The sequence below is a fragment of the Engystomops pustulosus genome, chromosome 2 (genome assembly GCF_040894005.1).
Source record: "Engystomops pustulosus chromosome 2, aEngPut4.maternal, whole genome shotgun sequence".
In the NCBI taxonomy this organism is placed as follows: Eukaryota; Metazoa; Chordata; class Amphibia; order Anura; family Leptodactylidae; genus Engystomops; species Engystomops pustulosus.
This window is the reverse complement of record NC_092412.1, coordinates 243,782,563-243,926,741: the sequence shown is the minus strand read 5'-3', so window position 1 is coordinate 243,926,741 and position 144,179 is coordinate 243,782,563. Positions and strand designations below refer to the sequence as shown.

The window sequence follows — 144,179 nt, the reverse complement described above, 5'->3', positions numbered from 1 at the left end:
AAAAATTTTTAAGGTACAGGCGGTCCCCTAGTTACAAACGAACCTCTGGATGTTGGTAAATTACTGTACTTTAACCTTAGGCTACAATAATCAGCTGTAACAGTTATCACAGGTGTCTGTAATGAAGCTTTATTGTCAATCCTGGTTCTTTTGACAATACAACATTTTTAAAATCCAATTGTCACAGAGACCAAAAAAAATTTGTCTGGAGTGACTATTATAAAATATACAGTTCTGACTTACATACAAATTCAACTTAAGAACAAACCTACAGAACCTATCTTGTACATAACCCGGGGACTGCCTGTAGTGTACAAAATAAAGACGTTATGGCTCTTTATTATACCAATCAGTATAATTATTCGTTAAAAATGGTCAGAAAGGGGTTAAAGATGTGCCATATTTATCAAACAGTTTATAAATTGGGTAATCTTTCAACCATCAAAGTCTCTAGCTAAGTAACAAAAAGTTACAAAAATTTGTTGTTCCATGTTATTTTTTTTTTTGTGTTCTTTTGCAAGTTTTATACCTTTTTACCTATAACTGTATACACCACTACATAAGTGGAGACTATAATTGAAATATGTTATAGAATTAGGAACGGTCCTTTAAATCTGGGACCATCCTTGGACACTGGAGGTGGTCAATCTGACGAGCAGACGGCTATAATCTGTGGAGCTTTGAGAGGTTCTCACTTCCTTCTTTCTCAGACTGTATATTCCCCCTCCTTCCTCCCAGTGCATTTCCATGCTGTCCGCATGCTACTCACAAGCCCAGGGTCGATTGCTATAATAGCGATGGAAAATGACACAAAACAGCTCTAGACCCATTAACCATCTATTATAACCTGCAGAGGATCCCCTCTATTCACAGGGTGGGAATTACGGCTTAATAAGAAAGGTCAAGAAGTTATACTTGGAGCACAAGAATTCCCCTTTCAATAGACCCTAATTTGGTCACAGTTTGATGATGACAATTAGGCACGTCGTAACCAAGTACCCTCCATGCATAATTCAGCCGTCTCCTGTGTTTTTACACTTGTTTTACATTTTCCTGCCGCCCTACATAATAGACTTTTATTATACATGAGGAGTGTCACTATGTCCCGGGCCGGGAATCACTCGGGTTCTCACAGTAGCACAATGTGGAGAGCTGAGATCTACGGATTTATTGTATCTGTCGTATATACCTTTCTTATACTTTCTTAATAGTTTGTATATCTGTGTCTTTGGGGTATGACTGCCAGTGGCGTAACTAGAAGCTGATGGGCCCCAGTGTAAAGTCTGTGCCGGGCCCCCGACTATAATGTATGGTTTATAGTAATAGTCTCCTCATATGGGAAAGTGACACCATAAGGGCCCCCTAAACCTCTTGGGCCCGGGTGCGACCGCAACCTCTGCAGCCTGTCAAGTTACACCCCTGATGACTGCCATAGTAATATAATCTCTGGGTATAGTATCGTATGTCTATGGATGGTGCAATGGCATCAAAACAATATGGTGGACCCCAGTATTGACAGCTGAAGATTTTATTAGTATATTTCTTTCCCTTAAAACATTATTTAAAAATGATAAAATTTATCAGAAGAGTCAGATTTATCACGTCAGAAGTGTCTAAGAGCAGAAATCTTCTAATTGCCCATGTCAACCAATCAGAGCTCAGCTTTCATTGTCCCACAGCTGTCTATGAAATAAAAGCTGAGCTCTGATTGGTTGCAATGAACAACAAGAATAGTTTTACCTCAGACACTTCTGATCAATCTCCCCCGATATTATGGGTGAGATACAGGGTGCGGTCACACGTTGCAGTTAAAACTGCACCACAATCAGTTTTAGATGGAGTTTTGTTAATTCAAAAGATGAAAGACATTAAATTAACAGGTGAATTTGACTTTGAAGGGGAAACCTGGTCAACAAATATCATTCACCTGTTCAGGTAATGTTTTTCACCTGTTAAAATAAAAAACTACATAAAAAACCACCTCAAAATTGATTACTGCAATGTGTGACGTCACCCTCATAAAAAGAGTCTGAGAGCCAATTAGAGATCAGCTTTCATTTTCCCACAGCAGATTTTTTAATTCAAAGCTGAGCTCTGATTGGTACAACATGAGTTTTTCTCTCAGACACTTCTAATAAATCATGCCCAATCTTAGAAAATAAAAACCTGAGTCAATACTTAACAAAATGTTGTCCATGTTTTACCCCTATTAGAGTACGAAACCACCACCTTAAAGGTGTTGGCACGTGAGGGTAAATTAAAGCTGCTAGGCCCAAATACAAAATATGCAGCAGGCCCCCATTTATACAGTGTTATTCATAGTACAGGGGGATGTGACATAGACATTTCATGGACCCTATTAGGTTCTTGGTCCCAGATGTGACTGCACCCTCTGTATCCCAACATCACAAGGGGGACATGTATCAGAATTGTCTGAGGTAAAACTTTTATAGTTTCCCATGGAAAACAATCAGAGCTCAATTTTAATTTTAAAAACAGCTGTGGGGAAATAAAAGCTGAACTCTGATTGGTTACCATGGGCAACTAGAACAGTTGTGCTCTCAGACACTTATGATAAATCTTCCCCGTTAACATTGTGAATATCACTGTAATACAGCGCCCCTTGTGGCAGAAAAAGGAATGACTGTATCTTTTTAGTACCACGTCACAGTGACACCACGTACATCCATACTGGCTCTGAGGACAGTGGGGCCATTGTACTAATACTAATGGTGCACCCAGCCGAATTTATTAATTGCTTCCTGCCTCTTAGTAATTCTGAAGCTGCCCTCATGCACCAAAATTTAGTTCTACGCCAATTTAGCAATGGATGTCCCTGGCATTCCTACTTCCAAATCCCATTGCACCCAAACATGGTGCAGACTGGATGAAAGGATACAAATGCAATGGTGTGCACTTAAAATTGAAAACTGTTCATGCCTTGTTTGACATAAAACCGGTGCATAAAGAATTATGTACCTCCCCTGGTGTGAGCAATAGGTAAATATTGTGACCCATCCGTATTCATGAGGTATATTGATTGAAGAGATCTTCAACAGGTGAAGCTATTGCTCAGAGAGTCTTCTAGGTAGCACATACACAAGTTTGTTGGGCCGAAGGGTCTTTATGCTCTACAATGCTTCTGTTCCATCACATGGAGGCATGTAATGTGTAACATTTTGTAAAAATCTGGCATGACGAAATGAGTTTTGTAATTTGGAAGCCGTATCACAGAGTTCTAGTCACCTGGCTGTGGTAGAGAGCATCATTGTAATACAGCGCCTCTTGTGGCAGCAAAAGAAATAACTGAGCCATAGCAACTCCTGGGCATCTGTACAAGCTCTGAACAGAATTGACTGAATATATAATTCCTTGTGGGCCAGTTTTTGTGGCGTGTAAGGTATGAAAAAGTTGCAGTTCATGGAATTTGCAACCTTTAGCTCCTATTGCACCCCACTACACCACTGGGCATGGAAGAGGGGACTTGGCATGGATATCAATTCCAGTGCATGAATGCTGTGCCCAAATTACTAACAAGTAGGAACCTCTTAGTAATTCCGGCATGTCACTCTACTAAAGGTTTGCCAGTAAGGAGTTGAACAACTGTTGCAAAACATGGCTGCTTTCTTCCAAAAACTGTGCCAAACTTGACCATGGTGTGTGCCGGCATTACAACTAAGCTGTATAGAAATAAATGGAATTGAGTTGCAATACCGGCGCATACCTTAGTCAGGTGTGGTGCTGTTTTTGGAAAAAAATCAGCAATACTTTCAATCTCCAGATAACCCCTGTAAGACTGGTGCACAACATTCAAACCAACATATTGGAGGTGTAAAATTAGACTACCATACCAGATTTATCATCCAGCATGACAGACTGTGATGAATTTAGTGCGGTTTAACACTGCCTAGTCAAAAATTGCAACTTTTAAACAATATTTTAAAAATATCTGCCATTTTTTACATCTTAAGCCCCTCCCCTTATACTAAGCCATGCCTATTTTCATCTTAGACAAACCTCCGATAATATGTTGATTAAGTATATTCAGACCACATTGTTCAGTAGGGACAATAAAATATGATGCGTCTTTCAGAATTGTATACTTAGAACATGGAAAAGGTCTGAAGTCTGAAAAGTGAAAAAATAAGCAAATAATAAAATTGCGCTAAAATGATATTGTGTGTAATAGGGAAAAGTATAAATGAATTAACTAATAATAATAATAACAGTAGTAGTAATAAAACGAAAATGAAAATTAAGAAAACTAGCATATTTTGTTTAATAAATTATGTGATATTTATGAAAGGTAATATTTTATGTAAATATTAATAATCATGTTTTACTTCGGATAAATTATCTTTATGAGGGAATTCTTCTCCAAAAATAAGCAAAAACTGAGCTGCGACTTGTAAGATTTCATACCGTGATTATTGGAATATTGATACAATTATGTCTCAGCTCCACTTATTATTGTCTTCTCATTATGGAATTGATTGCCGGTAATGAGACCTGTTTATGCTATGTACCCACACAGAATATTTGGATGTAATTGGGGTTATTTGCTCATTTAGCAGTCTATTCCCCAGTGAAGCTGCTAATATACCAACATCAAAATGTAGATGTACATGTGACCTTCTGTGGTTCAATATATGATAACAGCATTGTCCATATAGAGTGAAATGACTCCTTATCTATTATACTGATGACATGGTTGTATATTGGAGGCATCTCTATAGCCAACTAATCATTTATATATTGTGAAAGTTGTCAGGGGGGCATTTATGTTTAAAATATATATGTCTATTTTATCCAATTACTTATGTCCAATTAAATTGGCTTTATGTTTACCCACCATTGAATTTTCCAGTGGGCCCTAACCCTAATTTTAACCCCAGATGTATTGCAGAAGACAACCCAATTTGGAGCCAGCATGGTTTTTTATTTCTACTGGATGATGGATGGTGGGCCCCAGAAGGAACCCTAATCTAGTCACATTGGGGCAGATTTACTTACCCGGTCCGTTCGCGATCCAGTGGCGCATTCTCTGCGGTGGATTCGGGTCCGGCCGGGATTCACTAAGGTAGTTCCTCCGTCGTCCACCAGGTGGTGCTGCTGCGCTGAAGTTCCCCGGAGGCGCGCTGGAATGCCCTGAAATTCACCGGCCTATACCTGGTGAAGGTAAGTGTAATCTTCGCGGCACATTTTTTGTTTTAAATGCGGCAGTTTTTCCGAATCCGTCGGGTTTTCGTTCGGCCACGCCCCCCGATTTCCGTCGCGAGCATGCCAGCGCCAATGCGCCCCAATCCGATCGCGTGCGCCAAAATCCCGGGGCAATTCAGGGGAAATCTACGCAAATCGGAAATATTCGGGTAACACGTCGGGAAAACGTGAATCGGGCCCTTAGTAAATGACCCCCATTGTCTATGTCAACATAAAAAGTTAAATAGTCAATACATTTTTCAAAAACTACATAAATCAGTAATACAGGAGAACACAAGAAACTTTGTAATATATCTTATTAGAGGAAAATGCTTCCTTCTCTACTTACTTTAGCTCTTATCCTTCCTCTCTACTTCCCTACTCAGGTGCTTTTTACTCTGTAAGCTCTGCTCAATTCCATCTTGCTTCCAATAAGGCAGAAGCTAACTGAAATGTCGGATTACGTAAAAGCTCTATGTGACGAGGAGGGGGAGGAGTCACAGCAGCTAGGTCACCATTTACCAGTTCAGAGACAGCTGCAAATTAAGGATAGGTAAATCAGTTAGCACATAAAGATTTTATATCGTATAAGGTTAAGAAATGATGTAAACACCCCAGGTGATTGATTTGTTTATTGAAAGGTGAGCATGCTTTAAGAGTCGTTGAATGTGTAGATACAAAACAAAATCTAGCCATTAAACTATAAGGGGTTTCCAGGGAATCTTAAAAAACCCTTTGGGGTAAAACAAAATGTAAATACAGGCAGTCCCCGGGTTACATACAAGATAGGGACTGTAGGTTTGTTCTTAAGTTGAATTTGTATGTAAGTCGAAACTGTATATTTTATCATTGTAGTTCCCGACAATTTTTTTTTTGCCCCAGTGACAATTGGAGTTTCAAATTTTTTTGCTGTAATAGGACCAAAAATTATCAATAAAGCTTCATTGCAGACAATTTTAAGCTGATTATTGCAGTCTGGGACTATTTTAAAGCATCCAGAGAGCTTCACCAGAGGTCACAGTGGGCAGAGGGGTCTGTCTGTAACTATGGGTTGTCTGTAAGTCGGGTGTCCTTAAGTAGGGGACCGCCTGTACTTTGCTCCAGCTCCCATTTCCTGCATTGCACCGGTGTTTCTAGTCTTTGCCTTCTGCGCCTTCATGGAAGTACCAGGGGTCATAATTAACTTTTTGGCCAGTTCCCGGTCTCCTCAGGCCACATGGAATTTCATAAGTGACGTCCTATGGTCCAAAAACATGGTGTGATGCAGGTCTTGTGTCCTACCTCTACTTCCAGCTGGGCACAGAAGTCAAAAACTAGAACTACAGGCACAATCTGGGAATCAGGAGCCCAAACATGTCACCCATTCCGCCAGCCACAAAGAGGTTTTTCAAAATTCCTGGTATCCATTCAAGGGTAATTTTTGAAAAAACAAATTACTCAACCTATATCCCATCTATAGTAGATAATATCAACTATAACAAACCAAAAAATCTCATCACAATTAAACTTTTTACTAAAAATTCCTCCCCAGCTGCCGCTCTTCTACTGATAAAATGAACTTCCTCGTAGTTTTCGCTGATTATCTCTAATGCCATATGGGGTGGGCAGTGCCATCAAATAATTCCAACCTGTGGACTGAGTGGGAGGTGGTGATGCCAATCAGGGGTAAAATGACGATCCCATTATATAATGGCTACCATTCATGGCGTAGACATAGACTAGTTTATGTCGGTCCAGACTCCAAACTCCACCACTGCCGTTTTTTTTTTCCACTTTTAATTTGAGGTCTTATCCAGTAATTTTAGTTTTAGAAAAATGCGTTGGAAAAAAAAAATCTGCAATCTCCCAGGAGAATGTTGGGTCGAGTTTTTTGATCCCTGTTGCTCATTGATTTGCTGGCTCATGTAGTGTAAAGGGTCCCTTATTAGTGGCGTCTGTCAGTGCTGTTATGTTTTTGTTATATTTTCTCATTTGTTCGCTCTGACATCATGTCATTACAGAATGGTGCTGTTCAGGCCCTGCCTTGGCTGTTCGTTAGCGTGTGTTTAATGAGCAGCTTAATTGAACTGTCTAGTAGGCCACCTGTCACCCTCCGGACTTATTAACATATTAATGGCCTGACATTGTATTCGCTGACAGGCAACAGGGTTTGCTGATTTGATGTCTGGACATGGGGATTTAATGCAGCATCGAGAGGGGATATTGGGAAGGAGGTTTTAAAAAATGCAGGTTAACTCGTTGGCTCCCAGGCCTATTGTGAATCCCGGCTGCACAGCGGGGTGTAGGATATTGCCGGCGAACAGGTTTTACCCATTCGCTGGAGTGTATTGAGCAGGACTAAATATGGTGTCTGGGCGTGAAGAGACACATTGAACACATTGCATTAATGATAACAGGAAGCGGCCGAGTAACATTTTCAGCTTTACGACGGCCTGTTGCCTATTGATCTTTAACCTTTATTCCATGCATAGGTCTGCACGACGGGGGCTAATAACTCCCAAAATATTTGTTTATCAGACTTACACCTAGAGGAAAAATATGGCAAAGAGTAAGAAATGAATGTGTGAACAGAGGGGGGGCACATTGTGAAATAACACAGTACAAAGGCATAGGGGTTACATAACGCTCCTGGGTCCTAAAACAAAAACTGGAACAGGGATCATACGGTATCTCTGCACTTGCTTGAAAGAAAATGTAAATATATTTTTATATTTAAAAGGGTTTTGCCAAGTTTACAAGTCATCCCCTATCCAAAAGATAGAAGATAACATGTTGATCCGTGAGGGTCTCCTAACGAACATGAGAATGGGATCCCAAGCAATCCGATGGGGAATCCGTATGGGGGACCCATTCTCATGAATTAATGGAGTGGTAGGTCAGGCATGTGTCTCGCTGCTCCATTCAGAAGTATAGGAGTGTCTATGAGAGTGCCGGAGATGGGAAGGGCAATTTCTGACACTCCCATACGATTAAATAGAGCGGTAAAAAACATGATCCATGTGCTGAACCACCCATTAGTAAGAAGGGGATCCTCGTTCGCTGGGGGTCCCATTTTCATAATTGGTGAGGATCTCAGCAGTCATACCCTTACCAATCAGCTTCTCATACCCTATCCTGTGGAGAAGGAATGAAATACAATCTCGGTACTACCCATTTAGGTGAAGTTTATCTAAATGAGGGTTACTTCAGTTTTTGTGATAGTTGGGTGTCCCGATTAGTCTTACTAGAGATCATACACGTCCAGAGAGATCCTCTGTCCTGGGGTTACCATCTGGATTGCAGTTGACTGCTGAATAATAGACCATTTATCCTCAGGTAAACCCTCTGTATACATACTTTAAAACTCTGTGACATAATATTACACCAGGGTTAAAGATGGCTCCTGCCACTTCATTTCCCCATAGACTGCAATACAACAGTGTATAGTATAACAGGTCCAACACTTGCATGTTCAAGACCATTACACAGGCTAAATATATATATATATATATATATATATATATATATATATATATATATATTTTTTTTTTTTTAAGAAATACCAAACACCAAATTCTAACCACCCCCTTCACAAATATTACTTAGAAAAATAAACAAAAAAAAATACACAACATATTGGGCCTTATTTACTAGGGGTCCGCAGACGCACGTTTGTCGGACTTCCTGACGTTTTTGGGTTTTGGCGGCTGGGAAAGATATTTAACAGGGGATTGTGTTGCACGTGATCGGATTGTGGCTTTCATGTTACAGAAATCGGGGGGCGGTCCGACTGATTCGGACTGAGTGCGGGATTTAAGATTCAAATTGTGTCACAAGACAATGCACTTACATGCACCGGGAAGAAGAAGGTGAACTCCGGTGGACCTGAGCGGGGAAGCGACACATGCAGGATATCGGGTGCACGATGTTAGGGAATCGTGGCAGAGTGCATGGTCGTCGGGCCATGCACTTTCTGTGAACTCCTCCGGACGGGTAAGTAAGTGTGCCCCATTAGGTGTCCTCACCCAATGGTAGAAAAATATTCTATCCGTAAAGGAAAGGCCATAACACAAAAAAATCTAAATGTTAAAAATTGACATTTTTTTCCACTATTTCACCAACAATAAAAGGTTGAATAAAAAGTGATTAAAAGGTTATACATTCCAAAAATATTATCATTAAAAGCCACAACTTATCTCTATTGAATTATTACATTTTAAAAAAGTTGGATAGATGCCAAATGGAGATACAGAATTTTATTTAAAAGGTTTTAAAACCTGAAAAGCAATATAAATTTTAGAGAACTACATCTTCATTTATATCTCCATAGTAACAGACTATAATTGTATATAGTCGTATCCTGCAGCCAAACTGTAATGAGGGCACAAGGTTCTGAAATACAAAAAGGACAATGAACCTTAAACTCAAAAGGTAAGACATACCCTAAACGGTATTGGACAACTAGAAGGTGTTCCCTCCCTATGCCAATGTGCAAACACATAACAGGACAAGCAACAAAAACTGTGAAGAATAGTTGACAAGCCAGGTCACAACAGATTTAGCAACAAATTACAAAATAACAGAAGCAGAAGAATAGTCTGAACAGGAGCCAAGGTCAAAAGACTAGAAATGCAGTAAACAGAATCACACAATCAAACTATGGAACAGATATGAATGTGAACAAAATACTTATGGGACGGAGGACTGATTGGTAAACCATTAACAGTTAACCATTGTTGGACCAGAGCAGACTGCAGGAGGAGGAGAATGTGTTGAAAACAACTCCTGAGCAGCCAGTAAACTACGTCCAAGTTCACACAAACAAATACAATAAAATACAAAGACAAAAACAGTCGCATAGCACAGACTGAAGAGGACACTGACACAGATGTCACACAAACTCATTGCTATATGTTACTTTTTGCTAACATGGTAGGTTACTGAGAACTAAGAGACAGATGCAAGGGAGTATGATTGGAGGATCAGACTACACAATGAGAATGTTTGTAGTCTGTTACCATGGAGACATATAAGTCTGCATGGTAGATAGTGACCGTGGCATGTGAAAAGTTAAACGGATGACAGAGTTTCTCTATTTGTTCCCCTGAGGTCCACAACAAATAGAATAAAAGTGATCAATCAGTTGCATGTACTCCAGAAAAGTATCAAACATATTTGCTTGATAAAATAGAAAAAGTAATTTGACTAAGAATATGAGAACTACGAGAAAAAATATTTTTAAACAAAACAATAATTGTGTGTTTCCGTAATTGGATTACCCTTCAATATTATATAATATGGTTCCCTATAATAATATAATATATAATATTGTCCCTTTTATTCCATAAATATATTTATTGGGGCTTATTTACTAAGGGTCCGCAGATCGCACTTTCGTTGGGTTTCCCAAGGTTTTCGCGATTTGCGCGGCTTTGACAGGTATTTAACTGGGGATTCTGGCACGCGATCGGATTTTGGCGCAGCTGCGCTACATCCATGCGACAGAAATTGGGGGGGGGGGGCATCCTGTCGGACGATCCGACAGATTCGGATTGAGCGCAGGACTTAAGATTCAAATTGTGTAGCAAGACAATGCACTTACAAACTCTTGGAAGAAGAAGGTGAACTCCGGCGGACCTGAGCGGGGAAGCGACTCATGCAGGATATCGGGCGCAAGATCTTAGTGAATCGCGGCAGAGTTTATTCTTGTCGGACAATGCACATTCAGGAACGCGCCAGGGACGGGTGCCCCATTGAGCTCAATCCAGTATATGGTACAGTAAAAAATGCCACTAAACAAGCATATCCTTCGTTCTCTTCTTAAGCGCTGTGTCCCCTTTGCAATCGAATCAAGAACTATACAACAAACTATACACTCGGTCCTATTTGTCCCAGGTGTTTTTAATTCTCAGGAGACTGCATAAAGTGGTCGTCTACTTGCTCTCAGCCAGTTTCTGGGACCATATTGAATGATGAACATTCAAGACCTGTTCACATGGTGCGGTATTGCATGGTGTCTGCTGTTTCTGTGGTGCGGTGCTGGTTGGGTGCCCTTGGCCGAGAGCCATGGGGGCTATGTCTGCCATTATTGGTACTAGGGGGACACTGGGTCTTAGTCCTTGCTGGTCCTGTGTAGTACAGACAGTGGATGTCATGTGATGCCGCACCCACTAGTGTAGGGACCCACTAGAACAAGGTCACCATGAACTGGTTAGTGGTTCATGCAATTTGATCAAAATGTAACTAATAACCTTGAGTTTGTTTTGTTAATGTAGCCTAGCGGCAATAGATCATTGTATAATGTGTGGATGAGCGGTCCAGATCTTTTTTTCTCCAAATGTCGGTACCAATTACCCATAATTTCTGCATAAGGAGCTCAATGTAAGAGCAGATAACCATAAAACATCTTCTTCCAGCTTCACTGTATAATTTATGCTTATGTCTCACGTGCTAGAATGATAGGTAAAGGATCTCTAAGGGGTCAAATTACATAGAATCTCAATGGAGAAGGGAGTCAGAGCAGCTTAGTCTCCAACCAGCAGCAAACAGAATTAAAATTCAGAGACTGTAGAAATAAAAACTGCTAGAAACTGACTAGTAGCAGTCTAATAAAATTATCATCATGTTACACAACAGGAATGAGGGTCCTGCTCACACAAGCTTACAATCTATAGGTATCTATATGCTCCATATGTGAACATATACAATAACCCCACTGGGGCTGGGACAAGGGTAACAAATACTTACCTGCCCCTGGTCCCTGTTAAAGGACACCTGTCATCAGGTCTGTGTCACTTGTCCTGTCACTACTACCTGTTGGAGCAGCTCACAAGGATCCCATCCCAGCCTTTATCTAGTCATTTCATACATGAATCATTGTAAAATCATCTATTCTTTATTATGTAAATGAGGCTGGTCACATGGTCAGAGGCAGTGATGTCACCCCTGTTACCCCTCCCCTCTCCTCCCCCTGCTCATGTCTGTGTGTAATGTATAGTAAAGCATGGCTAGTGTGTGTGCTGCATCTGCTGACATGCTGCATCCTCCTAATATACAGGTGAGAGAAACAGACATCAGCTACACATGAATCTGACATGTTCTGCTGTAACATGGCTGCCTGGAGCTGCTGTATCTCTCCTATACACACACATGCACACACAGGCTGCAGGGGGCGTGGCCACCAGCACCAGGAAGCACATCATTATACAGCCTCACACCATTATACAGGCTGTCAGTCAAGCACTGGGGGTGTGGCTGTGCCTCCCACTCATGAATAGAGTGGACAGCTTGAATATGCTAATGCTTCATTGGACATTTCACAGGTCATTTGCATACAGCTTTAGGACCTCATTGCTTAGGTTTACAGGCATGTAGAGGGACAATGAAGGGATAGAGGCAATGCTCTCTAATGGCAGTTTATGAAAATATATTTAGTTTAGGGGGGTTACTTTGCATGACAGGTTCTCTTTAAAACGGTAAAAGTATCTTTCTGGACTGGGACGGAAGACCACTCATTAGCCGGATTGGGTCATGTGACCGCAGGTTCTGTGAGTCCTGTGCACCACAATGCTGGAACCAAGAGCCTGGCCCCCCATAGGGTTACATAGAAGTTCAAGAAAACCATTTAATGACATTGTATGTGATCTTTGCATAGGTCATTGGGCAAAAGTCTTTCATAGAAGCTGAAGATGTCTTTGGGCAGATACAATTTTTTTCAATTTTTGGCTCCAAAGAGCACCTGGTCTCTCTCAGATTCCCCAACACTGAGGCTCTCCTGAGTCATTCGTCTGAGGATTCACTTCTCCATCTTTGCACTGGTTCCATCATCTACTTGTGCCATAAATTCCCTCAGAAATCCCTCACCATGCACACCATGCTGGGTGATACAGACCCAAACTTTCACATTTTGGTTGAATATGTGTGGACATTCATAGTCAATGGGAGTTAGAGGCAAGGAAAGCTCTGTAGACCACACCAACTACACTAGACGCATGGCAGCTGTGCTGGGAGGTCGAAGAACATCACATGAAACATTACCCAGGCAGTTCCTCTAGTCTATACTGGAGTGTTGGACAAACATGACAAGATGGTCAGTAAAACCAAGATGAATATCTCCTTGGGGGTTGTTCTGATGACACCTGATTAGAGGAATTACTTTTTGTCCAATTACTTCTAACATTTTCTAAGCTGTAGACATTGAAAACAATGTTTTCAACCCCTACCTACAGACACAATTGATCAAACATTTAATACAATCTGGGAAAAAAAATATTCAATATGACTTGGCTTATATGAACAATGGCAAATATTAGGGATTATTACTCACATAGTCTCACTGTGACTCTTCACTCATGGTTCTAGCGTTTTTTCTTCTCTGGTGCATTGACTTCCCTTCTAGTTGGCCACATTTGGTAGACATAGAGACTCGTGCTGCATCAAAGACATCAGCCCACCGAACCAAAAAGTTAGCACAAAATTCAGTCGTAACATTTGTTCGTAAATTAATGCGAACCCACTCTATTATATATTAACACAACCTCGAGAGAGCACAGGAGTGAAATCTGGTTCATAGAAATCTCATTATACCGTTTGGTTAAAATTTAATTACTTTTATTTAATCGTTACATTAAAAACAACAGTATGACAATAAAGTTTGTAAAGTGCAAACAAGAAATAAGTTGTCCTCGGGAGTTCCACTATAGCGTCCACACTCCACAGAAACACAGGAATATATCCAGGTTGTTAGCCACATATAAATTTATCAAAGAGAAGTATATGTAAAGTGCCAGTGCAACGATCTCCACACATAAACTTATCACAAAGAATACTGTAAAGTGCCAGTGCAACAATAGATGACAGTGCAACCCGACATAGATATCTAATGAAAGTTTGTAAACGTTATATGTCTTTCTTTTGCATTATACTGAGTGACATAGTTGGCTTACCCATGTTCTGTTAGGTGTGGGCGCTGATACCCCGACGCGCGTTTCGCGTTGCCGCTTCCTCAGGGGGCCTGTGTGTGCATGTGTGTGTCTTCTTGTATTTAAACATCACGGCGCGTCACGTGGGCAGGAGGAGGTAACGCCCCACTTCGGCCGGAACCAGACAGGGCAAAGAAGCCACGCCCCCGACCGCGTCATCGCGGGAGTGGCGACCGTCGTGTCACATGATCCGCCCTAATGCTGACGTCATTCCCCTGTCCGCCGCTGCCCCCCTGCTCCCCGCCCCCAGTGTCAGAACGCGGTCGGGGGCGTGGCTTCTTTGCCCTGTCTGGTTCCGGCCGAAGTGGGGCGTTACCTCCTCCTGCCCACGTGACGCGCCGTGATGTTTAAATACAAGAAGACACACACATGCACACACAGGCCCCCTGAGGAAGCGGCAACGCGAAACGCGCGTCGGGGTATCAGCGCCCACACCTAACAGAACATGGGTAAGCCAACTATGTCACTCAGTATAATGCAAAAGAAAGACATATAACGTTTACAAACTTTCATTAGATATCTATGTCGGGTTGCACTGTCATCTATTGTTGCACTGGCACTTTACAGTATTCTTTGTGATAAGTTTATGCATGGAGATTGTTGCACTGGCACTTTACATATACTTCTCTTTGATAAATTTATATGTGGCTAACAACCTGGATATATTCCTGTGTTTCTGTGGAGTGTGGACGCTATAGTGGAACTCCCGAGGACAACTTATTTCTTGTTTGCACTTTACAAACTTTATTGTCATACTGTTGTTTTTAATGTAACGATTAAATAAAAGTAATTAAATTTTAACCAAACGGTATAATGAGATTTCTATGAACCAGATTTCACTCCTGTGCTCTCTCGAGGTTGTGTTAATCAAAGACATCAGACCTGATGGTCTATGTACAGAGGAATCACCGGACACCTATGACCCGTCTAATGAAGTACATTCTTTGTATGGCTCTTTTTACTAACTCTGACCAAAACCCTGACCTTGAGCCACTATTTATTTTTTCTCTACGTGCGCCATTGGCCGTATTGACTGTATTGGAGATTGGTGACATTAGGTGGTCATACATTACTTGGCTGCAGCTTCCTCCAAATAAACAGATTTTTTTGAAGGTCCAGAGCAGAGCTAAGGGTAAAGAGTCAAAATTTTTAAAAATAATGATATCCCAAAGGAAAGAAATTGTACAGATTCTCCAAGGATTGTTAGTTATTCCCCCAGAAACGCATTGCTCTTGGCGATTAACTATTTCTGGTATTAAAGGTCATTCATCTCTAGTTGACTAAGACTGAGCTGCAATACCATACACAGCCTACACAAATGTGTGGTGTTAGTTTTGGACTATAAAAGCTAACCCCACTCAGCTTACTAATGTTTGAACAGAGCAAACTTCTAATGTTCTCTCGTATTTCTGTCTAAAAATCATGTTTCGTAACTTAGCTTTATTCAAATTAGTTAACATTTGGTTTCTCCAGCTTCCATGTATCACAGTACAAAGCAAGCTGCAGAATGCCTTTTACTAGGAGATCCACCTACACCTACTGGATTTTTATTGCCCCCAATAAAACTAAATCAAATTCCAAATTTTGCTTTGGGGATACTTCTGTGCAGAAGAGGACAGACAGGGGCAGGATACAGCCGCTATGATGGTTCTACCAGGGACTGGCATCCTGCAGCCTTCTATGTAGTGTACATCCTAAGAAAGGAAAAGTAAGCAAAATGGCTAAATACTAACCCATTACAAAAAAAAAAATCATTTTTAGCCTAAAAAAAGAAACGGTTAAAAAAAGAAGCTCTCCATAGCCATCAACTAAGCATGTCCTGAAACATAATTACCAAAGTTGTTTTCCATGTAGGCAAAGAGAGAAAAAATACGGACCAGCTGCTCCATTAAGAACAAACTGTCACTTTAACCACAGACCACATGGATAAAGGAGGACAAAGAGCTGGAGATAGGTGATACCCGTGCTGCGGTCTGTGGTCTCTGCTAAGCCTTCTGTGTTCTCTCATCCAGAATCCTGTTTAACAGATCTTCTGCATCATTTATCCCACATAACAAAACATACATTGTATACCAACACTAGTGCGTGTGTGTGGTGCGTGTACGTGAGTGTGTGATATGATAGTGTATTGGGTGACATATCTGTTACCCTAGCAAGTAACGGTTGAGAGGTCTATCTTTAAGGCTATGTCCAGAACAATGGCACCATCTATGAAGCCGCCATATTGGATCTGGAGTAACTTTTTCCAATTACAACCAGGAACGTTCCCTGTGATCCACAGCTTGTCCATGGTGCTGAACACAGAGACTCTGGATCTAAAAGTTACCAACATGCATAAAAATCTAATGAGAATCTGTGTGTTGATCATTTTTGAACCACAAAAATTGCAGCAATCGATTTCTGGTCCTCTTTGATATGTTACTTGGTCTCCTTCCCATCAAAAAAGTTGACGGCTGTAAAGATGGCAACCATGTTCCAGATATAGCATAAGAGAAACCCCCTCACCCATTGGTTGATTGATATCAGATATGTCATATATGTCCTGGATATTTTAACCCCCACCGCACATACACACAAATAAAAAAAAAAAGACTAAAGATTAAGACATACAAACAAAACTTTCATAGTGTTCCAATTTTTCCACAAACAAAATTTTTTTATTAATTTATATTATATAAATAATTTTTTTTAACCATGATTCAGTCCCTTCACCACATAATCGATTATTCTGTATAACATAAAATTAACCTAAAGCGGTACTGTAGAATAGAAAAAAAAAATAAAACTAAAAATAATTTTTATTTTAAAAAAAAATCCAACTTCTCAAAATTGAGCAAAAAAAAAAATATATACCGTATATAAATATTCATCTATTTTTTTTTTAATTTTTTTTTTTACATATTTCTTCTCCTTTGTGTACGAGGTTATTGTATTACGCTTATTAGTGTGAGATTTACATCTCATTTTGAGGCTACCACCATGAAGACAGAAAAGTGAAATCTCTAGAAGAAGGTAGAGACGATGAGGCCGGCTCGGTGCCTTAAAGGAGTTGTATAGTGCCGGCTCGGGGCTGCACACCAGGCTCAGTGCAGGTCAAATAAGATCGCTTACAATTCTTTGTAGTAACCTTGGGTCCGGAGGGAGAACAGGCTTTTCTGTCCTAACTCCCACATCTAGCCCCTCCCAATTATCTCGTCTTCCCTTCCTGCCTGACAAAGGTAACAGCAGAAGGCCAGGCATTTCTCCATCCCTTGGGTAATTGAAAAAAAGTCAAATAAAAGGATTCATCATTAATCTCTGGCGGACTATCTGACTGTGCCGATAAAATAATCATTAACTTACATACTTCAATATCCTTGACATCTGCTCAGATAATGTTAAGGAACTACCATGTTTGAGATCATTAATGCGAGCAGCCGGCCCCCCAATGACCAGCAAATGACATGTATGGACTGGAGAGTTCATGTATACAAGATAATGTCGAATCAACCACACAATGATTTCTGCAACTAATTGTTTAATTTTTCTACTTTTTGTTTTTTTTTGGTTAATGACATAATTGGCACATGGGATGGTTGATGGGATGCACTATTGGAACGAAAAAAAAAGGATACTAGCCGAATGCAAGCTGTCTGTTAAAAATGAACACATGGATAAAAAACAAATTCAAACCAGTCATGGAAAGTGGAATATGTGCCCCTGTTCAGCATGGCACCGCTTGACAATGCAGGTCTATGTTGGTATCCAGAGGCTCAATGGTGACACACCATGTACAGGGTGTACCTACTACAGCCTGAGCTTCCTGAGGATGGGCCATCAATAGTAATCCTGGTGAACCACTTACATAACACAACACTTAGATAACATAACACTTATCAGGTTAGATAAGGCTGGAAAAAGATGCAGGTCCATCAAGTCCAACCTATAAATCATAAAGTGTTGATCCAGAGGAAGGCAAAAAAATCCTACATGGCAATTGCCAATTGCCCCAATTTTGGGAAAAATCCTTCCCAACCTGAATATGGCAGTGAAAATAACTCCCTGTTTCAACATCAATTTAACAAAATATTTTTTCCCATTAAAAAATGTTTGTTTTCAAAAAAGGCATCCAGGCCTCTCTTGAACATTTACAGATTATTAGACACTACAGCTTCCTGTGGCACAGAGTTCCACAGTTTCACTGCTCTTACATTAAAGAATCCCTGTTTATGGCAAAAGTAGAACTGTCTCTCCTTTAGGTGTAGAGGATGCCTCCTGTCTATGGTGATTGTAGAACCGCCTCTCCTCTAGGTGTAGAGGATGCCCCCTGTCTATGGTAATTGTAGAACTACCTCTCCTCTAGGTGTAGAGGATGCCCCCTGTCTTTGGTAATTGTAGAACTACCTCTCCTCTAGGTGTAGAGGATGCCCCCTGTCCATGGTGATAGTAGAACTCCCTCTCCTCTAGGTGTAAAGGATACCCCCTGTCTATGGTGATGGTAGAACCACTTCTCCTCTAGGTGTAGAGGATGCCCCCTCTCTATGGTGATGATAGAACCGCCTCTTCTTTAAGTGTAGAGGATGCCCCCTGTCTATGGTGATGGTAGAACTCCCTCTCCTCTAGGTGTAGATGATGCCCCCTGTCTATGGTGATGGTAGAACCACCTGGCCTCTAGGCGTAAAGGATGCCCCCTTTCTATGGCGATGGTAGAACCGCCTCTCCTCTAGATGTAGAGGATTCCCCCTGTCTATGGCGATGGTAGAACCTCCTCTCCTCTAGGTGTAGATGATGCCCCCTCTCTATGGTGATGGTAGAACCACTTCTCCTCTAGGTGTAGAGGATGCCCCCTCTCTATGGTGATGATAGAACCGCCTCTTCTTTAAGTGTAGAGGATGCCCCCTGTCTATGGTGATGGTAGAACTCCCTCTCCTCTAGGTGTAGATGATGCCCCCTGTCTATGGTGATGGTAAAACCACCTGGCCTCTAGGCGTAAAGGATGCCCCCTGTCTATGGCGATGGTAGAACCGCCTCTCCTCTAGATGTAGAGGATTCCCCCTGTCTATGGCGATGGTAGAACCTCCTCTCCTTTAGATGTAGAGGATGCCCCCGTCTAAAGTGATTGTAGAACCTCCTCACCTCTAGGTGAAGATGATGCCCCCTGTCCATGGTGATGGTAGAACTCCCTCTCCTCTAGGTGTAAAGGATGCCCCCTCTCTATGGTGATGGTAGAACCACTTCTACTCTAGGTGTAGAGGATGCCCCCTCTCCATGGTGATGATAGAACCGCCTCTTCTCTAGGTGTAGAGGATGCCCCCTGTCTATGGTGGTGGTAGAACTCCCTCTCCTCTAGGTGTAGATGATGCCCCCTGTCTATGGTGATGGTAGAACCACCTGACCTCTAGGCGTAAAGGATGCCCCCTTTCTATGGCGATGGTAGAACCACCTCTCCTCTAGGTGTAGAGAATGCCCCCTGTCTATGGCGATGGTAGAACCACCTCTCCTCTAGGTGTAGAGGATGCCCCCTGTCTATGGTTATGTTAGAACCTCCTCTCCTCTAGATGTAGAGGATGCCCCCTGTCTATAGTGATTGTAGAACCGCCTCACCTCTAGGTGTAGAGGATGCCCCCTGTCCATGGTGATGGTAGAACTCCCTCTCCTCTAGATGTAGAGGATGCCCCCTGTCTATAGTGATTGTAGAACCGCCTCACCTCTAGATGTAGAGGATGCCCCCTGTCTATGGTGATGGTAGAACCGCCTCACCTCTAGGTGTAGAGGATGCTCCCTGTCCATGGTGATGGTAGAACTCCCTCTCCTCTAGGTGTAAAGGATGCCCCCTCTCTATGGTGATGGTAGAACCACCTGGTCTCTAGGCGTAAAGGATGCCCCCTGTCTATAGTGATGCTACACCCGCGTAGGTGTAGGGGATGTCTCCTATCTAAGATGATGGTAGAGTTGCTTCTCATCTAGGTGTAAGTGCCGTCCCCTGTTTTTACTGATGAAAGATACCACCCTGTCTAAGGTGAAGGCATAGAGGATCCTCTCTATCTATGATGATGGTAGAACCACCTCTGCTCTAAGTGCAGAGGATGTTCCATGTCTATTGTGATGGTAGAACTGCCTCTCCTCTAGATGTAGAGGATGCCCCCTGTCTATGGTGATGGTAGAACCACCTCTCCGCTAGTCATATAGGATGTCCTCTGTCTATGGTGATGGTAGAACCCCATCTCATCTAGGCGTAGAGGATGCCCCCTGTATATAGTGATGGTAGACCCACCTTTCCTTTAGGTGTAGAGGATGTCCCCAATCTAAGGTGAACTTCTCCTTTACGCGTAAATGATACCGCCCTATCTATGGCGATGGTAGAACTACCTCTCCTCTAGGTGTAGAGGATGCCCCCTGTCTATGGTGATGGTAGAACCCCCTTTCCTCTAGGTGTAGAGGATGCCCCCTGTCTATGGTGATGGTAGATCCACCTCTCCTCTAGGTGTAGAGGATGCTCCCTGTCTATGGTGATGTTAGAACCTTCTCTCCTCTAGGTGTAGAGGATGCTCCCTGTCTATGGTGATGGTAGAACCTTCTCTCCTCTAGGTGTAGAAGATGCCCCCTGTCTATGGTGATGGTAGATCCACCTCTCCTCTAGGTGTAGAGGATGCTCCCTGTCTATGGAGAGGTAGAACCACCTCTCCTCTAGTTGTAGAGGATGCTCCCTGTCTATGGTGATGGTAGAACCACCTCTCCTCTAGTTGTAGAGGATGATCCATGTCTATGATGATGGTAGAACCAACTCTCCTCAAGGTGTAGAGGATGCCCCCTGTCTATGGAAATGGAGGAACTGCCTCTTTTCTCGATGTAGAGAATGCATCCTGCTTATGGCGATGGTAGAACCTCCTCTAGATGTAGAGGATGCTCACTTGTCTTCCCTACAGCAGGCCTAGGTATAAAAAGATATTTAGAAAGCACCCTGTACTCCCCCGAGATATTTAACCTCTAAACTCCCCATAAAGAATTATTCAGTTAATGAATTATGAAAAAGATATGGGCCCAGATCTATTAAACTAAGTCAGTTTTCTGTCTACACTAAAAAGAACATGCAAACTACTTGCGCACTTTTTGAAGAAGTGTCTACGCCAGTTTTGTGTTGCGGCTAATCTGTGTATGACAAGATAGAAAAAAGTTACCCAAAGGGACGTGTTACTGCTTAGTTGGATTTTGCGACACAGAATTGTGTTGCACAGTGTATGTTGAAGGTGCACCAAAAAAATGTCTTCCCGAGCAGTGCGAGGGATGCCAGATAAATGAAGATCGTGCGCCAGTATTCAATAATCTGCCGCACCATACACAATCGGGAGGCAAACTACACTCTGTGTAAATAAATAAAATAAATCTCGGGCCATGAAATAAAACAGTCTCTAAAGCGGCCTCAAATTAGATCTTCTCATGCTTTTATCTAAGGGGAACTTTAGGTCATTAAAAAGCCATTTATTATCCTAGAGATGTGACTCCCAGAAGTTGCCTCCATAGCCCCATGGACGTCCTCTGCCAGATTCCAGAAGTGCCCATCTATAATTCATACAGTGCTTGTGCTATGTTTAACTAACACTCCACACATGCCCCGTCCTTGTGTATGACAATACAGCCGGCCGCCACAATGACAAATGACAATGTCTTTAGCCTGTGACCTGACACCAGTCACAGGTGAAGGGATCAGGGACCCAAATCTATATGACCACTGCCGGTCATTAGTCATACTCAAGGAAAATCTTTAAAGCTATTTACCAACATATTTGTAGGATGGGCTTGATACCCCCTGGCAGGGCAGGGGTAACTTTATGCCATCCCTAGTTCACACAAAGTCCCCATTGTTCCCAGAGTTTGTGCTGAGAGTTGTGTGTCCCCGGTGAACTCTGACTTAAGGTCATGCACTTAGCATTCTCCAAGTCTGCTCCAACATGGCCCTCGGGGACACATGTACATGGCCGATGACTTTGTTAGTAGCTAGATATCTTGTTGATCAAAATGTTAGTGATAAGGCAGATGTCAAGGGCGAGATGGGCAGAGGGTCCAAGTCTCTGGAGAAGGGTCTGTAATGCAATACGGAAACACAGTCCATGTATCTGTAACCGGATTTGTAAGTTTAATATTGAAATGAACTAGAGCATTAGTTAGTGTAGTAGCTTTACTCATTAAAGGAGTGTTTCTGATATGAAAAATGGGAGAGATTTACCAGAAGTGAGAAGAGAGCAGAACTGTTCTAGTTCTGGATTTCTCAGCAGTGTCTGAGGTAAAACTGTTCTAGTTCTAGATTTATAAGCAGTGTCTGAGGTAAAACTGTTCTAGTTCTAGGTTTATAAGCAGTGTCTGAGGTAAAACTGTTCTAGTTCTAGATTTATCAGCAGTGCCTGAGGTAAAACTGTTCTAGTTCTAGATTTATCAGCAGTGCCTGAGGTAAAACTGTTCTAGTTCTAGATTTATCAGTAGTGCCTGAGGTAAAACTGTTCTAGTTCTAGATTTATCAGCAGTGCCTGAGGTAAAACTGTTCTAGTTCTAGATTTATCAGCAGTGCCTGAGGTAAAACTGTTCTAGTTCTAGATTTATCAGCAGTGCTTGAGGTAAAACTGCTCTAGTTCTAGATTTATCAGAAGTGTCTGAGGTAAAACTGTTCTAGTTGCCCATGTCAACCAATCAGAGCTTAACTTTCATTTTCCTGCAGCTGATTATAAAATGAAAGCTGAGCTGTGATTGGTTTTCATGGTAACTAGAATAGTTTTCCCTCAGACACTGCTGATTAATCTCCCCCAATATATTTACATAGATTTCTATGGATATGCTGTAAAAGTTTGAGGTGGAAACAACCCTTAAAGCAGATGTCCAGCGTGATGCTGCAGTGTATATATACCGTAGATACTGCTTTCAAAAGAGAATGGTCCACATTTATCAAAACTACTGAAAACTAGTTGCGCCAGATTGTCACAGTAATAAATGTATAGAAAGATAGAAGATGGCACTCGATCAAATTGCGTAATTAATGCTTTTTTAAAATTATTTTTGCACAAATCCACTGAATAATAATGACGTTTCGGTCAGAATGACCTTCTTCAGATGCAGATTGTATTTGCAAAAGTGTTTCTTAGGTGGGAGGAGAGGAGCGGTATCCGCCGCTCTGGACCACAGCTGTTCAGCAGCCACGTTCTGATCTCTGTGTGTCACATGTTTCATCATTTTTTTCCACAGACAACGGATCAGTGAAAATACAAGGCAATGGGAAAACCTCCTTTGTGAGGCATCGGTGGAAATCACAGAACAACACCAATGTGCAAGAGCCCCCAACCCTGACATCCCCCTACACAACACTCCACAATACATTCCTATATTCAGCCGCTGCAGATTCACATCCAGTCCAAACGGCAGACGCATTTCGCACGTGTGGAGATTAATTTCGCATCTTCCCAAGAGGTTGTACATTACACAGAATAAATCCTTGATTTAGATAATTCTTTTCAGCTGTAAGTGATAACCGGCTCCATCTTTTATAATTAATTTTCATTTTGGAGATTTATCATCCGGATGTCAAGGCGGCTGGCAGAAGGAAAAAAAAAATTGGGAATGAGTCCACAATTATCATTCTCCTTTATGTAAATCCATCTGCTATTCACTTCCATAATAAATAGGAGGTTTTAAAGGGGTCGATATTCCACTTTTATGACAAGCATTCCCTAGTTATGAGTTGCTCTGAGCGCGTTCCTCTGTGCACACCCCAAACAATTAGCATTTGGGAAAATCTAGCAGAAAAGGTTTGGCAAAATCTCTGACATAGCCTTAGTTATCTGCACATATTCTACAGTGCTACAGCCTACAGTGATAACACAGAGCCCTTCTGGATCATTAGCATAATTTTAAAAGCTGATTTTAGCAGGAATGAGAATGAGAATGACATTTCTCCTCTTTTGGAGGATAGTTCACATACCCTTCTGTGGATCACTTAAAGGAAACCCACCACTACGGATCTACCTATGAAGGTAGATCTGATGGTAGGTGCATCTAACGAATTTAAGGATAGCCCTTTTTAGGGCTAATCCTTTAGCCCTCACAAACTTTTAGAAATTTTAGTGGTCTACAAGGAGCTGCGTGCACTCGTCCGCGAAGCCGCATGCGCAGAACACAGGCTTCATGGACGAGGAGCTGCGCGCTGAAGATATCTGGTAGGCATATCAAAGAGGCTACTGGGGCTTGGAGTAGCTGGAGCTGAGGCTACACGGTGCAGTTACTCCACGCCCCAGAAGCCTCTTTAGAACATTTGCATATCAAGGCCATTAAACTTTCTAAAAGATTGTGGGGACTAAAGGATTAACCCTAAAAAGGGCTATCCTTAAATTCGTTAGATGCACCTTAATAGGTAGAACCGTGGTGGTAGATTTCCTTTAAAATGCCAGTTATGTTCCATTTTTGGTACATGACATAAAGGGGCAGATTTATCAAGTGTCTGAAAGTCAGAATATTTCTAGTTGCCCATGGCAACCAATCACAGCTCAGCTTTCATTTTACCAGTGCTCATGAATATTTTAAAGGGGAGCTGTGATTGGTTGCCATGGGCAACTAGAAGTATTCTGACTTGCAGACACTTGATAAATCAGCCCCAAAAAGTGCCCATGTTGCATAAAAATGACATACAGTCTAGCATTTTTCTTTTGAGGGGTTTCTTCTGAGACTCCAGAAAGTCTTCCAGTATCTATTGGGCATTAAAGTATAGATGGCAAGTAAGTTATATGTTCTGATCAAAATTGTCCTGAACACCAAGCACCAAGCATGTTCAGACTGTATAGTCCAGACTGTAGAGATGAATCCTTAAAGGGGGATTTTTAATTTAGGCTTTTATGATTATATCTACAGATATTTATATCTAATAGATGTGGTGGAGGTAGGTCTTTCACCCCTGTTCAGCCTGATCAGGTCAGTCAACACATCAGGTTGAGAGTATAACATTTCTTTTAAAGGGGTTGTACCACTTTAGCAAGGTCCACAAGCTCATCTGACTGTTGGGACCCCCCACCGATAATCAGAACAGGACCCCCAGAAATTTGGAGTAAATGGATCCCATTCTCAATAACTGGTGGAGCTGCAGGACGAGCGTGTGTCCCAATTCTCCAATCAATATCATCTAGAAGTGCATCCCAGGGTTACCCCCGGAGCTCACCGGGATTATATACTCCCTGTATAATTGTGTATTTCTGTATAATAGAAAATTTATGTTGAAAAATTATTATATGGAAGTGTCATAAATTACTGAGCATAACGCTTGGGTATCTCTGACACTCTTATTCACTATCTTTGTGAGTGCTGGAGATACCTGAGTGCTGAGCTCGGCAATAAAAAACACTCTCATAGTATTGAATAAACCAGTAGCATGAATGCCTAACCTGCTGCTTTATCCTTTCTCCAGATTGCTGGGGGTCCAGTTCTCAGTAACAGGTGGTGCGGAAGAGAGATCAAGTGTCCTGCCATACCATTCATTAGTATGGGAGTGTCAGAAATAGCTGAGCATAATGCTTGGGTATCTCTGACACTCTCATTCACTATCTATGTGAGTCCTGGAGATATCTGAATGCTTATCTTGGCAATAAACAACATAGTATTGAATGAAGCAGTAGGATAGCTGGGGGTCCAGTTCTCATTAACAGGTGGTGTGGCAGGGAGAGCAAGTGCCCTGCCATAGCATTCAATAGTATGGGAGTGTCATAAATTGCTGCGCACAGTGCTCAGATATCTCCAGAACCTCCTTTTCCCATAGAATTTAATAGAATTCCAGGAGACGAGTTCTCCGGTTTACTAAGTGTTCCATTGCCATGTTCATTGGAGCAGGCAGCAGATCAGTTTGCGACCCTGCGGATACAGGATACTTGCAGTTTTGGTATAAACCCTTTAAGTGTTTGTTCAGGTGGCCAAAGCTAAAATAGTATTAGAAAGTGTAAAAAAAAAACTACAATGCAGAAACATACTGGGTTTTGACAATAGGAGAATTTCCTTCCATATCAGGCAAATGTTAACCTCTGGTGGTTCCTGAGATAGTGCCACTGATTCGGAGAGTCTCTCCCAGGTGTCAGTAAGTGCCGCTCTGACAGGAAGAAGAATGAGGGTCATTTATCAGTAATGTGAGACCGTCCTGGAAGGACATTATTAATTGATGATCAATTACTGGTGCCGTTACAGAGAAATGGCTTCATCTATACATGGACTGGGTGGGTTCTGCAGCTTTCACCGTAATGTAATAAGTCATAATACAACAACAACAAGAAAAAAATAGTTTGTATGTTCTCTCCGTGTTTGTGTGGGTTTCCCCCGGGTCCTCCGGTTTCCTCCCACACTCCAAAACATACAGGTAGGTTGATTAGATTGTGAGCCCCATTGGGGACAGAGACTGATTTGGGAAGCTCTGTGCAGCGCTGCAGAATCTGTGTGCACTATATAAATAAAGAATTATTATTATAAGTATAAGGAATGTATAATCGAAAGTAGAATAGATGGTAGATTCCTCCTGTCCCTGCCCTAATCTGTAATATAATAATCCAGGAACCTAACTTGTTAAAAACTTTATTTTAGTAATATGTAAATTAACAGCAGAGGCTACTGGGGCGTGTACTAGTCTGGCCGGGCAACAGGAGCTAAGGCTACTCCACGCCCAGAAGCCCCTGCAGGTAATTTACAAATGACTAAAATAAAGTTTTTAAAAAGTTAGGTTCCAGGATTATTAAATTACAGATTAGGGCAGAGGCAGGAGGAATCTACCATCAGATCTACTTCTGATGGTAGATGCCTCATGGTAGGTTACCTTTAAAGAATTCTTCAAAAACCTTGTTTGGGCCGGGACTGGTGTCCCATGAAAAAAAACTAAGTGTACTTACCCTCCTCTGGTACTTCATCTTTATCACCTCCATCTGGCCAGAAGTGTGGTGGTCACCTCAGACCAAAGGAGATCACTTCCTCCTATGGCACAAGTGACGTCTCCTGGTCACAGGAGCTACCTTATTGGCCGAAGTAGATTCTGTAACCCCACCCCTAGGAAAGTAGAGAAACTGTTTTTGGAATGTTTTTTTGGCCTAGCCCAATGTGGTTTAAACCCAAGCATACCTATACTCTGGCGCATGCATCCTGAAACAGGGTCCATTCTTTATTTAATGGCTTATTTTAGAAAATTATGCAAATGTGCCTCAGGGGCTCCTATGTATATCACAGAAGCCTCTTCTGATCCTGTCGGCTGTCACCCTCTCTCTAGCAGGGAAGGGGGGAGGTGGGCATGAATATCGAATGGAAGGAATGAATAATTAGCAGCTGACGGGGGCAGAAGGGGCTTCTGTGGCGTATGAGGGAGCCCCTGAGGCTCATTTAAATATTTTTAAAAGTCATTTTTCACAAAAACTAAGTCATAAACAGCTAAAAGAAGAATGGATTCTGTTTCACGGGGCACACACCAGCGTGTAAATATATTCGGGTTAGATCAACTAAATCTATGTGGTTGATTTCCTTTAAGGTTGCTGCACCCTAACCCAAAATCTGGACCAGGCTCACAACTATACAGTATTGTTTACAATTATGGTCTCAGCATTTTGGAAACAGACTGTGTAGGCCCTCATAGGCTCCACCTCAATTTAGTTCCTTGGAGATAGGGTACCTAATGGTCCACAGTTGCCTCAGTAATATAAAGGAGAGAAAACCTTTGACCTGACTACGACAATCGAGAACTATGAAAATATGAAGAACCGTTACAAATTTTCTGTAGTTCACAGCAAGATGCAAATAGGATCCAATATTCACAAAAATAACAGAAAAAATAACAGTAGCACATGTGTACGGAGCCTGTATAGACCAGTAATCTAAGAAACCTTTTATGTGCAGCGTTGATTTTAGAGTCTAAAGTGGAATCTATTATTATTACTATTGTGTCTATTTTTATAAAAAATCCTTTAAATAAATCAGGGCATAATTATGGTCGCTAACAATCTCAATGACCCCACTGCACCAGGACGATGGGTTTTCACAGTCTGTATTCGGGGATCTTCCTCCATCACGGCCCTAATCATTCTCCTGTTCTGAAAATGAGGGATTTGTTTGGATGTTTTGCCTGGGCTCTACATATTGGGCCAAGCCTTCTTCCCACGTGGGGCCTATCTACCAGGTCCTAATGTTATTAAGCTAAGACAGAATAAACCATCAGGTTGTCTGTCCCTCTGGTGACAATGGCTGTAGTTAAAAGAAGCTGGTCCCCTGTTGGGAGTAGTAATGCACCCTGGGAAGGGGGAAAAAAACACAGGTCAATGGTAGAGGGACGCAGGCATCTGCAGAAAAGCACTTGCCCCCGTTCCTGCCTCATGGTCATTGTTACTCTCCACTGACCAGCTGCCTGCGATCACTGAACTCTGCACAAAAATGGGGAACTCGGCCTCCATTCAGCGGAGATTAAATGCCTGAAATGAACCACACCTCCGAATAATTGCTTCCTAGAAGAGGAACTGCCATGAATAGCGGCGCACATCCATTGATTAATATAAGAAAGGAAGGCAAGGCCTGCCAGAAGATAGAAAATATCAGACGTCTCTCAGACTCTTCTCATGATAATCATGGCAGGGTTAAGCGTAATACTTTATGGTTCTCCGATTATAAACTTTGGGAGTAGATGGCAAACGATGATCCTAAATGTTCACTTTTTTCCAAAAATTTACCCAATGGATATTCTCAATCTTGAGAAGGAGGTAGAGAGGGCTCAGTAGTCTTCACAATGGTGAAAGTCTTCTCTTTTTGTGTCTGCATGATGTCTAAGGGAAAACTAAGGCTACATTCACACTGCCGCAAGGGGGTCGTGTATATGGCTGATGTATATACAGCTGATATACGTCCCCAATAGACAGCAATGGGCGCACACCTGCGGCACCGTACCGCTCCGTAGCCGGGAAAGAGATAGGACATGTCCTATCTATTCCCGTATTACGGCGCCAAGTGCCATATGTCCCTATGGAGAGGAGCGGGGGTGAGCAGTGCTCACCCCCTCCTCCTCTCCCCGCGCGCTGCCGTCTGCCCGCCGTGCTACGGTACGGCGTGCAACGGCAGTGTGAATGTAGCCATACCTGTTAAAAAATAGGACTTCCATTAGTCAAACATGGCCGCCGTGCAAAGAGATTGCCGGTATTCACCCAAAAATCTCTGCACAAGTTCAATATTTCCCCAGGATGCATCTGCAGTGTAGTTGCCAACCAATGAAACAAACAACAGCAGTTGTAATCATATGTAGTGAGGATCAAGGAACCAGGAATGTTCCCTGTGATGCATAGCCATGTGACATGTTGTCCATGGTGCTGAACACAGAGCTGGTGGCATTGGATCCAGTCATCATGAACACCCATGAGAATCTATGGAGAATCTTTGTGTTAATAACTTTCGAACCCCAAGAAATATTACAAATCTGATTGTGACAATCAATTTCTGAGGCAATCCCGGTCTTTTTTGATATGTTACATGACCACCTTCCCATTGGAAAAATTTGCCCTTCATCCAATATGGCGGCTTTCAAGATGGCTGCCATGTTAAAAAGATAGTCTAAAAAGATAGACCTTTTACTTTCATTTACATGGTCCAGTGGATGACTTATCCCTGGTGCTCACTCAGGGAACTCCCCCTGGCCAATCCCAGCCATGGCTAGTTGCAAGGGGCATTAATTTGCCAGATTGGCTGTTCAGGCGCCAATCTGGCAATGTGTCCGGGTTGGGTGGCTGAACCCAAATGACAAACCCGAACCTGGATGTCTGGTCTGCTCTCTCTACTCAAGAAAATAGGCAATCTGCTACAGTCCAAATTATACTATGCGCAGCTATGTGACGTGTTGTCCATGGTGCTGAAAGAGCGGGATCCAGTCATTATGAACCCACAAGAGAATCTATGGAGAATCTCAGTATTAATAACTTCCGAACTGAAAGAAATATTACAAATCTAATTGTGACAAACAATTTCGAAGTCAATTCTGGTCTTTTTTATATGACCACCTTCCCATTGGAAAAATTTGTTCTTGATCCAATATGGCGGCTTTCAAGATGGCTGCCATATTACGGACATAGTCTAAAAGATGGAACCTTCACCCATTACTTGCCAGGGTATTGATGTGTATTTTTACTTTCATTTACAGGGTCCGGTGGACGACTCACCCTGGTGCTCACTCAGGGAACTTCCCGTGGCCAATCCCAGCAATGGCTAGTAGCTAGGGGCATTCATGTGCCAGACTGGCTGTTCAGCCACCAATCTGGCAATAGGTCCGGTTTTGGATGGCCAAACCCAAATGCCGAAACTGGACGTTTGGTCCGCTCCAAATTAACTGCCATAATGTACTCAATTACTACTGACAGTGAGGCCAAAATATATTGCTCTATAGTTCTTATATTAAAAACAGTGAGCCCAAATTATCATTATACTGCTGTACCGTACTCAATTCCTCATGGCACAGAGTGAAATATTAGGAATACTGAGCCTAAACTATACTGCCATGTAGTGCTTAAAATGATATCCAAATCAACAACCATTTCAGCATTGAGTTTACAATCATTAATTGTGGTATCTAACAATCTGTTAGTGCAGGATTGACGTAAACCCAATTCACATGCAAATAATCCGTGTAGACTCCAGGCTGCATGTACCAGGAAAATATCCACTCCGGAAATAAGTATCATGGTGTCTATTTCAGAAAGAACTGCAGAGGATTAGCCCAACTGACTAACAATGGGAGTAATCCTTGTACAAACCTGCTGCACATCTGTGGCCGATATCCACAGCGGAGACATTGCTGCAGGACGCTCTGTGAGAATTCATGTCTGAACTGAGGCATCTTGGAATCAGAGACCTGTATCTGGAGAAAGACCTGGTTCTCTAACCCAAACTTTTTCATAGAGTATCCTACTATTACTATTACTTATAACTATGAAATCTCTGTTGAACCGTCCATAAAATGATCCAATAAAAGATTTAAAACTTGCAAAATCTCATCTGCAAATTTCCTCCTTCCAGTAAAGAAGTTTAGTGCCCCCCGGAGGACCTTCTTATGTAGCTTACACTTTTAGAATTTTAGAACATTCTATAAATTCACAATTGTTTTATTAGTGTTTAGTTTTAGCATTTTTTAAAAAATTTATTTCTGACTTTGGAAAAATTTATTTTCCTCCGTCTGTCTCCGTGGGGGAAAATTACTTACTCGTCCGACTGCGTTCACCTAAAGTGCATTGTCCAATGATAATGCCCATCTGCCGCGATTCAGTAAGATTGTGCGCCCGATATCCTGCATGTGTCGCTTCCCCGCTCAGGTCCGCCGGAGTTCACTTTCTTCTTCCTGGTGCATTTAAGTGCTTTGTCTTGCGATACAATTTTAAAGTTAAATCTCGCACTCAGTCCGAATCAGTCGGATCGTCCGACGATGCGGTCCCCGATTTCTGTCACATGGAAGCCAGTGCAGCCGCGCCACAATCTGATCGCGGGCAACACAATCCCAGCCCGGTCACCTGATAAATACCGGTCAAAGCTGCACAAATCCCGAAAACGACAAACAGTCCAACGAAAGTGCGATCCGCAACACTTAGTAAATAAACCCCCGTGTCTCATGTGACCACTGTGGCCACAGACCCAGAAGGGGAAAACTTCGGTAACCACAGCACCCATGATTCAGTTACAGGTGACAGCAAGACCGCGGAGCACCACAACGCATTGGTAGGTGGAGAAAGGTGAGAACATTTGTTCCCCATCCCCCTGTTCCGGCAATAAGTCTTCAATTATCAAAGTGGAAAAAAATAATATAATTTTTTTTTAATAAAGGAAACAATATAAAAATATAACAAAATAAAAATATATTTTAAACTTGGAAATCCAGAGTAAAACATAAATTAGTCCCCAGAATTCATTGCAGGATAGTCAGTAAAATCACAACATATATTTTAGGAGCTATGTCCAAAATACAAACGTCAAACCCAAACTTTTGGGACCGGAACCACACTACTCATGTACTAACTATAGTCAAAACTTTGTTGACTGGGTGAAGGTCACTTTAATTATATCTTTATTCACGTTTTGATTCATGACCTTTACGTTGTGTCTCACATGTTCACTTTTTGACAATTTCTATGATTTTTTAATTTCTTGTGGACTAAAATTAAATAAATGTGTTTAAAATCCCAAAATTCTTTACTGTTTAATCAATTCTATTAAACAATTTATAATAAAACAAGAAAAAATTAAAACACCAAATATTGTTTCATATTTGGATCTTTAACAAAATTCAATATATTTTTGAATAACTTTTTATAAACTTTGTATAATTTCCTTATGAGGTTTACGTGTGATTTACCTAAATATAAAACATAGTAGACAAAAAAGGTCCATATTGGTAAATTGGGAAAAGAATGTTAAAAGGTTCATGTTAAAAAAAATTGTGTTACATCCTACGTTACTAAATACAAATATAGAACAAAAGAGGAGTTAAAATAGTCCCATCAATACAAAGTCACAAATGGGATTCTCCAGCCATGAAGAGGCCACTTAACACTGTAGATGAGCAGCATCTGATAACGTTTTCATTGAGGGGATGCCATATGCAGTCCCATTAGGTTGTCATCTGGCACCAGATGACATGTTATGAAATTCGCCCCCACGGCCCTTTTTCCAGCATGGGATTGTGGAATGAATGGGCAAAGGCGGAGGTTTTAATGAATAGAGTGAGGTCCAGCGAGAGTTATAATTCCGGGAAAGTCATGTTGCCTACTATTTGCCCACCCATTACATGTTAAGATGTCAAATAAGCTTGGAGGCCCTTCTTTCTGACCTGCCTAGTTAGCCCCCAAGAGGAGATTTACTGCTCCATGACCCAGGCTTGGGCCTGTTCCATCAATCTCGGGCCAGGGTCATTGAGTAGTAAATCTTGCTTTACGAGGCTCCTCTGTCATGTCAGACTTGGACTCCTGGTTTCTTTGACAGAAGACATGCAGTGGGCAGGCAGATACACTTGTGAGAATTTAAAGCCCTCTTATGCGCTCCTTTACTCAACCTCCCCTCCCTCTTTTACCATCCCTATTGTTCCCTCACTCACCCACACATTACCAGCCCCATTCAACCAAGAGCAAGAAGAATAAGAGGACGATTCTGCTTTTAATCATGTATTGTGGAGCAGAAATACAAATCGTGAGCTGGAATGTCCGCCATTGTAGTGAACAAACATTACAACATCAGGAAGGAAGAAAAGTTCAAAGGCAAGACCTAGAACGTTCTCTCAGAACTGCCACCTCCTTACCTATCAAGGCCTTGTAGAACCATCCACCAGGAGACCCAACAGGTAGATGAAAGCCACAACTTCTAATAGCTAACACAAAAATCGAGTTTTGTGAAATATTTATGTAACATTTTGTATGTATGGAGGTTTTGATCCCAAATCTCACTTTTCTAGGAAAATCTAGAACAAATCATGTGATATATCCATCCTCTTCATATGTCTATGTAGATGTAGTCCTCTTTGGGGCAACCTTTGTGATACAACATCTAAAGGGGTTATAGCTGTGGAGCATCTACGAAGAGAAAGAAATAAAAGGGTGCTGATGGCTATCATTGCATCAGGGGCACCATAGAAACAATTCCAAATGAACTTCCTTTCAGATTAACAATTCCCTATAGGAATTAAAAATATATGTTGAAAATCAAGTTTAAAAAAAAGCACAATTAAGTTGAAAAAACATTCTTATTTTCATAAGCGCTTTTGAAACATAAACTCTTTTTCTATCCACCTGTCCCTTAAATATAAAAAATAATCAAGAAGTTCCATAAACCTCAAAATAAAACAGCTAAAAATAGAGTTTATAGTGAAAATGTTCTAAAAGTTCTAAAAAAAAAAATCATAAAATGCATATACCATAAATACTTGAAAAAAATGTGCTGAAAACCCAAACTCGGCTTATACTCGAGTAAAAATAATGTAGATTTTACCAGGTTTTTGTGGTAAAATTAGGGGCCTCGGCTTATACTTGGGTCGGCTTATACTCGAGTATATGCGGTATTTGATATCAACATAATTGAAGTGAAGTGTAGAATAAAGATCAAATGTTATTTAAACCACACAGTGAAAAAAATGAAAAAAACAATGAGAGAGTTTAATGTTTTTTACATCCTCCGATTTTTAAACTTTATTCAACAGGTTCTGTGTTTATTAAATTTTGCCCGGCAAAACATACAGGGGCTTATTTACTAAGGGTCCGCATAGTGCATTTTCGTTGGATTTTCTAAGTTTTCGGAATTTGCGCCGCTGTGACAGGTAGTTAACTGGGGATTGTGTTGCACGTGATTGGATTTTGGCGCTGGCTTTCATGCGACAGAAATGGGGGGACATGCTGTTGGATGATCAGACTGATTCGGACTGAGCACGGGATTTAAGATTCTAATTGTGTCTCAAGACAATGCACTTATATGCACCAGGAAGAAGAAGGTGAACTCCGGGGACCTGAGTGGGGAAGTGTAACATGCAGGATATCGGGCACACGATCTGAGTGAATCGCGGCACAGTGCATTCCGGTCGGTCAATGCACTTTCTTGGAACGCGACAGGACGGGTAAGTAAATGTGCCCCAAAATCTCTCGCACATTTACGGCAATAGAAAATGGAGAAGCTTATGGACGTTGGACGAGGGTCATGATGAAAAAAGTTTAAAAATACTTGGTCCTAAAGTCAAAAATAGTCTAGTCCTGAAGGTGTTAATTCATATCAAAGACCAAACAACTCCGGCATTTTCTGTCCATGTCAATCAAGGATAAACAACCAGACTAATGGGGAGATTCTTTAGTTTGGATTTTGTAACATTTTAGGTCTCCTAATGGGTCTTCATTTACATATGTAAGTATTTCCTCCAACCTTTTGCTCGAATGTGAGGATTCGGTGTGACTTTTCTAAAGCGCTAATTACCCACAGGTGCGCGGATGTCTTACCTCTGGCGATATAAAAATGTCATATCTACAATGTTTTCATTTTATTCTAATTTTCATATCAGAGCGATAAATCTAGAAGTCACGGGCATGTGAAAGGTCATCGGTAATTACAGGCGGAGGCGTCTCGGAAGGATGAAATTATCGCAGCCATAATGTAATGACATTAAGAAACATGCTAGTTATATTGTTCTCATTAAATATACTCCACATCAGGTAGAACAGCGGTAGAACAATGCTGCATCTGTAGTTGGTGGGGAAGAAGAAGAACGCACCAAGCCTGGACCTCCGAGGTTAAAGATGCCACCTTAAAAGTTGAGGAGAGATTTTTAACTGAAGTTAATTGGAGATTTTGCGGCCTCGGTTTGTATTCGGCTGCTAACAAGGTGGAGGTAGAAAGTTTGTTTCATGTACATCATTATTCTCTGCTGTTAAAAGATCCCATAGTTGGTCCTATAGGTATCAGCCATGTGAATAAGATGTTTGAAATTTCCTTTAGGTCTACCATGAAATTTGACATAAATCTATAAGGTGTTTTCTCGAGAGGACAACTGCTATCGGGGCTAGTTCACACAATGGATTTTGATCCAGATTTTATTCCCACCTGTAGTCTACCCAGATTATGCCACAATGCAAGCTGTCCATAGGTGGTTGCCCAAACTATCAGATCGGAGTATGAGATGGTCGTCCAATTTTTGCATATTAGGACATAGGCTGTAGGTCAGTGGTGGAGAACCTATGGCACTGGTGCCAGAGGTGGCACTCAGAGCCTTTTCTGAGGGCACTCACCCCAGGACAGAGTTCACCAAATAGGACCAAATCCACCAAATCCTCCTGCAGTCCCAGGCAACTCAAGAGATGCTGCTGTCAGCGCTATTTTAAAGCGACATTTCATTGGCTGTTTGGAACTGCAGGAAAAGCGAGAAGGTGTTAACAGAACTGCATTGTCTTCAAATGTCTTCCTGCTGGACCCACCATTCTTCTACAGAGAGACCCTGGAGAGAAGTTAAAATGAGTATGAATTTGCCCACCTTCTTTCAACTGTATTAGTGGCCTTAGGGGGTCGATACGATGGAAAGATGAGTAGCAATAAGTTACTTCTTAAAATTCCATGTTGGCACTTCATGGTAAATAAGTGGATTTTGGTTGTAGTTTGGGCACTTGGTCTCTAGAAGGTTCGCCATCACTGCTGTAGGACTTTGCCCAAACAAGAAATGTTCCTATGCCCTAATATGCAAAAAAATTTGGGCAACCATCTATGGACATCTTGCATTGTGTCATACCCGTAACAGAGTTTTTGAAACCTTATTTAGATCACATACTCGTCATGAAGGTGTCACAGAGGTCTAAACACAGTTTTTTTTACTTTCTTTCTTTGTTCTTGCTCTTGCAAGAGGTTCTCGGTATTACTTTAAGCCGATTTAAAAATGTCACCAATTTCATCAAGTTGGGTGTCTTCCTAAATTTGCAAGGATGTAGTAAGTAAAACTTGTGAAAGGGTCACTTCTGTGTGTTACCCTTGACCTTATTCTGGGGCTTATTCAAGTACGGAGCTGCAATCCATTCCAGTATGGGGCTGCGGTAATTTACAACAATTTTGGCCCAACAGGACACATGAGGCTTAGCATTATGCTTGGTGTCCTCATCAGGGCCTTTTGGTTATAATGTCCTTTGGTGGTTCAATACTCTTTTAGACCTAGTGATCACTTGATTGTTTGATGTTGCTGGCCGTCTAGCTGCTTGTTCTTATCAGCTTTGCCAGTGTCTAATGTTACTGTGGATGTTTTGCCAAGTACCTTGGGCTCCTATTGGGAGATTTGGGTCAGAAAAAAAACTAAAACAAAAAGTGTAAGTGTCCCCCTTGGTACACACGATGATACGTTTATTAATATTACTTTTTAAGGGTTTATAAAATCTATAATTTGAGAAAAAAAACATTCTTTTTGAACAATTTATGCCCCAAATGAGAAAACAAAAATAGACAATATACATATTGTAAAACCACCTGCCTCAGCGTCATCCTCTTTCTGTAGTAGGCGGCTGAGGAGGGGTTGATTGTACCTTTGTGTCTTTCTAAACTAGATTTAGCTGTCTTGGCTGTTTAGTTTGATTGGTACCACACCCGTCTCTTTCCTGTAGCATTAGCTGTGGGTCATAGTTAGTTGACCCATTGTGATTGACAGCTCCTTACGCTAGTCACCTGCACCCTGTGTTGTCTAGATCTCTGAGTTATGGCCCAATCACAATCTGGGCCGGGGATATGGAATCATATAAAAGTATTGCCCACTCCTCCTATAGAGTTTTCCTAGTTACTCTGACTATTGTTTTCCTGGTTTCCTGATCCTTGGCTCTTGTTCTGAGTTCCCTATGTTTTTTGTGATTTTGTACTTCGTTTGCTCTCTCTGTTGTGACCCATCTCTGCCAATCATTATTTCCTGTTTGTATTGTTTTGCCGTTGTCTACGTGTTTGGCACATTTGGTAAAGGAGGGATTGTCTTCTAGTTGTCTACCCACCACCTAGGGCGGGCCGGGTAACAGGGACAGCTGGGAAGAGGACTAGTCTCAGGGCCCACTGTCTTTGTCTGTGTAGTCAGTATGTTCCCAGACCCTGAATTACACATATATTTAAAAAATTCTAGAGGGCCATAGTAACATTGCCACAAGATTTTGGTCCAAATAATAAAAAAGTTTGTGCAAAAAATTAACATTAAGAAGTCTCACTCGTTAAATGGTTAACACTGATTCAGCCTCCTCGCTCTGGCAGACTCCGTGTATACATGTATATACATAAATCATGATTGAGTGTATCTTTAGTGGGTCTATAGTATTATTCTCACACCGGCAGCTGCCAAGTACAAGAATTTTTTTTTTCTTTCTAACAAAAATTCAAAAAGTTTGATGGGGCGATTTTTTTTTTTTTCTTTTTGTAACTTCTTTATGTGCATTAGATGTAAATCCACCAGTGCTGGAGCTAAAGCTTCTCTCAGCATGGATTTTCTTTGCTTGTTCACATACACCTTGAGACAAAGACTATGGTTCATGAAGAAAGAACAAAAAAGTGGGGGGAAGAAAAAAAAAAAAAAAAAAAGAAACATGTTTTTTTTTTTGTGCCCGGTGAATTTATTCGACATACAAAATGGATGGAGTCACTAGTCAAAGGAAAGACCCCTATGTAAACTTCATTGCCATTCACAAGATTTGCTCTGACACTTTACAAGTGCTGGAAGAAGAAAGAAAAATCTGTTCTCAGGTTTGGGGTGTTTACCAGCGAGCCTCTAGACACTTGACCCTATGTTGCGGACCCCCTAATCCTCTGATCTGCATGCGCTGGTCTCGCCCACAGCTTCTGATGAAATTGACTGAAGCACTTGTGACTGATTCATTTCACCGTTTCTAAACCACTCACCTACCTCAGCCCTATTCTCTATCCAACTCCCCCCACCCCCCCTCCCAAACAACCCCCCTAAAGAAACTCAATTCTGCTGGCAAATTGTAATATAAGTTGTCTGGAGCTGGATTTGCAGAGCGATTGTCCCTATAATGAAACAGTCTGTTCATTATACAGTGGTAGCGAGCGAGACTTTGCACTCCCACACCCCGAGACCCGGTCGGGTTAACATTTTTAGGCCGGCCATTGACAAAAGATTGAAAAGGGGGGATAATGTCAAATTGGGACGTACAAACAGCTTGGCACACAAACAGTTACTGCTTGTGTGCGTGTTGGTTTATGGTCTCTGTCGCCTAATAACCGCAGATTTGTAAGGACAAATTGGCTGCTGTTGAATATGTTTGCGAAAGGAACTAAAGAGTTTGCTTTTTCGCTTTAGAGGATTTTTGCCTGCAAATAAGGTGAAAAAAAAAAAAACGAAAAGACAATTTTAATTAATATATCAACAAAGAAGTCAGGCTCCGGCGTGGTCCATGGAAATGTTTGTGAATATGGAGGGTTTAGAAAAAGGTTTAGAAAAAGTTGTCATGTATCTAGATTGGTAGATATGAAATAGATAGATAAATAAATAAATAGATTGATTGATAGATATGAAATATTTAGATATTAGATGGATAGGTAGATAGATAGATAGATAGATAGATAGATAGATGATAGATGGATGGATATATATGAAATAAGCAGATATTAGATGGATGTATAGATAAAAAAAAATGCAATGGGTGCTATCCTACACTCTCACCAGATAGATGATAGATAGATAGATAGATAGATAGATAGATAGATAGATAGATAGATAGATAGATAGATAGATAGATAGATAGATGATAGATGGATGGATATATATGAAATAAGCAGATATTAGATGGATGTATAGATAAAAAAAAATGCAATGGGTGCTATCCTACACTCTCACCAGATAGATAGATAGATAGATAGATAGATAGATATACGGATAGATGATAGATAGATAGATAGATAGATAGATAGATAGATAGGTAGAAGATAGATAGATAGATAGATAGATAGATAGATAGATAGATAGATATACGGATAGATAGATAGATAGATAGATAGATAGATAGATAGACAGATATATAGATAGATAGGAGATAGATAGATAGATAGATAGATAGATAGATAGATAGATAGATAGATAGATGATAGATAGATAGATAGATAGATAGATAGATAGATATGAGATAGATAGATAGATAGATATGAGATAGATATGAGATAGATAGATATATAGATAGATATGAGATAGATAGATAGATAGATAGATAGATAGATGATAGATGGATGGATATATATGAAATAAGCAGATATTAGATGGATGTATAGATAAAAAGATATCAAAATAGAAAAATTTGCAGCACAGTCCTTAGAAAAATGCAATGGGTGCTATCCTACACTCTCACCAGAGTCCAAAAGATATCCAAAAAAATAGAAATACGGCAGCACTCCAATTAGTGAAAATAAAGTGGTGGCAAGAGGTGAAATAAACACCACTTTATTTTCACTAATTGTAGTGCTGCCATATTTCTATTTTTTAGATAAAAAGATAGCTATGAGATACATAGATAGATAGATACGGGACAGAAGATAGATACGAAATAACTACCAATAAAGCTTCTTTGAATTGAATAAATAGATAAAAACAGCAGGTGAAATCGGTCCCTGCCCCCAATGGGGTTCACAATCTAATCAACCTACCAGTATTTTTTGGAGTGTGAGAGGAAACCGGAGAACCCGGTGGAAACCCACACAAACACATAAAAGGCGACGTTTTGGCCCGTACACGAGCCTTTTAAAGCTTGAAAAAGGCTCATGTAAGTGTCGAAACGTTCACTTATATGGAATAAAGAATCCATTTTTTCCCCTAGTTGCTTGCCTGTTGGAGTTCTATTTTTTTCTATGGATATACATGTTCGGGTTCGGCATTCGGGTTTAGCCAACATGGGGAGAGAAAAAGAAGTGGACCGTACATCCACACAATGGGCCACATGTATCACTTGTTTTTTCTGTTGTTTTTGCGCCTTTTCATTCAGGTGCACCGTTTTTGCGCCATTTTTGCGACTAAACGACAAACTAGCCGTGCAGCAAAAATAACCAGCTTTCCTTCATCTATCTTACCAATCCAGATGTTTTGCTGCGCCTAATGATATTCATCACTTGCAACGTTTTCATTTAGGCGCAAAAACACTCCAGCCCGAAGGTGGCGTTATCTGAGAAGAAAGCACTGAGCCCCTTTGCAGAACAACTCATTTCTAGCAGCAAAGCTCAGCCAGACACTAGAACAGATCATACAGACACTACATACACTGCAGACAGGAGCTGCAGACTCTATTTACAGTTCATCACCTTCTATTTACAAAACATTCTGCAAACTCCTGAGCTCAGAGCAAGAGAGAAGAGAACTTTGCAGAATTTTGCAGAAACTACAGACAAGTGTCCCCCATGTAATTCTGCACAGTATCTGCATGGGGTTACTGTGCAGAATTACAGGGGTGCAGCAGGAGACCAGCACTGGGGGATCCCCTCCAGGAGAAGCCCCTGTGAGGAGGTCACTGGGTGCTGGGTGTCACACACCTGGGTGCTGCTGTGAGTGTTATCTTCATTCTGGGCTGTGGGAGAAGCAGAGAGGAGCTTGTAGCAGGATCACATGTAAGTGCCTGAATCTAACATTGCGCCAAAATTGTGCCTAAACTGTGTTAAAGTAAAGTGATTAATAAGAGGCAGGAAATTACCTTATCACAGTTGGTGATAATTCTGGAAAAACAGTGCGCCAGAATTTAGGCGCAACTACTACACTTGGGCGCACAAAAGTGATAAATGTGGCCCAATGATCTACTGCTGCTAGGTTACATTATATAACAAACTTGTTCTTAGTTACATTTTGATCAAATTGTGTAAGCACTTCACAGTGACCTCGTTTTAGTTGGTCCCTACGCTATTGTGTGTGGCATCACATGGCATCCACCGCCGTCGCAGCACAGCACCGGCAGGGACCAAGACCCTGTAGCACCCCAACACCCATGCTGGCAGGCATAGCCCCCATGGCTCCAGGCCCCGGGTCCCCACCAGCACCGCACCACAGAAGCAGTGGATGCCATGCAATATGGACCATGTGAACAGATCCCTGCCAGTGCTGTGCTGCGGCGGCGGTGGATGCCATGTGATGGCACACACAATAGCGTAGGGACCCACTACAACGAGGTCACTGTGAAGTGGTAAGTGGGCTTTTACGATTTGATCAAAATGTAACTAAGAACCTCGAGCTCGTTATATAATGTAGCCGAGCGGCAGTAGATCATTGTGTGATGTATGGATGTGCGGCCCAGTTATTTTTCTCTCCCCATGTTGGTTCGACATTTGGGTTTGGCCACGTGACCCTAACAACCAACCAGGGACGTAATTTGGCACATTGGCTGTCAAGGTCAGGTGGGTGAACCCAAATGCCAAACGCAGTCCCAAGGGTCCCTTCATCCGTAATATTGGGTTAAATTTACAACAACAAAAAATTTACAACTTTTTACATTTTAGCGTTAAATACTTAAACAAAACCGATTTTAAGAACAAATAACAGTTTATGTTGAGAAACTAAAACTCTTATTATTATGGCCAATTATGGGATGGAGGTACGATGCATTCTAGCTAATGCGCTGCGTTATATACATATATGTAAATGTCAACATTGTTAGTGGCCGCTTTTTAATTTGCTTTAATCACTAACAATGAAGGATTAGTGTTCCGAAATCTTCTATTTGATAATTACATACTTGATGAAATAGAAAACAGTTTGATTTTCATAAGCTCCAGAAAATGCAGCTTTTGTTTCACAAAGGTTTATCCCGGGAGGGAGGTATTAAACCCAGATCAGACTTAATAAAGCTGCCAAATGAAGTGACGATATTCTAATGAATGTTACCAAAGAAATGTTAGACTTTTTTGGGGAAAAAAAAATAAAAAATTTTATTCCGATGTTTTTGTTTGCATTTTTTTTTTGTTACCCAACTATATTGTAGAAGGCAAAGGTCGAAAAATAGTTGGTTGTCATGTTTGAAATTGAAAGTGTTTAGGGTATTACTCTAATATTATGTTGTACAGGCAGTCCCCGGGTTACATACAAGATAGGGTCTGTAGGTTTGTTGTTAAGTTGAATTTGTATGTAAGTCGGAACTGTATATTTTATCATTGTAATCCCAGCCAGAACTTTTTTGGTCTCTGTGACAATTGGATTTTAAAAATGTTGGGTTGTGATAAGAATCAATATTAACACTAAAGCTTCATTACAGACACCTGTGATAACTGTTACAGCTGATCATTGTAGCCTAGGACTAAAGTACAGTAACTTACCAATATCCAGAGGTCCGTTTGTAACTAGGGGTCGTATGTAAGTCGAGTGTTCTTAAGTAGGGGACCGCCTGTACACTGGTTTTCTGGGGGCTTGCCACTTCACATCACTCCAGGCCAATCATCGTTACAACCAGTGATAGGCCGAGGGGTCACCCCTAGTGTTTCATCTGGTGTTCTGGATTGGCAATAGGACACCAGAATACTAGAGGATCTTACTCTTACTCTTACTCACCATTATAGATCCCAAGATTTTAGCACAGGATAACCTCTTTTGGAGTGGATTTATAACCAATCACTTACCACTAGGCCATTTTGCACTGAGGGTCAACTAATTTTGTTGAGAGTCATTTTCATCTTTACTGTTCCCTTCAAAGGGCCCATTGTAATTGTTTGACTGTAAGAATGTAATTAGTGTAACTGTTAGATTTTAGTTATTCCCTGTAAAACCGCCCCTATCTAGTGGGAGCGTCCTTATTCTGCCCCACCAAATTTAAGTTATAGGTAGGTAAAAAGCTAAATATTGAACTGCATGTGTTGAACCATGGGTTGGCATAAGGAGTCTCCAAAGATTGTGGAAGCTGTGACTGGGACTTGGAGGCTTGAAAACTCTCCAATGGCAGCTGCCCTAATGGACTCCAGGCTCGGCCTGGGGGAGTGGGTCCTCCCGGAGGTGAACCAGAGTTGAGGTTCCCAAAGAATTTTGATTATACGCCTATAGGCCTATATTTTAATTCCAAACTGTCCTAAGACAGAAAAAAACATATTGGTCAGGTGTAAAATTTACATTTTATTCATTGTGATTTAAAAATGAAGTACCGTATATGCTGAAGTATAAGCCTAATTTTAACACAAAAAAACTGAGAAAACATATTGATTCGAGTATAAGCCCTCAGCATTGGTCACAGCCCCCCCAGTATATAGCTTGCCAGCCCCCTGTAGTATATGGTCTGCCAGCCCCTCTAGTATATAGACTGCTTCCCCTGTAGAATATAGCCTGCCAGCCCCTGTAGTATATAGCTTGCCAGCCCCCTGTAGTATATGGTCTGCCAGCCCCTCTAGTATATAGACTGCATCCCCTGTAGTATAAAGCATGCCAGCCCCTGTAGTATATAGCCTGCCAGCCCCCTGTAGTATATGGTCTGCCAGCCCCTCTAGTATATAGACTGCATCCCCTGTAGTATAAAGCGTGCCAGCCCCTGTAGTATATAGCCAGCCAGCCCCTGTAGTATGTAGCCAGCCAGCCCCCTGCAGTATATAGCCTGCCAGCCCCTCTAGTATATAGCCTGCCAACCCCCTAGTATATAGCGTGCCAGCCCCTGTAGTATATAGCCTGCCAGCCCCTTGTAGTATATAGCCAGCCAGCCCCGTAGTATATAACCAGCCTTCCCCCCTGTAGTAAAAAAAAGAAAATAACACTGTACTCTCCCTTCAGATGGCATAGGTCCTCTTCTTGCTTCGGATCCTCTTCGGGTCCTCCAGTCTTCTTCACCTCCTCTTTGGGTTGTTCGGCTCTCTTCGGGTCTTTGCGCTCAGCTAGCTCACACAATGACAGAAGCTGCTTGCCAATGTCATTGTTTGTTATCCGCCGGCATCGCAATGGGACCCGAAGAGGACTGGAATGGCCTAAAGAGGAGCCGAAGAGGAGCAGAAGAACCCAAAGAGGACCCGAAGGACCTGAGGAGGCACCAAAGCATCAGAAGCAGAAGGCGACCTACGTCGGGTGTTGGAAAGGTGTTAATTTTTTATAGACTCGAGTATAAGCCGAGTTAGGGTTTTTCAGCACAAATTTTGTGCTGAAAAACTCTTCTTATACTCGAGTATATACGGTAACTCTTTGATAAGTTAACACTCAAATGAAGATGATAAACCTCACGTGCTTATTTAGTCATTATTCAGTGTGATATAATAGTGTACCTCTGTAGCAATTACACTCTATGGGGGCCATTTATCTATTTTACTCCTTCCTGAGCTCTTTTTGGGGGACATTAATCATAGTCTGTTAGACTGTTTTGAGCGTCTTTTAGCGCTAAAATCTGGCGCATCTCGTTAATTTTCTGGCGCACGGCAAAGTTCGGCACGTAATGGTTTTGAGTCCCTGCGCCTTATCTGACATAGTGAGTGCGTCCTATACAGATGTTTGCACGGGATCTATCACAAAAGTGCGCCTAAAAAGGCACAAAATAGGCGCAGAAAATGCACCTGCTCTGAGCAGGTGCACTTCCAAAAAACTTCCCTTTTTATTACTAAAAACATACATTTTAGGTTCCCAAATGAAGAATTCCCTCCATGCAACATGGAAAATCCTTCAGAGCAGTTTTAAAATGTAAAATTTCTCCAGTAACGACTTCATCATTGTCTATGGGATCATCTCTGGGAGTGATTATTGTCTTATTGTACAGATCTGAGAATATTATCAGACTCCATTTCATGTATATTATAATAAAAAAGGAAAAGACTCATTTCAGCAAGAATTATTATTTTTTTTTTTACATATCTGTAACTTTTAGTCCCTGCAGTTACATCACAATGATAGTTTTTTTGTGCAGAGATGAAGCCCTGAACGTTCTGTCACATTTTCTCAGTCTCCTTTCATTATTGCTCACAAATGAGATCTAACATTTGCGCCAAATTTAGGCGCAAATGAATCGGACATGCGACAGTTCCAAAGTGCATTTACTAAGCCAGAACCAGATCCATCATAGATCAGGAGCCAAAAAGAAGAACAAACCAGGCGCAAAAATAGGCAAACCTGAGACCCACTATGATTAATGTCCCCCCTTGTGCCTTTATTGAGTGTTATTTTTGCACCACATTTGTCTTTGGAGTTCTGTCTGTTTTAGGTGCAAACTTTTGCACAACTCATATCATTGTCATTCCTACACATGGTCGGGACTGGAGTGTTTTTGTGCAATTATTAGTGCCCTCTTAGATGTGAATCAATGTCAAATCAGGTACAAACATCTGGAAGCAGAAAAGATACAAAGACGAATTAGGCGCAAACCAGGAAACTGCTACGTGGCAAACTCAGGCGCACTTCCTGAAAAAGTCAGAAAAAATAACCGAATGTGTCCGAAAAGTCACTAAAATACAACCAAAATACATGCATCAGACTAAGATAAATCTGCTCACATATGCAGTAGCTTCTCATGAACAATTTTAAAATTCCCTCACTAGAAGCCACCCTGACATGTTTAGCTAGAACACCAGTGTCATCGGGCTATCCAGCTGATCCAGCAGATCCGTAGCCCTGATCCCCTGATGACACTGGTGGTCGATAGAAACTTTTCAGGGGGGCTTCTAATGATGGAATTTTAAAATAGAGTGTAATCGCTGCGAAGATACACAATTGTATGACACTGAATAACAACTTTTTGATCGATAGTTCCAATCTTTGAGATATTTTTTGACCATTGTTGATTTTTGAGACAAGCAAATAGCTTCCACGTGAAGTTTTTACTCTCATGTCAGTGTTGACTTATGAAAGAGATACTTTGACAGTTTGGAATTAAAAGAGGTTCACAAAGAGAGTAGCTCCTGGTCCTCTCAGGCCGAGTCAGGGCTCCAGCAGCTACTTTTTGAGAGCCTCCTGTTCTTGGCAAAAACTCTGCCATGACTGGGACAAGGTCATGCCAGAAAAGGCTCAAAGATGTTGGCCGTGACTTCCTTGAGCTCCCAGTTCTAACCAAATCATTTTAGACCCTGTTGAATCAAATCTTTGATAAATTCACTCATCTCTAAGGACATAAAATGATATATCTGTGGGGTACAGGAAAGATACAATCCTAACTTTGATAGAGAGTCCTACACAATTCTGTTTTTATTTTTGGGGTAATTGAGCAACAGGCAAACCTCCCTTAACTTCATAGCCAACTAAGACTCTTTCAATCATCTCCAAAATCTATACCCTGTAACTGCTCGATGAAAAGTCGTGAATGGACCTCTGAATACATTACTGCACTCCGCACCACTCTGGAATCTTCAATTAACAGCGGCGTCCATTTGAAGTACGGTACATTACCTCACGGCTGTGTGACTGAACCACTTCACGGTGCTTAACATCTACCTCAGGCCTCTCACCATGAAGTGCTCCCATTATAAACACCTTTTAGAAGAACTAATTGATACGCCGGTCTCATTTCATTAAACTGAATTGAAGTGTCGGGGGGGGGGGGATATTTCTGTAAATTGCTCATATACATATGTGGCGCCCTATGGGAGGGATTCCCCATGTGTGTTACACTTAGCTGTCATTTATATATGAAATTAGAACATTTTCAATATTTTTTTTTTTCAAGCAAACTCTACATGAAGAATTTTTTAGATTGTGCCAAGCTTTGGCTATTCCAAATAGTGTGAACATGGTCAAGGTGGCCTCCAGTTTATAACAATGCAGAGAGTAATGCAATGGATGCATGTGTACATTACAGATGGAGGATGGGCTTCGTGATTATTTCCATTCAGGGGGATATACTTGACTCTAGTAAAGGGGTAAGGAATCCTGGACAATCCCCTTTGGTCTTAGAGAAGGGGGGACCATTTACCAGCTTCCTGTGTTGCACCGAGGCCTGAAGTGGTGGGAATAACAGGACCTACTTTTACTAAGCAATGGCCTACTTAGGCCCGGGATGTCAGTACTGCAGAAGAATGGGGGACCACAACAAAACTGGAACCAGGAATGGGGAAAGCAAACTTTTTTATTTGGTCACTTATGTCCTAACCATCAGGAATCCTGGAAAAGCTTTTGATCTATTGATATGCCATGAGATCCTGGGCACCCCAAGAAAACTTGACTTCTGCAATATTGCTCCGATCCATGTCTCGCAAATTTTCCTGTATTCCTTTAACAGCAGCTCGCCATACATCCTATATACTGCTACTCTCATTTGTTGGCCTTAAAGGTCTGTTGCCTCGCATGTTAACAATACAGTAATTGGACAATAATCATTAGGGTATGCATTACGTGACGTCCAATGCTAAAGGAAAGTTAACAGATAGACAGATAGATAGATAGATAGATAGATAGATAGATAGAGTCCAAGTGAGCACTGTGCAAAATAAACTCCCAATGTGGAGGGCTGCAGAACCCATAGGTTCAGGACAGGCCTCCAGTACATATATACCTTGAGAAGCTGGCACCACTCCAATATCCAGGTACAGTTAAAGGGAACCTGTCACCAGATTCACTGATCAGCATAATAACAAGCTCCCATAGCACTATACTAACTTGTGCCAAGACTGTTTTTAGCTAATAAATGTATAGTTCCTATCCCCAGAAAATGAAGTTAGTAAGCCTACCTGGTATCCTGCCTGAAGGAGCAGGGAGTCACAAGGGGTGTGTGCTATTTATGCAAGACAGTGGGGCTTATTTACTAACGGACGCGGATCACACTTTCGTAAGACTGTTCGCATTTTTCGGGATTTGTGCAGCTTTGACAGGTATTTAACAGAGGTTTGCGCTGGGATTGCGCTTTCATGCGACAGAAATCGGGGAGCATGCCGTCGGACAATCCGACTGATTCAGTTGGATCAGTCATGGGATTAAACTTTCAATTTGTGTCGCAAGACAAGGCACTTACGTGCACCAGGAAGAAGAAGGTGAACTCCGGAGGACCTGAGCGGGGAAGTGACACATATAGGATATCGGGCGCATTATATCATCGGACAATACATTTTCGGGGGAACTTGCTGGACTGGGTAAGTAAATGAGCCCCAGTGTGTCTCTTACCTCATGTCTACTGGTGAGGCTCTCCTCCCGTTGCCTTGGACTGATGAATCATCCTCTGTGCTGCCAGAGGGAGAGGGGAAGAGCAGACATGAGCTGGGAGAAACACTGCCTTACATGAATAGCACATGCCCATGGGACACCCTGTTTCTTCAGGCAGGATGCCAGGCTTTCAAACTTCCTTTTCTGGGGATAGGAACTATGAATTTTTTATTGTGGACACATGTTAGTAAAGTGCTATCGGAATTTGTTATTAAGCTTATAATCTGGTGACAGGTTCTCTTTAAAGGTGTAATTTATTCAAGTGTGGAATAAACTTCCCCTTTAACTCTGATTGGATATGAGAGTGCTGCCTGCTTCTCTGCAGATAGATAGATATAAGAGAGATGACAGATAGATATGAGATACAAAGATTAAATTGAAGTTTCATTCAATATTCAGAATTTTCAATTTGAGAATTTCCCCCCAAAGTTTGGATTTCCCCATAATTTAGATTTTTGCAAAATATTTAAATTGCAGTAAAATTAAAAAAATATGTACTTTAAAACCCATGGAAAATATAATAAAGTATTTACAACATGCATTTATTTATTTTTTTTATTCTATTTATCTAAAAATTGTTTATTTTTAACAAATTTATTCTACTTTAGAAAACTAACATGAAAGTTATTATCAAAAGAAACTTAGTTCACAATAATTTTTATATCTAATTTTTGAATTAAATATCCTAATCCCTTTTTAATTTTAAAAATATATATATAAAATTATTGTTTCAGAGATGAACCTGACAATAACTATTGCGCCGGTAGGAAGCGGCGGAACGTAAGATATTTATCAGGAACAGGAGGCAATAAATTGTTATTGTTGTAATAAATGATTTTGCAGCTGCTGATCCTAATCCTTTGTTACTTAGCAGATTCCTACAGAAACATGTAAATGACCGGCACCTGCCAAACTCCTGGGTAGAATTTGTAGTTTCAGCTCCAGGGAATGTGGATCATATAGAGAGGAATCTGAACTCCAGGGAATACAAAGATGGTTAAAATTATTATAAAAGAAAACATCCTTTTATCATGCAAATAATGTTAACTTTTGCAGAAAGAACAATGTTTTGTCTTTGTGCCGTGTTTTACATATCATTATTATTTCACGCCTCTCTATCATTTCGCCTGCAAATATTTTCCTTCCATTGAAAGATCTTTTCAGGATGTTTCTATTAGGTCTATTTTATGGAAAAATATCATTTTTAAATGAGTTTTGATGATTTTAAATGATATCATTTTTAAATGATCATTTTATTTTTAAAAATTAATTTTCTTAATTTTTTCTTAAAATGTTGGATAATTTATTGCCTATTAATTATTACATATACAAATAAAAAAAAGGCTTATGCAAAGTAAGCAGCATTTTTTTTTAAAGTTATACAAATTATTGTATTATTATTGGTTTTTTTTTCCTGATCAGAAATTTCCATAGTAATATTTTTAGGTAAATAATATAATACATAAAAAAAAATAAAAAAAAAAATATATATAATAATAATAATAATAATAATAATAATAATAATACCATTATGATTATTATTATTTTTAATAGAAATAACAATAAATGATAATAACATTTGTAATAATAATAATAATAATAATAATAATAATAATAATACTTATAATAATAGTTATTGTTATTATTATTATTATTATTATTATTATTATTATATCAGTAATGATATGTAAAACACTGCACAAAGACAAAAAATTGCTCTTTCTGCAAAAGTTAAAATTATTTGCATGATGATGATTATTATTATTATTAACAATGTTAATAGAAATAATAATAAATCATAATAAAACTAGTAATAATTATTAATAATAATCGTCATTATTATTATTATAATTATTATTCTATATAAAACCAACATATTCCACAGCACTTTACAGATCATAGGGTAAAAACAGCATGATCACACTATAGGAATGAGGGCCCTGTTTACAAGAGATTAGAATCCGAGAATAAAATATATTTCATTGACTTTAATCTAAATAATTTTATGAAATCTGTTTTATTTATTTTCTTGATTTTTTTTTTTAATTAATTTATTTTCCTGTAATGAACTTTCATATTAAAGTTATTGCTCAGTTATTGTCATTAAGTTTACATAGAAATGAAAACTAAAGGATTAGAAGAGTACCATATTTCTATTGTTAAAATGCCATCTAGTGGTTGCTTCTATCTATGACTCATTGTTGATATTCGGTAAAAACACATAATATCATTATTTCACATAAAATTTTTGAAGGAGTTGTTTTGATTCTTAGGAATCATAGTGATATGTGATACAAGGAGTCCCTGCTTCCCTTCTGTGATCAAGATCAATTGTTTATCATATATCACTATGATACTTGGAGTTCTGTTCTCGGACAGTGGTTGATCTGGGAAATCCTTCTAGCGCTTGGTCCATGAGTCGCAGACTAATCACAGCGATCAGAAACAGTCCAGATCCACATCAACAACATATACAATACTCAATACACTAATGACCTATCCTCCTATCCCCAAGACAGTCACAACATTGGGGCATATTTACTTACCCGGTCCTGTCGCGATCCGGCGGCACGTTCTCAGTGGAGGATTCGGGTCTTCCGGCGATTCACTAAGGTAGTGCGCCCGATGCCCACCAGGTGTCGCTGCTGCGCTGAAGTCCGCCGGAGTTCACTATCCTATTCCTGGTGCAGGTAAGTGCGTGTCAAGCGAAATGTTTTTTTCTTTAAATTCTGCGGTTTTTCTGAATCCGTCGGGTTTTCCGATGGCCACGCCCCCGATTTCCGTCGCATGCATGCCGGCGCTGATGTGCCACAATCCGATCGCGTACACCAAAAACCCGGGGCAATTCAAGGAAAGACGGCGCAAATCGGTAATATTCGGGAAACCCGACGAAAAATAGCGATTCAGGCCCTTAGTAAATGACCCCGATTGTGTATGCAGGTGTCCCCTTCTGGTTCTGTACACCAGATTATTACTGGTGCTGTAGCAGCTGATCTTCATGATGCCAGGTATCAGATTCCTGCTCCAAACAATCTCATCACTTTTGTATTTACAATATAATTTTGTAATTTTTAGTTATTCCCTATTCACATATGTTGCTGATGGGACTACAACCTCTTTGATCTTCACCGATGGGTCCGGTATCTCTGACCTCTATTAAATGAATGGAGTGGCCAGACATGTGTGACCCCATATTGGAGATCAGTGAATACAGTTATCCAAGATTTTATTTTGTTGAAGCCTCATCCAATTTTTAAAAAGTGTTTAGTAGCGGATCTATTCGATCCGAACAAAAGTTGCTCAAATTGTGCTGGAAATTTGTTAATAAGTCCCTGTTGTTCTCACACAAATTTTTTATGAAAATATCCAATATTGGGGCAGATTTACTTACCCGGTCCATTCGCGATCCAGCGGTGCGTTCTCTGCGGTGGATTCGGGTCTTCCGGCGATTCACTAAGGCAGTTCCTCCGACGTCCACCAGGTGTCGCTGCTGCGCTGAATTCCGCCGAGGCCCGCCGGAGTGCACAATCCTATACATGGTGAAGGTAAGCGCGTGTCCCGAGACACTTTTTTTTTTTTTTAAATGTGGCGGTTTCTCCGAATCCATCGGGTTTTCGTTCGGCCACGCCCCCCGATTTCCGTTGCGTGCATGTGGGCGCCGATGCACCAAAATCTGATCGCGTGTGCCAAAATCCCGGGGCAATACAGGGAAAATCGGCGCAAAACGGAAAAATTCCCATTTTAAAAGATTCCTCCAAAGCAAAGTGAATAGTGACTAAAAAATGGCAGATTAATGCCAATCTACGATTTGCTAGTTTTAGTTGGCTGGGGGTCCTGGTACGGCATTCATCCCATACCAAAAACTAGAAGAGTTGGATTCAATTGATTCAGTGTGTGACCACCCTGTAGATTCAATATCTATGGACCTGAAAGGAACAAGTGAGGCATGAAATAACCATGTACCGCCCAGATCATCAGACATGGCTGACGTCCCATTATAAAAACCCTACTTTACCTTTCCCAGTTGCCATCATGTCCCTGGATATAGCAGATAGAGTAAAAGCAGCAGAGGGGGGCTCTGCTGCCGAACTCAAATGAACAGTTAAGTAATGGGATTACAATACCATAGACCTCTCCAGGACAATGGATGAAATGCACCCCAATAAGCAAAACCGCCATGACGAATCGATGAATGAGTCCAGCATTAAGTGACAATCCGTGAAACGAGAGGGAATTCTGTAATCACTGTTAAGACGCCTATTAAACCATATGGGCTTAGTTTTATTTGGCCAGTCATCCCTCGTACCCTTCACAAGCGTGACTAATCCTGTGCATCTCTGGAGCTTCAAAGCGGCTGGATGGACTCACACAGTGCACACGTATCCACAGGACTCATGGAGGCTATGGAGAGAAGCTATGCTGCTAACACAGTGCACACGTATCCACAGGACTCATGGAGGCTATGGAGAGAAGTTATGCTGCTAACACAGTGCACACGTATCCACAGGACTTATGGAGGCTATGGAGAGAAGTTATGCTGCTAACACAGTGCACACGTATCCACAGGACTCATGGAGGCTATGGAGAGAAGTTATGCTGCTAACACAGTGCACACGTATCCACAGGACTCATGGAGGCTATGGAGAGAAGTTATGCTGCTAACACAGTGCACACGTATCCACAGGACTCATGGAGGCTATGGAGAGAAGTTATGCTGCTAACACAGTGCACACGTATCCACAGGACTCATGGGGGCTATGGAGAGAAGCTATGCTACTAAAACAGTGCACATGTATCCACAGGACTCATGGAGGCTTAGTAGAGAAGTTATGCTACTAACACAGTTCACACGTACCCACAGGACTCATGGAATTTATGGAGAGAAGCTATGCTACTAACACAGTTCACACGTACCCACAGGACTCATGGAATCTATGGAGAGAAGTTATGCTACTAACACAGTGCACATGGGCCATAGCTGGACGGGCATACTTCCGGCACGATGGAGAGGAGGAGGGGGTGACCCTCCCCTCTTCATAAAAAATGAATGGCGTACAAATGATAGGACATGTTCTATCCTTTTCCTGTACATGGGGAGGTACGGTGCCGCACGTGTGTTGCACCGTATTGCTCTGAACAACCATTGCCGTCTATTGGGGGCACAAGCTTTTACGTCCCCCATACGGTCGTGTGAATGCAGCCTTAGTCTACCTGTTCTCAGGCTAAAACAACAAACCTCATAATGACCACAAAAACGGTCCATGTGTCACCTGTGTGTCATCCATTTTTGTGGAATGTAAGGCTGGCAAATGACACAGTCTTGTCCCCCCTTGAAGGGTCACATCACTAATACCTATAAAATCATCTGTCTGTTTCACATCTCCATAGACTCTATCGACCTCATAGACCTCTAAGACCTGAGCCTCAAACACTTTCAGGAATTTGAACACTGGCAGGAATTGTAGTTTTCTACAAACTCCGTTTAGATCCATGAAAAACACGTTCCTGTGCAATGCAATTGTAAGTATAAGCCCTTGTTCCTCCTGCGTTACTGCAGGTATGAAGCCAATATACAGGGCACTTTCCAGTAATACCGTCCCTTGTGGAGAGATGTGGGACCTGGAGGACTCCATCTAATGCACTGATAAGACCTAATAAATGTATCCCCCGCACTAATGGGAGGATTAATCATGACTTGTAGGCCTGGAGTACAAGCAGTGATTTATTCACAATTCCCACACAGAGCCCGCTGGCCGGGCAAGGGGAGATGCTGGGCTGTGCAAAGCCAAGTCACACCTAGTAATAAGTTCCCCCCGGGGGTGTAACGCAGCATTTCGGCCTTCAGGGATTTATCATGAGGCCAGTGCAACATCCCCCACCGGGGCCTAGCCTTTTCTCAGGGCCTGGAGACAGCCGGGGCCCGTGGTACCGGAGTGGCTGGCGGTTGCGGCCTAAGCACGCTAGTGTCATGGTGCTTGGTATGGGGGAACCGGAGAGCTGTCCTACAGCCTGGCAGGTCTCCAGCAGGGTGGTGTTGACAAGAAATGATGAGGGAGAGGCTGCTATAGTGGTTCTCCCTGGGGCAACCCTTTGGGGTCTGGAGTATGAGTCTCTGTGTGGTGGACAGGGTGCCCGTGATGGTGACAGCTGTAGTAGCAGGGACCAGACGGAGGCAGAGGTTGAACAAAGCAGGCTGGGGATGCACTTGGAGCGGGAACCACAGGGATTGATCACCAACCAGGATGCAAGAGCAGGCTGGGAGGTAGCTGTGTCCTAGAAGGATGCTTCAGCTTGTCCTGGGTTGCTTCAGATATCACCCTTGAAGGTAGGATGATATCCCTTTACTCTCAATAACTCCTCAGAGCTCTACTCTCTCTCTGCTCTGTCTCACTACTTTCTGACTACTCTGACTGACTCTAGAACTTACCTGACCAGGGGTTATATTACTCCCACTGGTCAGGTGGTGGTTACTCCTCCAATTGCATCCCAGCTTACAATACAATATTAGAACAGGTGTGATTGGCTGATGGAAAGATATCACATTTAAAAATTAACTCCTTCCTTACCAGGCAGGATCTACCGCTGCAGTGTTCCCCGTGTTGTGTAGTGACCTGCTGTGGGGTTGATCAGACTCCACACAGGTTGCGAGCTACATATTGGGACGTATTCGCAACAACTGCTCTGCCTTGCATCGGCAGGGGCGTTGCACCAGCGTATACTGATAGATCTGGTGAGGGGTGGGGGGAGCATCCAGGGGTGCACCAGCTATGAGACATGTTGAGCCTCTTGCCTCGGGCAGCACCAACTGCTGCAAGATGGGGGCAGCATCAGGGGTGCAGTCACCTGCTATAAAGCAGGACCTGACACCTAAAAATAGTGTCTCTTCATACCAGGGGGGACATTAATCATAGTGGGTCTCAGGTTCGCCTGTTTTTGCGCCTGGTTTGTTCTTCTTTTTGGCTCCTGATCTATGATGGATCTGTTTCTGCCTTAGTAAATGCACTTTGGAATTGTCTCAGGTCCGATTCATTTGCGCCTAAAATTGCGCCTAATTTGTCGCAAATTGTTAGATCTCATTTGTGAGCAATAATGAAAGGAGACTGAGAAAATGTGACAGAACGTTCAGGGCGTCATCTCTGCACAAAAAAAACTATCATTATGATACAAATGCAGGGACTAAAAGTTACAGATATGCAAAAAATAAAATTCTTGCTGAAATGAGTCTTTTCCTTTTTTATTATAATTTACATGAAATGGCGTCTGATAATATTCTCAGATCTGTACAATAAGACAATAATCACTCACTGAGATGATCCCATAGACAATGATGAAGTCGTTACTGGAGAAATTTTACATTTTAAAACTGCTCCGAAGAATTTTCCATGTTGTATGGAGGGAATTTTTGATTTGGGAACCTAAAATGTATGTTTTTGGTAATGAAAAGGAAAGTTTTTTGGAAGTGCACCTGCTCAGAGGAGGTGCATTTTCTGCGCCTTTTTTTGTGCCTTTTTAGGCGCACTTTTGTGATAGATCCCGTGCAAACATCTGTATAGGACGCACTCACTATGTCAGATAAGGCGCAGGGACTCAAAACCACTAAGTGCCGAAATTTGCAGTGCGCCAGAAAATGGCGCATAAATGATGCGCAAAACAGTCTAACAGACTATGATTAATGTCCCCCCTGATGTTTTCATGGGTATGAGATGCTCACTTACTAAAAAAAATAACCCAATATATTACTTCTTGAAGGGGCTGAGGGGGCGCCATTCTATATCTGGCCTCAGGCAGCCGTGAGTTTAAATTCATCCCTGGGAACATCATCACTGGCATCACAGTTATCTCTGTTAAAAAAGAAAAAATGGATAATAATGAAATGAAATAAACGGAACATAACTGATTGGGGCTCATTTACTAAGGGCTACGGGGCCGCACTTTCGTCGGGTTTCCCGAATTTTTCAGTTTTGCGCCAAATTCTGCAGGGATTTTGGCGCACGTGATCGGATTTTGGCACAATAGCGCCGGCTTTCACGGGACAGAAATCGGGGGACATGGCCTTCAGACAACCCAACGGATTCGGAAAAACCATGGAATCTGTCATCCATCTATCTATCTATCTCATATCTATCTATCTATCTATCTATCTCATATCTATCTATCTATCTATCTCATATCTATCTATCTATCTATCTATCTATCTATCTATCTATCTATCTCATATCTATCTATCTATCTATCTCTTATCTATCTCATATCTATCTATCTATCTATCTATCTATCTCATATCTATCTATCTCATATCTATCTATCTATCTATCTATCTATCTATCTATCTATCTATCTATCTCATATTTATCTCATATCTATCTATCTATCTATCTATCTATCTATCTATCTCATATCTATCTCCTATCTATCTATCTATCTATCTATCTATCTATCTATCTATCTATCTCATATCTCTCTCCTATCTATCTATCTATCTATCTATCTATCTATCTATCTATCTATCTATCTATCTCATATCTATCTATCTATCTCATATCTATCTATCTATCTATCTATCTCATATCTATCTATCTATCTCATATCTATCTATCTATCTATCTATCTATCTCATATCTATCTCATATCTATCTATATCTATCTATCTAGATTAACTATCTCTATCTATCTAAAAAAAACTGATGTAATAACAGATAGAAAAAACGAACACTTCTAAGTATGTGTCTCCCATTGACTTCAATGTATAAAATATAATATCTGTTATACGTGCGTTTTTTCAAACAGGAAAAAAAATCACTGCAGCCGCTCTAATTTTTTTCCTGCAAAAATAAATCCATCACCCCTTGAAGAAGAGGCGAAACGCGCGTCGGGGTTTTGGTGGCCATGTGGACCGGGATATACTAATTAACATCCTTATCTGGAGGCTGCCGTTGACTTGGTTCCATGATGCAGCCGGGTGTGTATGCCTATATAGTTTTGTTTACTCTTTGATAATACTAAGTTGTAATATATGCTCTGCTAGCTGGTATCCTGTGTAGATGTTTACAAATGATGTTTACAAATGATGTTTACAAATGATGTTTACAAATGATGTTTACAAATGATGTTTACAAATGATGTTTACACATTTGTACTATTAAGTTACAATATGTTGTCTTGCTAGCTGTGATTATACAATATTAGGCTTTTCACACCTTACACACAGACTGACTATTTGTGTGCTATACTCATTGTGATTCCCTCGGCCACATGTCCACCTGTTTAAGATTTTGTGTATGTATGTTTTTTAAATGATTTTAAACTGTCCTTGTGTAGTCTGTGATTTTTTAGTTTAAAGAATTGAATAAAGAATACTGTTGTTTTTGTACCCTCAAAGATTGTTTTGAGTGTTTGGTTTACAAGTGCATTTTCCTACATATAGGTAGTATAAAAATAAATCCATGCCTAACTGAACCTAGCGACTGACATACAATTTACATTGATATCATTGAGGTAAGGAACACACCTTTAAGTGGTAATATGAATTGAGCCGAACTCATAAAAACAACTTATTGTATCTCCTCTATACAGTGAGCTGTAGGATCTGTTACGAAGAAATATGAACAAGGGGTTGTGCTGCCCCCTAGTGGAATAAGAAGCAAAATCATAAAGCTTGATAGCGGCTGCTTAAATGGGTTGCACCAATTAATATACAAGGGCAAACCTTTTAGACGCTGAGTGCCCAAACTACAACCAAAATCCATGTATTTTTCGCAAAGCGCCAATGCGACAATTTAAGCAGTAACTTATTACTCCCTGCTCTGTCACAGGTTTAAATTGTATAGGAACCTGAGGACACCAATACAGTAAAAAGAAGGAGAAGAAGTTCATATCATCATTGTAGCTTCCTTCTAGGGTCCTCGGCTGCCTGGGACTACAAGAGGCCTTGAGCCCTGTTTGGCGAACTCTGCGCTGGGGTGAAGGCGCAGGTGCCCATAGAGAGGGCTATGAGTGCCACCTCTAGCACCAGTGCCATAGGTTCGCCACCACTATTTTAGGGGATAATAAGGTGATGGTGTGTTCGTCCGTCTGTTGGGATCCCTAACAATTATGGGAACAATCCCAAACCCCCAATAACATTAAAGGGGTATTCTCGTCTGGGCACTCACATTCAGTTTCACTAATCTTCCATATATAAACATTTCTTCAATTGGATGATATTAAAAAAAATGTTCCTGTGTGAAGATAATTTCCTATAAACATAGCCATGTTGTCCCTTAGAAACGAGATGGCTTCCTCGGTTACGACCACGTCACACTCTGGCAGCGGTGGCCAGACATGCGCTATAGAGTCCTGCCGGACCACCAGGATTCAGTGATCATTACTACAGTACAGGTGTAGGACCTGTAGTAACTCCTGGACATTTCATATACAAAAACTTTTTGTTTATCTGTGCAATCTCTCAGAGGTGGCCGTATCCGGGGAAGCCATCTCGTTTCTAAGGGATAAAATGACTACTTTTATGAGAAATTATCTTCACACAGAAACATTTTTTTTAATAACATCTAATTGAAGAAATGTTTATATATGGCAGATTTATCAAACTGAATGTAAATGCCCAGACGAGAATACCCCTTTAAATAGAGCAAGAAGACACATGCTGGACCTGCCGTTATTAATGAGGATGTGAGGACCCCTGTTCTCTAGATCAGTGGGGGTCCCGTTCTTGTAATGGGTGAAGGTCCCAGCATCCTATGTACAGGGGTTTACTAAATAGTTGTTACAACCCCTTTAAGGCAATATGCCAAAAGCAGCATTGAGACCATTGGGGCACATTTACTTACCCGGCCGACAGAGTTCACCCACAGTGTATTGTCCGACCAGAATGAACTGTGCCACGATTCACTAAGATCGTGCGCCGGAGTTCACCATCTTCTTACCGTTGCATGTAAGTGTAAGTGCGACACAATTTGAATGTTAAATCCCGCATTCATTCCGAATCACTTGGATCGTCTGACACCCCCAAACCCCCCCCCATTTCTGTTGCATGAAACCAATCGCATCTGCGCCAAAATCCAATCGTGTGCGACACAATCCCCTTTCTAAATACCTGTCAAAGCAGTGCAAATCCCGAAAACGTTGTGAAGTCCGAAGGAAATGCAATCCTTGGACCCTTAGTAAATAAGCCCCATTGTCTTGCACCAGAAATTTTAAACCACAACCAGGAGAACAAGCTGCTGCAGAACCTTACAGGACATACCGCAACTTATGCATAATACACACCTCAACTTCTGCAGAAGCTCATAGCCTTAGGGTGCGGTCACACGGTGCGTTCTTGGTGCGATTTTAAAGACATTGAAAACACCTGTATTCTTGCATCTTCACTGTGCGTTTGGCTACTTTCAATCCGTTTTTTTTTATTTCTGAATGTGTAAGCAGCTGTAAAAATGTTAACACAGCTGCTTACAAATCCAGAAAGGAAGCAAAATCGATTCAAAGCAGCCACACGCATGGTAAACATGGAAGAATACAGCTGTTTCAATGCATTTATAAACGTACCAAAAATGCACCAAGAACTCACCGTGTAACCGCACCCTTACAATATCGTTTCTATAACTAGTAATGTGGGTTCTAGTTATAGGCAGATCTTTAAGGAGTCAGTACAAAGTTTCATCAGGATCAGAAACCCAGCAAGTCATGGATGAGATGATCCTCTGCCCCGTACGCCCTCTATTCTCCGCGCTCGGCGGTGGCATCTGTGAAGTGTCACTACTTGATTTCTTCAATTACCTGGTTGTAATTCCCCTCCTGAAGCCACATTGTGGGGAGGTGATTTCAGCTGGGGACATGAATAGCCGCCCACCCCTGCCATACTTTTTGGAGCATGCTCATCCTGAATGGGTTCACTGAGCTGGGAGCGGGTTCCCTCTTTCATCCCCAGTTTGGTAGCACAAGCTGAGAACAATGGCGGACTCTTGTAGGCTCCTTAAGCTTGATTCCATTTGACACCTCCAGGATCTTATTGTCTGCAGCTCGAGGACACGGCATGTTAATGTTCTCCAGCCCAGAATTCATCCCACAAGTGTCATTGAGTTGAATCTGCCAGCGTCAAGTTTCAGGCTTGGTGACCACCGATGACAAGTCTCTCAGGGGTCCCATTGTGACACCTTTTCAGAAGAAGAAGAAGCTCACTTCATTCTAGGGTTCTTGTACTACCACGGCCATCAAAGCCATCGCAGGGTTATGCTAATGTGTCCTTTTCACCGTCTGAATGGGTTTGTATGACTAAGTCCCGTGGATTAGGACGTTTGCATATCAAGAAAAGTGACTAAGATGCATCAAAATGTATACGTTTGGAAACGTCCTGGGATATGGCGCCACTGGTGCTTTTAAGGGGTATCCTGGTTTTGGGATAATTGCAGCTAATTCTCAAGATAATGAAAAGTCATACAAGATTTCGGTATACTTTTCAATATCTCTGCTTGCTTTCATTCAGTAGGAAACTTTAATATTTTGTTCTAGTGGATATAAACCAGTCCTGGTTATGTGTTATCTACGGCACCGATCGCGGGTGTTAAATGTAAATGCCTCAGCTGGCGGAGGCGTTTAAATCCCGGCAGCACTGGATCGCCGCCCCCTGTGAAGTTATTGGTGGCAGCAATCGGTGGCTATGACTGCCTCGGGTCATACGGGTCTCGTTTTAACACATTCATTACGATTGGCAGATTGTAATACACACGTTTTAAAACATTCATTACAATGTGCGATTTGCAGATTGTAATAAATGATATGGTAAATCCCCATATACTGCCATACTGTAGTATGGCAGTATATGGTAGGATCAATCAGACAACCTAGGGTTACAGTGACCTAGGGGGGTCGGAAAAATAGTAAAAAAATAAATAAAAAAAAGTAAAAAAAATTAAATAAAAAACAAAAAATTCAAATCACCCCCCCTTTCCCTAGAACTGCTATAAATATAAAATAAACAGTAAAAATCATAAACATGTTGGGTATCGCCGCTTCCCAAAATGTCTGATCTATCAAAATATAATAAAGTTTTTTCCCGGCGATTAACTCTAACGGAAAATAGCGCCCATAGTTGAAAATGCCACTTTTTTGCCATTTTGAAAAATATAAAAAATTCAAAAAGTGATCAAAAGGCCGTACAGTCCTTAAAATAGTAGCACTTAAAAAAATCATAAAAAGCCACAAAAAATGACACCACCCACTGCTCCATAAACCGAAGTATGAAAAAGTTATTAGCACCAGAACATGACAAAAAGAAGATTTTTTTTTTTGTACAGGAGGTTTAAATTTTTGTAAATGTATGAAAAGATTTTAAAAAACCTATATAAATTTCGGATACCCGTGAAGTAGACATGTCATTTGGGGTGTACAATGAATACCGTAAAATCCAAGCCCACAAGAAAATGCCACAAATGCATTTTTTCACCAATTTCACTGCATTTGGAATATTTTTCCTGCTTCCCAGTACATGACATGGAATATTAAATACCGTCGCTATGAAGTGCAATTTATTACACAGAAAACAAACCCTCGCGCAGTTATAGATTTTTGAAGTTGGGGAGTGAAAAATGGAATTGCAAAAACAAAAAAGGGCCAGGTTTTTTAAAGACGAAAATAAAGATAAAGTTTTATTTTATCTTCCGTGGAAGTGCTGGAGATCTTGGCCTGGAGGTCGTGTACCTAAAGTTGGTAGAGATTCTCTGAGCACAGAGGGAGTGTACACATGGAGTGGTGAGCTGGCTTTTACCTTATCATGATTGAATAACACCGCCATATTGTGACCACCATAATGTAAGCAGATATCAGTAACATACTGTGGCTAGATAACATGTCCATATCATAACTCAAACCACTACAACACCATGACTGGATAACACCACCATGCCATGACTAGATAACTTGACCACAGTGTGACTAAACAACACCACCATGCCATGACTAGATAAGATGACCAAAGTGTGACTAAACAACACCACCATACCATGACTAGATAAGATGACCAAAGTGTGACTAAACAACACCACCATGCCATGACTAGATAAGATGACCATGTCATGACTGAAACCACTACAACACTTTGACTGGATGACACCACCATACAATGACTAGATAAATTGACCACAGTGTGACTAAACAACACCACCATGCCATGACTAGAGAACATATCCATATCATGACTGGATATAATACCATACCATGAAAACATAACATGACCACAATGCAACTCAGTAACACCACCATGCCATGACTAGATAAGATGACCATGTCATGACTGAAACCATTACAACACTATGACTGGATGATGCCACCATGCCATGACTAGAGAACATATCCATATCATGACTGGATATAATACCATACCATGAAAACATAACATGACCACAATGCAACTCAGTAACACCACCATGACATGACTAGATAAGATGACCATGTAATGACCTAATCCACTACAACACTATGACTGGATAACACCACCATACCATGACAAGATAAGATGACCACAGTGTGACCAAACAACACCACCATGCCATGACTAGATAAGATGACCATGTCATGACTGAAACCATTACAACACTATGACTGGATGACACCACCATGCCATGAATAGATAAGACGGCCATGTAATGACTAAATCCATTACAACACTATGACTGTATAACACCATCATATCATGACTAGATAACTTGACCACAGTGTGACTAAACAACACCACCGTGCCATGACTAGATAAGATGACCATGTCATGACTGAAACCATTACAACACCACCATAACACCACCATGCCATGACTAGATAAGATGACCATGTCATGACTGAAACCACTACAACACTATGACTGGATAATATACCATATCATGACTAGATAATATAACCACAATGCAACTCAATAATACCACCATACTAGATGACCAGATAAGATGACCATGTCATGACTGAAACCACTACAATCACATGACTAGATAACACCACCATGCCATGACTAAAACTTACCAAAATACCATGACTGGATAACATCTCCATGCTGTGATTGAATAATATCACCATAAATGACAGGGAACACCACAGTATTCCATTATTGGATATTTCTATCAAACTATTTGTAAAGCGCTACGGAATTCATACCATGAATGAATGAATAATACCACCATACCATGACTAGATGAATACCACCATACCATAAATGAAAAAATACTACCATACCATGACTAGATTAATAATACCACCATACGATGAATGAATGAATAATACCACCATACCATGACTAGATGAATAATACCACCATATGATGACTGAATGAATAATTCCATCATACCATGAATGAATGAATAATACCACCATACCATGACTAGATGAATACCACCATACCATGAATGAAAAAATACCACCATACCATGACTAGATGATTACCACCATACAATGAATTAATGAATAATTCCACCATACCATGACTAGATGATTAATACCACCATACCATGAGTGAATGAATAATACCACCATACCATGAGTGAATGAATAATACCACCATACCATGAGTGAATGAATAATACCGCCATACCATGAGTGAATGAATAATACCACCATACCATGACTAGATGAATAATACCACCATATAATGACTGAATGAATAATACCACCATACCATGACTAGATGAATAATACCACCATATAATGACTGAATGAATAATACCACCATACCATGACTGAATGAATAATACCACCATACGATGACTGAATGAATAATACCACCATTTCATGATTAGATAACAACACCATACAGTTACTGTAATCAGTAATACCATCATAGCTTGATTAGATAACATTGTCATTCAGCGTGACGGGATAACACCACCCTACACTGAATGCATAATAGAATAATACCACCACACCATAACTAAAACCATCATTTCATGGGTTAATAATTCCACCACACCATTAATACCACCATACCATGACTAGTTAACAACGCCATACACTGAATGAATAATACAATCATGCAATTAATAATACTATCAAAATGACACAAACTAATACCCCTATACATGAACAGAAAAATACTACTTTGCCCTGGACTATAAAATACTGCTGCAATACTACAATTACTCCATCATGTAGAATATTTCCTCCTGTGACCCAATGGGATGAGTTAATGCTGGAAGTTGGTATCACAGGGGAGCAAATGGAGGACTTGTGGCCAGGGCTGCCATCGGGGTGGGGGTGGGGTGGGGGGTTTAGTTTGATCGCGTCCAGGGGCCCCAAGTCACAGAAAAGCATTCTCCATTTGTAGGTGCACTCTGGCTGTATCATTCTGTCGGGGCCAAAAAATTTACCAATCAGGGGCCCCAAACTTCATAGTGGTGGCCCTGCTTGTGGCCTGTAATTGGATATTTGTCAATGTTGTTAGTAGGAAAACAGTAATGTACAGAAAACATAAAAACTGAATATACAAGTAATTGTATTAACCCTAAAAACCGTAATCTGCTCATAATCTGCATGTAGTGTATTTTACAGTCCTTTACAGAAAATACTAAAGGTATTAACTACTTTTGACTACAATTAGAGTGAATTATGCTGTGACAATACAGGGTTAATCTTTGTCCTTGTGTTTAGCTCTATATTGTCCTCTAGTGGCCGTATGTTGTAACTTCGCCCTTCCAGTTAATCTGAATTAGTAAACTGCATTTAATAAAGACGAGCAGCCACGACAAAAATCATCTAAAATCATGTGGTTTTGGGTGAAGCTTATGCGTGAGCAAGGATGCAAGTCAGGCTGAGGCTTTCACTTTTTTGCATATTGGGAGGAAATGCATGCAGGGAGTCCTTGCATCCCTGCTGGACTGATTACAAGAATAGACAATTTCAGCAAAAACAGTGCCATGCCTATTCACAGGTGTACTGTGGTATTGCAGTTCAGCCCCATCCACTTGACATGGAATACTAGTCACTGTCCATTCCACACATATTTAAAGGGAACCTGTCACCAGGGACCTCATTTTTCCTAAAGACAGGTTGCAGAAGCCCATTACAGCTGCAGTGCAAATATGTCTTTCTGGCTTCTCTAAGTATTTGTATTACAATATCATTGTGTGTTATAACTTACCTTGCACCCTGACAGAATCCTCTGTGTAGTCCCAGGGGTTGGGCTTTGGTATGGATGCATTTTAAAAAACAACAAGTGACTTGTCTGTGTTGCAGACTACTCAGCTCTCAGCCCCCACCTTTGTGCTCTGGTACAGCACCTCCCTCCTGCTCCTTCACAGAGCTCACAGCCTGGTGAGCTGATATCAGTGGGATAGGGAGTTGTACAGAAGAAAAAAGCTGGGGGCTGAGAGCTGGGGAGTCTGCAGCACAGACAAGTCACATGTTGCTTTTTGAAATGTATCCAAAACAAAGCCCAACCCCTGGGGCTACACAGATGATTCTGTCAGGGGGCAAGGTAAGTTATAACACACAATTATATTGTAATGTAAAAGCTTAAAGAAGACAGAAGACATATTTCCACTGTAGGTGTCATGGGCTTCTGCAACCTGTCTTTAGTGAAAATGAGGTCCCTGGTGACAGGTTCCCTTTAAGATAAACCACATATTTTAGGACAGAATAATCTTATATTACTACAAGTCTCTTTGATGCAGACAATAAGATTGTGTGATGTAACATACAGTACATGTGACACACAACCTCGGTAGCACATAGAGGCCTCCCCTGTGTTGTGTGGTTAGCACCTCAGCATCCTGCTACATCAGCAATACAGGGGAAGTGGCTTTTCTCTGAAATCGGCTTCATGGTATGAGGTGACACATTCAAACTGGCCCCATATGCATCTTAAAGGGAAACAATATTTGGGGCCCTTTAAGAAGCAGATGAATTCTGTTGAACTAATGGACAAATGTTTGCAGAATAAGAAGAACTTGGGAGGAACTTGGGAAACATTGTAATGTATATTACTGGAGGAAAAATACTTATTTCCCCACTTACCAGGCTCTTCTACTTCACCCCCTCATCATTCCAATGGTCAAGATTAGCATGTATCCCCTTTCTATTGACTTCTACAGGACTGCAAGACCAGCGTAGAAGAAAACTTTTGTCAGACTGTGCAACTTTTTTGGGGGGCTAAAATGGCTTGCACAGGTACTTAATAAGTGTGTGCACTGGGATTGTGGCACACGCAACCCCTTTGTGGCGCAGCTGCGCTGGCTTCCATGTGACACAAACCGGGGGTGTGCTGTCGGATGATCCAACTGATTCGGACTGAGCGCGGGATTTACCTTCTATATCAGTGGTGGCGAACCTATGGCACGGGTGCCAGAGGTGGCACTCAGAGCCCTCTATATGGGCACCCCATATCACCCCATCACCCCAGGGTAGAGTTTGCCAGACAGGACTTAAGGCCTCTTGCAGTCCCAGGCAGCCCAGGACCCTACCAGGAAGCTACAGTGATAATCCAAACTTCTTCTCCTTCTTTCTACTGTATTGGTGTCCTCAGGTGCCTACACAATTTAAACCAGTGAAAGAGCAGGTAGTAATAAGTTACTGCTTAAATTGTCGCATTGGCACTTTGCAAAAAATATATGGGTTTTGGTTGTAGTTTGGGCACTCGGTGTCTAAAAGGTTTGCCATCACTGTTCTATATTGTGTTGCAAGCTCTAGCCCCAAGCTGCACCACTAAAAAGATGGGGAACTCTGTCAGACCTGAGCAGGGAAGCGACACATGCAGGATATCGGGCGCAAGATCTTAGACCCCACGCTGCATTATAGACGTACAATGCACTTTCAGTGAACTCGAGTGACCGGGTAAGTAAATGTACCCCATAGTGTCAGAGCAAAAGAGATGAAATCAGATTTCATGGAGTCTATGGAGAGGGGAGGGGGAAGCAAGCAAGTGCTGAATGACAGAGGAGAGACACAAAAATATCGTATTTTTCGGACTAGAAAATGCACCAAAAAATACTTTGATCTTCTCAGAAATCAAAGGTGCTCCTTATAGTCCAGTGTGCCTTATATATGAACCGTACTTACAGACAACAGCTGCCTTGTACTGTGCACAGGTCTGCCACCTCCTGGTCATTCATCCTTATAACCCAGAGCTCCTTATATATGAACCTAGACGTTTTAACAGGTTTTTATTGATGGTGCACCTTATACTCCGGTGCGCCTTATAGTCCGAAAAATACTGTAGACAGGCCGCTGGAAATAAGTTTCTATCTCACCCTAAGTGTTTTATTCCCATCAATCCAAGTCAGTAATTCTCTATAATATCTTCTATGACCCTACTGATTCTTCTGAGGAAGAGAGAAGATACTTCACTACTTTCTGTGTGCAGTGTATGGGAGACAGCTAGTCTCCACCGAAAAGCTCTGAGAATTACAGATAGATTTGAGATACATAAAAAGTCATGTTTTTAGTTGTGAAAACTTTCAAGTCGAAGAAAAAAAGTGTAAAAGCTTAGAAAGAAAAGGGTTAGACGTCTGTGATTTGGTTGAGCCTTTGTCCCCATTAGTTGTATCCTTCCGCAGCCACAGGCGACGTGCAGGACTTTCATTTTGAAGTCTTTGCAGACACTTCCTTATTTGCAGACACGGTCGCTCCACATGGACCTGATTCTCTCCGGATCCAGTTTAGTACAGGTAAAGGGAGCTAGGGTGTTGTACTGTGCACTCCCCTTCAATGGATTCCCCTTTAAGTTTTGGCTGTGCTCCTCAGCGTCAGTAAGCTGCACAGCAAGCCTTCTATTATTTACATTACATTGCATTCATATGTGCTGTACATTGGCAGCACAGTCATAGGTAGACTAGAATTCTGGGAGCCTCACTAAAAATGGGAAGACCTCTTGGAGTCTTGGAAAGATCACCCAATCTCCTGAGCCTGGGGATATGAACAAGTCACATCCTAAAGGGGTGTGATCAGCATGTAGACGTAACAAAAAGAGGCATGTCACATCCAATGGCATCATAAAACAATTACTGCCATCTAGACCGTGACTGGTTAGTTTTTATTTTTTGTGGAACAAGTTGTATTTTTAATTGGCTCCATTTATGATTTAAAGTGGTTAATTGGTATATCCTATTCATATAATCGGTGGATTTCCGACCTTTGGTGCAACATCCCCACCAGAGGCTGACAGCATATGGGGGCAGCTGTTAACTAGGACCGGAGTGGCTGGTTTGTGTCACAGCCTTGTCCTAGTTTGGCCCTTATGCACAGCCCTCAGGCCAGGGCCAGCAGGGTGAAGCAAGAAGAGGGGAAGGCCGTATGACAATAAAGGTTCCCCCCGGGGCACTGGGAAGCCCGTGGTAATAGTGGCAGGCCAGGGATGCACACAGAAAACGGTTGTCTAGCAAACCTCAGCCTGGATCCATGATCAGCTTGGCTGGCAGAGATCTCCAATGAGCAGCATCAGCAGCACAGAATAGCAGCATGAAGTTATGTCTGAAAGTTTGTAGCTGAAGAACCTGAGCTCCGGAGCTGAGCCTTTTATAGACTGTGTGGAGAACCAGCCAATCAGCAACTCTTCTTATTTCAGGAGAAGCCTCAAAAATTATATTTAAACATAAAAAGAACTATTAACCCTTTGGTATACATACATAGGAATAATGCACAGAGATTAGCTGAGAACACAATTATAGGGGATGTTCACTCTTAAAGGGGCACTAAAGAAATCACGTGGGTCATGACATGTGGGACCTCCAATGATCACGTGTAACCTAAATGATGGAGCGACGGTGCTGAAGTGCTGAAGATAGACGGGTTTTATGCTCAGCTATTTAGGTGGTCTCATAGACACTATCACAGTTGTGGAACCTTCAATAATCCAGGTGAGCTGCTACCCTACGTCTATCCCTTTAAGGTCAGTCTATATTTTTTATTTATTTTATTTTTTTAAAAGTTTTTATTCAAAATTGTAAACATACATACAGCCGAGAAGTAATCCATTTACAAAGTCTCCTCTTACCTCCGCCACGTATAGATGGGGGTTACCATACAGTATATGCTCAGTACTTATACCTGCTGGTTGAGTAACAGTTAGTTTTGTTAGTAAGATTTTTACAAACATTTTTTTTTTTTACAGAAATAAACAAGACTACAATAGTAAAGCTTTGGGACTTTAGCACACGGTCCCGGATATGGTCACTGTGGTCACGAGGGAGATGAGTCATTGTGAGACTTGAGTAATATACAGATTTTAGTTGCTTTTACTTTCTGGTTGGTGGTGGATTAGGATTCTAAGAAAGACGGGGAACGGACAAAATAAAGAGAAAGTTAAGACCCGGTGCAAACAGAACTTGCCCGTATCCCAACCAATCTAGATATTCACAGATTTTATCTTATACTCAGAATAGGTCAAGCCAAGTGTTCTCTCACCATCTCACCAAAGTACCAGGAGGATTTAGGCTCTGTCCTAATAGTGGACCTCAGAGATACAGCAGAAGACAACATTATTTGGAGGCACCTAGGGTCTCATTCCTAGGAGTTGATAGAGGATGGTTCCAGATTAAAGATTTTATCGGATGGGCCTGAGGAACCCCAGTCCAAACCTTGGCCAAATGGCATCTAAGAGAGGTTGACCATTGCACAGCTGCGGGAAGAAAGAGAGAGGGCAATATTAGGAGTATCAAGGTTCTTCATGGTGAAGAGTACATCAGCCATGAGCGAAATACCATCCACCCAATGGTGAGGCCATACTTTACTGTATGAAAATTCCACCTTTTGGGACCCCAACTTAATGTGTAACTTAAGGTAAAGTTTGCATCAGACTAGGGTTCTGTAGGCCCACAATATAAAATGATTGTGGGGGTCCACTCATCATTGAGCCTTAATTAAAGGAAATCTACCACCAGGATGAAGGATTATAAACCAAGCACATTACATGTAGGTGTGTGCCCCTTCTGGCAGGATCTGCTCTTCTTTTAGCTTTAAAAATAAAGCCTTTTACAAAAAAAGCTTTTAAAATTATGCAACTGTTCCTCAGGGGCTCCAGGCTCAACTAATAGCTATGGAGCCAGGTGCCCCTCAGGCTTATTTGCATATTTTTAAAGCCTTTTTATTAGTGAAAACAAGGCCATAAGAAGCTAAAAGTAGAGCAGATCCAGCCAGAGGGGGCAGGCACCAGTATGTAAGTGCGCTTGGTTTACAATCCTGGTGGTAGAGGTCCTTTAATAGTCCCTCTGAATTAGGTCTTCCTCTGCTGGATTTCTAGGGCTTATTACTGGTTTAGGGTTTGGGCCCAAGAAAGGATCCTCTGATTTTCTGGTGGGACTGTCCGATGCTGGGTAAGGGGAAACTGTATTGATAGTGATTGTGTTTTTCAATATGATAGGGACAGGTGCCACACCTATCTGGTGGCAAGTTTATGATTCAGTGATGAGGTGCTGGAAATCCTGTGTAGAAAGTAGAAAACTTTGCCCTCCCACCTAGACAGCTAATCCTGTGTGCAGAGCCATGTCAAAGTCACTGATGGTCTAACGTATAAAGGAAAGTGTGACTGTAATGTGTTACGCTCAATGTGTTCTTCCTGAAACCAAACCTCACTAGAAAACCGGCATCAATCAAACAAAAGAACTCCTGTAATATGTCCCTGAGAGGGGAGAACGTAGGAACTGGGTGAGAGAAGCAGAAAGACAAACACCGAGGCTGCTGCAGCTACAAGTAAGTGGTTTACTTTATTACAACAATAGTATTTTAGGTTAAAGTGCTCAGTAATTCTTCTATATAATCTATAAACCTCCATTTGTAATTTCAAGCTCGTGTAATGTGTAAGCTAGCCTGTCCCAGCTTTCCCAAGGTCCTGAATGGTATAATTCTTGAATCAGCAAAACTCAGCAAAAATCCACTCTGCTCAGGGATTAACCAACATATGATCCTGCATCAGTGTAGCTACAGCATTCTCAATGTATATTTGCTTCACAATGCATCAAATCAAATGGCAGGTTTCCTTTAAAGGAGGTTTCCAGGATTTTGGGGCAGGGGCAGAAAAAGAGGAAAGCCTGCTTACAGGCTCCCAGTTCCTTCATCTATTGCTTTTCAGTGGCTACGTTCAGCCATAATTTTGGAGGTCACTAGACCATCTTTGGCCCATGAGTGGTCTGTTTGGATGTCAGGATGTCACTTACAATTGACCTCCAGCGGTCTGAGTAGGCCGCCTGTGGACCAAAGTGGGTCTCATGACCATGGAAGTGCCGCACCACTACGGGAACGGGGTCCGCGTCATCCCAATTACAAAATAATTTCTGCAATCATCTCATTTGACACCTTAATCTAATATGTCATCAATGTTTTGTTGTTCCCTCTTAGATCTGGCGAATTATATTGGGATGCTTGGACTACAAGCTTTACTACACCTTTCCCTCCAGCTGTTCTTGGGTACGAGTTATATCTTCATTCTGCAGATTTTTTTCTTGAATTGATAAATCTGATAAGAGTATTCCCCTTCTCCTGTGCAGTGTCAATGTTCCTTCAACCTCCAGAGAACCTCAGCCTCTTTTCTCAAAACTTTCAGCATATCCTGACCTGGGAGGAACCGAATGATGAACCTCTTATCTACTATGATGTATTTTACTCCGAAGACTTGTAAGTTCTAAGAATATATGTGTCAGGATCAGTGGTAGCGGACCCACGATGGACGATGACGTAAGCCGACACCGGGGAGCTGAATCTAAGTGTCACCCGGTTTTCACCAGAACCCGCCGCAAAGTGGGTTGGACTTGCTGCGGCATGGTACCACCAGGTTGCTCTACAGGCGCGGCTTTGTCCATGGTGACAGCCAAAGCGAAGTACAGAATCGTGAGACAGTATCGTGGTCGGGAACAGGCAGGAGGTCAGGTCAGGCGGCACAGGATCGGAGTCAGGAGCAAAGCAAAAGGTCAAGGCAGGCAGCGGAGGAGTGGAGTCAGGAACGGAACTGGGGTCACAACTGGAATTCAGAAAACAGTTGCAAGGCAAGCTTTCTCTAAGGCCATGAGGCACAAAGATCCGTCAGGAAGGGGCTGGGAATTTATCAGGGCAGGCGACCGGCCAGCGCCAATTACCAACGCGCTGGCCCTTTAAATCTTAGCGAGTTGGAGCGCACACGCTCTAGGAGACAGGGACCATGGAGACCGCCGCTGGTGCCGAGGAAGGTAAGTGACAGTGAAGACTGGCTCCGGGGGCACAGGGAGGCACAAAGGTGCGCCTGTGACCCAGGATATGGGTCGCAGGAACACCCGTGTCTGAGACAATATGAAGTTGTTTGCTTGCTCTGTTTAGAAGCATAAATGAATGGTAGAGGTGACTACACAAAACTTTGTCATATATCTTTTCAGAGGAAAATGTCTCCTTCTCTTCCTAGCAAGCATCTTTCCTTCTCTCTTTCCTTCTCTGAAAATGACATTTATAGTGAAATCTCTGTAATCTGAGTCTTACAAGACCAATACTCACTTAGGTATCATATTACAGCTCAAAATAGAAGTCTATGGAGGAGGGAGGAGTTTTAGTGGAGAGAGACATATGCAGACAGTACGGTAAAGTTTCTATCTCACCCCATGTGCTTTTATTATGGAACACATTTTTCCCTGCAAAAAAATTCTGCTTGCTTCCTTACACCTGGTACGTAACATAGTCCAGGTCTCTGCTGTCCATAGGTGCATGTCAACTATAGGATTTACTCTCCGCACTGCTTTCCTGGGTCCATTATATTTGGGTAACAGGGAGCCTAGAAGTGGACAGTCAATGTAAGCAATGAGCTCCATAGCATCATACACAAAGGTTTATGGCAGACTAAAAAATTTCTACGAAAGAATGGACAACCCCTTTAAATTTTATGGCAGCTGTACCACCTGACAAATGGTCTGTAGCCCAAAAGATTTTTGCACTTCTGACTCGTATTAACCCATGATGTCCTCTTTCTGATCTCTTACAGTAGAAGTTTCATTCCAGCTACTAATTGCTCTAACATCACAATACGACGCTGTGACCTATCGAGGTATTTTACAGATATTTTAGCTGAATACAAGACAAGAGTCCAAAGTTTTACTCACAACAAAAGATCGAACTTAACATCTTCACGTTTCCTAAATCCATTGACGGACAGTAAGTAGAAATATATTTAGAATTTATTTACCAGGGCTCCAGCGCATTAACCCTTCAGAACGTGGATGGTCTTTCTTGTCAAGTTCTAAAAGCCGAAACTTTTTTATTTTTCAATGTAAATTTTGCAAAACTAGTTGTATCTTTTGTTTTTCAACATGTTCTTAAAGGGGTTGTCCAGAGGCTAAAAAACATGGTTACTTTTATCCTTAAAGAGAACCTACCACCACGAATCTACCTATAAAGGTAATCCTCACGTCCCCGCTAACTTTTGGGAAACTTTATTGACCGAATATGTAAATTTAGTTATGCGGCTACTGGGGCGTGGAGTAGCCGACACGAGGCTACACAGCGCGGCTACTCCACGCCCCAGTAGCCACATTACTCCTCCTACCCTGTTGTGTGTGGCGCGCAGCTCCTCGTAGCTGCGCGCCCTCGTCCGACAAGCCGGCTACTGCGCAGAACGCCATCATGACGGACGAGGGCGCGCAGCTACGAGGAGCTGCGCGCCACACACAACAGGGTAGGAGGAGTAATGTGGCTACTGGGGCGTGAAGTAGCCGCGCCGTGTAGCCACGTGCCGGCTACTCCACGCCCCAGTAGCCGCATAACTAAATTTACATATTCGGTCAATAAAGTTTCCCAAAAGTTAGCGGGGACGTGAGGATTAGCTCTAAAAAGAGCTCTCCTCACGTCCCTTACATCCACCTACCACCCGATCTACCTTTATAGGTAGATTCGTGGTGGTAGGTTCCCTTTAAACAGCACCACACCTGACCCTGGTTTGTGACAATTAGTTGGAATACCATGAATCATCCATGGTCAGGAGCGGAGCTGTTTTTAGAAGAATGCTGCCATAATAATAATAATAATAATAATAATGATAATAATAATGATAATAATAATTCCTTTATTTATGTAGTGCACACAGATGACGCATTGGTCCCTTTCCCCAATGGGGCTCACCATGTAATCAACCTACCAGTATGTTTGGAGTGTGGGAGGAAACTGGAGGACCCGGAGGAAACCCACACAAACACAGAGAGAACATACAAACTCTTTGCAGATGTTGACCCTGGGATTTGAACCCAAGCCATGTTTTTAACCTCCAAACATCTCCTTTAAAGTCGTTACTTGCCTGAGCTAGTTGAGGGCTTTTTTGTGCACGATAAACTGTAAACTGTTTATTTGTTCCATTCGGTGTACGTGTCACTTTTTGTAACTATTTCTGTAAAATGAGAAAAATTAGAAAAACACATAATTCTTTTGCAATTTATTGGGGATTTTTTGTTCTTCAATGCTCACCCAGCAGATTAAATAACAAATTATATTTAACTTGGGGAAGGATAAGCCAAAAAACGTGCCCCCTACCCAGCAGGGAGTGCTGAGATATTGATGACCACCATAAAGTGCTTCCCTCAGCTTCCTTGGAGTTTACCTGGATTGTCCTATAAAGAATATTTCTTATTAATTAATCCAGTTCATGATTATAAAAAATTTTTGTATTTACACTAAATTAAAAAAATCTCATATGCTCAGATATGACAAAAATAATGTTAGACTAGCGCCCCCTGCTGTTATCATTGAACAACCTTTCAGTGTCCATCTCAGTAAATGTTCCGAGGTGGACGCACATGCTCAGTGAGACCTTATGCCCCAAATGGATTTTGCAGAGAGATCAGGACAAGTCTTCCTGTTGTTTATAAGCAAAAAATTTAAGCTTTTGATGTCTCTTAATATTGTGACTTTATGATACACGAGCCATGGATATCTTGTCTATGTAGCTTCATATATCTGCATATTTTATCCCAGCTGTGGTGGGTCCTCCGATAGTGGACGTTCTGGCTTGTGACGGTTGTATTGAACTTTCTATTCGCCCCCCAATCTCTTACTTATGGAGCGAGAAGGAACAACGTAACGTTACGATGCTGAGCAGAAATGTTTTCCCTAAAATGGATTATATGATTGACCTGGTACCATCTGTGAAGGCAAGTAAAGACTCAATGAGATCAGCTTAGGTACTGTATTATGAAGATGTGTGTAGGATGTTGTAAGTAGCAGCAGGACTGTGAAATATGGATTCCCAGTGAAACCTTGGATTACAAATAACTTGGTCTGCAAGCGTTTTGCAAGACAATCTTACATTTTACCAAAATTGTAATTTGGTTTACAAGCAAAATTTTATAAAACAAATCTTATGTGAGCCCTACAGTACTATACCTCCATCTCTCAAATTTTTTTACAGCACAATATTAAAGAAGTAGAAGATATAAATGACTAAATATTTTTGGGGTGTGCAACGAATTGTCTGTGTCTCAATGATTTCCTATGGGAAAACTTGCTTTGATATACAAGCGATTGGGATTATGAGCACAAATTCAGCTTGTGATCCAAGGTAATTGTTGGAACCAATCATCTGGGTTTCAGTGATTTCCTAAGCGGAAACTTGATTTTATATTTGAGCTATTGGTATTACAAGCATGTTCCCGAAATTAATTATGCTTGTAATTCAAGCGTTCACTGTGAATGTATATTCTGGGATTGTACTTTCTCCAACTTCACAGGATGTGTGTCCTCTCACTGCTGTGCGCTCAGTTCTCTGCAGCCAGTGTTAGAGAATGTCTCTGGAGAAATGTGCATGTGTACTTTTTTGTTTGTTGTTAGTAGCAGCAGGACTGTGACATACGGATTTATGTTCCAACGTTATAGCTTCTCCAAGTGCACTGGAAGTGTGTCCTCACACTGCTGTGCTCTTAGTTTACTCCTCAGACCTCCTGTCATCTGTGGCAGGCTTATAGTTTACTAACATAGCAGTATTGAAGATCAGAGAGGATAGACTGTTGAGACACTTAAAGGAAACCTACCACCACGGATCTACCTATAAAGGTGATTGGGTGGTAGGTGCATCTATTGGACGTGAGGATAGCCCTTTTAAGGGCTGATCCTCACGTCCCGCATTCTTTTTATAACTTTTATTTCTCTAATATGCAGATTTTCTTGAGAGGCTACTGGGGCGTGGAGTAGCCGGAGCTGAGGCTACACTGTCCACTCCACGCCCCAGTAGCCTCTTTGATCCTCCTACCCAGACATCTTCAGCGCACAGCTACAAGGAGGTGTGCGTACTGGTCCGCGAAGCCTGCCGTCTGCGCATGCACAGTAGCTCCGGCTTCGGAGCAGTGATCGCGCAGATGAGGGCCTGCTGCACTGCGCAGACGGCAGGCTTCGCGGACGAGGGCGCGCAGCGCCTCAGAGCTGCGCGCTGGTAGGAGCATGAAAGAGGCTACTGTGGAGTGTAGTAGCCGCGCCATGTAGCGTTAGCTCCGGCTACTCCATGCCCCAGTAGCCTCTTAAGAAAATCTGCATATTAGGGAAATAAAAGTTATAAAAAGATTGCACGGACATGAGGATTAGCCCTTAAAAGGGCTATCCTCACATATAATAGAGGCACCTACCACCCGATCTACCTTTATAGGTAGATCCATGGTGGTAGGTTTCCTTTAATGCAGGGGGCCAAGAGCACAGCAGTGTGAGAACACGCTCCCAGTGCACTTAGAGAAACTACAATCCTGGAATACAAACTCCATATTTCACAGTTCTGCGGCTACTAACACATGCAAAAGTAAGATAAACCTTCCAGGGACAATTCTTTAGTATGCAACATTATCTTTATGTTTGATGGATTTACGTTATGTTGTTCAAGCTTTAGCAATAATAAATGAATATACTAATAATGCCTTATTCATTCCCACACAGGCCCCCATAGTACTAAAGACTATATCTAAGGAAAATTACACCACACAGATATCATCGTTGCTTCCCAATACCAATTACTGTGTGTCAGTGACCATTACTGGTATCATGAACTCTAAACAAGTGGCGTCTCCCAGGAAATGTGTCATCACAAAAGGAGCCCAAGAAAAGGGTAACTATAGCAGAACTGGCATAAAACATCATCTTAGAGATGCAATGCCTTATTACACCTGCGGGGGTGCTATAGGAGAACTGAACACTTGCTTCTGAACAGATAGAGGGGCTTGATTCTCATTACAGGTGACACCAGCATCTATTACTTTACTGTATCTGCTGTCATTGTTGCCATCGGATTGCTCCTGTTTTTATATGTCCTGGATAAAGCTGGATACATCTCCAGGAAAAAGACACTGACTCCAAGTGTTTTAGTAAGTTTTAGTAATTTTACATTTTTTGTTCAATCAATGCCAGTAAGCTGTCAGCAAGGCGCCAAAAGTCACTAAATATATATTTATATATAGTCCTGTATGTATTTGTCAGTGTATTCAAATCAATGGACCTTGGATTAGATTTAAGGGTCCCACCACTCAGGAAAACAAAAACCTGGCTTTACTTTAGGCAAAAGTAGTCAACAACCTGCTGTCCTTCGTTCTGCTCCGGGTTAGTTTATTGCAATATTCACCTATCCCATTCAGGTCCCTTATAAAATGGCAACTTCATTCTGTAGAAAAGTTGCCTGGCAGTCACAGACATGTCCCCTCCGGTGTCCTAGCTCTTGCCATTGTTGGGTTGTATCCAGTGCCGGAATGGGTTGTTTGGGGTTACTAGATAAAATTATTCTTGGAGCCCACCCTTTATCAACCCCCCCCAGATTTCAGACCATACTAACCTCCAAATTAGGTTGTCTTCTTCTATATCTCTAGGGTCCAGTACTAGGTTAGAGACCGGAGGATCCTCGTAGTCTGGTGGGACAGCTCAACATTTTGTATGTCTACTGCTCCTTGCTCTGTGTTCAATTTATAGTGCAAACTTTTCTAGGTGAACCTGCATCTCACCATTGTGTAGGGTCTACCATGTAATAAATGGACAACCATGGACATGGTACAATAGTCTCCAAGTGTGGAACCAGCTTATGAAGCAGCTCTTTCTTCCCCTTATCAAGCTCTATACTCTTCATAGATACGAATAGAGCAGCAGAATCTAGTGCCATTAGTACAGGCAACACAGGACCCCCACTCACATGATCGCTCGAGATCCTAGTCGTCACCTAATCTATGTATGGCTGATATCAAACTACAAACAACCCTACATTATATTTAAGTATAACCACCTCTACAACTATTTTTCTTTAAGGTACAAAGCATCAAACTTAAAGGAGTATTCCATGAATCTAGAAAAACCCTAGAGGGTCAAGGCTGGGGCGGGGAAAAAAATAGAACCCATACTTACCCCTCTCTGGCTCCAAGGTCTTGCATTGTTCCAGTACTTCTTCTTTTTGGCTTTGTACTTGGCTGAAAGTTCTGAGGATCTGAGGACTCAATTCAGCCAATGGGTGGCCTACTTGGACCAGGGGACAACAAAGGAAGTGAAGTCTCGTGGAAAAAGGAAGTGACGTCCCATGGCCCAAAGAGGCCACCCTGCGGCTGTAGTGGGTCCGGTGACCCACTAGAACTTAAAACGGAAGTGACGTCCCATGGCACAAAGAGGCCATTCTGCGGCTGTAGTGGGTCCGGTGACTCACTAGGACTTATAGAAAACCAGAAGTTTTAGAGTTTCCAGATTCCTGGAAAACCCTTTCAAATTTTAAAGCAATTTTGCTACAGATTGTAAAGGGGATGTCTTATAAGGACAAACCCTGTCCTTATGCTCTATGGGTCATAAAGGGGGGGCCTATCTGTAGGATTATCTCCTAGAGTTACTCACTATTTACATTTTCCCACATGCATACTATAATTCTAACTCATATTTGTCATTTCTATTATCAGAAATCCCTTTCCAGTGCTAATTATTTATTTAATGGAACTACGGAGTCCATACCCCTAGGATCTCTGATCATTATGGAGACAGTGAGGGACATTGAAGTTGATGGAGGACATCTGTTGAGGGCAGGAGTTCCGGAAAACAATTCATATATTGCCAATTTTCCATCTATTAGAATTATGGAGCAATGTATGAGGAATGAAGTCTCCATGATGGAGGAGGAGCTCTGTATAGAGACCTCAACATTGTCCATGGCTGGTGTACTTCTCCAAGAGGACAACAATTTAGAAGAAGAAGCAAGTAACCAAGCAGTGAACTCCTTATCAATTACTTTTACCACGGATCATCGAGAAGTCGGTGCTTTGTCTGACATAAACATGGGAATCCCACCAGAAACTAAAGAGACAAGTACGATTGACTTCAATTCTTTATCAATAGCAGATCCTGGAAACCTCTGGACATGTTGTAGACGGAGACCAGAACTACCTGACGTTCCTGAACGTTCTGTGGGAACACTAGAGTTTAGACATTTCTCTGATGTTCTGATACTAGATGAATCCCAAGAGTCAGATGTAGAAGATGAAAATGGAGTAGAGGATATGTCATGTGAAGATGATTGTGAGGAGCAATCTCCTTCTGATTATATTAGGAGGTGACGTTCGATTTTAGGGTGGATATGGGAATGATTTGACAGCTGGATCGCTGACCCCATTCTGATTATGTATGGTTCCTTCCCAAAAATGACATAGACCAGGAAATAGCAGGGTAGTAAACCATGGGAGCATGTTCAGCTTTAGGGTAACTACTATGGTAGTAGGTAAAGGAGCTTTGGAGATGAAGGGACCAATACTATTTATGAAGTAGGTCTACAAGATCATTTCTGCCTGTTAAACAAATAGCATCATTGGGTGGTGAACTAAAACGACCTTGATTGACCATCAAGAGAGGAAAAAAAAACACATATGCAAATAAAGTCCCAGGAGTCCAGTGGGAGGTTCCAAGTCTTGCAAGTGCTCAGGCTTAGTTAACCCTGTCCTTGCTTCCTCTTTGGTCCTATAATAAGAATTAAGATTTTGTACATATGCTGTGTGATCATGTGATGGCGCATAAACTGTACTCACCCTGCTGTGCACTGAGGCATTAGTAACATTCTGTGCATGCATAGTTGCATGGTTTCGATGCAGGATTTCAGTGCTGTAGAGAGTGGGGAAGACATTGCTTGACAATGATACGACCTAGGAGATATCAAGATATTAAAATGATCGCAGTTTAGTTCTATTTCATTGAGCTTTATTGCATTGATTATTTGTATCATTTTGTTTCTAATTTTGTATAATTCTTGTTTCTGTAAGTATACATTATTACAGAATCTATAGTCTCGAATTCCTGCTGGATTGGACCCAGTAGGACTGATAACAGTCCTACGATATATTTAAAGAGAACCTGTCAGATCTACTTAGGACCCCAAACGAACTTTAAGTCTGTATGGCCAAAATCTAAAAAACAACATGTATTTTTTTTATGTATGTATGTATGTATGTATAAGCACCTAGATTTTAAGCCGATGAGGCACATTAGACTAACATGAAGATCTCGGCACCGGAACATCCTCTCCTGTAGTGGCAAATGAAGCCGGGATTCTACCCCAGCTTTAATGCCCATATGCCAAACCTACGGTGCTTGTGCAGTGAAGCCGGGGTGTATTACAATGGGAGGAGCCAAAACCTCTGGAACAAAATAATTCTAAATAATTTTTTCTTTATAAGTCCACAGAGACAACTCATACAAAGCGATTTGGGACACTAAACTACCAGTCCATAAGGACCTGCGGTTGGCTTAATGTTCCAAATTGCCCGGACAGGTACCCTTTAATAATGCATATTCATTTATTCTAATTATATTATTGTTATACTGTCACCTAGTGTTAATGCCGACTGTCCTATTGGCTAGCACCCTGTATCTTTCCAGAGGATTCTTAGAGTCTAGAAATATAGGCTTTTGGGCTTTTCAGTCTTTCTCAGGAAGATTTCTGCATGAAGTCACACACAATCTCATGCAGCAGAGCTCACAAAGCTCCTCAGGGGATTCCTCCAGCCCTGAAGACCACTGCTTCATGGCTGAGGTACTAGTTACAGCTATGATTAAGAATGGTAACGCCAGTTGAAACCCATTGGCCATTGTCGGGAATATCACTGTGGAATGATGTAATGCACTTTGAAATGGTGTACTGCGTACCGAATAAATAAGTTTGGCAGGACCATTTGGATTTTTTTCTGATACTAGTTCCTAAACCTGCAACAAGAGAAGATTTTCTGCACTTCAGCTGGCCGACTTGGACAACCTTTTACATGCCATCAGAGTAACAGCCTGTTGCCGCTGCTGACCTATTTGAAAGTCCAAATGAAGGAACTGTGAGTTTTCGCTTCATCTCAGTTTCCAAGTGTGATCCCCTGACAAAAGCCGCTACTGCAACAACCCTGCCAATGCATAGGATGGTTAGTTGTTGCGAATAGCACCATCTCCTTGTCAGGACAAGAGCTACCATATCAATTGTCTGTAACCAATAATATGATATGTTCTAATTGGAAAGCAAGTTGGAAACTCATTGGAGGGTGCCGCCACATCACTATGGAAGGATAAAAACCAGTGGTCTTGCTCATGGTCTGAGGATTTAGTCAGCATTTGAGAAGCAAGTCCAGTGTGCAGCTCCTGCAGAGCTGCCATCCAGACATACTACCACAAAGCAGAGGTGTCTCCAGCCAGCTGTGTGACACCATTGGCAAGTCAGGAGACTAAGTGCCAGAGCAGAGGTCCACTGTCCGGACTCAGCTACATCTTACCAAGCCCAGCCTGAAGTTCCTACCAGGCTGCGAGCAACCCTTTCTGAGGACTAGCTACCTCCTACCAGCATTCCTGCCTGCTGAATACTGCTGTTTATTTTTCGGCCGTTGCCTGCTGTTCGAGTTCAAATAAAGAACCGGAAGTTGATTTGCACATTGTGCCTCTGTGTGATCCCTGGATCAGGCTGTTCACCATCACGGGCTCCCCATCCATCACCCAAGGATTCCCATATACACCTCAGGGGTTGCCCCAGGGAGAAACCATTGCATCAGCCTTTCCCTCTATATTTCTTGCACACACCACCTGCGGGAGACCTGCCAGGCTGTAGGCCCCTCCTCCGGTCCCCATACCAAGCACCGGGACCATAGCATGCCCAAGGCCGCACTAGCCAGCCACTCCGGCACCCTGGGCCGCGGCTGTCTACAACCACAAAAGAAAGGCTAGGCCCCGGTGGGGGATGTTGCACTACCATCAAGAACCATCAGCCAGGATCCACTGTCACCTACATTTGGAGTGCCCCAGGGGGAACCTTATTACCACATGGCTTCCTCTTCTCGCCTTCTCGCTTCACCCTGCTGGCCATGACGTGTGTGGAAGAGCCCTACACCAAGACTGTGGTACAGGGACATCCACAGCTAAGCTGCAACCAAGCCAACCCCCCCAATCCAGGTGCCCATCTGCCCCCATACACTTTCATAAGCATTGATCTTGTTCATATGGGATAATACTTGCAACAACCTTATTGACACTCACGAGGATAAGGATATCAATATCATTTGGTGGAATTGTTCCGTCCATGGATACAAGTTGAGAGTTCTCAGTTGTTGATCTGGAATAAGAGAACATTTGAATAGAAGACATTTTATACACAAGACACAGTAACACTATGGCTGATGGGATAAGACAACTACCAGTATGTCCTCCTGTGTATAAAATTGTTTTATATTAAGATTTTCTCGTACACCCGATAACTGATGAAGAGACTTAGGTAGTTACCAAAGCTTTCAATCATTACCATCTTTTAATTTAGCCAATAAAAAGTACCAACAACTGAAGACTGTCAGGCCACCTTCACACTGTCAGTATTTGATCAGTATTACACATCAGTATTTGAATGCCAAAAATAAAAGTGGATCCTACACATAGAAAAGTAATGGAAATATCTGAATCTGTTTCGTTCTTTGGACCCACTTATGGCTTAAAAATACTAATAAAAAATACCGAACAAAGACTCTTTTAGTCAATCCAAGCAGACACTTCCAGTTGTATTTTTAGTATGTAGTCAAGAGATGCTGATGTTTTGCAGCCTCTTTATACTGCACAATCACGGTCGTGTAAATTGATCCGATAAAATCGTCCAGAATCAGAAACTAATTATGCGAACTGACGTCACTAGACATCACTATGCAGAACGAGCGCCGATAGCGTGGATGCACTGAGGGCGGAAGTAGGGCAGCGTGCGCGCAGCCTGATGACGCAGCGTAAAGGTCTCTTCACGAAGCAATCGATCGCCGATCACATTAAACAGCCACGGCGGTGCTCGGTGTGAGTGTCCGGTGCCGGGGAGAAGCGGAGGATGGGCGGGAAGAATAAGCAGAGGACGAAAGGCAATGTCCGGGTGAGTGATGAGGGGAGGCCCGGGCACCGGGTGGGCTCTGCTGCTCTATGCTGGGGTCACACAGCCCCGGGCCTGGCAGGGTGTGCTGGAACTTGTAGTCCCACTGCTGCTCTAGAGCCTGTTTCAGGGTGTCTGTGGCTGAATACAATGGAATCCGCCACAGAGGGCGTATTAGTGGGTGATCAGTGCCAGCTGGTTATGTATACAGCACTATAGCGCCCCCTAGAAGTCATTTATAAGTGAAAAAACTCCTGATAATGACTTATCGCACATGTAAGTCCTGAGCTGTGAGGTACATGCAGCCTCCTACCTCTCCAGTTATTACATGACACAGAGGGGCCCTCCAATCCCCTAAGATAGTGGGTTCAATGTGTGGGGGTCTGGCCGCTGAGGATGGGGGTCCTGGATACCTCTAATTGTTGAACCTGAAAGTCCATTTGTAGTCTCTGGGATTGGCAGACCCCATCGGCAGTGAATTGGTGCCAAGGCAAGTGCCCAACCTGTCACTTCATTCACTAGAAAAATCAAAACCTCATATTCTTGATTAGTTGTGGGAGGGAGGCCCAAGCAGTTGGACCCCTAATGAGACCTACAGAGTGTGGCCCTGGCCAGAAACCATAAGGGCAGCTCCCTCAGAAGTGTAGTGAGCATGTGCAGTCCTAATGCAATCTATGGGGGCACTTGGGGGAACCCCAGAGCACATACACACATCAGTTCTACAAGTTAAAAAAATAAAATCACAAATAAGAAACTCATACAAAACCTACTGAGTGCACCCCCTGAGTGAACCCCTGCTCAGCCCCAAGAATTTCTGAACACTACCTTTAATGTGGAAGCTGGGGTCAGTTTGAAAGATATCCAGCAGAATTGCTGGGAGTTGTAGTTCCACAACAATTAGGGAGATATAAATGGTTTTCCAACTATACTGGATAGAGCACAGCAGTGTTAGGATACACCCCACAGCACTGGGAAAAAATAGAACGCCGGAGCTGCAGTCTTATCTGCAGCACTAGGGTCTAGGAATAATTTGGATTGTCATGTAGGTTACTCTTACACAGTTCCGTAGATTCCAGTTGAGTTCCCACAGTCTATAACCCATTACTCTGGATTAATCAGCCTTTTTGTTTTTCAGCCATCAAGCAGTGGAAGGGCGGCAGAGCTACTCGCTAAGGAAAGCGGCACAGTACCCGGTTTTATTGGGTTTGGAACCGCCCCTAGTGACCTGGGTTATGTCCCAGCTGTACAAGGAGCAGAAGAAGTCGACAATCTGGTTGATGCAGATTTCAGGATGGTCTTGCGCAAGTTGTCCAAACGTGACGTCATCACAAAGCTGAAGGTAAGGACGTGTGTGATGTCACTAGTAGTAACGATGGGAGCCTATTCCTATTCTGCCTTCTTTCCACATCATTTCATTTCTCCCATTATTCCTTTTCTTTTTGTTTCCATACCTGAAAGGGAACCTGTTAGGGCGATTCGGGCCCCTAAACCACACCCAGGACTTTATGGACCGGTGGTTTAGTGTTCCAAATCGCCCTGTATGCTTATTTCAGTGATCACCTTAAAAAAACCTCAAAACAAAAACTTTATACTCGCTTTGCGTCTGCGTTTTGAGGCCAGTAAAGCCGGCGTAGTACACTCTGTCTTGACTGCATAAGCCCCGTAGGTGCGGTGAAGCAAGGATACTGTCCCGGCTTTCTGCAATGTGTGAGGAGGCAGCAGTGCAGGATCTGCAGATGTAAATATGATGTGCCTAATCTGAATCACATCTAGGTAAGTATAAACATGATTGTGTTTTTTTTTTTAATTTTTACCCATGTACAGCATTCATACAGGCAGGTGAGTAAACAAGACCTGTCAGGTCCATGTGGGACCCAAAACCAACTACAGGTCCTTAAGTATTTGTTGTTTAGAGTCCAAAATCGACCTGACAGGTCTTCAACTATTTTTCCCACCATCCATGCTCTACCTATCCCTTTCCTTCCTCTCTTCCGACTATAGCAGTTTTTATCCTTCCATCCCCATTCCTTTCCTTCCCGCCCTGTCTGCCTGCCCCCTCAACCACTTTTTCCCATTTCTTTACATCCCCTTCTTTCCTGTTTCCAATTGACTTACTGCTGATTGCTATTTCCCCTCCTATTTTGTAACAATAAGGAGATCATTTATATTATAAATGAACTAAATTCCCATTTTCTTGGTTACAGGCAATGCAGGAATTTGGTGCAATGTGCAAGGAGCGAGAGGTGGAGATTGTCAGAGGTGTCCTACCATATTGGCCCCGGAACTACTGCAAGATCTCATTGGTATGTATAACCAAAATTTTGATTAATGGTAAACATCCGCCCGTGCTGCAGATTGTAGTAAGTAATATAGGTCTTGTGGTGCCCTGCAGTACATGACCGCTTATTTAAAGGGATTTTCTGCCTCTATACTTTTAATGACATATCTTCAGGACACATTATTAATAGTTGATCGATTGGTCTACAACATTTATGGCCCCCCAAAGCTCTGGTCTGTGAGACCGCTGGAATGAGTTTGTCTTATGTAGCAGAGCCGGTTGTGTAGAAGTTATAGTGACGCGTGTGGTTCTTTTCTTCCACAGGATCATGATCGCAGAGTGCGAGAAGCGACACAACAAGCCTTCGAGCAGCTTATTCTGAAAGTGAAGAAATATTTGGCCCCACATTTGAAGAACCTCATGGGGTTCTGGCTGATAGCCCAGTGTGACACGTACTCCCCCGCAGCCAGCGCAGCCAGAGCCGCCTTTGAAGCCGCGTTTCCTCCACACAAACAGCCAGAAGCACTGGCGTTCTGCAAGGACGAGGTCCTGAACGTGAGTCTTTGCGAGGTCACGAGTGTAAACAAGCCCTTAATAACAAAATTCCTCCGCTGTAATCTTGCGTCGTGATATTTGACAGCAGACACTGGGGTTTTGTGACGTGTCCAAAAAAATCCTCTGGGTAAAATAAATCTTAGGAAAGGTGATTGCAAAATGTTTTGACAGTTTTGTTTCACGTGAGTATAACATCATCAGAGGATTGTTCTCCAGGGACGTCATGTGTGTTGACAGAGATTGTTATGATGATATTTTTGCAGGAAAATGAAATGTTATTTTTACTGGTAAATGGTAAAATACAGCAGGACACAGGTATGAAAGACCGGCTTGCTATTAAACAGGTTGGATTATAGCGGGACGTTGCTAGATTTAGGGTTCTGTTCCGTGATAGTGGCAGCTATGTCTGGATTTCTGGTGCAGCAGGGAGCCATCAGCATCCTGCTCCACTATCCCACTACTATGCCAGGTGCAGCTGAATGACACAATGTTATTGTGCCTGCTGGCCTTGGAGAAAGACTGTATTGGCTTTAAAGTAAATCTTCCATCAAAATCCATCCTGATAAAGCAGGGATATTACTCATAGATCCAGGCACCGTGACTGTGGGAACCTTCTTATATTTGTTATCCATGGCCTCCTTCCTTCTAATATCAACTTTTAGAGTTATGCTAATGAGCCTGAGCGGCTAGGAGGCTTATTACAGTAGTCCCTCTGTGCTGCAACTGTACACTGTCTTTGCTGCTCCCCCTCCATCTGCCTGCTGTAATCTCATACAGTGTAACAGCCAGTGAAGCTACAGCACGTAGCGGCTCTGGTAATGCCCCTATAGCCCTTCTGGCTTATTAATCATTTTAGAAGGAAGGCGGCCGTAGATAAGAAATATAAGAAGATACCACAGTCGCGGTGCAAGGATCTATGAGTAATGTATCATAGATCTAGGGGCAAGGTTGGGTCATGAAATCTTACTGCAGGAAGACTTCCTTTGTTGTTAAAATCACTGGGGGACCAATTGTTAGACCCCAGCGATCTGACACCTATGGCCTAGCCTGTGCATAGGGGTGTCTAAATGTCTGTGGGGGGATGACCCCTCTAAAGTACGCTTAACATGTGGAAATCTGCATGACGTATGTGCATATAAACCGTATTAGTTGCAGATTTACATACGCATGATTTTCTGCACGGGGTAAAAGCACAGCAGTGTGAGGACAGTCTCTCAGTGCACTGATGGTGGTGGGTCCACAGTCTTGTCTTAGGCTGCATTCGCACGACCATAGGGAGACGTATGTACAGCCATAAGCTTACGACCGTACATACATCCCCCATAGCCGGCAATGGGCGCACAAAGCAATACAGTGCTGCATAGGGACATGCCCTATCTTTCCACGTGTTATGGGGACGCACGCCATGCATCTCTATAGAGAAGGGAGGGTCACCCCTCCTCCTCTTCATGGCGCTGGACGTTTGCCCGCCGGGCCGTTCGTGTGAATCCAGCCTTACTCATGTGAATGGAGCTGCGGGTCACACATGTGCAATGATGCTCTCTATTCATTCTCAATGGAACAGATAAATAGTTCACCATAAAAAAAAAAAAAAAATCTCTCTAAGCGACCTGTAGATATCGTTCTGTGATAGGGGTGGTCCATAAATCGGTGTGGTCCGACCTCTGCTACAATGAAGGTCGGTGTATTGTCTCCCATTGAGTTGTGTTGGGAAGCTCTTCCCGATGCTCCATACAATGCACACGCTGGGGGTCTTGACAGATAGTGGGGGATCCTAGTTCTAGCAGTCTCTGGGTATCCAAAATATCGGATCCTAGCTAAACCCCGCTGAACTTTTGGACTAGTCCGGATGATCCGTCCACATCTGTTGTTTCCCCTCCATTTACATCTTTATCTTTAAGGAATAAAATGTAAAACTCCTGCAGCCAGATATTCCAGGAGGTCCCACCCTCACATCTGCTGTGGTTTGGCGGATGATAATCTGCTTTACATCTCGGGCCCCCGCTGCGGTGTACAGCGTGTGGGTTCCCCTGTCGGTGCACTCGTCTCGGAGTCCCGGCACATGAACTCTTCCTCCTTCCTTGGGTCACGTCCCAGTATTTCTTGTTCTAGAACATCTTGACAACTTCCTGTTTGGACCAGAGGAGTCGTCCTCTGTATCGGAGCTGATTCTGGGATCGTTCTGGTGAACTTTTCACATGTTGGTTTGTTTTGTTGTGTCCCGTCTTATCTGATATATATGTGCGTGTAGGCTATTAACCCTTGCGGTGTAAGAGCTGTATATATTCACTTATCAGAAACATACGTGCTTTCCTTCCCTTAATTGGGAACAACACCCAAAATTAAAAGGGTCTATAACAGGGCACATCCTATAGACAGATGGGGCTCATATTTGGCAATTGATGGGGGTCCTAGCAGGTGGTCCTAGATCAGATGCTTTTTCCCATTCCTCTAGAGAGGGAAAACTCCTTAAAGGAAACCTACCATTTGCTTTGATGCATTATGAACCAAACATACCTTGAGAATGCTGTAGCTACACTGATGCAGAAACCTATCTTGTTTATTCCCTGAACTAAGTAGTAGCTGAAAAAACTATTATATAATTATGATAATGAGGCACTGTTGCTTCTGTGGCTGCTCTGGTGCTTCTATTCTCACATTAAGTATGCACTGCTCCGGAGAATGATGTCATCACTGTGTTGTGAAAAAAAACTTCAGCAAAAACTGCAACTTAAAAAAACAAACCAATGACAACTTGAAGGGGCCACTCTTTTATATAAGTTGCCCATGTGCCTTCGCTGTCTTAATAATAATCCATGAATGGTCATCAAGCGATTCAGCATTCAGGCTACTTACTGCTGTAACGCGTGCAGACTCTCCATGATTCTTTGTTTACATGTGTGAGCTCTGCTGAATAGAGCTGAAGCAAGAGAGTTACGACTCCTGTACACAAGTAGATCCAGAGTTCGGTGCGCTGGGACCCAGGTTTTGTTACTGAGTTCTTTCCGTGTAGTCACTTGGTCTTGTAAGACATCATTCTAATTTTATCCACATTATTTTTTTCTTACGCTTCCAGGTTTTGCTTGATCATCTACTGAAAGAAACCCCCGACTCGATCAGCGATCCTCAGTAAGTTGTATTGTTATCTATAGTTACTTTATTCTAGGTTCAGTATGGGGTGCATACATTTTGCAGCCAAAAGGGGGCTTCATTGGGGTCACTACTATTTGTCAGGCTGCACCTGGACTGTAAAGCTTTGCAGAAAATTAAACTTGGGCCACATTCACAAACAGCCTTGTGCTCACCCTGGACCAGAGAAGTGAGAGGGACTGTGCGCTTCTACCCTCTCCATTAAAAGTCCAGAGGCTGCACCCTAAATCCAGCAAATTATAGGTCATGTCCTATATTTTGCCCATGAGAGGCTGTTATAGACCTGTACGGGTGCTGTAATTTGTGCAGCCAGATCTTGGCAACTATTAGGGTCATGTGAATGGGACCTTAACATGACGTCTGATAGTTAATGGGTAAGTCCTCAAAATAATAATAGCAGATAATGCACAGAAAATAATTCTATGTAACTGTCAATAACTCCATTCTCTGTGTAGTGACTCATCACAGTTGTATGAATGCAAGCTAATCAGCAGTTACCTGTTCTGACCACTGAACAGAGAACGGCGCAGCAAAGGGCTGACACTTGTGCCTGTTGCGATTTTTCTAGCACAGAGCGGATCACAAGCGATTCGGGGGCGGTAAGAGCCCCAGACTTTCCCCTACTGTTGGACCACTTCTAATAAACAGTATTCACACTGCAGGGAGCTACTCAGCAGGGTAATGGTTAATAAAGTTCTAATCTGGCCCGAGGTGGTTCTCCAGGTCTGTGATACCGTGTGCATCGATCACTTGGCCTTGTTATAGTTTAGTCCAATCCAGCACAGCCACTATGCGGCGCTGCTCAGCTGCAATACCTAGCACAGCCACTGTGCGGCGCTGCTTAGCTGCAATACCTAGCACAGCCACTGTGCAGTGCTGCTCAGCTGCAATACCTAGCACAGCCACTGTGCAGTGCTGCTCAGCTGCGATACCTAGCACAGCCACTGTGCGGCGCTGCTCAGCTGCGATACCTAGCACAGCCACTGTGCAGTGCTGCTTAGCTGCGATACCTAGCACAGCCACTGTGCGGCGCTGCTCAGCTGCGATACCTAGCACAGCCACTGTGCGGCGCTGCTCAGCTGCGATACCTAGCACAGCCACTGTGCGGCGCTGCTCAGCTGCGATACCTAGCACAGCCACTGTGCGGCGCTGCTCAGCTGCGATACCTAGCACAGCCACTGTGCGGCGCTGCTCAGCTGCGATACCTAGCACAGCCACTGTGCGGCGCTGCTCAGCTGCGATACCTAGCACAGCCACTGTGCGGCGCTGCTCAGCTGCGATACCTAGCACAGCCACTGTGTGTGCGGCGCTGCTCAGCTGCGATACCTAGCACAGCCACTGTGTGGCGCTGCTCAGCTGCGATACCTAGCACAGCCACTGTGTGTGCGGCGCTGCTCAGCTGCGATACCTAGCACAGCCACTGTGTGTGCGGCGCTGCTCAGCTGCGATACCTAGCACAGCCACTGTGTGTGCGGCGCTGCTCAGCTGCGATACCTAGCACAGCCACTGTGTGTGCGGCGCTGCTCAGCTGCGATACCTAGCACAGCCACTGTGTGTGCGGCGCTGCTCAGCTGCGATACCTAGCACAGCCACTGTGTGTGCGGCGCTGCTCAGCTGCGATACCTAGCACAGCCACTGTGTGTGCGGCGCTGCTCAGCTGCGATACCTAGCACAGCCACTGTGTGTGCGGCGCTGCTCAGCTGCGATACCTAGCACAGCCACTGTGTGTGCGGCGCTGCTCAGCTGCGATACCTAGCACAGCCACTGTGTGTGCGGCGCTGCTCAGCTGCGATACCTAGCACAGCCACTGTGTGTGCGGCGCTGCTCAGCTGCGATACCTAGCACAGCCACTGTGTGTGCGGCGCTGCTCAGCTGCGATACCTAGCACAGCCACTGTGTGTGCGGCGCTGCTCAGCTGCGATACCTAGCACAGCCACTGTGCAGTGCGGCGCTGCTCAGCTGCGATACCTAGCACAGCCACTGTGCAGTGCGGCGCTGCTCAGCTGCGATACCTAGCACAGCCACTGTGCAGTGCACGCTGCTCATCTGAGCAAATCCCCAAGGTGTTTGTCCTATCCATGGCAGGTGCTGGAAGACAGTGATGATCCATGGAGGTTGCACCCCACAACTTACTGTGTTCATACAGCGGCGTCGGCTCTGACGGGATCTTATCTTGTGTTGCAGGACTGTTCCTCCGGAAGAAAGAGAGTCCAAGTTCTTCAGGGTTCTGACCTGTTCTTTGCTGGCTTTGAAGCGTCTCCTTTCCATGTTGCCAAGCAGTGAAAATGCCGCCCTACAAGACAGATTGTCGCACCTCCTGGCCCAGAGCAAGTTCTGGAAATACAGCAAACACCAGTCCCCAAATGTAAGAGGGGACAAGGACCCTATGTGTCCATCTAATGGTGACTATGATGGCACCCTGTCATGTACATAGGGATGGTACGGTGCATCCCGGATTGTCGGTGCACTGCTCCATCTGTAAATCTGGAGAGGGGGCCCCAAACCTTGTGGCTCCGCCCATGTTGCACTAAAATATTAATTTGCCTATAAACATAAATGAAGTTTTCTCTTCATTCAATGCAGTAAAGATCTGCTAATAATACAGGACACTCCACCTTTAGTTTATATGTGACCCAGGAGCTGACAGGTTCCCTCTGTGCAGCCAGTTGTATTGGTTGTAATATGTGTGTGATCTGGTGTTACAATGCATTATGTTCTATTACAGATTCTGATGATTTTTTCCTGTAGGTTCGCTCCGCTTTCTTTGAGCTGGTGTCGGCTCTCTGCCAGCACCTGCCCTCCCTGGTAGTCAGTGAGGCGCCCCGCGTGTGCCCGGCGGTGCTGCTGAGTATCGATGACAGCGATGCAGTGGTGTGCCCGGCGCTCTGGGAGTCTGTCCTCTACACACTGACCACTGTAGAGGTGAGCCCGATGGTCCAGCCATTCATTTTTCATATTTACTATAATAATTCCTTTATTTATACAGCGCACACAGATTACGCAGCGCTGCAGAGTTTTGCCAAATCGGTCCCTGTCCCCAATGGGGCTCATAATCCAATCAACCTACCAGTATGTTTTGGAGTGTGGGGGGAAACCGGAGGTCCACGAGGAAACCCAAGCAAACATGGAGAGAACATACAAACTCTTTGCAGATGTTGACCTAAATGGGACTTGAACCCAGGACCCCAACGCTGCAAGGCAGAAGTGCTACCCACTCAGCCACCTATATATTGATATATACATTTAAAATTTTTTGGGCAACATTGCATGGATCACACCAACCATAGCTGTGGTCAGCCTGTGTTACAACACCCTGGATAAGATATGACCCTATACATATTTAACCCCACTATGTCATAGCTACTACTTCACAGACTTGGCTTCTTTTCGCACCCTTACGCACCACACTATAAATTTGTTATGTTAGGTCACTGTTAACCCCTTTGCACACCCTGACGTGATACTACGTCATAGGATGCGGGTCGTTCCCGCACCTTGACGTAGTATCACGTCATGGCGATCACCCAGGCTCAGAAGCTGAGCCCGGGCGATCGCCGCGGGATCCCGGCGGTACGCGGTAGCTGGGATCCCGCAGTAACAGTCAGGATCGCGACTATCGCGATCCCGGCTGTTTAACCCTATAGACGCCGCGGTCATTGTGACAGCAGCGTCTATAGTGAATCGCCGCGACGATCGGCACCCTCCGTGCATGGTACGGAGGTGCCGATCGTTGCCATGGCAACCCTGAAGCCCGATAAGGACCCCAGGGTTGCCTTCACTAGAAGCCTGTTAGGATCGTGCTGTAAGCACGATCTAACAGTGCTGATGTCAGCCTATGCAGAATGCATAGGCTGACTATGTAATATGCTGCAATACATCAGTATTGCAGTATATTACAATGAACAAGTGATCAAATGAACACTTGTTCATGTCCCACCCTGGGACAAAATAAAACAGTAAAAAAAAGTTAAAAAAAACAAAGTGCAATTAAAAAAAATTATTAAAAAAGAACAAAAGTCCCTTGAAGTCCCATCCCATGCAATAATACAATAAAACATAAAAAAAGTGAAAATCACCAAAAAGACACAACATATTGGGCATCACAACGTCCGTTACAACCTGTACAATAAAATAAAATCGTCACTGAACCCGTACCTTGAACGGCGTAAAAAAAAAAAAAAACACAAAAAAACTTGCAAAAATTATGAAATTTTCACATCTGACCTCATAAAAAGTAATCAAAAAGTAAAATTTACCCCGACATGATACCAAGAACAAGTACAGCTTGTCCCGCAAAAAATAAGCTATAAACCAAAGTTAACCATAAAAAAGCCATATAAATGGGGGATCGCCGTAATCGTGATGACCCGTAGAATAAAGAGAACACGTTATTTTTATGGTATGGTGAACGTCCGGCGAAAAATTGCTAAAAACCGTAAACAAGAATTAATGATTTTTTTAACCACCACCAAGAAAGAGTTAATAAAATCTGATTATTAGCTATTGAGCCCCCCGTAAATGATGTACCTGAAAAGTGGATCTCATCCACACAAAAAAATAATCTCCCATATGTCCAAATTACAAAAAAATAAACATTTTATAGCCTGTAAAATGTGACATTGCAGATCTGCTCTGAATGGCGCAGCTCCCCCCATGCCCTGGCGTGCGCCCATACAGCAGTCACCACCACATATGGGGCGTCCTCATACTCGGGAGAAATTGGGTATCAAACTTTGTGGAGTTTTTTGTCATTTAATACTTGTAACGGTTTAATTATTGGCCAAAATTAATACATTGTCTAAAAAAATTACAGCTTGTAAATTACACCTCCATTTTGTTTTAACCCATGTGAAGCATCTAAAGGGTTAACACACTTCTTAAAGTTGATTTTTTACACATTGAGGGGTGTAGTTTCTAAAATGGCATGATGTATGGGGTTTTACTGCTGTTTAGGCCTCTCAAAGTCAGTTAAAGCTGAGCATGTGCCTCTAAATAAGGGTTTTGGCGATTTTCATAAAAATGAGAAAAATTGCACCCAAAATTCTGAACCTCCTCACAACCTAGAAAAGAGAGAGGATGCATAAAACCCTGTGCCGATATAAAGCAGACATTCGGGAAATGTTAGTTATAAAGTTACTTGGGTGCTATGACTATCTGCCCGAAAAGCAGAAAATTGTGAACTTTGAAAATGAAAAATTTTCAGAAATTTTTGCCAAATTTCAATTTTTTTCATAAGTAAACACAAAAGATATCATCAAAATTTTTCTATTACTTTGAAGTACAATGTGTGACGGTAACACAATCTCAAAATCCCCTGGATATGTTAAAGCGTCGCGAAGTTATAACCTCCTATAATGACACAGGGCAAATTTAAAAAATCAGGCCTGGTCCTAAAGGTCTAAAATGGCATAGACACGAAGGGGTTAAAGTGATGGCACCGACATGTCCCTAAAATGGGGTTTTATTTATTTATTTTTTTTAAAAAAAACAATATTTTTTACAGTTTGTCCAGCAAAAAACGAGCCCTTAGCTTTTTGAGGACTTGTTTTTTGTAGGACAAACTCATTTTTATTATCGGTTCTATTTTTAGGTCTAATCTATATCTGACTTTTTTTAAAAATTTTGTTTTATTGAATGAACATAAATCAAAACTGATAATAGAATGAGATTTTTTTTAATAAATCTGTTTTGTAACTTATTACCAAATATAGCTTGCTATTTAAAAAAAAAAAAAGAAAAAAACTAACAGAAAACAAGCCTATTATGTAGTAACAATGATGGAAAGATGAAATCGCTGTAAGGATGTGCAGAAGTGGAAATGAATAGCTAAGTGTAGAGTAATCGGCTTAGTAAATATGCAGAAGCGAGTAAATTTTCTTGGTGACTTCATGTCTTTATCACGTCCAGAACTGCTGGGATCACGTAAATGCCAAGAAAGGCGTCTTACCCAAACTGTGGACAGTGCTGAGAGAGGGAGGACGAGGACTGGCCACCATCATCTTCCCTAACCTGCTCCCGTTCATCAGCAAGGTCCCCAGCGAGACCACCCAGCCGCGCATCGACTTCTACAACACCTTGTTCGACTCCTTAATCCAGGGGTAGGTTCCTCTCTGTTAGTCATTTCTCTCCTTTACTTGGGGATCTTTTAGAATTTGTAAGACTGTAACCTCTGGTGCATCAAATGTTATGCAGCTGCTCCAAAATTTCAGTGTAACTAAGCCAAAAAAACAGGAGCCAAAGTAAAAGACTACACGGTCTTAAAGGGAACCTGTCACCTGAATTTAGCCCATAAAATTACCAGCAACCTCAGGTAGAGGATGACATGTTCTGTATAACATTCCCTCTATGTGAAATCTCATATATTTACCTATAAAAAAAAAAGTCATTTTTAAAATACAGAAGAGTCAGATTATACCTGAGATGAGTCACATTAAGAGGCTGCATGTGCAGCATCACTTTAGACACTTATTTCTTTGGTTGTACAGAAGAAGCAAGGACCATTAAAGAAGAACATTTTCTCTTTCAAACTGCATCAGGCTTGTGGTTCTGTGATCTACAGAACCAGAGATACAGGGAGGTAAAGTCAAAGTTGGGAATGTGAGCTGCAGGTAAAGATCCAGTTTTAACCTTTTCTACCTGTGTCTTTGGTTCTTTTGGTCACGTAACCTCAAGCCTGATGCAGTTTGAAAGAGAAAATTCTCTTATCTGACATAAAATTCTTAAAGGACATCTACCATCAGGATGAAGGACTGTAAACCAAGCACACTAATATACTGGCGTGTGCGCCCTCTGGCAGGATCTGATCTTCACTTGGCTTTTTATGGCCTGGTTTTCACAAAAAAAAGGCTTTCAAATTATGCAAATTAGTCTGTGGGGCTCAAGGCTCCATAGGTGTGTATGGATCCTGGAGCCCTTTAGCCTCATTTGCATAATTTTAAATCCTTTTTTTTTCTTTAAAACCAGGTTATTAGATGCTTAAAGAAGAGCAGATCCTGCCAGAGGGGGCACACACCAGTATGTCATTGTTCTTGGTTTACAATCCTTCATCCTAGTGGTAGATTTCCTTTAAAGGGATTGTCCAGACCAAGAGTTGGTCCATCTTCTAATGTTTATCCCTATCCAACTTACACACCGTTGGGGAGTAAATCATTGTATTTTGTGTGATGCAACTATGACCGTCTCTTTAAACTTTAGATATTTTAAGGGTAACATGTTTTCTACCAAACTGATTTAACCCTTTCCTATCACCAGCCTGTCTAGTGAACGCGCCGTCTCCAGCCCCACCGAGTGTGCGGCCGTTCTGAGCGCCTACACTGACTGCCTGCGCTTCACCATGCAGGAAAACGTAGTAGACTCCGAGGAGAACACCAGGATCCGACAGTCACTCATAATCGACCAAGTATGGGGTTTAAAAACCGCATTTTTAACGATTAAATACTGGAGATGATTCTATGCACACAGCCATGTCAGAGGTCATGTACAGCAACTATATTTGGGCAGGAAAAATTTGGACTCAATTGATCTGCCGACCAAACTCGGCTCCTAGACCTCTAGCCTTTGATACTAGGATAATAGGGTGCTGGCACATGGTGCGTTCTTGGACAGTTCTTGGACAGTCCTTAAAGGGAACCTGTCACCAGGAGACCCATTTTTAGCATTCCCCCAGTCCCCACAGAGCATAGTACATACACTGCCAAAGTGTTTTTGTATAAAAATTTGGTTTTACAGAAAAAAAGAGATTTTATATTGTACCTTTCATTAGCATCTGCTGTGTGACTAGGCAGTTGGAAATTGGGAGGGGCTGGAAAGGAGCAGTCCCCCCCACCCTTGGGAAACATGTGACCTTTTCAAATATATGAACAACTCCCCTCACTCGGGATTGGCTGTAGAGGAGCAGGGGGCGTCACTAAGCCCAGTGATGGGTGTTTTCATATATTTGAAAAGGTCACATGGAGGAGCTGAATCCCAAGGGTGGGGGGGGGGGGGTGGGGGGAACTGCTCCTTGCATTTTTAGTGCGTTTAAAAGCGCACTGAGAGCATTTCAAGAACGCACCGTGTGACAGCAACCTTACTCACAGATCCTGTGGTAATCTTCTTATATTTGTCATCCATGGCCTCCATCCTGCTAAAATCAACTTTTAAAATGTTAATAATATGTAAGGGGGGAGGGGAGAGTTCTCCTGCACAGTGTAAAAGTCTGTGAATCTGTGCAGACAGTTATGACTACCCAGCCCCCTCCATCCTCCAGAAGGCAGCAGGACACGGGAGGTCACAGGAAGTCCTGAGTCCTGCTGCCGACTGGTTTCATTATCCGTGGCTCCCACGGACTACAGAGAAAGTTTATTGGGGTAAGTACAATATGGGTGACTCTATTAGGGTATTGTACTTTATTAACAGCCAACCCCTTTCAGCATTTGCTCCTGAAAATTCTGCAAACAATTCACCAAAAAAATTCCTTGCAATAACGCACTTTTTTTTTTTTCGTAAAAAGGAACTTTCCCATAATCCACATTTACCCCCCTACATAGCATCATGGATAAATGTGTCATAGGGGTCCGGCTGCCAGGAGAGCAGGTCCCCCTTAGCTCCCTGTGATGGTGACTTTGTCGATACATTTTCACCCTGCACTTCATAGACTGGATTGGGACTTTTGGGTCGGCTCAAAGGACGCAGTGATGCAGGGAGTCAGCATTGCAGTCCTTGTGCTGCTCATTGTAGGGGGTCCCGGTGGTCCCACCCACTGTGATTAGACATTTATCCCCTTCCCTGTGGACTGGAGATAAATGTAGATTACGGAAAACCCTTTTACGTTGACGCTTTAGTTTTCTTGGCTCTAATCACACACAGTGTTGTACATTTAGTCAGATTTAGGAGCAGATATATCAGACCATTGGTTTGGAGGAGGTAACACCAGTCCTATTGCGCCATACGAAATCCAATTAGGAGCCGCGGCCAGAGATATCGCGTTTCATGGAAACGTAATTGTTTTTTTTTAGGCCACGGCCTCCCGGATTGCATGTCTTTTCAGCTGGCGGACGCTGCTTAGTTATAACACATAGTAAATATTTAGTCGTATTAAAATCTAATATGTCAGGCAGCCCTGTTTATATTACAGGGATCTGGAGGATGGGGGGCGGGTTGGGCATCGCAGGTTTTTGGGACTGAAATGCTATTCTGCACGGACGCGTTCAGTGCCAAGTGGTGATGTCATGTTTGGTGTTGGAAATCAATGTTGGCAGCGGATGTGGAGCTGAGGGAGTCCTGACTTGTACCTGGCACTGGGGCTACTTGTTTATGGGGTGGACTAGCTGGACACGGACTCAGGATTTAGTAGTTCTCAAAACAACGTGTTGGGTTAAGAGAGTATAACCGGACCTAGACCTAGACAGGCCATAAGTGACCACCTAACACAATAGCTATTGCTTCAGCATCCCTATAGAAGTAAAGGAGAGCCCCTCATTCTATATTTAGAGGGGTCGTCCCCTCTAAATAATTTTTGTGTAATGAAATAATTCTCCAATATACTTTCTGTATCAATTGCTCACAGTTTTTCTAGATCTCTGCTTGCTGTCATTCAATAGGATCCTTCATTGTTTACTTCCAGTGGATAAAAATCCAATCCATGGTCATTTTAATATTGTACATGGTCCTTATATCACACAGCTCTGATACCTAACAAATCTAATGCACCTGTGTGACATCACATGACCAGGGACATAACCAGCCATGCACCTGTGTGACATCGCATGACCAGGGGATATAACGAGCCGTCCTCTTGTGTGACATCAACTGTTTGGGGAACGATTTTTATTGACTGGAAGTAAACAATGAGGCTTCCTGAAGTATGACAGCAAGTGGAGATCTAAAAAACCTTGAGATTTTCTAGATCTTCTGCTTTATTATATAAACAGCATCGGTTGTGGACAATCTACTACCAGGATGAAAGATTGTAAACCAAGCACACTGACATACGGGTGTGTGCTGCCCGATCTGGCAGGATCTGCTTATCTCTTAGCTCCTTATACCCTGGGGTTTCCAAGAAAAAAAAAATGCTATTAAAATTATGCAATTTGGCCTCAGACTCATTTGCATAATTTTTAAAGTCTTCTTTTTTTTTTGTCCTAAATCAAGACCACATGAAGCTTAAAGAAGAGCAGATCCTGCCAGAGGGGGCACACCCCAGTACGTCAGTGTGCTGGATTTACAATCCTTCATCCTGGTGGTAGACATCCTTTAAGTAATGATACTATTGGAGGAAACTTCTCCATTCACGTACACATTCAGTCCTGCTGAGCGTTCATATTTTCTCAGTGGAAGTGATGAAACAATACTAGACAACTCTGGCAAGAGCAGTGGACTATGTCATTGAATCCTTCAATACGTCCTGTGAAAACCATGGTAAAAAAAATTTACTCCTACAAGCCAAAAAAAAAAAACTTGTTTTGGGGGCACCAATATGTTATTAGCCAGGAAGTCCATGTCCAACCCTTTATTGAGCCTTGAAACATGACTGTGTATATTAGCCGAAGCAGAAGACTCCTCTGTGTCTGAGTTTTTGCTCCTCATCAGTACTGGCAGGGTTCTAGATGTTCAATTGTGATGGATATACACAATAAAGAACCTGGAATTTACTTGTGTATTTGTTTTTTTTCTTTCTAGTTGATCCCTCTAATAGATTCATCACTAAAAGATCCCAAACTGCAAAGCAGTCCATTGTTTGTCCTAGTAGAAGAGACCATCCGTTCTTGGGAGAAGAAAGCAGGAAGCCCAGAGCTGGGAGAAGACCTCGCCAATACTTATTCCGCCATCTTGTCTTCATTCTGGGAGAGTTTGGAGCAGACTTGTGTCGCTCAAGTCGACGTCATAGAAGCTGGAGAGTTGGAACTGGCCGGAGTTTCTGGACTTCTACAAGTCATGCAGAATCCAAATAGTTCTCTGAAGGCCACGAGGAAGAAAAAAGCCAAAATCAGGTTTACAGATGAAGAAGACAACGGGAAGGACGATGTCCAGGAGGAGCCTCGTGACTCAGATGTGGTCTCCATTACCATGGATGACCAGAGGCAGAAGCCTCTTCAGGACTTGGTGTGTAAGCTGGCCGAGCTGAGCATGGTCTACATCGCCCAACAACCATCCAACCGCCACCTGAGGTTCCTGGCTGCCCTCCTCAGTGCTTTCTCCTCTGTTAGGGTCTTCCATGTACTCTTAGAACAAACCCATGAAGACCCTACGAGTCCTGGAAATCCAGCTGTGGGGTTCTTGCATCAAAAATTAACAATCTGGCTGCGAGAAGGAAGCCGAGGAGACGCAGACTTCTTAGTGGACATCTTGTACAGCGTCCTGAAGTGTTGTCCGGAGCCTCTGGAGAGAAAGCAGCTCCTGGATGACTTGGTGAAGGTAACGCGCAAAATACTTACAACAAATAATCTGTCTTTATTTTAAAGGAGTTGTCCACTTTTTAAGAAAAATGAGGCCACAAGCTGGGTAAGCCATTGCTGTCTTGTCACCAGTTACATGGGCATGCATAAGGTTTGCAGCTTTTAGGTGAAGGGGGCCGAGCTGCAATACTAGGCACAGCCACTATATAATGTACAGAGCTGTGCTTGGCAAATAGTGAAGAGACTGCAGTTTTTGTTTGAATGCAGTGTTTTCTTCCTAAGCTGATCTGGGATGCAGCGTGTAATCCCCCAAAATATCATAGTAGTGGTACATTCCTTAAAGGAGACTTGTCAGGTAAACTAACCCTCTCTAACTAAATAAATCTTATTATTTATTACAGCAGTACAACTATCCCTATATTGTTCCTCCCCATGCTTATAAAGTTCTACAGTCTGTTCATGAAGCTCACTAACTATCTATGCAAATGACCCCATGTGAGTCCGATTATCGGATTTTTTTGAGAGGAGTGGAATATTCATGTTTTTCTTGTCAAGCCGCACCTCTAGCTCATTCACCCTTTCCTCAGAAATGAGAGAGATTCCGGCTGTGTTACTCGCTGAAGACAATTCCTGAAGGACGGGGGAAAGAGGGAGCTGATTCTCTTCAGCGAGTCACTCACAGCCACATTTCTCTTATTCCTGAGGAAGGGTGGAATCGGACGGAGGTGCGGCCGAACATGAAGGACATGAAGGACTTAGCAGAACCAAGTTGACTTGGCTGAAGAGAAAGGATTCCCCTTGTAGGCTGAGCTGGAAGAATATGAATATGCATAGATGGGAAGTCAAATTTATGAAAGTACTATTTAACTTTCCAGGCATGGAGAGGAACAATATAGGGATAGTTGTGCTGCAATGTAATAGCAGTTTTCAAAAATATGTTCAGTGTGGGTTAGTTTATCTGACAGGTTTGCTTTAAAGGGGTTCTCCCATCCAGACTGTTATTTATCCAGAGGATTTGTCATGAATACATGCAGGGTCCTACATCTGGGAATGAGGGTCCACTGACCCCCTTCGCATAGCCGTGCTGAATGGACAGTGTGTCAAGCACTGGTGAATCCCATTAACCCACAGGTCTGCAGTCATTCATGTGCAATTACCCAACATATATACAATCTGAGTGAATCCTCATCATCTCTAGTAATCCCTTTTATCATCTCTCTTCTAGATGGATTTCCAGTGGCATGTTTTTCTTTACATCATTCAGAAGGTAAGTTCTAATGAGATCACCTTATACTAACATATGGTCAAGTATAAGCCGGGAGATTTTAGCACACTTTTTTTTTTTTTCCGTAAAAGTGGCACTTACTAACTAAGTACTTACCTCTGGTGCTCCCCGCAGCTTCTCCTCCTGCAGGTTTCTTTGCATTAACGCAGGCAGGCTGCATTGAATGAGTGGGGGGGGGGGGGTTGGCTGCTGCAGGGCATTGAATGAGTGGGGGGGGGGCTGCTGCAGGGCATTGAATGAGTGGGGGGAGGCTGCTGCAGGGCATTGAATGAGTGGGGGGAGGATGCTGCAGGGCATTGAATGAGTCGGGGGGGCAGGCTGCTACAGGGCATTGAATGAGTTGGGGGGGCTGCTGCAGGGCATTGAATGAGTGGAGGAAGCTGCTACAGGGCATTGAATGAGTGGGGGGGCTGCTCCAGGGCATTGAATGAGTGGGGGGGCTGCTGCAGGGCATTGAATGAGTGGAGGAAGCTGCTACAGGGCATTGAATGAGTGGGGGGGCTGCTACAGGGCATTGAATGAGTGGGGGGAGGATGCTGCAGGGCATTGAATGAGTGGGGGGGGGGCTGCTGCAGGGCATTGAATGAGTCGGGAGGGCAGGCTGCTACAGGGCATTGAATGAGTGGGGGGGCTGCTGCAGGGCATTGAATGAGTGGGGGGAGGCTGCTACAGGGCATTGAATGAGTGGGGGGGGGGGGCTGCTGCAGGGCCTTGAATGAGTGGGGGGGGGGCTGCTGCAGGGCCTTGAATGAGTGGGGGGGGGGCTGCTGCAGGGCCTTGAATGAGTGGGGGGGGGCTGCTGCAGGGCCTTGAATGAGTGGGGGGGGCTGCTGCAGGGCATTGAATGAGTGGGGGGGGCTGCTGCAGGGCATTGAAGGAGTGGAGGGGGCTACTGCAGGGCATTGAATGAGTGGGGGGGGCTGCTGCAGGGCATTGAATGAGTGTGGGGGGGGGTCTGCTGCAGGGCCTTGAATGAATGGGGGGGGGCTGCTGCAGGGCCTTGAATGAGTGGGGGGGGGCTGCTGCAGGGCATTGAATGAGTGGGGGGGGGTGCTACAGGGCATAGAATGAGTGGGGGGGCTACTGCAGGGCATTGAATGAGTGTGGGGGGGGGTCTGCTGCAGGGCCTTGAATGAGTGGGGGGGGCTGCTGCAGGGCCTTGAATGAGTGGGGGGGGGTCTGCTGCAGGGCATTTGAGTGGGGGGGCTGCTGCAGGGCATTGAATGAGTGGAGGAAGCTGCTACAGGGCATTGAATGAGTGGGGGGGCTGCTACAGGGCATTGAATGAGTGGGGGGAGGATGCTGCAGGGCATTGAATGAGTGGGGGGGGGCTGCTGCAGGGCATTGAATGAGTCGGGAGGGCAGGCTGCTACAGGGCATTGAATGAGTGGGGGGGCTGCTGCAGGGCATTGAATGAGTGGGGGGAGGCTGCTACAGGGCATTGAATGAGTGGGGGGGGGGCTACAGGGCATTGAATGAGTGGGGGGGCTGCTGCAGGGCATTGAATGAGTGTGGGGGGGGGTCTGCTGCAGGGCCTTGAATGAGTGGGGGGGCTGCTGCAGGGCCTTGAATGAGTGGGGGGGGGCTGCTGCAGGGCCTTGAATGAGTGGGGGGGGGGCTGCTGCAGGGCCTTGAATGAGTGGGGGGGGGCTGCTGCAGGGCCTTGAATGAGTGGGGGGAGGGCTGCTGCAGGGCCTTGAATGAGTGGGGGGGGGCTGCTGCAGGGCCTTGAATGAGTGGGGGGGGGCTGCTGCAGGGCATTGAATGAGTGGGGGGGGCTGCTGCAGGGCATTGAATGAGTGTGGGGGGGGGTCTGCTGCAGGGCCTTGAATGAGTGGGGGGGGCTGCTGCAGGGCCTTGAATGAGTGGGGGGGGCTGCTGCAGGGCATTGAATGAGTGGGGGGGGGCTGCTGCAGGGCATTGAATGAGTGGGGGGGGCTGCTGCAGGGCATTGAATGAGTGGGGGGGGTCTGCTGCAGGGCATTTGAGTGGGGGGGCTGCTGCAGGGCATTGAATGAGTGGGGGGGGGCTGCTGCAGGGCATTGAATGAGTGGGGGGAGGCTGCTGCAGGGCATTGAATGAGTCGGGGGGGCAGGCTGCTACAGGGCATTGAATGAGTTGGGGGGGCTGCTGCAGGGCATTGAATGAGTGGAGGAAGCTGCTACAGGGCATTGAATGAGTGGGGGGGCTGCTCCAGGGCATTGAATGAGTGGGGGGGCTGCTGCAGGGCATTGAATGAGTGGAGGAAGCTGCTACAGGGCATTGAATGAGTGGGGGGGCTGCTACAGGGCATTGAATGAGTGGGGGGAGGATGCTGCAGGGCATTGAATGAGTGGGGGGGGCTGCTGCAGGGCATTGAATGAGTCGGGAGGGCAGGCTGCTACAGGGCATTGAATGAGTGGGGGGGCTGCTGCAGGGCATTGAATGAGTGGGGGGAGGCTGCTACAGGGCATTGAATGAGTGGGGGGGGTGCTACAGGGCATAGAATGAGTGGGGGGGCTGCTGCAGGGCATTGAATGAGTGTGGGGGGGGGTCTGCTGCAGGGCCTTGAATGAGTGGGGGGGGCTGCTGCAGGGCCTTGAATGAGTGGGGGGGGCTGCTGCAGGGCCTTGAATGAGTGGGGGGGGGGCTGCTGCAGGGCCTTGAATGAGTGGGGGGGGGGCTGCTGCAGGGCCTTGAATGAGTGGGGGGGGGGGGCTGCTGCAGGGCCTTGAATGAGTGGGGGGGGGGCTGCTGCAGGGCCTTGAATGAGTGGGGGGGGGGCTGCTGCAGGGCCTTGAATGAGTGGAGGGGGCTGCTGCAGGGCATTGAATGAGTGGGGGGGGCTGCTGCAGGGCATTGAATGAGTGTGGGGGGGGGTCTGCTGCAGGGCCTTGAATGAGTGGGGGGGGCTGCTGCAGGGCCTTGAATGAGTGGGGGGGGGCTGCTGCAGGGCATTGAATGAGTGGGGGGGGGCTGCTGCAGGGCATTGAATGAACGGGGGGGCTGCTGCAGGGCATTGAATGAGTGGGGGGGGTCTGCTGCAGGGCATTTGAGTGGGGGGGCTGCTGCAGGGCATTGAATGAGTGGAGGAAGCTGCTACAGGGCATTGAATGAGTGGGGGGGCTGCTACAGGGCATTGAATGAGTGGGGGGAGGATGCTGCAGGGCATTGAATGAGTGGGGGGGGGGCTGCTGCAGGGCATTGAATGAGTCGGGAGGGCAGGCTGCTACAGGGCATTGAATGAGTGGGGGGGCTGCTGCAGGGCATTGAATGAGTGGGGGGAGGCTGCTACAGGGCATTGAATGAGTGGGGGGGGGGTGCTACAGGGCATAGAATGAGTGGGGGGGCTGCTGCAGGGCATTGAATGAGTGTGGGGGGGGGTCTGCTGCAGGGCCTTGAATGAGTGGGGGGGGGCTGCTGCAGGGCCTTGAATGAGTGGGGGGGGGCTGCTGCAGGGCCTTGAATGAGTGGGGGGGGGGGGCTGCTGCAGGGCCTTGAATGAGTGGGGGGGGGGCTGCTGCAGGGCCTTGAATGAGTGGGGGGGGGCTGCTGCAGGGCCTTGAATGAGTGGGGGGGGGGCTGCTGCAGGGCCTTGAATGAGTGGAGGGGGCTGCTGCAGGGCATTGAATGAGTGGGGGGGGCTGCTGCAGGGCATTGAATGAGTGTGGGGGGGGGTCTGCTGCAGGGCCTTGAATGAGTGGGGGGGCTGCTGCAGGGCCTTGAATGAGTGGGGGGGGGGGCTGCTGCAGGGCATTGAATGAGTGGGGGGGGCTGCTGCAGGGCATTGAATGAACGGGGGGGCTGCTGCAGGGCATTGAATGAGTGGGGGGGGTCTGCTGCAGGGCATTTGAGTGGGGGGGCTGCTGCAGGGCATTGAATGAGTGGGGGGGTTGCTGCAGGGCATTGAATGAGTGGGGGGGGGTTGCTGCAGGGCATTGAATGAGTGGGGGGGGGTTGCTGCAGGGCATTGAATGAGTGGGGGGGGGTTGCTGCAGGGCATTGAATGAGTGGGGGGGGTTGCTGCAGGGCATTGAATGAGTGGGGGGGGGGGTTGCTGCAGGGCATTGAATGAGTGGGGGGGGTTGCTGCAGGGCATTGAATGAGTGGGGGGGCTGCTGCAGGGCATTGAATGAGTGGGGGGGCTGCTGCAGGGCATTGAATGAGTGGGGGGGTTGCTGCAGGGCATTGAATGAGTGGAGGAAGCTGCTACAGGGCATTGTATGAGTGGGGTTGGGGTTGCTGCAGGGTATTAAATGAGTCCCGGGGGGGGCTGCTGCAGAGAATTGAATGAGTCGGGAGAGGGGGCAGCTGCTGCAGGGCATTGAATGAGTCGGGGGGGGGGGGGGGGTCGGTATTCTTGAGTATATACGGTAGGTCGTCTCCCATCTATACTATCGGGGAACATCTTGTAATGAGCTTTTCCTTTCTCTTTCCTTCAGGCCTGTTCAGACTCCACCAGACACTCGCTGATTTGTGACTGGCTGAAAGGCGACATCCTGGGGGATAAGCTGATTTCTCTGGCCGGCGATCTGTGCAGCGCAGGATTAATAGAGCGGACAGGACAGCAGGGGGCGCACTGCAGTGATAAGTGGGCTCTGCTCAGCCTGGTGCTATCAGAGCATGTGAGAAACGGTGAGTGAGACCTTTAGATGTTCCCAACCGTGCAGAGATCTTATCCGGGCTAATTCAGGATGAAGGATAATTTTATAACCTGATTCTCCCATGCCAATAACCTGCAGCTGAATCCTATGTGTGTACAATCTTTAAGGCTGGAATCATCACTAACATATTGGAAAGTTGCTTAGATATGATCGTAATGACCGTCTCCTCTCTCTTCAGAGTCTCTGATAGCGGAGACCTATGTGGAGAAGATAATCGATAAGCTGCACCTCGCTCTGGCTCAAGCCAAGGACCTGTCTGAGGCCGGGGACATCGAGCCGTCCGTGTCCTTCATCTGTGACGTGGCCTCCAACTTCTTCAGTTCTGTGAAGGATTGCCTGCAGATGCCCTCAGCCGAGGACCTGCTCCTCACCATCTTCCAGCTCTGTGCTCAGCCCTCCGATGCCACCCACCTGTCAGGTACCACCCGGGCCCAGTCACATTCCTGTTCTGTCATTTGCAGAGTTGTACAGATAGAAATCTCTCACAGTAAATGTTCTCCCTACATACATCAGATGTAGGCGGCTTTAGAAGTGTGACCTTACCATCCACATCTTCTTCCCCTTAGAAGCGTTATTGATGAAGCTGAAGCACACGTGGATGTCCGGACTGAATTCACTTGTCGCCCAGTTCCACAATATACCCCGGGGGAGTACATTCCTGAACCGCTCTGCCCACTGGGTTAAAGATCAGATGGAGACGTCACACCTGACAGTTCAGAGGTAAAGCTGTCCTGGCAAAATCTAGGATTAGTGCTTCTCCAAGTGCACTGGCAATTTGTCCTCACACTGCTGTGCTCTAAGCTCTCTGCATTTATCTGCACCGCAGTTCCTCCCATTTGTTGTGAGTCTGTACTGTTACCTCCTTTTCTATATCCTTCTGCCTATGTACACTCTTCTCAGCTCCTCCTGCTCTGCGCTCTGTAACATGCTCCTGCAGATGGGACACTATGTACAATCCTCCTGTTCTATAACATGCTACCTGCATATAAGATGCTATATATATTGTACAACTATGTACAATGTGCTCAGCTCCTCCTGCTCTATAACATGCTGCCTGCAGATAGGACACTATGTACAATCTGCTCAGCTCCTTCTGCTCTATAGCATGCTGCCTGCAGATAGGACACTATGTACAATCTGCTCAGCTCCTTCTGCTCTATAACATGCTGCCTGCAGATAGGACACTATGTACAATCCTCCTGTTCTATAGCGTGCTGCCTGCATATAAGACGCTATATAAAATCTACTCAGATCCTCCTGCTCTAGAACATGCTACATGTAGATTGGACACTATATACGATATGCTCAGCTCCTCCTGCTCTATAACATGCGGTCTGCAGATAGGACACTATGTACAATCTACTCAGCTCCTCCTGCTCTATAACATGCGGTCTGCATATAGGACACTATATACAATCTGCTCACCTTCTCCTGCTCTATAACATGTGGTCTGCAGATAGGACACTATGTACAATCTGCTCACCTTCTCCTGCTCTATAACATGCGGTCTGCAGATAGGACACTATATACAATCTGCTCGCCTTCTCCTGCTCTATAACATGCTGTCTGCAGATAGGACACTATATACAATCTGCTCACCTTCTCCTGCTCTATAACATGCTGCCTGCATAGAGTACATCCAGGTCTGATTACTATTGAACTGTCTCGCTGAGGGACATGTAGTGATTTCTCTGTGTTTTCAGCCTGCAGTCTCTCATGGTTGCTGTAGATGATCTTCATGGTAAGATCCTGCAGGTCGGTCCATCTGCTTCTCATATTCTGGCTGAACACGTGTCCCGCATGATGCCAAGCGATGAGAAATGGCAGAAGATGCGCCAATGTCTCCCGGGGCAGGTCAGTGCTTCCTCATCACCTACCTACCATGTTTTATATATAATAGTGACCCCAGAGCCCAGACATGTCCGCTACCTTCACCTCCCGGATAGTTACGCCCGTGCAGGGTTACAGATGATGTGTTGACGTGGCGCTGATATTATTGTGATATTATTCTGTTTCAGTGGTCAAGCAAACCTCTCTTGGAAGGCCGATTAAGCACGAACTCGGAAACATCTGGAACGGATCATAAATCATTCCCTAAATCTTGGCTGCCCCACCACCTCTGCGCGGCCTCTCTACTCAGCAAAATTGCTTTCCGAATGCTGGAGAATGACGCGGCTCCGAAAGATGAGGAAATTGGAAGTAAAATAAACATTGCCGGTAAGAGCCGTGTGCCGGAACGCAGGGGCAAGAGCCGGTTTTTATTCCGATCCTCCGTTTTCTATAGTATTTTTTTTTTTTTTTTTTTTGGAGTTTACCCTTTTTCATCAGAGCTGCGACTGCCAAAATACTTCATCCCAAATCTGGGACTGGGGAACGGCGTATGTTTAGATGAAAGCCAATTAGTGTCCATTAATTGTCCAGCTGGAACGTTCTGGGAACATTGTGGATTGTTTCGCCCACGCATCGGCTAGGAAACCTTTTTTTTCCGATGGGCTCCGTCAGCGGAGAGTAATGTAAGGGCCAACTCCAAATCTGCGGAGGTCACCCCCTCCACTCCCAGTCCCCGGACACTTCATTTATCTCAGTGATAGACGGAGGGGACACCACCGAGTGCTAAACCCTTCCATGCTGACTTCTCACATCTTCAGGATGACGAGGTGAAAGATGGGGGCGGAGGCCGACAAACACACAAAGAATCAGAGCTCGAAACAAGATTAGTTTGTTTTCCTATTTACATAGGGCAGTGTAATCCTGCAATATAAAGAGAAGTCGGATCCTAGAGATTTGTCCCTTGGTGATTGATAGGGAACCCCCACCCATCCAGTGAATCGAGAGGCTGTGTCCCCTTCACTATTTGCACCCATAAAACCATCCACATAATGTGCTGGGAACCACAGTCTGTCTTCAAGGGGCTTTGACATTTGGGGTATTTATGGCATATCCATGGGATGAACCATAAATGACTCAACGATTGGGCTCCCACCTATTCCCATGCATCTGCATATCTCTGCATCCGATTGTACGGGAATTCTCAGGGAGACGGAATCTACCATCAAAATCCATCCTGATAAACCAGGGACACTTAGTCATAGATCCAGGCACCGGGACTGTGGTAATCTGCTTATATCTGTTATCCATGGCCTCCTTCCTTCTAAAACCAACGTTTAAAATTATGCTATAGTTGGTGGATTCCAGTGTCCCTCTGTGCTGCAGATTCACAGGCTGGTACACTGTCTACCCCTTGCTTCCTCAGCGCTTCCACCTGCCTCTGGCTGATGTAATCTCTCTCACATTGGAGAGGGAAGCGCTCCTGCACAGTGTAACAGCCTTTGAAACTGCAAATTGCTTGAAGAGGAGTGTGTCTTCAGATGCCTCTGCCTGGGACTCTGTAGGGACTCTGTAGTACCTGGAACCTTGATTATGTGATTATATGCAGGCAGTTACAGACTTAGTTGGGAATGTAATCTGCAGAAAAAAAATCAATTTTTCAGGAATGTCTTCAATTGCCTGTATGTCCAAAGCACAAGTCTGATGCAGTTTCAAAAATAAGTTTCTCATCTTTAAAATGACACCATGATCATGTTTCTAGGTGCTCTAGAGCCCAAGAAAGGATTGTCTGAATTGAAGCTCGTCCTTTAGCCTCTCAAACTCATTTTGAGCAAAAAGTGACCTTTCTTTGCTCATTTGCACACATTTTTATAGGTAAATGTGTAAGATGTCACATAAAAGGGGGAGTTCTAGAAAGGGCATTTGAAGTGGATGAAAAAAACATTTCAATTGATTTTCTGAATGACTTTTTGTACCCAGTTGCAGAGATGCTGTATAGCCTGCAGTGGTGCGAGGAGCTAGAGAGACCTCCGGCGATTGTCACAGAGTGCCGCCTTATGCTGAGGACAATGGACGTCACCCAGGAGCGGGTGCAGGACCTCAGCACCCACAGATGTGCTCTGCTGGAGCTGCTGTACACCAGGTGAACCATGCAATGTGTAGCTCCTCCATCTGCTATTAGAGACAGGACTTTATTCCTTACCTCACTGAATCCCCTGCACCTACAGGTCACTGGAGAGTGGAACAATCTGGTCCCTGACCCTTCACAAGATGATTTACCTGAGCAACCCAGGACCAGGTGAACTGAAGCGGCTGGCGGCAGGCACACAGAGGTGAGGGGCTCTTATTGGGCTGGGCTTTAGGGTTTTCTTTCCCTAGTGTTTTTATGCAATTTTCAGAAAGGTAAAGGAGTTGTCCCAAATTTAAATATCATTGTCCCCTATCCAGAATATGGGGGGCGGAAACCTCCACCGATCACCTGATTGGGAATCAATCCTAATGGTGGATTAGGATTACATCGACCTCCACCGATCACCTGATTGAGGTTATCCCTAATAGAGGGGTTGGACTACATCGACCTCCACCGATCACCTGATTGAGGTTATCCCCAATGGTGGGGTAGGACTACGTCGACCTCCACCGATCACCTGATTGAGGTTATCCCTCATGGTGGGGTAGGACTACCTCAATTACTACATTTACATCCATCAATCCCCAGATTGGGGATCATCGAATGGGCAGGGATATTGCTGGAGCTGACGCTTCATTCATTAGAGGGCACAGTACCCACATTATGTGATTGGAGAAGGGAGCACATTATATAAAGACGCACAAGGTCCTGCTACTGACTTGTAAGATTAGGATAGGTCTTTAATTTCAGATTGTCTTAATGGCCCCCCATTAGTTACACTGTGATAATATGTAGCTATTACCTGCATGCTTATCTATCTCTGTCTAGTTACTTCCCTGTGACACAAGGCCTCCTGCACACCCTCCAGTGTCTGTCTCCATTTCTGCCGAAGGAGGATAAGGAGTCTCTGATCATCCAGTTTGTCTCCCGCCTTATGTCCTGTGATGTGACCGAATTATCCTGTATAGAAGGTGAGAAACTTCTAGAACCGTAATATATATTATCTATTAAGGCAGCGCTTCTGTATCTCGTATCTAGCTATCTATCTATCTTGTATTTATTAATATATATATATTTATCTCTATTTTGTGTTGAGGTCACTTCTGCTTTGCTACTGCTTTTGCCCAAATTTTTGCTATAGCTTTCCATAATTGACACTTGGAAGGGGCACTAAATACATCCCATTATTGTATCCTGTGTATAACGCAAGCCACCATTACTTATATAGTGTAGGGCAGGACATTGACTCAGTGGTTAGCACTACAGCCTTGCAGCGCTGGGGACCTGGGTAAACATAACATCCCAGTGTTAACATCTGCAAAGAGTTTGTATGTTCTCTCCGTGTTTTTGTTGGTTTCCTCCCACACTCCAAAACATACTGGTAGGATGATTAGGTTGTGAGCCCCATTGGGGACAGGGACCGATCTGTCAAGTTCTGTGCAGCGCTGCGGAATCTGTGTGCGCTATATAAATAAAAGAATTATTATTATTATATTTCTGTAGGAGGGTTTGGTTTTCTGGCCATTCTCAACTCTTGCCTGGATGCAGAGTCGGTTCCCTCTCCTGAAGTATTTCCTGGAATTCTAAAAATCATTCTCACGTGGAAGAACACCTGTAAGGATCTCTTTCTGTTCAGCAGGTGAGTGTCGTGTACTTTTATCCCGGGGCTTGTGTAAGATAAGTGACACAATTTCTTGTGGCCTAGGGGGAGTGGAGAGGTTAATGTTGGTATACCTGGTGGTTAATGGTAATGAGGGAGTTAAATCCAGAATCGCTGGTGAGCTTAAACAGTGAAGGGGTTACTTTAGGATGGTGGTATAGGAGATACCCTCTTACACTCCTAATATAATGCCGAGGATAGAGAGAACTCTGCAGCTGCACCTGCTACATAGTTCTCTCTGTATGATCGGCGCTGTATCTGATCATTAATGTGTAAACTCTCAATGTCTGCTTTAGTAAATACGCTTTGGGAATACAATTATTTACTTATACAGACATATAGGAAGTGTTATCTTTTAAGGTGGTGGTTGATGGAATCGGCATTGGAACACATTTTTCATGGTTTGGGATAGTTTTTATGCTGCAAACTTCAGCTGGACGGGTCATTATGTAATATTTTTCATAATTTTTTTTTTTTTTTATAAATAATTTTGAACAATTTCTAATGTCTGGGTGTCTTGCAGTAATTTGAGTGACGCTAGTCTGGACATCGTTGGGCTGAATGTTGAGATCATCAGATTCTTCTCACTTTTCCTGAACTACTCTGCGTCGGCTTTGGTCTCGCTGGAGGATACGGAGTGGGACTTCATCATGTGCTCCATGTTGTCATGGTTGGAGGTGAGTTATCAGGCAAGTGGGAGGTGCCGTTATGTACTGTCACAGGTAAGTTCCTGTGGGCTACAGATAACTGCACCTACCTTTACTCCTATAACAGGTGGTTATAAGACACATGTAATTGCATGAAATACATGTTGCCCTCGGTTGGTAGGTTTTATTGTGACTGTTATTTCACAATTTTTAGGAAAAAAAAAAAATAGGCGGGAAACACTATGCATCTAAGCCCCACCCACCAGTGCTGCTCATTGGTCACTGTGTGTAGGTGGAGTATTGAATGTACAACTCGCTACATTGTTGCACATTTAGTTCCAGGCTCAATGTGCATACAGTGGGGTGAGAGAGGGTGTGCCCCACCTCACAGCCATGCCCATGGTGCACCAAATTGCTTATCTGCATGTAAATACAAACATAGAAAAACTTTACCTACCATGTGTTTAGCTCATGTGAGCCTGCAGCTGACAGGTTCCCTTTAAAAAAAAATCTGCCATCAAAATCCATCATGATAACCCAGGGACATTACTCATAGATCCAGGCACCGTGACTGTGGTAATCTTCTTATATTTGTTATCCACGGCCTCCTTCCTTCTAAAATCAACTTTTAAAATTATGCTAAGAAGCCAGAAAGGCTCTGGTGGATTTTTTCCATAGCCCCACCTTTCTGTAGCTTCACTGGCAGTTACACTGTTTAGGAACAATTCCCCCCTCCCACTGTGTGAGGTGACATCAGGCAGATGGAAGGGGAGGAGGAGGATGAGACTGTATAACGGCTTGTGAAGCTACAGCACAGAGGGGCTCTGGTAACACCATCAGGAGCCCTTCATGCTCATTAGCATAATTTAAAAAGTTTATTTTAGAAGGAAGGAGGCCATGTATAACAAAAATAAGATGACTACCACAGTCACGGTGCCTGGATCCATGGGTAATGTCCCTGGTTTATCCTGATGGATTTTGAAGTTGGAGCTAACTCGGACCTTTGTTTACAAGAGATTCCTTTTCAAGGGGGAAGGGATGTTCTGTAATATATTTCTGCCATCTTTCACTATAATCGCATTTACCAATTCCCCGTCTCAAAGACTTCAAACAATCCACCTTGCGTAGTCCGTCCATCACATACGTTACAGGAGAGTCTCACGTCACATCCCTAACCTATAGCAGATCTATAGATGACGGATATAGTGTCGGAGCCGGACACATGTTTAGTATAAGCGCCCCATCCCGGCCTCAGACGTGAACATTCCTAGATAGCCGCGATTCCCCCTGATTTATCCCGTGTTATGACTAATACCGGGAAATGATTGTCCATGATATGCAGTGGGGAGGTCTGCAGTGATCACAGTGCACCACTAGAGGGCAGTGTGGTTCCACAAAAGTTTTTCTTGTTACTTGTGTGATTGATGTATTTATGTGAGTTTTTTGATGTATTACGATCCCTTCTTGCATAGACGTGCGTTGATGAGGAATATTTTTTTTTCCCTCTTACCTCTGGAAGGCATTACATGGATTATTTTTGATTAACTCGGTGCCTTGCAGGTTATTGCAATTCTAGATAAGCCGGTAGAATTTCTGTGTAATATAGTCTATGGTCTAATCAATTATTTCTCCGCAGACTGCGTGTGAGACCCCGGCGCTCTACCATGTACCGCTTGTACGGCTCTTCGCTTGCGTAAGTTGCCGTCTGGCCTCGGACCTATCTGCTTACTTTCAATCTGGCGCCAGAGAGAAGCTCCCAGAAAAACTTACCTCCGAGTGGAACGAGTTCTTCTCTGAAGGCATCTACACCTTACTGTTACCTATGCTGGTCAGAATCACAGGTAACCTACATCCTAGTACACAACATGATGTTTAAGTTATTTATTTAACCCTCTGGCGACTGGGGCGGACAATGATGTGGCTTTCAATTCTGCACTGTGGCTATAAGAGGAGTAGTCGGAACACTTTCCCGAAGGATTCCTCAGTGGAGTCACATCTGTCCTGTACCCATGATCAAAGGTCTCTGCGCTCCGCTGCCGGTTTTATCTTGTACTTTCTCTGTTGCAGGGGAGAACAAGTCTTGTGAGACGTCGTCTTACACCTCGGTGCTGCAGTCCCTAGGCGAAGCTTTGTGCTACATATCAAAGGAGCAGCTGCTGAAGCACAAGCTCCCGGCCAAGTTTGTGGCTGGACAGAGGAGCAACCTCCCGGACGGGTTACAGAGCCTGCTGAACAGCCTGACCCCGCTCCTGCTCTATAGAGAGCGGGCCGTGCAGGTCACCGTCTACCAGATGCTGAACAAGTAAGAACAGAGCGTCACGTGCAGCCTGTGCCCTCCTCTATCACTGGCTTCACCCTCCGCCTCCATATCTCCCTCCATACTCCATACAGCAAGAAAACCATCAGACAGGACCATCCCGAGAGGGCTTAGTCATTGACTAGTTATACACAGACTCCGAAAATCTTCCCTCCACAGTTTAGCGTCATTTTGATATGTGTTACGCCATTCTGTCCATGCATATAGCCTCGTGGTATTTATACAGTTCATGTGAGCAGTCCATGGACAGTTTATACATGGCGCCGCAGCTCATCACTATGCACGTTACGTTAAGTCTGATTGTTATCCCCTATCCTCAAGGCCAGGGATAACAATCTGATCAGTGTTGGGATCCTTACTGATCACCAGATTGGGGATCCCTTTCTCACTAAATGGTGGTATGGCGGGTCCTGGAACTCCATTCAGTACTATGGGAGTGCTGGAAATTTTGCAGTGCTCTGCAGTTTACAACCCTCCCATAGAAGTGATTGAAGCAACAGAACGCATTCATGCTGCTCCATCAATTAATGAGACAGGACCCTCTTCCCCTGATCGCTGGGGGTCCATATCCCCTATTCAAATGAATTGACTCTCCATGCATAGAGCTGCTCATTCATCTCCATGGGACTGATGAAGATGTTCTACTCAACTTCTCCTGGCGCAAAAAATGGCTAAATAAAAATTCATATAGACTGTGTAACACATTTATCATGTGTTCCAAAGGGAACCTGTCGCCAGGAATGTCACTTTTAGCTGGTGGCAAGTTCCGATAGCCTATGCTATGCTGAATTTAAAAATTGCCTTTGTCTGTATTCTGAAGTATTTAATTACTTTATAAAAGTTTATTTCACATTACTTGGCTCCCTGTTAGCAGTGTGCGGTGAGTCCCCCCATAGCTGTAGCAGCCTGTATGTGCCCATGTCTCAGTCTCCTCATGTATTCTTGCTCTACTCCACCCCTACTCAATGCACATGACAGGAAGAGGGGAGGGAACTGGATGTGTGTGGAAGCAAGGAGAGTGATACAGGCACACGCAGGCTGCAGCTACCCCTCCTGGGGGCTTGCCACACTGCTGTTAGAGTAATGTGAAATAAACTTTTCTAAACTACTGAAATAATTCTGAAAGCTGACAAGGAAATTTTTAATATCAGATTAGCAGAGACTATTGGAAACTATCACCAGCTAAAAATTACACTGGTGATGGGTTCACTTTAAGCAGAGAATGTACCCCCCCCCCCTTCCTAGTCAATCAAAGATAAAGCTACAATACAGTAATTCATGTGCATAACAACCATCTTTCTTCTTAATCCTAGAATTATGGTCGATCTGCCGGCATTTGATGAGGATCATGGAGCTGAGGATGAGGAGGAACCTACTTTGTAAGTCTGGAAAATTCATTGACGGGGGCGTCCCCTAAATAAAGGGAACATCCCAGAATGTATAAACGTATCCCATTCTCACTTCTTCACTGCTGCGGAGGTACTTTACTTACATGTACCTACCTGTACATGGCTGATCAGAGATTTACCAAAGAGGTTAAATGGATTTATAGAAGGTCAAAGCTGCAGAAAAGTAAACGGGGGCAGATGGGAGCAACAGAGAGTCACAGAGATTTTACCAGATCAGTATGTTTTTTTTTTTTACGATTTTTAGGGGACATTTGAACACCAACTCAAGGTCAGGTGGGTGGCCCCAGACTGTCTAGGGCCACCCACCTGACACTAGAAAGCTTAATAGACATATTTAGAACCCAATGTTGCAACAGGGATTGTTCTGGAACATTGGTGCAAGAGAGAAGGTTCTGTAATGGCCGGGATTGGAGTTTCCTCTGATCCCAGCAGTTACCCAAGATTTCACGGGACCAGTACTGTAAGTTTTCGGGGGTTGGCGCTAAGTGGGTGAAGGGGGTTATATTAGGATGCCAGACCTGCACTCTTTCAGTTACATATATCAGGGATCACAAGTTATGAGGGGCTCTGTATTATGATATGATATTAGATACGGTCAGGATAAACCCCCCCCCCCCCAGACAAGGAGAAGCCTCTGTATGAGGAGGGCTCGGACACCTCTTGTCTAGTTCATGGTTAAAAATAAAACTTGGCCACTTAACCAGATGATGAGTTTGTTCCCCGTCCGCTGCGCGTGGAGGAAGATCCCCGTGAAAAGTGACTCATACACGGCTATTGGCGCGGAGCAGGCACAATGTGTTACCTCGGAGCGAGCACTGCAGGGGCCTATAGAGATTGGGGGAAGAAAATCCTGGCATCATAGTGACAAATCAGAATAAATGAACACCCAAAGTACAATAAATAAATCCAATTTGATGAAGTAGATGTGAAAGGCGCAATAACACCCCCACAATGTTCCTACAAACTCCATGGAATTTCTTCTTCACGGGGGGAAGGTGCCAGGTTTTTTAGTTCCTATGATGATGATCACCACCAACAAAGAAGGGAAAATTACGGCTGGGATTTCCAAAGGTTTTTCTCTCTTTTTTTTTTTTTTTTCTTGGTGATTATTAATGTTTTGTTTCCCATTAATCAGCCATGTAATTATTAGTTGATGGCTACAAGTCAAAATGCCTTTAATACAGCATTTATAAAGGAAATCTACCATCAGCATCCATTATGATAACCCAGGGACACTTACTCATAGATCCCTGCTCCGTGACTGTGGTCATATTCCTATACTTGTTATCCATGGTCTCCTTCTTTCTAAAATTCAGTTGTTATAATTATGCTAATGATCCTGAAGAGCTATGGGAGCATTACCAGTGCCTCTCCATGCTGCAGATTCACAGGCTGTTACATTGTCTTCCCCCTCTGCTCCGTCTCACTGCAGCAGAGAAAGTTTCAGCACACAGTGGGAGGGGGTGAGTATAACAGTGTAACAGCCTGTGAAGCTACAGCACAGAGGGTTTATAGTGTAACCATTTATGCTCATCAGCATCATTTTAAAAGTTGATTTTAGAATGGAGGCCATAGATAACAAATATAAGAAGATACCACAGTCCCGGTGCCTGGATCTGTGAGTAATGTCCCTGGGTTATCAGGATGGATTATCATGGGAGGGGCAGTGGGAATTTGGGGAATAAAAATAATTTAAGACCCAGTTACACATTGATTTGTGTGATCAGATGGAGTGTGACCCTATGGAAAAAAATTACATACCTGGTCCACGGCTCTTGTGCTCCTCGTGGAGAGCCAACTCATGCAGCACTGCACCCTGGGAAAAATTATATGCCACCATTGCTTGCTACTCTATTAGTTAATGGACGACCCACTCTAGAGGTTTGAAACACTGTTTAGGGGTTCTCATTGACTCTCGTTGAGTCTAATACTTTCAGCTAAACAGGTTGACACATAATACAAAAGTTTACTGTGGTAAGAAGAAGGCACTGATGGGGTCACCAGTATTATACTTGGCCCCAGTAAACTTTCTTTCAGGTTCACGTGACTCCGTGCAGCAGGACTCAGGACTTCCTGTGATGTTCCGTGTCCTGCAGTCATCCGGTGGATCGCAGAAAGTCCTGCGGTTTACATGTTGTGGGGCTCCTGCGGCCTGCAGAGAAAATTATATATTGGTGGCCGACCCCTTTAAGCATTGTGGGGTGGTGGAGGGTGTGTCTTATATGCAGTGCACCCTGGGAAAAGCCATGCAAATCGGGTCTCCTACATAAGGAGAGGTTGAAATATAACCAGGTATATCAGCCTGGCCCAAGACAACCATCTGTTTGATCTGTAGGCAAAGCACCAGAATATGTACATGAACATGTTCTCTTCTCCATCCGTAGGTCTCCACCTGCCGCCCTCATGTCCGTCCTGGCCCTTCAGGAAGATTTGGTGGACGCTCTCCTCCAGGGAATCCCAGTGGGAGAGTTTGCGGTTATTCAGCCACTAAAAGAAGAGTTCTGCTTTGTCCTGGGTTATCTCCTGACCTGGAAGCTCATCCTGACTTTCTTCAAGGCTTCATCGTCTCAAGTACGTCCCTGTTATCTGTATTGTTGAGTGCAGGGTCTTGTATGTTATAATTTACAATGGGGTGAGGATTTTTGTTAAAGTATGACCCGGGCTTTGTGTACTGAAGTGCATGTTTATGTAGTTACTCATGGGACTCCTGGGAATGCAAATTACATGTTCCAGAGGTGCCCGGAGCTCTGCAGATAATACATTTATCTCCTAATATATTATATTATCCAGACCGGAGCTACAAGACTTATCACTAAATGCTGACACACCTACAATGGAGTCAGATGTTGTGTTTTATATTCTCAGGAGCTGAGCAGATTGTACATAAGTGTCCTATCTGCAGGCAGCATGTTATAGAGCAGGAGAAGCTGTGCATAAGTGTCCTATCTGCAGGCAGCATGTTATAGAGCAGGAGAAGCTGTGCATAAGTGTCCTATCTGCAGGCAGCATGTTATAGAGCAGGAGAAGCTGTGCATAAGTGTCCTATCTGCAGGCAGCATGTTATAGAGCAGGAGAAGCTGTGCATAAGTGTCCTATCTGCAGGCAGCATGTTATAGAGCAGGAGAAGCTGTGCATAAGTGTCCTATCTGCAGGCAGCATGTTATAGAGCAGGAGAAGCTGTTCATAAGTGTCCTATCTGCAGGCAGCATGTTATAGAGCAGGAGAAGCTGTGCATAAGTGTCCTATCTGCAGGCAGCATGTTATAGAGCAGGAGAAGCTGTGCATAAATGTCCTATCTGCAGGCAGCATGTAATAGAGCAGGAGAAGCTGTACATAGTGTCCTATCTGCAGGCAGCATGTTATAGAGCAGGAGAAGCTGTACATAGTGTCCTATCTGCAGGCAGCATGTTATAGAGCAGGAGAAGCTGTACATAGTGTCCTATCTGCAGGCAGCATGTTATAGAGCAGGAGGAGCTGAGTAAATTGTACATAGTTTCCTATGTGTAGGCTACATGTTATAGAGCAGGAGGAGCTGAGCAGATTGTACATAGTGTCCTATCTGCAGGCAGTATGTTATAGAGCAGTAGGAGCTGAGCAGATTGTATATAGTGTCCTATCTGCAGGCAGCATGTTATAGAGCAGGAGGAGCTGAGCAGATTGTACATAGTGTCCTATCTGCAGGCAGCATGTTATAGAGCAGGAGGAGCTGAGCAGATAGGACACTATATACAATCTGCAGGCAGCATGTTATAGAGCAGGAGGAGCTGAGTAAATTGTACATAGTTTCCTATGTGTAGGCAACATGTTATAGAGCAGGAGGAGCTGAGCAGATTGTACATAGTGTCCTATCTGCAGGCAGTATGTTATAGAGCAGTAGGAGCTGAGCAGATTGTACATAGTGTCCTATCTGCAGGCAGTATGTTATAGAGCAGGTGAAGCTGAGCAGATTGTACATAGTGTCCTATCTGTAGGCAGCATGTTATAGAGCAGGAGGAGCTGAGCAGATTGTACATAGTGTCCTGTCTGCAGGCAGTATGTTATAGAGCAGTAGGAGCTGAGCAGATTGTATATAGTGTCCTATCTGTAGGCAGCATGTTATAGAGCAGGAGGAGCTGAGCAGATTGTACATAGTGTCCTATCTGTAGGCAGCATGTTATAGAGCAGGAGGAGCTGAGCAGATTGTACATAGTGTCCTATCTGCAGGCAGTATGTTATAGAGCAGGTGAAGCTGAGCAGATTGTACATAGTGTCCTATCTGTAGGCAGTATGTTATAGAGCAGGTGAAGCTGAGCAGATTGTACATAGTGTCCTATCTGCAGGCAGTATGTTATAGAGCAGGTGAAGCTGAGCAGATTGTACATAGTGTCCTATCTGCAGGCAGTATGTTATAGAGCAGGTGAAGCTGAGCAGATTGTACATAGTGTCCTATCTGTAGGCAGCATGTTATAGAGCAGGAGGAGCTGAGCAGATTGTACATAGTGTCCTGTCTGCAGGCAGTATGTTATAGAGCAGTAGGAGCTGAGCAGATTGTATATAGTGTCCTATCAGTAGGCAGCATGTTATAGAGCAGGAGGAGCTGAGCAGATTGTACATAGTGTCCTATCTGTAGGCAGCATGTTATAGAGCAGGAGGAGCTGAGCAGATTGTACATAGTGTCCTATCTGCAGGCAGTATGTTATAGAGCAGGTGAAGCTGAGCAGATTGTACATAGTGTCCTATCTGTAGGCAGCATGTTATAGAGCAGGAGGAGCTGAGCAGATTGTACATAGTGTCCTATCTGTAGGCAGTATGTTATAGAGCAGGTGAAGCTGAGCAGATTGTACATAGTGTCCTATCTGCAGGCAGCATGTTATAGAGCAGGAGGAGATACATTTTAAGCTTGAAATGTTTAAATTTCTTTTATTCTGCTTGCACAGTTTTGACATTTTTTTTGTTTCAGTGATGACATTTCTAATAAATCCTTCTCCTTCCTCCCCAGCTGCGGGCGCTCTACTCTCAGTATCTTCGTAAAACTAAGAGCTTGAATAAACTGCTGTATAACTTGTTTAAGCTCATGCCCCATACACCCGTCCTCCCGGGGCAGGCAAGCGATGCCACCTCCAAAGATCCCAAAACCTTCTTTACCGAAGAGCTGAACTTATCTGTGCAAGGTGAGACCGCAAACCTAGTGGATAACATCATCCAATGAGCGTCGGGTCCCATCATCCCCTGATGAATGGAATGAAAGGTTGTCAAATGCTGGACCTCACCCCATTTACTCGGGGGACCCCCAGTCTTGTACATAGTATACACATCATTGACATTCATCCCTATAGTTTGCGCAGGACATTTCCAGGAAGAATAACTGAGGAATGATACAATACAATGTACAATATTTGCGTAAGAGATTTGATAGGAAGTAGCAGCCTCCCACAAACCTGAAGACCCGGAATGTAGAATGTCCTTGGAATGTAGAATGGAGTTTTCCCATAGCAGATTCCAGTGGATTTTCGGAAGTGACAGCCGTTGATGTATAGTCATACTCCAGCTATTTGTGTAAGATATTGGAGTGAACAGGCGAGACATATGTGCTCTGGTGTTGTATGATGTCATCATCTGCGGCTTAGATAGTGCTGGAATTTGTGGCCTAGAGGTTCTCCAGAAATAAAGGAGGGGGTTCTTCTGTTTTTGTTATTCCATAGAGATACCACAATGTCTTTCACTGGAAACATGACGGAGAACGTCCAAAATAATTACCGAGATGGAAGTTTGTAGAACGATGTAAGATAAGGGAAGAATGAGGTCCTGGAATACAGACTGTTTATGGAAGAGATACTTGGTTTAAAGGGGTTTTCTATCAAATGAAGTATCTCGCTAGGATATACCTTCACTTAAAGGAACACTCCAGTCAGCTCCCCTTTGACTCGTTTTCATTGTATTCCTAGAGTCCTGCTCCTCCCTTCAGACCCTGCACGAAGTATAATTCAATGAATCGGCTGTGACTGGAGTGTTCCTTTGAGAATTTGGTTGGTTCACCCCACCAGCCTTGAAAGGATGTACTAGCATTCACTTCCTTGGCATGGTTTGGGTCCCAAAGTTTGGACCCATTACTGATCCTAAGGTGATGGTATATCCCAGCCATATGCCAACACTGCCCGATTTTTCTCTTTATAGATTGCGCCAAGCTACAATCTGAGATCCCCCATCTGGCGTGTTGTGTGTATCACATCACCCTGAAGGATTTGCCGGCTATGGTCCGTCTGTGGTGGAACGGTTGCGAGAAGAGGATCTTCAGCGTGGTGGACAAATTTACCACAAAGTATGTGAGCGGCGTGCTGTCATCTCAGGAAATCTCAGCGGTGCAGTGCAGTACGCAGATGTTTGACGGCATGACGGTAAGATTATTTACCTTTTAGGTCATCATTGTTCATCTCTTCTGGTTTGTAATGGACAAGTACTGTACCTGTGTAGTCCAACCCGACCCAGCAACTATCTCCTCCATAGTCTTAAGTGTGAAGCCAAAAAGTTAGGCGCTGGCAGGAAGCATGACAGCACAATCGGACTACACTGTGCTTTTTTGTAGTCTGTTACCTTGGAGACACCTATAGCTACAGATAGACCGCAGTAGTCCCATCTGGCCCACCACAAACCCCTCCATTGACCTAAATATGAAGCCCAAAAGTTGAGCGCCAGTGGCATAACACTTGGATTCAGTGGAATTAGATGGAATGGCAATATCAGACTACACATGGTTTGTTTGTAGTCTGTTACCATGGAGATACACAGGAACTGTTTTTAGAAAACCATACACTCCTCTAGACCAATCTGACTCCACAACAAACTTCTCCACATACCTAAATATGGCGGCCAAAAGTTAGGCACCTACAGCAAAAACTTAGATGGAATGGCAGGGTCTGACTACAGAGTGTTTGTTTGTAGTCTGTTACCATGGAGACCCATAGAGCTACTGGAAATTTAATTAACGTGTGTATATATATTATTTTTTTACACACTGGATCTTTAATGAGTGTCTAAAAAGGACATGACCTTCGAAATGGAGCCGCTTCTTTGGCCAAAAGTCTTAATTGTTGTCTGATTTCTTGATTCCTGTTGCTCCTATTATTGTTTGTTCTCACATGAACCCAATGAGATTTGTTTCCAGCTGCAGAGGCGTTTCTGAACAATGGCAGAAGTGTCGGCGTCTTCATCTCTTTCATCACCATCAGCCCATAAATGGGTCCCATAAATTTCATGCTCTTCACACTTTAGTCCTTGATCGACCCCCCCCCCCGTTACTTCTTCATCTCACGGTCTTCCGTGCCGGAGGTTGCGTCACGCACACTTTGTAGCGCTGCCACCATCACACTCACTACACCAGAAGGGGAAGAACGCAGATACTAATCCAAGTTGCGAAATTACCCAGTGGGAAAAATGTGAGATTTTGGGTTATCTGGGGGAGGGGGACGAGCCTGCGGATGGCACAGACGTCATCCATAGAATAAGGTGCCATTGTCTTATGTGCAGGATGTACAGGAAGGTTATAATAGTCACAATTCATCTCATTGTCTGTGTATTTTATACTAAAGAAACCCAATAAAAACTGCTGCAGCATAAAAGTGCTGGTTCAGCTTCACACCCCAGACCCGAAGAAAACTGGAAGATGTCGAGTTGTTACATAAAAGCAAGAAGGAAATTCTTTGTTTTCCACGATTGACGAAGTAAAGTTAGGTTCTCGTTTTGTTCCTGTACTTCTTTACAGGATCATTGGCTTCCTCGGGCCGCAGGATGTCTCTTATGTGACACCAGAGGAAGTAACATCAAGTGGTCTTAGAAGCCGCCCCCCCCCCCCCCCCCCGACAAATGTCCAGCATTATAAACCAGGGACACTTACACTTCGGTCCAGGCACCGGGACTGTGGTAATCTGCTTATATTTGTTATCCGTGGCTTTCTTTCTACTGAAATCAACTTTTCAAAATAACACTAAAGGGGTGTTACCAAAACCCCTCTCCGCTGCAGCTTCACAGGCTGTTACACTGCACAGGAACTCTTCCCCTTCCCACTGGAAGATTACAGCGGAGGAGGAAGTGCCGAGAGGACTAGGCTAAGGGGCAGCCTGTGAAGCTGCAGCTCGGAGAGACTCTGGTTACACCCCCCAGAGCACTTCTGTCTCATTGTTATAATTTTAAAAGTTGATTTTAGAAGGAAGGAGGCCATGGATAACAAATCTAAGAAGATTAGCACAGTCGCGGTGCCTGGATCTATGAGTAATGTCCCTGGTTTATCAGGGTGGATTTTCGTAGTAGGTTTCCTGTGCTGGAAATACTGGAACAAGGTAAATGGGGGCTTCCCAGGGGGGTTTGCAGAAATCCTGCAAAACCCCTTTAAATTCTTCCCCACCTTAAAAGAGAATGCACACGACAATTTACCTGCCCAAACTAACTGCTCTGTAACACAGGGCTATGCGCTCACGTACTTTCCATGCCTTCGTGTGTATTTTACAGCGGTTCCTTCTGTGCCAAAAGTTAATTTAAGTAATATGCAAATGAGGCTGAAGTGCATTGTGGGCGTTGGCTCCTGCTCCTTAGCAATAAGACCTTCTACCAGCACCTTCTCTCATCCTTTCACCCTCCGCTACATCACTCCTGAGTCCAGCGACATGTGGAGCCGGAACCCTTAGGTGCTCTGCCAAAGCACTTCAGCCTCATTTGCATATCTCTAAAGTGAAGTTTTGGAACAGAAGGAGAAGCTGAAAAATAGAAACAAAGAAATGGCCCTAGATAACATGGGAGTTAGTTACGGTCGGTTGTGACGGATTTCCTTTAAATCTTAAGCCGGGGAACTCTCTCAAAGGGGTTTTGCTGGATTCTGGCTCCAGTACCAGTTGTACCGGACACAAACGACTCAACCAGAAGTTTAGGGTCTCATTGGGTCCACTGCAACCAATTGGCCACCCCAGACCTGGAGATGTGACGTCCCGTGGTCCAACGAGACCAGTTATTGGCTGAAGTGAGTTCCATGATCCTCGAAGACCAGATGTCCACCAGAACCGGGAAGGGGGACTAGTACAGTCCGTAATGGTCACCCTTAATTTATAGTCACAACCAAAGGGTCCCTTCTCCTATTTCCATCTCTTCTTCCCTTAGACTTTCTAAATGTGTCCATAAAGAGCTGGGGTGGTTCGCTGCCTTTGAAATTGGAATTTGGACTTAATGCAGATTGCGTCTCCTCTGAGCCAAAGTCAACACAAGTCGTGTGTCTAGTTTTACGTGGACACCATGAGGAAGGCTTCATGGGATTTTCTGGATTGTTATTGGCAGTTGCCGTGGAACTTCTAGAGGAATTCAGAAACTTTTTGTACTTTTTTTGGTGATCATTGGTAACCGGAGATTTGTTCTCTCCTAGGTTAAAGCTCGTCCTACGACACGTGAAGTCATAGCCACCTATTCGGTAGACGACATCTGTATAGAGCTCATTATACAGCTCCCGCAGAACTACCCTCTGGGCGCCATCACCGTAGAAAGCGGCCGGCGGGTGGGTGTAGCCGTTCAGCAGTGGCGCAACTGGATGTTACAGCTCAGTACCTACCTTACACACCAGGTCAGTGTATGCAGATATCATATGGTGATACATTTTAAGTTATGTTTTATTTTTCTGTCTATTGATTTAAAGGGGGTGTCCATGAATAGAAAAACTTTCTTCTTCTACTTAGAATCTCTGCAAAGAGTGGAGCCTAAAGAAAAGCTCTGCTCTACGTGTAGTGGTCAGTACTCGGAACTGCAGCCTAGCCTCCATACAAGCTGCAGTAACACATGTAGGCCAATACAAGAGATCGGAGCTGTTCCTCCAAATCAATCTTTGTGTTGAGAGTTTTGGATATATGGCTGTGGATAGGTTATTAATAGCCACATCCTGGAAAACTCCTTTAAGCCCCGCCCATGGTTGGTGTTAAGGAAACAGCCATTCACATAACTTCAGGAGTTATACAGATATTATCGATAATTGTGCTCTGCTCTTGGCATAGAGTATCCCTTTAAGTATCTCCATGTATAGGTGTTACATGTAAAGTCATTGTATGCTAATACTCGTTACATTGTGACGCCCTCAGAACGGGAGCATAATGGAAGGCCTGTCCCTCTGGAAGAACAATGTGGACAAGCGCTTCGAAGGAGTGGAAGATTGTATGATCTGCTTCTCTGTCATCCACGGATCCAATTATTCTCTGCCTAAAAAAGCCTGCCGAACCTGCAAGAAGAAGTTCCATTCTCAGTGCCTGGTAAGAACGGCTTTTTATGTTTTATGGCATAGATGGAGCTGATGTTGGGTTCCCTGGGGGACAAATGATAAGCAACGATGCGGCTGAGGGGCAAGCTAGAGGAGCGGCTCCCTCGTGGCGGATGGGCAGGCCAGAAGAGCACCCACCTCAGGGTGGATGGGTGGGCCAGAGGAAGGGGTTGGAGGGGCGGGCTAGAGGAGAGGTCCCCTGGGGCTCGGAGGGAGGGGCAGGTTTATGGAGCGGCTTCGTGGTGGGAGCAGGGGCGGGCTAACGGTGCGGCCCCCGGGGGGAGGAGGGGCGGGATAGCGGTGCAGCCCCCTGGGGGATGGAGAGGTGGGCTAGCAGTGCAGCGACCTGGGGAACGATGAGTGGGGCTACCAGTGTGGCCCCCAGGGAGGCGGAGATGTGGGCCTGCAATGGGGCCCCCTGCAGGCTAGTGTAGGGGCAACCAGGGACCAGCGGCTCTGAACACACCCAATGATGGCCCATAAATCTTTGCATTGGACCCTGTTAGGACGCGTTGTATATACAGATTGCGTATAGCACGTCCCTGCTGCTTTCCTGACTTTGGTTTTGTTGGACACATAATAAGCCGCTTTTATAAATGTCTCTTGCGCTGCAGGATTATCTCACAAGTTTCTATGCACAGATAACCCCCCCTATTCTCGGGCCACGTGCTTCCAGGAATAAAGGGCTGAAGATGACTATGTTACAGGGGTCATTTCTCTTGGGCCGGGCCCAGCAATATCCTACTTGATCTCCTGCGCTCAGCTCTTTGGTACAGAACTCTCAGTTCTAATATCTCCGTTCTGGCGCTGATGAGAGACATGAGGGGCCTAAGGAGTCACAGGTGTTTAACCCCCGGCTATCCCTCCTAATCCTTATGTCGCACATCCTCACCCCTACACGTGGTCCAGGCTTCACTGCTGTAAACAGGCCTCTTATAAGTGAAGTCTTTCTAGAATTCTGCACCCAAACCCAAAAAAATCTATACACTAACAGCCATGTAGGTCCAACAGTCCTCAATGTGCATGTCCACAGGGGTCCGGATGCACTAAGCACAGGCATTCCTTCTGGAATCTGAATGATACATTGTACAGATCCTACATAAACCCGGAGCTCCCTTCTCATCTCCGTCCTGACACAGACATAATAGTAGGGGGTCCGGTGTGAGCCGGGGTCTTCCCCATGGATGTGTTTACTAGAAATACAATAACTGTGAATGATCTCATGGAGCAGATATTCCGGAGTGAGAGGTTTTGCAGCTCCCCCTGGTATCTAGGTCATACTCCCTTTTCACTAAGATGAAATACCTTTTGATTCCCATATTTTTCACTGTCCATCATAGGATATTAATCTGCCTTGTGTTTATGAACATTTCAAAACTTCAAGGGATAGAAAGACTTTCTTAGAGGGGAGGAGATGATTAGAGGATAGTGGACACCCTTGTCATGGAAGATATATCTGGCAAATCATTTAACTTTGAGAAGTTCTTCAGAGGAAGCACAACTTTTCATCATAGCACCACCACTGCTATGTATATCAAACTGTGCCCTATCCATGGGGGTCACGCCGCGCCCTATCCATGGGGGTCACGCCGCGCCCTATCCATGGGGGTCACGCCGCGCCCTATCCATGGGGGTCACGCCGCGCCCTATCCATGGGGGTCACGCCGCGCCCTATCCATGGGGGTCACGCCGCGCCCTATCCATGGGGGTCACGCCGCGCCCTATCCATGGGGGTCACGCCGCGCCCTATCCATGGGGGTCACGCCGCGCCCTATCCATGGGGGTCACGCCGCGCCCTATCCATGGGGGTCACGCCGCGCCCTATCCATGGGGGTCACGCCGCGCCCTATCCATGGGGGTCACGCCGCGCCCTATCCATGGGGGTCACGCCGCGCCCTATCCATGGGGGTCACGCCGCGCCCTATCCATGGGGGTCACGCCGCGCCCTATCCATGGGGGTCACGCCGCGCCCTATCCATGGGGGTCACGCCGCGCCCTATCCATGGGGGTCACGCCGCGCCCTATCCATGGGGGTCACGCCGCGCCCTATCCATGGGGGTCACGCCGCGCCCTATCCATGGGGGTCACGCCGCGCCCTATCCATGGGGGTCACGCCGCGCCCTATCCATGGGGGTCACGCCGCGCCCTATCCATGGGGGTCACGCCGCGCCCTATCCATGGGGGTCACGCCGCGCCCTATCCATGGGGGTCACGCCGCGCCCTATCCATGGGGGTCACGCCGCGCTGTGTGCTTCTAATTTATAATTGTGTCACCTGTATTATGTATTATTAGTTACCAGGAGTTTATTCATCGTGTGCCACCCCTTTGACTTCTCTTCCTTTATGCTTTCCCATCAATCCCATGATTCCTCAGCACAACATCATATAACTAGAGACAGAACCATGTCTTCTAGCTGGAAGGACAGTGTCTATATTCTTCATACCAGATTCTACATTTCAACAGGACAACTATCTAGCTGGAGGAGCTATACATACTCTGCACCAGTAACATAGGAATTCCTGGAGGGGCTCTTTAACCCCTTCCCGACATTTGACGTAATAATACTGCATGGCGGGAGGTGCGTTCCCGCAAAATGCAGTATTATTACGTCATGCTTCTGGCGCCGGCTCCTGAACGGAGCCGGCGCCAGAAGCTGCGGGTGTCGGCTATATATTATAGCCGACACCTGCCTCTAACACCCGCGATCGGAGATTTCTCCGATCGCGGGTGTTAACCCCTAACACGCCGCGGTCGCGCTGACCGCGGCGTGTCAGAGGCATTTAAATGCAAGGTGAAGGGAATCGGACCCCCCCGCGGCGCTTACCGGGGGGGTCCGCTGCTCCGATCGCAGCCCCGGGACTGCCGGTGCCCGGGGCTGCGAGATCTTCATCCGGAAGCCGGGTCCTGCCTTCTGGCAGGACCCGGCTGTAAGACACTGGGCATGCGCAGCATGCTCAGTGTCTTACATTACACAGTGCAATACTTCTGTATTGCACTGTGTAACCTGTAAAATAGCTTGAACAAGTGATCAGAAGATCACTTGTTCAAGCTTAGATGTCATTACCTGTAAAAAAAAGTTAAAACAATAAATAAAGGTTTTTAAAAATAAAAATAAATAATAAAAGAAAGTGAAAGTCCCCCCAAACACCACATTTCCCTTTACACAAGTAATAAAGTATAAAATACACTAAATCACAAAAAAACCCCACTTATTTGGTATCGCCGCGTCCGTAACAATCTGTACAATAAATCCTAATCATAATTGGACCCGCTCGGTGAACGTGGTAAAAAAAAAACCCCAAAAACTTGCCAAAAATTAAAACTTTTTATCAAATTGCTTTACAAAAAATGTTCTAAAAAGTGATCCGAAAAAGTTACAAGCGCCAAAATGATACCACTGAAAAGAACAACTTGTCACGCAAAAAATAAGCTCACAACCAGCTCCGTCAACCAAAAAATACTATAGTTATGCCGCTATAAAGATGGCAATACTAAAACAAATTCAATTTTTTCTATTCTAGTTTTCCTTCAATAAAATTGGACAAATATAAATAAAACTATATAAATGAGGTATCACCGTAATCGTAGTGATCCGTAGAATAAAGATAATATATTATTGTTATGCTACAGCGAACCCCCCCCCTCAAAAATGCTAAAAATCCAAAACAAGAATTGATGATTTTATTTTCCTCCACACGAAAAAAGTTAATAAAATTGCTTCAATAAGCTAAACACCCTCTAAAATAAAGTTTTTTTTTACAGTGCATCGCGTCTCGCAAAAAATAAGCCCTTATTTGTCTAAATTGCTTAAAAAATAAAGATTGTATAGCCTATTCCCAACGCGCGTTGTAATAGAACGGTGCGGCGGGTAGTGACTTGCCAACACGGTTCAGACACAGTGATCGGGGCAAGATGGCAGCTGATCCTAACAGCCATCCATCCTGCCCCATGGACCAGAAGGGTTACGTTCCCCCCACACACCCCCAGTTTATTATCGCTGCTATTGGCTCATCAATTCAGACGAGCCAATAGCAGCGAATTTACTTATGACGTCAGTAATACCGGTCACCATGTCTGTAGACACGGTGATCGGGGCAGAGTGGCGGCTGTTCCTGACAGCCACCAATTGTGCCTTGTGGTTCAGAGGGGTTTTGTTGCCCCCCTCTGTCCATGTTTGCCGCTATTGGCTGGTCGATTTGGTCCAGCTAAAAGCAGCAATATTAGTCACAATGGGCATCGCTAGGGTGAATAAGAGCAACACTTGGCGATAATTTCCCTACTAAAACGAAGATATGGTACAAAAGCGCTGGCCGTGTACATTGTACAGATTACGCTGTACAACTCTTACGAGCTGTTCCAATGTGCAGGTCCTGCCGTATCATTTCTCCGTTTTCAAGAGGAAGATATTAGGAAACTAATATTGGGACAAGAAGGACGGGGCCCCTGTACCTCTGGTTTAGATGTTCCTGTATTTTGCCAGGACAGCATTTTCCCGGTGAATTCTGCTGCTTCTAATGGTAAGACTCAATAAAGAGTCTGTTCCAAAAGAGGAGTTAGGATGGACACTATATACTAAGGATGGACACTATATACTACTAAGAGACCTGCGACAACTCCAAGTGTGACAAAAGTTTAGATGGTCCCCTGGTCTATTCTACCTCCTTATACGCAACACATTCAAAATTCACGCCCAACCTGTTGTGAATTCAGTAAAATGAATAATTGTAACAACTGTTATGTCCCGTTGCTCCCTATACCCCTCCATTATTTCATAAGGGGCGCCACATAACGGGCACTGAACGTTCCAGAAATAATTGCAATTTCCATCTTGGACTCCATTGCACATCATATTTGGAAACCACCTGTATGTTCAAATGCTCATTTCACCACGTGTATTACACTACACCACATATTACACCTTGCTAAATTCCCCAAGGGGTGTACATTCAACAATTAGGGTCACTTTTCGGGTTTTCCTCTGTTTTGGTACCACTACGGCTCTCCAAATGTATCCTGACACATGTGAAGGATTTCTTGCAAATTTGGCCTCTAAAAGACAAACATCCCTCTTTTCCTCTACTGTGCGCCCATAAAGCATTTTATATGCACATGTGGGGTACTTCTACACTCAGGAGAAATAGTTTTACACCTTTTTCGGGGTTATTTAATATATTATCCCTTGTGGCTTACATAAATTAGGGGTAAAGTGACATTTATAGGAAAATTTTCACCTTTTTAATGTTTAGGGCCTAATTGGATCATTCACCTGTAGGGGCAAATACATATATTGCACATTGCAAAATTCTCTAAGGGGTGTGTGTTCAAAAATTAGGATCACTTTTTGGATTCTTATCTGTTTTATACCACTAGGGCTCTCCAAATGCATGTCAAACATTTCTGTCAAATTTGGCTTCTAAAAGGCAAACCTCCCCCTTTCCTTTTACTGTGCGCCCATACAACATTTTATATACACATGTGGGGTACTTCTACACTCAAGAGAAATAGGTTTACACATTTTGGGGGGTTATTACATTTTTTTATCCCTTGTGGCTACAAAAAATTAGGGGTACAATGACCTTTATAAGAAAATGTTCACCTTTGTCCTATTTAAGCCCTAATTAAATCAAACACCTATATGGACAAATACTCATATTACACCTTACTAAATTCTCTAAGGGGTGTGCTTTCCAAAATGGTGTCACTTGTTGGGGTTCCGCTCTGTTTTGGTACCACTACGGCTCTCTAAATGCATCCTGACACATGTAAAGGATGTTTGTCAAATTTGGCTTCTAAAAGGCCAATGCCCCTCTTTCCCTTCTGAGCTTCACTGCGTACCCATACAATATTTTATTTGCATGTGTGGGGCAATTTTATACTCGGGAGAAATGCTAGTACACATTTTTTGGGGTTGTTTCATCTTTAATGCCTTATGGGATACAAAAATTAGCCGTAAAAGTGACTTTTTTGGGAAAATGTCCATCTTTTTCCTTTTAGGGACCTAATTGAAGCAAACACCTGTGGGGGAAAATACACATATTACACCTTGCTAAATTCTCCAAAGGGTGCACTTTCCAAAATAGTGACACTTGTTGGGGTTCCCCTCTGTTTTGGTACCACTAGGGCTCTCCAAATGCATCCTGACACATGTAATGGATGATTGTCAAATCTGGCTTCTAAAAGGCCAAAGCTCCTCCTTCCCTTCTGAGCCCCACTGTGTACCCATACAACACTTTATATGCAAAAGTGGTGCAGTTCTGTACTTAGGAGAAATAGTTTTACACATTTATGGGGGTTGTTTCATATTTTATCCCTTGTGGCTTACAAAAACTTGGGGTAAAAGTGACTTTTTTGAGAACATTTTCACCTTTTTTCCCTTTTGGGGCCTAATTGAATCAAACACCTGTTTGGGCAAATACACAAATTACACCTTGCTAAACTCTCCAAGGGGTGTACTTTCCAGAATGGTGTCTCTTGTTGGGGCTTTCCTCTGTTTTGGTACCATTATGGCTCTCCAAATGCATCCTGACACATGAAAACTTTTTCAGCCATATTTGCCCTGCAAAAACGAAACAACGCTCTTTCCATTCCAAGTGCCCCCCTGTGCCCGTACAGCAGGGTACAGTGACAAAATGGGCATTGGCATGCTCAGGAGGAATTTCCTTAAACATGGTAAAATGCATTTTCCTTTTTAACCCATTGTGAAGGTGCAAATTTTAGTGTTCAATGAATCTATTGTAAGATAAAATTACATTTCTGTAATTTCACTTTCATTTATCTTTCACCCTCATGAAACGCTCAAAGGGTTAACAAAATTCCCAAAGATTGTTTTGAATATTTTGAGGGGTGTAGTTTCTAAAATGGTGTCATTTGTGGGGGTTTTCTATCATGTAGGCCTTATAAAGTCACTTCTAACTAAACTGACCCTCCAAAAGTAGGTTTTGATGATTTTCGTGAAAATCAGAAAAATTGCACCTAAAGTTATAAGCCTCCTAACATCCTAAAAAAAAGGAAAAGATTTTTGAAAAATGATGCCAAGTTAAAGCAGACATATGGAAAATGTTAGTTATCAAGTTATTTTAGTGATATGACTAACTTTCCAAAAAGTAGAAAATTTTGAATTTTGAAAACATAGTTTTTTTCAAAATTTTTGGCAAATTTCCATTTATTTCATAAATAAATACCAAACATATTGATAAAATTTCTTGACCAACATGAAGTACAATGTGTCACGAAAAAACAATCTCAAAATCAACTGGATATGTTAAAGTGTTCCAAAGTTATAACCACTTAAATAGACACATGTCAGATTTTAAAAAATGGGCCGTGTCAGGAAGGTGAAAAGTGGCTTCAGCGTTAAGGGGTTAAGTTATAGTTTTGGGGGGTTTTTTTTGGATGAAACATCAACTGTTTTGCTATTGATGGGCAATAATTCAGTGTTTTTGTTTCTTTATCGTTTTAGTATAAGTGGTTTACATCAAGCAACAAGTCTACATGTCCCCTGTGCAGAGAGACATTCTTCTGAGGGCAAGGACATCCTGCGCACTGCAGAGCAACGGCATACATCCAGCGCATACATCCAGCGCATACATCCAGCGCATACATCCAGCGCATACATCCAGCGCATACATCTTCCACCACTGTGTGTGGATATTGTCTTTGTGTCCAGTGTAGATGTACGGCCGGTGCTGAAGTGATGTTTTTGGTTTTCTCTCTGCCCATAAATGATGATTTTTGGACCCCTGGTGGAGCTGTGACATCCTGGATGACATCTAATAGAATGTATTATAGACAGGACCTGCACGTCGTGTGACCACATGTACAGCAGAAAAAACCACAAGACTTGTAAATGTTGCTGGATCCCCGGAAATTAGATTTATTTTAAATAAAATACTATAATAAATGATCGGAGTAAATGTGTGTTCTGTCTACAGTAAAGCATGGAAATATACAGTGATAGGCTACATTCAGACGGCCGTATGGGGGACGTATATACGGCTAATATACGTCCCCCATAGACGACAATGGGTGCACGGTGCCCTACGGGAGAGGACCCTGTAACACCCATATTTAACTCGCATGATGTTCATTTACTTCTGATCCTCCTTGAGATGGTTCTGCTCCTTCATTGGAGTACAGCTGTGTTTAATTAAACTGATTGGACTTGATTAGGAAATTCACACACCTGTCTATATAAGACCTCATAGCTCACTGTTAGAGCACATGAGCATCGTGAGGTCTAAGGAACTGCCCAATGAACTCAGAGACAGAAATGTGGCAAGGCACAGATCTGGCCAAGGTAACAAAAGAATTTATGCAGCACTCAAGGTTCCTAAGAGCACAGTGGCCTCCATAATCCTTAAATCGAAGAAGTTTGGGATGAGCAAAACTATTACTCGACCTGACTGTCCAGCCAAACAAAGCAATTGTTAGAGAGGTAAAGAAATACCCCAAGGTCACTGTGGCTGACCTCCAGAAATGTAGTACGGAGATGGAAGAAAGTTCTAAGTCAACTATCGATCCATAGGACAATCACCCTTAGTAATGATAAAAGGACACCCTGCTCCCTGCTGGTGCGATGTGGGGGGCCATTGCATAGGACAGTAAGTGACCCCTAACAGTGATAGGAGGACTGCTGGTGTGATGATGTTACCCCTAGAAGTGATAAGAGGACACACTGCCCCCTACAAGTGTGGTGGTGTTGGGGGCCATTGCATAGGACAGTCAGATTCCCCTATTAGTGATAGGAAGACACTGCCCCATGGTGGTGTGGGGATCTATATCATAGGACAGTCAGTCACCTCTAGAGGTGATAGGACACACTGCCCCCTGCTGGTGTGATGATGTGGGAGTCATGGCACAGGACAGTCAGTGACCCCTAGTAGGGATTGGAAACACTGCTCCCTGCTATTTTTTTTTTTTGGGGGGGGGGGCATTGCATAGGGCAGTCAGTCACCCCTAACAGTGATAGGGGAACACTGCCTCTGCGCTGGTCTGGTAATGTGGGGAGTCATGGCACAGGACAATCACCCCTAGAAGTGATAGAAGGACACACTACCCCCTGCTGGTGTGGTGGTGTGGGGAGCCATGGTATAGGACAGTCACCCCTAGTAGTGATAGGAGGACACACTGCCCCCTGCTGGTGTGATTATGTGGGGGCTATGGTAAAGGACAGTCACCCCAAGTAATGATAAGAGGATACACTGCCCCCTGCTGGTGTGGTGGTGTGGGGAGCCATGGTATAGGACAGTCACCCCTAGTAGTGATAGGAGGACACACTGCCCCCTGCTGGTGTGATTATGTGGGGGCTATGGTAAAGGACAGTCACCCCAAGTAATGATAAGAGGATACACTGCCCCCTGCTGGTGTGGTGGTGTGGGGAGCCATGGTATAGGACAGTCACCCCTAGAAGTGATAGGAGGACACACTACCCCCTGCTGGAGTGGTGGTGTGGGGAGCCATGGTATAGGACAGTCACCCCTAGTAGTGATAGGAGGACACTGCCCCCTGCTGGTGTGATGATGTGGGGGCCATGGTATAGGACAGTCACCCCTAGAAGTGATAAGAGGATACACTGCCCCCTGCTGGTGTGATGATCTGGGAGCCACGGTATAGGATAGTCACCCCTAGCAGTGATAGGAGGACACACTGCCCCCTGCTGGTGTGATGATATGGGGGCCATGGCATAGGACAGTCACCCCTAGAAGTGATGGAAGGACCATACACCATGTGCCTCTGTCACCGTTGCCCCTATAATACGATCCCTCCTCAGCTCGGTAACATACTGATCCCCTCCTCCACTAGATAATTATTAGCGCTGGGACTTTAAACCCGTCCTAAATATTCTGTAATATAAGATTTATTACAAGGAAATAAAATGATCTCATTCGGGCCCTAAAAATAAAACCTATTGTGCCAAATAAAATATAATAATAGAAAGTAATCGGTGCAGTATTGTTACACCTCGTTGTGCCCGGTGCCGCAGCTTTGTATCCGGTGACAATGGGTGGAGCCGCGTCTCATGGACGTCCTGCAATTGTATCAGTACAAACCACTTATCAGGTTCCGTTTGCTTTTTCCTCCAGTCCGGATTGAATATTTATTGTTTCATTCCTGGGAAAAGAAAGAATAAACTTTCACTTATAAACTAATTATGGAGTTTTTTAAATTATATTTATTATTATTATTATTTTAATTAACAAAATATATATTTTTTATATTTTTATATTGTATTTTTCTGTGGTTGGTTGTAATTTCTTGCGTCTTCATTCTTCGAAGGATCTTCAAATATTCTTGTTTTCTTGCTAATCACCACAGTAGATCCCAAAGACGACACTTCCTGTTTTTAGCTTTGCTGTTTAGATTGGGACAGAGTCCTCATAACGAAGGTTTAAATGGTCAACATTCATATATTATTGTAATATGTGGGGGAAAAAAAAAACTTCCATTTGTTATCCATGGCCTTTTTTCTTCTAAAATCAACTTTTAAAATTATGCTATTGAACATGTGGGGCGTTTGGGGAGTGTTACCAGAGCTCTTCTGTGCTGCAGATTCACAGGCTGTTGCACTGTGTAGGAGCAATTCCTGCTGTTTGCCGAAACTTCCAGCGTTGCAGTGAGGTTGCATCAGCCAGAGGGAGGGGGGAAGTACTGAGGGGGCAGAGGAAAGCTGGAAACAGTGTAACAACCTGTGAAGCTACAGTAAGGAGGGGATCTGGTAACATCCCCAGGAGCCCTTCTGACTCATTAGCATAATTGTAAAAGTTGATTTTAGAAGGAAGGAGGCCATGGATAACACATATAAGAATATTGCCATAGTCACGGTGCCTGGATCTAAGAGTAATGTCCCTGGTTTATCAGGATGGATTGTGATGGTCGATCACTCAAATATCTCCAGTGATCTGTTCACTCACCAGTGTATCAGATTACTGCTGCATATAGAAGTCTATGGGAAGGGGAGGTGGGAGGAGTAGCTGGAGGTTTTCAGTAGCACACAAAGTGCTTTATACATATTTCTGTACATTACTGCTGTATAATGTCCTTCACGCTGCTTTTGAGAAAAAGAGTAAGAGAGCGAAATCTCTTTAGAATGTGTTGTATGGATTCTACAGAATTAGCGTTGCAGAGGGTAAAACTTATTAAATTGCAAAATAATGTCACTCCTAATGTGCACAGGTCATCCCTGTAATCACAGTAATGTCGTCCTATCAGAGACCTCGCCGGCCTAGAAATGTAATGTTGCACCCTGTTCATTGACTCTGCAGTCCCGGCTGGTAATGTCATGGATAGGGCCTAACTTTCCTTCATGGGAAAACCCCTTTAATGCTACTTGAAAGGAAATCTACCACCAGGATGAAAGATTGTAAACCCAGCACACTGACATACTGGTGTGCGCCCCCTCCGGCAGGATCTGCTCTTTTTTAAGCTTCTTATGCCCTGGTTTTAAAGAAAAAAAAAGATGTAAAATTATGCAAATGAGCCTAAGCGGCTCCAGGCTCCATTAACATTAACACCCCACGGGCTCATTTGCATAATTTTTAAAGCCTTTTTTTGTGAAAACTAGGACATAAAAAGCTCAGTGAAGAGTAGATCCTACCAGAGTGGGCACACACCAGTATGTCAGTGTGCTGGGTTTACAATCTTTCATCCTGGTGGTGGATTCCCTTTAATGCATTGACCTTCACAAAATCCACAACCCGAGGAGAGACGAGATAACTGATTCTCACCAACCTGATACTGTGGTGGCTTCATAGTGTCCACAAATTAGTCATCAATATGATTGCCCAAAAAAATCCCTTTAACAACATTTTTTTTTTTAACAAATCCTATTTCTATAAAATTTTGCTTTACTATATATATTTTTCCACATACTGTACAGATTTTTTATTCTCCCTCCAGCATTGTGATCACTAATTTAGTCTTCTGGTTCGGTGGATACGAGCGCTGGACCTTTTTGTATCCGTGGAAATCTCACACTTGGTCCATGGCTGGAAAACTCATTCTCTTGGCTGTTTTTATCTCTACAGGTGGCCGCGCTTATTAGGCGATGACCTCACCTTCCTCCGCTCTCTACCCTGTTAGTTTTGGCCATTTTTCGACATCTTAAAGCCAAACTAATTCCGAATGATTTTTTTAACCTGTAAATCCCTGGATTTGATGTTTGCAGCATTTCTATGAATGGCGCAGGGCAGGGAGATGTTGTCCCTGCTGAGGACTGGATCTATTGATTCCCTTTTCAGTCCTGCTCGCGGTCATTACGTTGTTATTGACATTTTTATGTCACGTTGTTGTGTTACGTTTTTCTCCTTTACTGCCCTGGATGTATTACAAAATGACTAATGTCTAAAAGGACCATAAATACCCCGGTGTTATCCATCCGGGGCAGTAAAGGAGAACACAACAGCGGGGCATGAAAATGGGGATACAACAAACTTTTTTTAAAGGATTGTATCAGTTTCAGATATGTTCTCCTCAGAAACAGCACCACCTCTGCCATCAGGATATGTTTGGTATTGCAGTTCCTTCCTCTTTGATGGGAAATGTTCCTTAAAGGGAATTTAACATGAAAATCCATCACGATAAACCAAGGACATTACTCAGAAATCCAGGCACCGTGACTGCGGTAATCTTCTTATATTTGTTTATCCATGGCCTCCTTCCTTCTAAAGTCAACTTTTAAAATTATGCTAATAGGGGCTTTGGGAGATATTACCAGAATTGCCCCTTGCTGCAGATTCATAGGCTGTTACAGTGAGCAAGGAGCACTTCCCCCTCCCACGGTTTGAGATTACATTTGTCAGAGGGAGGGGGAGTGCCGAGCAGGAGAATAGGGGGTGGGGCAGACAGTATAACAGCATGTGAAGCAGTACAGCATGGAGGGGCTCGGGGAACAGAGTAGTAGCCCTTTAGGCTCAATGGTATCATTTTAGAAGGCAGGAGCATGGATAACAAATATAAGAAGATTACCACAGTCCCGGTGCCTGGATCTAGGAGTAATGTCCCTGGTTTATCAGGATGGATTTTGATGGAGACTCGTCTTGTATATAAGTATGAAGGAGAGCCATCCCATCCAGGTAATACAGTGCATGGTCATATGACACTATGATTTCCCTCCATGTCCAGTTTGAGCTTCACCAAGTGCTGTGTGGACGGACCTCTCAGAGAATCCTCTTGTGGGCCCATGTTTTAACCCAATTCTTGGTTTATGAGGTCCATCAGAAAAATACTGGTTTGGTGTCTATTAGGTAAACAAATAAAGGGTGAGCCCCAGAAAAATCTGGTCTGTTTGGCCCAAGGAACCTCAGTCTGACATTGACCCGGTGTTCGACATCCCAGACCCGCGATGATCTCTGACTCCCCATCCCACGCCATGACGTAACCTTGCATGATACAGTAAGGACTGAACTCCTACACCACCATGTATGGTTATGTTTCTCGGATGGAGTAGGGAGATGTGCCCGTGCCATCAGTAGTAAGCTGTAATGTGGTCTATTAAGTGCTTATACAGATGGAGGCTCCATTAGACCACACACATTGGCCTCATGCACACGATCGTTATGGGGGTCGTGATCTGGCCGCAAAATTGGCGGCCATATCATGGCTTCCAAAGAGATCTAAGGTACTGGGTCACACTTGGTGTCCCACAACACAGAGAATTGTGCAGGTGACCGCTGTGCAAAACATGGGACATGTACTATACCTTCCGGAAAACGGCGCCTTGGCTTTCTATGGAGAGGGGAGGGGTGAGCAGCGTTGTGATCTGGTCGAGCGCCCGTTCATGTGCAAGAGACCTTACTATGGTGGATAACGTCCTCAAACTAGTGCGCAGGTCTGATCAGTATGGCAGCCTATTATTAAAGTACCTGTCAGTAAAACACTGACAGGCAGGAATACAATCCTTCACTTCACTGCATAACTACTGGTCAATTATAATATTACCCAAGTTTATTACCGTAAATACTTGAGTATAAGCCAAAGCATCTAATTTCGCCACAAAAAAACTGTGAAAACGTATAGACTCGAGTATAAGCCTAGGGATGGGGGAACGCAGCAACTACTCTTTAATAAAAAGCAGCAGCACCCCCTTATCAATGAAATGTCCAGCAGAGCGCCCTTAATGATAACCTTGGCACTCACCTCCGGCAGCCACCCAGCACACGATCACTATGGTGCAGTGTGTGTCGTTGTCTGCTGACAAAAACAAAATTCCCAAAAATTCTGCAGAAAAACACTTTGGCTCAAGCCTGAGTATATATGGTATATGATTAACACAGATTAAAAATTCTTTGTTGGACTAATATTTAAAATTTTAGTTAAAAAAACAAACCAAAAAATGTTTATCGTCATTCGCCAACAATTTTAATTTTTTTTTAAATGCTAAATTTTTCAACTTTTTCAATTTTTCAATGGAAATATAGCTTTTGGAAAGCTACAACCAATCTCTAAAGAGAGTAGCACTGTGTACACAGCTCATGTCAATATGTTGCACCTAGTTATTGGGACTATCCTACAAAAGTCACTTTTTTTAACAGTTCTGAAATGAACACTGCAGGACATAACAACTTTAGATTGCATTTTCTCTCAGTGTTTGTGTGGGTTTCCTCCGGGTCTTCCGGTTTCCTCCCACACTTCAAAACATACTGTTAGGTTGTTTAGATTGTGAGCCCCATGGGGACAGGGACCAATTTGACATGCTTGTGCAGCGCTGCGTAATCTGTGTGCGCTATATAAATAAAGAATTATTATTATTATTAACAACAGAAATTTCAGGCAGCGAGTATTAGCCAGATATCTGTCCCCAATTTATGGCCAAACCATTGATCACATCTGTTCCTCATCTATTTGCCAGAGCAGAGATAGGATACAAGGATCATCTTTGACTTTGGAGAACCCTGCACTTTCAAACATTACACGAACAGCCTGTCCATTTTAACATAAATAGTGTAATGCCTCATATCACCTGTGGGGGCAGTGTAGGGAAATGGAATACTTTCTTACAGATTAGCCTGGAGTTCTAGGAGGAATTTGTATGAAAATTAAAGATGTGAACTAAACAATTGCTTTAATTCTGGAGAAGACCATAGACAAGTCAAAATTACCTCTTCCACTGCTGTCCCAAACCGGGCAGGCAATGACATTTATCCCTAGGTGTAGATTATCAACAGATGCCATTGATATAGATTAGATCTGATATGGGATGCACTATCCATGAGGCAAGTTGAGACTCCTGCCTCAGGCGGCAAGGTCAGGGGGGCGGACCTGACACCTAAAAATAGTGTCTCTTGACAACCAATTCTGGCATGGGGCGTGTGGCACTTTATGGGGAACCCACTTACTAAATAAAATAGATATATGACCACTGGATGGGGCGACATTGTGCCATGTTATACTTCGCCTCAGGCAGTAGAGAGTTTAGGTCCTGGATCTGAGCATGACCACCCATTGTCCCCAGATCACCCATCCACCCTCCGTCTAATAATAACACATTTTGCTTTATGTATGGAGTTATTGTTGCTATAGATCACCCAAATACGATGACTGAATTTTTGTTTCCAAATTTAAGAGAAGATGTTGAAAATCTCCGTCTGAGTCTATTTTCCCATTGGGCAAAAGATGAAAAACAAAACACTTGGAACGAGATCATCTTAATGGCGAACATCTTTATGGCCTGTGTTTGTGTCTATGAAAGCAGTGAACCATATGGGCAAATTATAGGAGGAAAATCCACATTCTATCAGATGTGTGATACATTGTTTCCATTTTCGCTCCGTAGAAGACTATTTTCTGTCTTCATAACCCGGGACGCGCTGAGCAGATGTGTGGTCTGGTTCTGAGTGCTATTCTTGGAAGGATAATCCAAACCAGAGAAACCCAACGGGGTCATTTGTTTTTATACTGGTAATAAATAACTGCAGGTCATAAATTGACTACACGGATACAAGAAACTGCTGGAGAAAGCCATTGTATGGGAAAATGTGGGATGAACTAGAATATGTGAGCGTCAAGTCCGAAGACGAGGAACGCCCTGAAAACAATCGTATCCTAAACCTAAATCCTTCCCCAAAGTTCTTAACTTCTTCCCATATCAACTTACAACTTTACAACTTCAGGAATTCTGGAAACCTCTTAGGGCTGGGGCAGGTGGGGCAAACAAGAGAACTTTTCTCCTACGGATACTGGTTCCTTTGTTGCCCATAAGTGCTGGTGGGGGGAACCTGCTTCATCCAATCCAGCATCTCCTTGGACCACAAAGTGTCACTTCCTCTGACTTCACAAGAGATATCCCGTGGTCTAAGGAGGCCACACATTGATTTGACGCAGGTTCCGTGATCCCAGTACTTCCAGAAAGCTATAGCTGCCAAAGAATGGAAATACCAGCACAAAGCAGGAACCGGAGCAGGGTAAGTACACTTTGAGTGTTTTGCCAAAACAGCCACCAGTGTAGTTTTCCAGAATTCCTGCAAATCTATTTTAACCAATATTTTTGGGGGATTTGGTGGTTGGGTGGGCAGACAAAAGTTTCCAAACAGAGATGGGCAGAACCGAACTTTAGATTCAGGGTCCTCTGTTCGGCAGATACACCTATCCCAGCACGTGTTGCTTGTAGGGCTGGAGAGCAGCCAATAAGGACACTTAACGTCCCTAGCATCTAGGCATGGCTCTGTCCTCCTGGCCAATCACAGCCATGCCTAGTTACTAGGGG

The 144,179-nt window shown here is 43.6% G+C and overlaps 2 protein-coding genes across 9 annotated transcripts; both read left to right on the top strand.

The window, feature by feature from the left end:
* The first annotated feature begins 68,253 nt into the window (after positions 1-68,253).
* On the top strand, positions 68,254-81,926 carry LOC140119507 (interferon alpha/beta receptor 2-like). 6 transcript variants are annotated; one of them, XM_072138608.1, is made up of 9 exons: positions 68,254-69,509; positions 71,227-71,340; positions 71,986-72,054; positions 72,135-72,261; positions 73,589-73,758; positions 75,568-75,743; positions 77,509-77,677; positions 77,806-77,933; positions 79,491-81,925. In XM_072138608.1, the coding sequence occupies exons 3-9, from the start codon at positions 72,006-72,008 to the stop codon at positions 80,139-80,141; spliced, it is 1,470 nt and encodes a 489-aa protein (XP_071994709.1). In that variant the 5' UTR covers positions 68,254-69,509; positions 71,227-71,340; positions 71,986-72,005; the 3' UTR covers positions 80,142-81,925. The 6 variants fall into 6 exon arrangements, with proteins under 6 accessions (XP_071994709.1, XP_071994708.1, XP_071994707.1 ...); XM_072138607.1 differs by having other exon boundaries at positions 68,254-69,541; XM_072138606.1 differs by having other exon boundaries at positions 68,259-68,321; positions 69,340-71,340.
* Positions 81,927-83,756: 1,830 nt separating this feature from the next.
* Positions 83,757-135,383, top strand: LTN1 (listerin E3 ubiquitin protein ligase 1). 3 transcript variants are annotated; one of them, XM_072138603.1, is made up of 31 exons: positions 83,757-83,944; positions 85,077-85,280; positions 86,146-86,244; positions 86,544-86,774; positions 89,851-89,903; positions 92,109-92,289; positions 92,673-92,846; positions 95,832-96,022; positions 97,176-97,323; positions 100,584-101,318; positions 102,525-102,566; positions 107,006-107,198; positions 107,406-107,645; positions 107,794-107,947; positions 108,931-109,081; positions 109,246-109,444; positions 111,035-111,197; positions 111,283-111,387; positions 112,014-112,156; positions 112,689-112,824; positions 113,369-113,522; positions 115,129-115,333; positions 115,560-115,794; positions 117,123-117,188; positions 119,603-119,789; positions 122,197-122,368; positions 123,372-123,592; positions 126,601-126,795; positions 127,304-127,471; positions 134,940-135,016; positions 135,085-135,383. In XM_072138603.1, the coding sequence occupies exons 1-30, from the start codon at positions 83,903-83,905 to the stop codon at positions 135,000-135,002; spliced, it is 5,250 nt and encodes a 1,749-aa protein (XP_071994704.1). In that variant the 5' UTR covers positions 83,757-83,902; the 3' UTR covers positions 135,003-135,016; positions 135,085-135,383. The 3 variants fall into 3 exon arrangements, with proteins under 3 accessions (XP_071994704.1, XP_071994703.1, XP_071994702.1); XM_072138602.1 differs by having other exon boundaries at positions 119,603-119,785; positions 122,193-122,368; positions 134,940-135,383; XM_072138601.1 differs by having other exon boundaries at positions 134,940-135,383.
* Positions 135,384-144,179: the final 8,796 nt, after the last annotated feature.

What these genes read in the sequence shown, in the direction of transcription:
- LOC140119507 (XM_072138604.1), top strand. Translation starts at nt 71,955, where the DNA reads ATGTCATCAATGTTTTGTTGTTCCCTCTTAGATCTGGCGAATTATATT. An exon ending in TTCCCTCCAGCTGTTCTTGG is followed by an intron (nt 72,055 to 72,134) that starts GTACGAGTTATA and finishes TCTCCTGTGCAG; the next exon opens with TGTCAATGTTCCTTCAACCT. An exon ending in CACTGACTCCAAGTGTTTTA is followed by an intron (nt 77,934 to 79,490) that starts GTAAGTTTTAGT and finishes TTCTATTATCAG; the next exon opens with AAATCCCTTTCCAGTGCTAA.
- LTN1 (XM_072138602.1), top strand. Translation starts at nt 83,903, where the DNA reads ATGGGCGGGAAGAATAAGCAGAGGACGAAAGGCAATGTCCGG. An exon ending in CTGGAGCTGCTGTACACCAG is followed by an intron (nt 111,198 to 111,282) that starts GTGAACCATGCA and finishes CTGCACCTACAG; the next exon opens with GTCACTGGAGAGTGGAACAA. An exon ending in CCATGTTGTCATGGTTGGAG is followed by an intron (nt 113,523 to 115,128) that starts GTGAGTTATCAG and finishes ATTTCTCCGCAG; the next exon opens with ACTGCGTGTGAGACCCCGGC.